Below are 134,339 nucleotides of genomic sequence, written 5' to 3'. Positions count from 1 at the left end.
CCATTGTCTTGTAGCTTTCAGTGTTATGATGGACAGTTGGCTATTGTAGGTGGCCTCTTTCTTCTCTATGGAAGGTTTTTGGATCAACTTCTCTCTCTCTCTCTCTCTCTCAGTCACCAGTGTTCTGAAATTTCTTTCTTATGTGCTTTGATGAGGATCTCTTTTTTCATTCATTTTACTGGGTGTCAAAATAGTCTGTTCGAACTGAAAACAGTATTTCAGTTCTGAGTCATTTTCTTTTACTATTTCTTTCAGAACTTCCTCCCATTTGATCTCTTTATTTCTCCTGTTGTAACTCCTTTATTTGTACGTTGAACCTCAGGACTGAAACTCTTTTCTAACATTTTCTAAATTCTCCTTTTGACCTATTTTCTAGGAGATTTAACCTTATTTTTCAACCTATTGAGTTTTTTTTACTTTTTTTTAATCAATGTTTTAAATTTCCCAATTAGTTTTTTCTTCTCTGAATGCTCTCTGCATTTTTATAGCATCCATGTCTTGTTCATGGATATAATATGGATGCAATGCTTCCTTTTGTGTTTCTGAAGATAATAATTATTTTTATTATTATTTCATTTTCTTCTGTTCCTCATATTTTCTCTGTTGTTTTTGTTTTCTCTCAGTTTTTGTTTTTTCCCCACTGTGTTATTTTGGTTTCTGTGTTTTAGGCTAGAGCTTTTCTTCAGGTGCTTGGTGATTCTTGGTTATGTTTATATGTTGGTGAGACAGTAAGATGATGATTGGGAAGTCTGAGTTCTTGGAATGGGCTTATGTTGATACATTGGTGGGACTCACTTACGGGTAAAGAGGTGGGAACCCAGCCATTTCCATGGAGGCCCCTAAATAACTGGGTCTCTTGGCCTTTTCTCTTGGGCTGACCAGCTTCCTTGGAAAGGAATCCTATAATCTCCAGCCATGGGAGAAATATTTATTCTGGAAATGAAGGGAGGGAAGGAGACTGGGGTGGGGGAAGGTCTCCCCACTAAATATGGGGACTTTAACTTTATCTCCCACTTTTTGTTATAATGACTTATCTGCACCCTCCACTGGGGGTTCCTGAGTCCAGATCTTCTCAACCAAGGTTACCCTTTCTAGAGGGCAAATCTTTAGTTCTTTGCTGGCTATCAGGGTGGTATCTTGGCTGCATGGAGAAGCTTTCCAGAAAGTGTTACCTACCTCTAAAGAGTTTCAACCTGTCCCCCCAGCTTCAGCTCAACCTTACACCATTGCCTTCTCGGGTCTCTCATGCAATTCACATTTCTGTTCCTTTCTGAGATTCTAGGAAATAAATAGGTCTCAGGCTTAGGATTGCTCTCTCCTCTGTACCAAGTCTTCTTCAACTGCTTTCCAGCTTCCAAATTCATTAACATCTCTCACCTCTGTTGTCTCTTTCCTTGTTCACTTTGTTCTTTTAAATAATATATTTTTCTTAAAAAAATTAAGTGAGGTTTGGAAGGCAGTGGATGAAAGGCTGTGTTCAATGCACTGTTTCTGTATTCACTGAGGCAACATGATCGCTAGAAGGGTCTTTTCTTTTTAATTTTGATTTAGATACAATTCACATGCATCTTTCTTCTGTTAATTAGAGTCAATCTCATTTTTTCTTGTGCCAGTGTTCTGTTTTCTCTAACTTCAAGTGAATTGAAACAAATGTCATCTCTCTTTCCCATAACTGCAGCCTCCAAATATTTGTCCACAGGACCACAGCTTCTCTTTTCCTTCTTTGTAATGTCTTCTCCAAGACAAACATTGCCAATTCTTTTGACCATTATGGTCTGACTTAATTTGGTTTCCCTTTATTTTTTTTTTTTGATAACCCTCCTCTCAAAGAGCTTTAGTTCTTTGAGATCTCTTGTAAAATGTAACACCCAAACTCTTGGCATGGCCTGGTAGATGCAGAATATGGCAATATTATCCCTAGATTCTCTACCTTTTACCCACTACTAGGTCTGCTCTGGGGGCGTAGAGACCTTGGCATTTAGGACTGGACCTGAGTGAATCTTCCCAACAGAAAGAATGCAGTGTACTGTAATATAGTATCCCTCAAATTGTGAAATTATCAGTAGTCTGAAGATTCTTGCTACACATTTGAAAGTTTTGTGTCTATACACACACATATGCTTGTATGTTATTTTGGTATATGTATATAATTTTTATGGATCATATAGATGACTGCCTATAACTGAGTACCATCCTGAGATTTCAAAACTCTGCTATCCAATGTGGTAGCCATATGTGACTGTTTAATACTAAAATAAAGTAATTAATATGAAAAATATTTAAATCCAGTTTCTCAGTCTCAGTCACATTTCAAGCAATAGCCACTTATGGCTATTGGATATCCTTTTGTACAGCACAGATATCGTACATTTCTAAGATTGCAGAAAGTTCTGTTGGGTAGTGTTGAAGCGCAGATCTTGTGGTACATTTTGTTCATGGCTGTGTCGGCACTAGCGGAATTACTTTGTCACGTGCTTTCAGAAGAGAGCTGAGGTACACTTAAGCATTTACGACAAATGAAGGTCAAATGCATCAAGACACATAACTGATTCCTCTTTGATAATTACAATAGAGAAAAGTAGTGGATGGGTTGAGTCATCACACTGTACGTACATTGAGTCATCACACTGTATGTACGTGGTCATCTAACCATGATAAACTCAAAAGAATTTATACTGTGGTCATCAGGACACATTTACACTGGGAGTGCTGGCTTAATTGCAGCCTCTCAGTGTCATCATCACATAAAATTAATATTGTTAATTTTAATGTTATTATTTTTGTAGTTTTATTGCATTAACTTAAAAAAAATTTTTATTTTATTTATTTATTTTTGGCTGCATTGGACCTTCGTTGCTGTGCGTGGGCTTTCTCTAGTTGTGGTGAGCGGGGGCTACTCTTCATTGTGGTGTGCAGGCTTCTCGTTGCGGTGGCTTCTCTTGTTGCGGAGCACAGGCTCTAGGTGCGCGGGCTTCAGTAGTTGTGGTGTGCAGGCTCAGTAGTTGTGGCGTGTGGACTCAGTAGTTGTGGTGCACAAGCTTAGTTGCTCCACGGCATGTGGGACCTTCCTGGACCAGGGCTCGAACCCGTGTCCCCTGCATTGGCAGGCAGATTATCAACCACTGTGCCACCAGGGAAGCCCTATTGCATTAACTTTTACAAACTATATCTATACTTTGGTTTTATAGCTGAATAAGATCAATGAGGTAGAGTTTATCTATTTTTTTCTGCTTGTTCATATTTAAGTTTGGTCCCCTCCTTTGGTGATAGAATTCAGATAGAATCAATTCAGACAGAAAGAATTATTTTTCCTATCAAAGAGGTCTCTAAATTATTTGTTGGGAATATTAGTATACTAACAATGCTGATAGGTTAGTGGGTGCCTGTCACACATTAGGTGGTCTTCTAAGTGCTTTGCATGTCATCCCTTATTTACTTCTCATAATGTCCCTATGAGCATTGGCCCTATTATTGTCCTCATTCTAGAACTGAGGGGACTGAGGCACAGTGTTTAAATGACTAGTCCAAGGTGGTGAAGCTGGGCTGTGAATTGGACAGTCTAACTCCAGAACCCACCTACTGAGCCATGATGCTGTTTGCGGCACAGGCATTGCAATCAAATGCTCTTTTTTTCTTAAAGACTCTGGGCAAGATATATAATCTTTCTAAGCCTCAGTGTCCTTGTTTATAAAAAGGAGGCAGTTATGCTGTCCTCATAGGGTTGCTCTAAGGAATAAGTGAAAAAATACACTAAAGGCCCTAGCACGGTGCCAGTACTTGGCAAGATTTTTCCCTAAGGAAACCTTTTACTCCCCACTTGCTACCCAGGGGCTGACCCAGCAACCCCTTCAGTTAGAATGCACTCTAACAATGGATTCTATTCACGAAGCTTCATCAACAACAGAAGTGATACAGAAGGCAGAGGACTTGGAGGCAGAGAATAGGTTCTTTCCTGTCTCCCTGGGGGATATCACCCCACCTCCCAGATGGGTCCCGGGAGCAACTCCCACCCTCTAAGGGTGCTTCTCTGACAGTGAGTCAAGGGCTATACACAAAACACCTCAGGTGGTGCCTACTCCAGCTCCAAGCGTCTTTGGGCTCTGGTTATTTGAGCCTGCTTTTAACTCCTGTATTTTATTTTATTATTATTTTTAAAATTTATTTATTTATTATTTTTGACTGCATTGGGTCTTTGTTGCTGCACACGGGCTTTCTCTAGTTGCGGCGAGTGGGGGCTGCTCTTCATTGCGGTGCGCGGGCTTCTCATTGCAGTGGCTTCTCTTGTGGAGCACGGGCTCTAGGTGCACGGGCTTCAGTAGCTGTGGTGCGTGGGCTTCAGTAGTTGTGGCGCACTGACTTAGTTGCTCCGCGGCATGTGGTATCTTCCCGGACCAGGGCTCAAACCCATGTCCCCTGCATTGGCAGGTGGAGTCTTAACCACTGCACCACCAGGGAAGCCTGAACACCTGTATTTTAAAAGACAGGATGTGGAGGGAAGCATCCCTGAGCAGGGTCTCCTGACACGGCCACAAAGGCCTCACACAGGAGGTTGGAGGTTCAACTGGGCCTTGGGGGGATTGATTGGTTGGTTCTGGGGTTGTTTACAAGATATGGGAGGGCCTTTCAGGCTGGTAGGAGAACATGAGTCAAAGTTCTGGGACAGGAATACACATCAGGTATGCAGGGAACAATGAGTCAACCAGTCTGATGACAATAGCTGTGTGGTATATTTTGTAATGATTTAGTTAATTTCTCTCTCTCTCTCTCTCTCTCTGTCTCTGTCTCTCTCTCTCTCTCTCTCTCACACACACACACACACACACACACACACACACACACACTCGAGACTCTTTGGGCTCAGGGCTTTGGGGGATCCATGGAGAAACAAGACAGCCAGGATTCTGCCTCATTGTCAACCTTCATGGAGATTGGACAGCATCATTGCAGGAAAGGCTGCATCCAGGAGACTTAAGTTCCTGGGCCCTACTTCTGATTGCGGGGCTCCTACCTCTGTCAGGATGGCTCCCTGAGTGAATTAGAGTGAGTTCTGTGAGTTAGAGGACCGACATAGGGCTGACTTCAGGGTTGCCTACAAAACTCCCAGCAGCCTGTGGACCCCTCAGAAACTCCAGGATGTTAGAGTGACTCTAGGTACCCCCAGGACTGCTTAGCTCTTGGTCACTACTCTAGCGGTTCCTGGTTATAGTGACAGACTACGTACCCCATCACTGATTCTTCAGCTCTTCTCTGCCTCCTGGCTTCCACTATTCATCCCTTTTGCTGCCTCAAGGCCTCTGGTTTGATGCTGTTTCTCTTGGTCAACTTGTTTTTGCCTCTTCCTAAAATGCCCCAAGACAGAGAATCTGATACCATATTTTCGTCAATCACTGTTGGACAAAATACTTCCCACGAGGCCTTCTTATCAATCAGCCCCACGCACTGATGGATGATCATAGTTGGGTTTCTTACCCACAGTCCAATGCGTGCATTCATTCAACAAATATTTATCAAGCACCTGCCAGGGTGGCAGGGTCCGTGATATAAGGCAGGTGACCGATGCATCCAAAGTCTCTCATGAATGCTGTGGCACCAAGTGCAACATAATCTTGGCTCCAATACATGTTTGTGTGTGAACAAGCAGAACTCTTAGGGTACAACAAAACCAAACAAAAATGGTTATTATTTTTTTACCTACTGTCCATTCAGACCTGCTCTGTGGGGCTAATTCTTCCAGCCTCTGAAATCTCATAGGTCCTGTGACTTTTCCGTTTATTTTTAGGTGATTGAAAATGTCCTCCTGTCACTTCTAGTCTTCCCCTCAAGTCTCATTTCAGCAACTTAAATGTGCGGTGCATTGGAATAATACAAAATCCATGCAGAGTAAGTCTTCTCCCCCCTTCTGGTTCAGATAGGCTGCATGCTGGCTGCTTGGGTGAGAAGGAGAGAAACAGTCAGGCTTCCTCTTCAGGTTTCCTCACTTCCACAGGCTCTAGTCTTCTTTTCTGGCTCGGTAACTGTGGTTTCTGCCCACTGCCCTCTCTGCCAAGTCAGGAGAGGAGAGGTAAAGAGAAAGGACAGGCAGGAGAAGTCTTCCTTGTCTTGGACTGTTTGAATGGATTCTGGCATTTTCTGGGCCTGGTAGGTGATGAGAGCTGATGCTTCTTCTTATGAGGGTCTTTGGTGAGTCAGCCGAAGACAGATGCTCTGCATGCTGAGATCTATGTCTGTACTTTTTGGACATGTGCAAAGGCACCTCTCCTCTCGCTGGCTGTGTCTGGCTGCTTCCTCCACACCTCAGCATCTGTGGGCAAAGCCCCAGCAGAGCAACTGTGCCAGGTGGTCTTGCTAACAAGCGAGTTCAGAAACTGGCACAACATCCCCAGCCCTGGACCAAGATTCTTAAAGCGCTTAACAAAAAATACCAAAGCTCCACAACTTCTAAAACCAAGGACCAAACCTTAAACAGTAACTTCTTTAAGAACTGTTTCTCTTGGTGTACCACAGGTGTAAAGCTTTCTAAACTGAATGTTAATAAAACTTTCCACACTTAAAAAAAAAAAACCCTTAATGGCCCACATCTTGTGCATAGGAAGTACTCATGCCTTCTCATTTGTCTGCACGTACGGTGAAGGGTCCACTAGAACAGCCGAACTCTGAGTTCACATCTTCCTAAACGAAACCCTGATCTATCTTTTCCCAGTACCTTCAACTGGGGCCTGAGGAAAGGCTCTCATTTCTTTTTTTTTTTGCGGTACGCGGGCCTCTCACTGTTGTGGCCTCTCCCGTTGTGGAGCACAGGCTCCGGACGCGCAGGCTCAGCGGCCATGGCTCACGGGCCCAGCCGCTCCGCGGCATGTGGGATCTTCCCGGACCGGGGCACGAACCCGCGTCCCCTGCATTGACAGGCGGACTCTCAACCACTGCGCCACCAGGGAAGTCCGGCTTTCATTTCTATTGGCAAGATTGAGTCCAGGCAGAAGTACAGTGTGGGAGAGAATTGGCGGTGGTGGTGAGAGGGCCAGACTTCCATGAGACGGTCTCCCTGTGCTGATTTCCCTAGAGATGGGGCAGGTAAGGCCAGGTGTGAACCTGAACGGGTGAGTCAGTGTAAAAGTCTTTCTAGCACTGTTGGGTAGAAGCACCAGGAATGCTGTAGATAGTCTGGAACGAAGCAGGATCTGATGCTGAGAGATCTGGGTTCAGGTCTCCACTTGGTGACTTTCTGTGTCCCTGAGTTTCAGCTTCCTTACCTATTAAATAGGTACATTCATAATCAAATTTCAGAAGGCCCTTGTAAGAATAGAGTTGGACGCGTAAGTACTTGGTACACTCTAAAATAGGAAGCTAATATTAATATTGTTAATCATCCAACAGATTCACATAGCCATCCTTTATTAAAAGCCGATTACGAATTAAACATGATTTGGGGCACTGCGGAGGGGAATGCGGATTTGGATGTCATTATTTCTAAGAGCCAGCTCTGCGGAGTATCTCCTGCCTGGGGTCCTGGTGGGGTCTCGGGGCAGCATGAGAACACTGGGTGCCTGGGTGGGGTGTGTGTAGGGGCCCAGGACAAGGAAGAGGGCTGCTGAGAGGGGAAAGAGGGGGCCTGCAGGTGCCCTCGGGTCTGCAAAGTATGGAATCGGTGAGTGCCTGTGTGTGTGGAAAGTATTGCTCACCAAACTTTGCAGCTGCTCAGGACTTTGATTCAGATTAGAACCGGAAAATGTTCAGGCTAAAAGGGCCCTGAGATACCATCTTTGCTGACCCCTCCTTATTTTGTGGCCCCCAGAAACTAAATGACTGGTTCAGAGTTTCACAGTGAACCAGAGGCAGAGCCATTTCAGAACAAATGACCCGAACGCTTCCAATCCTCTGTCTACAGCCCTTGCCTTCCCTCAGCTGTTCCCTGCAGGCCTCGTCCACCCTCCTCCTCCTTCAAGTGGGTGCGTTTGGTAAACGTCTGTGAGCTTTTCATCAGGAGTCAGAGAAGGAGCGGTGCTGCCTTTCCATAATCTAGAGATCTGTAGTCAATATTATTTTCAGAACAAAGGACCCCAATGTCTGAATCAGTGCATCTGAGGGTAGGCACCTATTTTTACCTTGTTAGAGGAGGTTCTCAGTGTTCCTTACAGCAGTGTCTATTTTTTTTTTTTCTTTGCGGTACACGGGCCTCTCACTGTTGTGGCCTCTCCCGTTGCGGAGCACAGGCTCTGGACGCGCAGGTTCAGCGGCCATGGCTCACGGGCCCAGCCGCTCCGTGGCATGTGGGATCTTCCCGGACCGGGGCACAAACCCGTGTCCCCTGCATCGGCAGGCGGACTCTCAACCACTGCGCCACCAGGGAAGCCCAGCAGTGTGTATTTTTAAAAAAATACCGCAATAGCCTCAATGTGGTCATGATAATTGCACAGCACACCTGTCAGACTGTCAACCTGCTTTTATTATTGCCTTAAGGTAACACGCATCCCTAGCCCCTTGGGCCACTACAATATTTTATCTTCCTCATCAGGCTTTTCATATCTGCAACAGTTCAGTTTCATGTGCATTTGTAGATTACTCTTTATGTAGGTCATTGTGGTACCAAAAATGAAAAAAATAAAAAAGCAAGCAAGCCAACAGAGAAGCTCCACTGTAAGTTAATTTGAAGCTTGAGGCACTGACTTTACCTGGTTTTTCTTTCATGCTAAACACTTTTTTAGGTTTTGACCCCCACTGCAAAATTAACATGGCTTTCTCTACTTATTTCTTTCCCCGCCCAAGCTCAGACAGATTTCACACAGTTTCCCACCTCACTCCACCTTTCTGGACGAGGAGCAGACAGGCGCATCCAAGTCAGGGATAAACAAATGTTTTCAATGTCCTCTTTACTATTCTGAAATGAAACCGTAAATAAATAATTGATCCCCTGGAGACTTTCTCATTTCTTCCAATTTGATGGTCTGCCACTGTCTTGGCAAGTTATTTCACTTTTGATTAAGTTTAGTTCCTTCTTTGTTTCATCATATTCAAGACTGGTCTGATTTAGAAATGTAAGGTGCTGGACTTAATTATTTTATTTTATTTTATTTTTTTAATGTTTTTTTGGGGGGATATAGTTGCTTTACAATGTTGTGTTAGTTTCTGCTGTACAGCGAAGTGAATCAGCTATACATATACATATACGTATATCCCCTCTTTTTTGGATTTCCTTCCCATTTAGGTCACCACAGAGCATTGAGTAGAGTTCCCTGTGCTATACAGCAGGTTCTCATTAGTCATCTGTTTTATACGTAGTAGTGTATATATGTCAATCCCAATCTCCCAATTCATCCCACCCTACCCCTCCCCCCTTGGTGTCCATACGTTTGTTCTCTACATCTGTGTCTCTATTTCTGCTTTGCAGATAGGTTCATCTGTACCATTTTTCTAGATTCCACATATACGCGTTAATATACGATATTTGTTTTTCTGACTTACTTCACTCTGTATGACAGTCTCTAGGTCTATCCTGGACCTTATTTTAAATAGAGTGTCAGAAGAATTTACAGTTGCATGATGAGTTAGGTAGCAACTAAGAATCATGGGAAACACATCTTGTATCACAAAATCCTACCGTGGGGCTTCCCTGGTGGCGCAGTGGTTGAGAGTCCGCCTGCCGATGCAGGGGACACGGGTTCGTGCCCCGGTCCGGGAAGATCCCACATGCCGTGGAGCGGCTAGGCCCGTGAGCCATGGCCGCTGAGCCTGCGCGTCCGGAGCCTTTGCTCCACGGCAGTGAGAGGCCTGCATACCGCAAAAAAAAAAAAAAAAAAAAATCCTACCATGTATCTAGATGTACTTCACATTCTAAGACAACATAATTGGCAGGAAATAGAGACTTGATTGGTGAAAGAAATAGTGGTATAATAATATCTAGACTCCAATAAAGATGTTAACAAAATGGAATAAAGATAATTTAAAAGTGAAAAAAAATAATATCTAGAGAAATTGGGTGGTGGACTTCTGGTGGGAAAAATCTGAGTGAAAACAGTGTATAGACTCTCCACCCCACACTTGTATTGGATAATTTGGTGGCATCGGTTTTTATTGTTGTGCTGCACACATTTTTATAACAAGACATGGGGCATAATCACATGAAATATTTTTATAACAGCCAAGATAATGACATTGACTTCCTCCTCTGCTGGTATATGTGTAAGCAGGTTCTTGGTTCCATGTGTCACCCTTTTGACGTGGCCTGTGTTTGGCAGGGCAGTGGTATACCCTCTGAGTGGCATAGCACAGTGGTTTTGGAGGAGAATGGTAGAGTAGATTCAAAACAGGATTAATAATTACAGGACTGCTGGTTCCATGCTCGTTTTTTAAAACAGCTATGTAATCTACTTTTACATGGTTTGTTAGATGCTGAATTTTAATGGTGGGAGAAAGGGAACGTACAGGTCTTTACTGCCAAGTAGGTATCATTTCTCCATCCCATTTACCCACATTTGGGATTGAGGTTCAAAATATCTAAACACCCTGATAGCGTGGGCACTAGCCAACCAGAACGGATGCCAGTTTGCAAACAGCCCTTGGGGACTTATGGGTAATTATCGACTGAGAACCAACCCCACACTAGGTAATGCTCTCCCCTCTGTAATAGATAAGCTTGGGTGCAAAAACCCCAAAAGACACATAAACAGGGGCACTGTCTTATTAGGCTTAGTTGCTGCCCGGAGCCGTCTGTGGGTATGTGATCGTGTAAAAGTGAACAACAGCAAAACTAGCTTTCAAAGAACGTTTAACGGTGTTATTGATCAGTTCTGCCCCTGGAGAGTTGGCTCTGACAGTGTATTGATGGTTGTATTGTTGAATTTTGTGTTTTAGTGGGAGTCGCTGTTACTTCTCTCCTGCCTGGAGCACATTTGGAGACCAGGACAAGCACCCCCATATTTCATAGGGTAGCAGATGGTTCCCCTGGAGCTGGGAGACACCTGGGCAGCATCTCTTCCCACTGCTCAGGGTTCAATTTGTGCATTTACAAGGAAGGCCAGGAGACTAAACCCATTTACAAAGCACAGATGGAGGTGTTAACACAGCCCAGGCATGTGTGCCACTCAACCCAGGCCATTTGGCTTTTCAAAAGAGAGTATTTTAAGTCATCCGTCTGCACTCTTTCCTACAAGACCCTCTGCCAACACAGTCCCCCGACAATTGTTTTAGATAGCTGGGACTTCTTTTTCTTTTTTAAAAAAATTTTATTATTTTTTAAATTGAAGTATAGTTGATTTACAATGTGTTAATTACCTCTGTACAGCAAAGTGACTCACTTATACATATATATACATTCTTTTTCACAGGGTATTGAATAGAGTTCCCTGTGCTATACAGGAGGACCTTGATGTTTATCCATCCTGTATATACCAGTTTGCACCTGCTCATCCCAAACTCCCAGTCCTTCCCTCTCCAGCCCCCTCTCCCTTGGCAACCACCAGTCTCTTCTCCATGTGGGAGAGACTTTTTTCTTTTTCTTTTTTTTCTGGCCGCACCATGCGGCATGATGCATCTTAGTTCCCCAATCAGGGGTTGAACCTGTGCCCCCTGCAGTGGAAGTGCAGAGTCTTAACCACTGGACTGCTAGGGAAGTCCCGGGACTTCTTTTTCTTAATTCCAGTTGTTGCAGGAGCCAAAGGACCGTGGCGGCTACCTTGTTGAACCTTTGGAGCAAGTGTCCATCACAAGTGTTTTTTTGTGTCCCCTTTGACTCTGAAAACTTTTAAAGGGATTAGCCAATATATAGCTCAAGGAGTTGAATTCTGATAAAGGTATAAAAGCTTTAAAATAAATAAGCTTCTGATCTCATGCTGGACCTGAGCTCAAAAGAAATACAGTGACTCTGAAACAGATGTCTTTTTCTTTTTAAGCCAGAAGGGAATAGCTAAGCCAGGCTCGCTCTGACTGCTTGCTGAACAGGGCACATGGGTCTAGGTTTTTTGCTGAATAAGTGCCAAGTGTCAAGAGATCTGGGTAAGTCCCCGAGGGCAGTAAGGATGGCTCTCCAGTGTGCTGTGAAGGTACGATGGGCTGAGAAGGTGGGACGTAGGTTCAGGAAAGGAATGTTGATGGTGTAGCATGGAGGCAGAGGGGAAATGCCTCCACATGGAAAGAATATGTATACTACTCAGCCAGAAAAAAGAGCAAAATAATGCCATTTGCAGCAACATGGATGCAACTAGAGATTATTGTATCAAGTGAAGTAAGCCAGAAAGAGAAAGACAAATACCATATGATATCACTTATATATGGAATCTAAAATATGACACAAATGAACTTATCTACGAAACAGAAACAGCCTCACAGACATAGAGAACAGAGTGGTGGTTGCCGAGGGGGAGTGGGGGAGGGATAGAGTGGGAGTTTGGGATTAGCAGGTGTAAACTATTGTATATAGGATGGATAAACAACAAGGTACTGCTGTATAGCACAGGGAACTATATTCAGTATCCTGTGATACACCATAATGGAGAAGAATATAAAAAAAGAATGTGTGTATAACTGAATTACTTTGCTGTACAGCAGTAATTAACACAACATTGTAAATCAACTAAACTTCAATTAAAGATATGAAAACAAAAAAGAAGGAATATGTACAGTTCAGCTTCAAAAGAGAGAGAACTGGGAAAAGCATATTGTCAGGGTAAAAGTTGGAGCTTTGGAATCAGAAAGACCTGGGTTCACGTTCTACCTTGGCTGATTGCTAGTGGTGTGACTTTGAGCTGTAAATTGGGGCAGTGAGGTGGAAGCATAACACCCAGCTGATGGGGTTGTTGAGTGTACCTACCTCCTTCTGGCACAAAAGGAGTTTGATAGGTGTTGGTTCTTTATTCAGCTTCCCATTTCTAGGGCAAAGCTCTGATATGGAACATTTGGAATCCTTAACTTGCTCTTAGTTGTCAAGGAAGCAATGAATTGAGTCATGAAGACCCATTAGGAGGAGCCCAGGAATGGGTTTTCCCCTCAGTCACTCTCCAGCTGTGACTTCAGAGGAGCCACTTCTCCTCAGAAGCTTCTATTTCCTCAAATGCAAACTGAGGGGTTTGGAAGTTAAGCATCTTCCAGGTTAGAAACTTACAGGAGCATTACCTTTATTATTTCAGGAGACCAGGGCCACTTGCCTTCATGTCTTTCTTTTGGGGAAGGTGATGGAAGACCCAGAGAAGAAGTGAAGCGCAGGGGTCAAAGCTGGAAATTAGAATCTATATAAAATTAGTAAAATACTTTCATCTCATTTAAAAATGAGACCGTCATACACTGCTATATACTATATACGTATATATGAATTTTTAAATTAATTTTTATTGGAGTATAGTTGATTTACGATGTGTTAGTTTCTGCTGTACAGCAAAGTGAATCAGTTATACATATACATATATTCATTCTTTTTTAGATTCTTTTCCCATATGACAATCTCTAGGTCCATCCATGTCACTGGAAATAGCATTATTTTTTTCTTTCTATGGCTGAGTAATATTCCATTGTATATATATATATATATATATATATATATATACATACACCACATCTTCTTTATCCATTCCTCCATCAATGGACATTTAGTTTGCTTCCATGTCTTGGCTATTGTAAATAAGGCTGCTGTGAACATAGGGGTGCACGTATCTTTTCGAATTATGATATTGTCTGGTGTAAGCCCAGGTGTCACTCCATCTTCTTGGTCTTAGCATCTTCCATCAGTAAAAGATGACTCGACCTTTCTAGCACTGGTGCCTCAGGGACCTGCTGGTGCAGAGTTTAGGAGATGCATGTGCTCCTTCATTCATTAAATAAAACTCGCTCACACAAAATAAGCAACCGTATGAAACATGTATAAGGTAGTTTAATATATAGAGGTTATTTACCTTATTGTAATTATATTTTGAGTTCTTTTTTTCAGATAATAAAATTTGCCCCAGCTTTATTGAGGTATAATTGACAAATATTGTATATCTCTTGCGTATACAACTTGATGTTTTGATACACATATACCTTGTGAAATTATCACAAGGGGGGAGAACAAGCTCTCAGGATTGTGTGGAAGTAGTTCTGGCACCAAGAGGAAAGCTTAACTAGCTGTAATCCCAAAGCCCTCGCGATGCTGCAACCAGGATCTTTGTTCTAAATACTGTCAAAGATTCTCTCCTTGACCAAACTCTACTCAGCCTTCCTGAACTCTTTTTCAACTAAGCGTGACTTCTGGGCTTCTGTGTTTGTCTCTGCATTGTCCAATTTTAGCAAGAATCTTGCTAAGTCAGTTTAACCAGAACCCTCACTCTGGACACCTGATTGGTTTCCTCATCCCCCAGTGAGGTCCGATCACCTGGCTTGCCTTCAGCAAGAATCCTGATAGGTCAGTTCAGCCAGAATCCACCTTCCCGCTGCTGTTTCCTCTTAGTAATCTTCCCTCCACCGCCCTGCCCCTCACTGCCACCCCGCACCCCGTCCCTTCTCTATAAACCCCCGCTTTCCCATGCAGTCTCCCCGCTACTGCAATACCCATCGCTGCAGTCCCCCTTGAATAGTCACCCTTCCTGCGCTTTCACAAGTGTCACTGGGTATTTTCTTTAACCATATTGACTCGTTTATAAACCGCGGTGTGGATGTTCCACCGGCAGGAAGAAACAGCTGCCAACTCACAAAGAGCCGGAGAGAGGCTTTCTTCCTGTGTGTGTGGAAAAACTGTGAGCTCTGCAGTCAAAGAGGATATTGAAGGCTGGTGAGGGAAAAAGCAGGCGAGGGAAATGAGGTGACAGGACAAAAATGGAGAGAAGGGTAAGAACCGCGATGGGGAATTCACGTGGACAAGAAGCTGGGCGATGGTGGGAGGTTTTGCCCCGGGAGGAGGGAGGTGAAGGCTTGGCAGGGATGGGATGGCCCGCCTGCACATGTGGCCGGATGGGCAGGATGGCACAAAGCTCACTGCCGCCTTCTCCTAGCGCACTGCTGGCTTCATAGAATAGTGTGTATCAACTTCCCAAGGCTGCTGTCATAAATTACCATAAGCTGGATGACTTGAAAACAACAGAAACATATTTTCTCTCAGTTTTGGAGGCCAGAGTTCAAAGTCAAGGTGTAGGCAGGACCACGCTCCCTCTGCAGGCTCTAGGGGAGGACCTGTCCTGGCCTCTCCCAGCTTCTTGTGGCCCCAGGTGTTCCTGGGCTTGGGGCTGCCTCACTCCAATCTCCGTCTCCATCTTCAACTGGCCTTCTCTTCTCCCTGTTGTCTCTTGTAAGGACACTCGATGTTGGATTTAGGGTCCAGCTGTAAAATCTAGGATGCTCTCACCTCTAGATCTTTAACTTAATGACGTCTGCCGAGACCCCTTTACCAAGTAAGGTCATATTCGCAGGTGCCAGGTGGACATACCTTTGGAGGGGCCACCATTCAGACACCACACACTGCATTCATTTACTTCCTCACCTGCCCAACAACTCATGTTGAGCCCGAATATACCAAGGAAATGTGGCAAGGACAGAGACAAACTAGACAGAGATTCTGCCCTCAGGGGTTTACAGTCTAGAAAGAGGGGCAAAGCAGATGCTTGTAGAGCTTGATGAAAAAATGGTGAGTGCCGTGGGAAATGGACAGAGAAATACAATAGGATGGGAACTTAACAAGGTGAGAGATACATCAGCTCAAGTCGGGAGTGTTTCATGGCAGTCTTGATATTTGAAGTGGATCTTGGGAGACAGGAAGACATGAACTTGTGGGAATGCGGCATTCGAGGCAGAAAAACTAGCTTCCCGAAGGTCTGGAGGCAGGAAACTTGGGGGTTCATGGGCAGTGCTAAGAAATCCAGATCAGTGGGAGCACAGGTGAGTGAAAGGCAGAGATGAAAGGTGATGGTAGAGAGGTTGTCTGGGGACAAGATGGGGTGCCCTGGATGGGGTTCAGCCAGGGAAGATTACACAGCGTTTTGAACATGAGGGTGTGGGATAATAACCTTGATTTCTGAAGATAATATTTTTACATTTCATAAATAGTAAAAATTATTTTAAGCTAGAAATATTTGAGATTCAGTAGATGCAGAGAGAGGCCTTCCTGGAGCTTTCTTTATCTAACTAAAAGCAGACACTTAAGAGAAATAAGGACCACCATGAATTCCTTCTTTGGGGTGGGTCTGATCCCAGGAGTGAGGCTAAGAGTAAACCTACTTCCATAAATCTCCATTTGGGGGCAGTTTTTGGCCCTGAAGAAAACAAGACAGGAAGACCACTCATACCTATGTGGACAAACATTATCACAAACTTTCTTGTTTCCTGAAACCCCTATTTGCTCTTTGCTTTGGAGCCTTTTCTTCTTCTTCTCTTTCCTCTGGTAAGTTAGCTATTTAAGGCCCAAATTCTAACCACTCCTTTGAGTGCCTCATCACGTGTATGCATGTTGCATGTGTAGATAAAAGCATGCTTCTCTTGCTCATCGGTATTTTGTTAATTTAATTCACAGGCCCTCAGGTACTGAACCTAAGAGGTAGAGGAAAAGTTATTCCCACTCTACAGTTTATATGTTGTATATGTGAATTAAAATGGAGAAGGAGACTTAAGATGGGGACACTGGTTCATCAGCTATTAAATAATCCAGGCACGATTAGCAGGAGAGAAAGTAGAGATAAGTATATAGTTTGGAGAAGTTGCAGAGGCAGAATCATAAGAATTTGGTAGGAGAGAGAAGGAGGTTAGAAAGGGGGAGGGGATAGTCAACAAGGACTCTGTGGTTCTGAGCCTGGATGACCAGGTCCATGATGGTGCTGTTAATAGAATGAGGGACTACAAGAGAGATTAAGATCCTAAGTGAACAGGATGAGTTAGCGGAACTGTGTGAAGCCTGGCAGAGAGGCTAGAACTGGGGATGAGGATTGAGATTGTCTGCACTGCACGTTCTTGAAGGCATGGCGTGGGAGGAGAAAACCAAGGAAAAGTGAAAGCAAGGAGGGAAGAGGGGACTTGGAGGTGATTTGGGGAAGGAGGGAACGGGGCCAGCCGGGGGTGGGTAATCAAAGGTGGAGGGGATGAAAGAGCAAAGGGCTGTGTCAGAACATCCGAGGGGCCGAGATCAAAGAGAGGGTCTTTCCTTCTATAAAAAGCTGCAGAGGGGTAGATGAGGATCTAGAACATTCCACATGAACTGGCAAGAGGGCGTCCTTGGGGGAAGCAGTGTCAGGAGAGAAGTTGGAGGGCAGAGCTGAGTTCGGGGGTTGGAGATCACTCTTTCAAGAATCTTGTGGGGGGAAGAGCATTCCAAGTACTGGGAGCAGGAAGTGCAAAGGCCCTGAGGCAGAACTGTGTCAGGGTGGTGGGGAAACCACTATGACTGAAGCCAGTTGAGCAAAGTTGAGAGTAGGAGGCTAAAGACCTCATCCTGCAGGTCCTTTGAAGGCTGTGTAGGGAATCTGGAATAAAGTATGTTGGAAAGTGAGTGGGAAAAAAAAATCTTGTGGGGAAGGAAAAGAGGAATATAATACTAATAACTTAAAGGTTATCTGAGTTTCTCTCCTGTTGGAGATTTTTAATGATTCTCAAAATTTAAAACATTAACTCAATTCTAGCTACATTTTGATGATAACCAAAACAGAACCAAGTTCGGGGCAGGGAGCAGGGGCAAGTAGGGAATTAAACTATGAAGAGGCATCTTTCTTTCTTTTTTTTATTCCAGTTTTACATATCCTCCTCTTTGTCATTAAGTCACAACATTTTATCAAAATATACACACAGCACAGATATTTTAAACATGGATAGCTAGAATTCTTATTAAATAAGATCACTGCAAATAGCATGCATGGGTCTTTATCTTGAAGGATGTCTCTCTCAAGAGACTTAGGAGTCATCAAATCATCGATAATGGTATAATAAAGGGATGGGTTATCTTTTCTCTAGAAGAATTACGCATTTCATTTTTTTTTTCCTGTTCTAATGTGAGGATGGTAATGAGAAACTGCCACTGATACTGAAATCAACTGAGAATGGATGGATGGAAAGGTTTTATTGTCAGGAGTAAAATGACTCTATCTTTATTGAACTCTAAATTTAATTTCTACGTTGACAAGATAACCAGAGTAGGAGTCTAGTAAACAGTGCACATGGATGACACGAACTCTCCCCACTTTCCTCTTGCCTGTGAATTTCATGGCTAAATCAGAATGAATGAATTTGTAAATCTCAAGTTACAAGCTATGTTTATTATGAAGAATTCCCATAAGAACCTATTCAGGGCTTCCCCTACCCCCTACCCTTTACACTCGCCCAGGTGTGAACAGAATAAAATGGGTTAGTGGTTACTTGTCTGCGGCCGAGTGGATGCCAGCGCTACGCCAGGCAATGTGCAGTTTCAGTCTTGAGAAGTCTGGACCCTGCTCCTTGAGTCAACACGTATGTCACTGATCAGCAGTTGGTGCCCAGGTGAAGAGCCATAACTTAGAGTGGAATTAAGTTTTCAAATCTTTCACAGTGCGGAGAACCATCTTCAAGTAAATAACTACAGGAAGGAAGGACCTAACTTCAAGAGTGGCTGTGAGAGACGACGGGAGAGTCCAAAGGGCATTGTCATTAGTGAAGCAGAGCTGGTTTCTGCTACACATGCAAAGTCGGTGAGGAGCTCAAAGGGCTCAGCCTTTACCGTTGAGTGTTTCTTTTCCTTTCCAAGTTGAAAAGGAACCCAAGAAGTGTCACTTGAACCAGTTCACAGAGAGAAGGCAAATCCCTTCGTGTGTCTGGAGAGGCGAGTTCAGGATATCAGCTTCTCCATCCCTGGATTCATGAAGGAAAAGTTCCGGAACATGTTCTGGTCCATGCTGTTGATCAGCGCTCTGTCTGCAAAGGACAGCCGGGGCTTTTCATTCAAGAATTCTTTGTCGAAATTGCTACAGTCGTACGGTGATTTCTTGACCAGAGTTTAAGGGGTGGGGAGAAAAAGAGAGGAAAATCAGCCACTGAATTCATGATTCATTCAAGATAGGGCTTTTGTCATCTAGGCTATAATCTGCGTATGAAAATGTTGGCATCTGCCAATAAACGAAAGTAATACTGATAGATGATTGTATAGGGCCTTTGTTGAATATCTCTAAGATTCTGACTCATCAGCGTATCAGTAGTGTAATTAAATTCATATACAGGAATTCCATGATGTGTACATTCAAATAACTTTCCATGAAGCAGGACTGGCAACCTTTGAAAAGGTGGTAAGCCCCAATTTGACCTCTGTCCTTTTAGTCTACAGGGGACAGTGAGGGGGGAGTGGTAGGTTGGGGTGGGGGCAGAGGGGGTGGAGGATTGGAGAAGTTCTGCAAATCATATATCCTGGTTATCAATATCCTTCACTCCCATTGGTTCCCCTACCTACATTAATTTTATTCTTTTATTTTTATTTTTAAAATTTTTACTGGAGTATAATTGATTTACAATGTTGTGTTAGTTTCAGGTGTACAGCAAAGTGAATCAGTCATACATATACATGTATTCCACTCTGTTTTTGATTCCTAATAAGGACCTACTGTATGGCACACAGAACTCTACTCATACTCTGTAATGGCCTATATGGGAAAAGAATCCCACATTAATTTTATTATTAAACATCTTGGACTGTCTTTCAGAGACAACACAGATTGGGGTGAGCTCCCTTCTGGTCACCTGGTCCACTGGTGCCCATGACAGAAAAAGAGACCTATTTATAAATACTGTTCAGTATGGTGTACACTTCAGCTTTCTAAGATTAAAAGCAACCATAATCAAATGTCACCCTTAAGTGAGCCTGATTAAGATCCAGGCCCATCCCACCCTCAAGGGGGCCCCTGAGCTGCTGAGGCCAATGGTTTGTGGTCTCTGCCTACAAATAGCCACTCAGACCATGGGTCAGGGAAATTCCTTCCTACGGGAGGAATTGGGAATTGTCCCATAGGGAAAGCATAGCTGAAACATCTGATTTTTATGTGGAAAATATTGAGTCCATTGTAATCTACCATGGAAGCTGAGACATGAATGACATTGTTCTGATGAGCTGGAAAAAGGCAAAAATTCATCATACCATAAATAAATTATTAACCCATGTAGTAGAAATGGTGCTGTTACAAATAATAAGAGTGCTAGAGGCCAGCTGGTAGGACCCTTGGAACATTTCCAGAGCTTAGGACAAATGTTGACCACAAGTAACTCTTCCTGCCCTGGGGGCACAGTGCTGCTTCTGATTACCCACTGGCACGACTAATAACAGAAGATACTTTCTGGAGTGAACGCTCTGCTTTGAAATCCACAAGCCTGTGCCACCTCCATGCGAAGATGGTTCATGTCTACCCAGGTCATTGCTACCTTATTCCCAGAATCACCAGGAATGGGTAAAGCTGGCAAATCTACCACTTTGCTGTACTCCTTAAAAAATTATTATTTACTCTTTAAGTTGTGGTAAAATGTACATAACATAAAAATGACCATCTAACCATTTTAAGTGTACAGTTTAGGGGCATGAAGCACATTCACGTATTGGGCCATCCATCTCCAGAACTTTTTTCATTTCATCTTTGCTTCATTTTATGGTGACCCAGGAAGTTCTGCCTTTTCTCGGGGAGGTTGGTGACTCTTGCTGGTGGGTATATACATGGGAATTTAGAGACCAGTCTTTTTCTAAGTATCAGTTTACTTCTTAAATGAAAAAACACCTACCAATTACCATTAGGGTCTGTAGTTATATGAACAGATGACAAATGTCAGAGAAACTTTCATAAATATCGCAGAAAACATGGATCCAAAACTCCTGTCAAAGGATGCAGGGTTTATGCTCAGGTTTGGGTCATGCGGGCTGTGACCCTGAAGCCTGGACACACCCTGTGCAAAGCTCCACATGGCATCTGAGGGTCATCCCCACATGTACATGTTCAGTCTAAGGCATGTACACGTGGTGATCCGTTCTTCACACAAATACATTTGATCACACAGGTTAAATTCTGCCAGTGAGTAACATCCCCTCCCCGCCAGCCCGACAGACTGATTAAAGAAGGCTTGCTTCCAAGAACTGCAGAGGGTGGGTGGGAAGTCGAGGCCCCGGCAGCCTGGGTGTGATGTGAGGACTGTGCTGGCAGGACCACAGGGCCCCGGAGGCTCCTTACCACTTTAGGCCTGAATGGAGGGTCCATCTCCTTCCTTTCCAGCTCTTCCCAATTGATCTCCCGAAACAAGGGGTGCTGGCGGATGTCTCCCCTTACCCCCAGGCGCTTTTCAGGTTCTCTTACGAAGAGCTGAAAGGGAGCAGAAGCGGAGCAGTTACTTCTCAAGGGATGAACCAGGCCCCTGGGAGGCAGGACCGCACGCACTTGACTCCACTAAGAGAAGGGCCCGGCTTTTGCCACCTGATTTCCGAACCTTCTTTTTCTACCAACCACCATAAACTATCGAGTCAAGTCAAACCAGCGGCAACAAGTCTATTGAATATTCCAGGGTCTGGGCTTTGCTCTAGAAGTGCAATGTTTTGAGTTATCTAGACCTGGACTGAAATCAGCTTTGCCCTGTGTTGTTATTCATGGGACCTGGCAAGTTACAGAGTCAGTTCCCTCATCAGTAAGGTGAGGGAAGTATCCTCCTCACAGGGCTGTTTTGTGGGTTAAAACAACAATATGCACATACATGTGCGCACACACACACAGAGGTGTGTGCTAATTCCTGGTCTGTAGAACCCAACAGCAGAAAGTAAGTGACCAATGTGTTTGTTGTTTAGTTTACTGTCCATCGATCAAGTTTGATTTCTTTCAAAGCTGGTTTCTTAGGATTACAGTCTTGCTCTAAAGAAAAGCTCACTTCAGGTGTGACATAAACTAGCCCCTGACAATCAGCTTTGTATTTTGTAAGGCATCTGAGTTTCCGGAATCACTCTTCATTCCTGCAAACCTGCTGGACACTAATACTTTATTCAAATCATCTTTAATCATCTCTGACCCATTACATATGTATTTCCTCTTTGTGCTCTCCCCTCTCCTATTACTTTCTCCCATGAGGTCAAAATGAACATTGGCCAGGACAGGAAAGAAACCTGGAAACTCTTCAAACTTAAATAAAACATGTCAAGGGCTTTAAGGAAGTAGAAAAGTCCTAGAATAGTCTCGGGTCCTGGGGGTCTGGAGTAGTTATCTCTTCTCTTACATCAGCTAGATGTTTATGTATCAAATAACTGCTTATTACAGGGTATCACACAGAGACTCTGAGTCTTGAAAACAGAATCCAAGTCAAGTGCAGTGATTTTCCATGAAGTTCTGGCAGGACTGGACCTCCGTTTACATCTACATTGCATGAACCTCGTGCTTATACCTCTTATAAGAAGAGTCAGTCTTATGTGTAGTCAAAATCTTCAAAAGCTCTAGTCTATAATCACTAACTAACTAACTACCATGCTGTAGCAAAGTGGAGATTTTTTTCTTTCTTTTTTTTTTAATTAGGAGACTCCTCTTAAAGCCCAAGTGAGACCTCATGCAACCACCTAGTATATCCAAGTGGTAAATTGTTGGAATGGCCCCAGCTTCCTCTCTCCTTTTTCATATGGAGGCCACTGAGGCCCCTCTATGGAAACTTAGGGTTCCAAAGCACCCCATTAGAAAATCACTGCATAGTGGATATAACATGAGACTGTCATTCAAGAGGCTTACGACCGACATGGCCTGGGGCAAGTTTTCTGAGTCTCAGTTCTGTCACCTGTAAAATGAAGGGTCAGACAAGGTGGTTCTTATGTCCTGTGAGTCCTAACATCCCCTGAACCCCTAGGCCCGCCTTCCAGGCTCCCTGCAATGCTGACACTCGTCCTCTGATTTCACTGTGACCTTCTCGTCCATCCGGACACGTCTGCTCATTGAATACGCATCTGCCTTTCCTACCTCTGCCCCTCACCAATGACATCTCCGTCTTGCCAGGGTTTCCCTCTCCCCACATCCACTCCCATTTCTTCCTCTTCCTCTTTAAATCCTGACTCACCTGTCAGGATTCAGCTTACACCCCCTCTTCTCTGTGAAGCTTTCTTTGATTGCCTCCACCCACGGTGAGCTCTCTCTCCTCGTCAAGTCATATTCACATGGTTGGTTACATCACCCATCCCACCCAGTGTCCCTTGAGAGTAAGGTCTTGTGCTAGAGGCCTCATCAAAACCATCTTGACTTTAAAGGCAGATTCTAAAAGCAGAAAGCTTTTAGAAACCAAGGCTCAGCGTAGCTAAGTAACTTGCTCAAGACCACGCATCTAGCCAGCAGTAGAGCCTAAATGATGAGCAACCCCTTCCTACTTCTGGTTTTGGATGGTCTCTCCTCTGTGGTCCATAGAACACCTCCCTTCTACTAAAGGAAATTAGCACGCTGTGTGTGTGTGTGTGTGTGTATTTAAAGACTGTCTTTCCTGCTGTAGTGTAACCTCTGGAAGGCAGATATCATTTATGTTTCTGTTTCTTACAGAATCCAGCCCAGTGCCATGTACAAAGCAGACACTCGATAAATGTTTGTTGAATACATGAGTAAGCTGTCTTTCCACTTTCTTTCCAGATTATGTGGCTTAAAGTCTCTGTCTTCTGTTAGTCTCTTGGTTTCAGCATATAGAACAGCCTAGAGAAAAGTTCACAGTAAAGCACACTTTCCTATAGACTCAGACACCAGCAAGAGTCAAGAGAGGGAAAAGCAGATTGATGCTTTCAGGACAAGAGGGAATAAGTGACTTGCCCCCCATCCCTTGCCTTGAAATGATCCTGACAAATGATCGACTTCCACTTCTTAAGGACATTTTGATGAAGCAAGGTTAGAGAGAAGGTGTGAGTGCCCCATGAACAAGCTGAAACCCAGCCTCGGGTTGTTATAATTAAATGCTTCAGGGAATCAGGTTAGAAGTGTGCACACGCTAGGTTTCCTGTTAGTTTTCCCCAGTAACATGTGGCATTTGTTCCAAGAGGATCATGACAAAGAGCCTCCTGAACCTGGTATATGTACCTGTGAAATTAAAAAAAAATTTTTTTAAGATAAAATGTATAATGAATAGATAGTATGATCTCCAGCCTCGAGACTCAAAATCCTTTCCCATTTTGCACAGACGAGTGAATTATCTTCTCTGCCCTGCAGCCAATCACCCCCCACCCTGGTCCTGAAGATGCCTGTTGACCTTATGGGAGGTCATCGTCTCTGCCACCGGGAGGCTGCACTGAAGGAATAAATGTTCATGAAAGAAAGACTTGATTTTTCTTCATAAAAGCTGTCAGAAGTGTGGTTTACACTTACAGGAAAAAGCACATCTCTGACATAAATGGCCAGGATGCAGCTGGAATTTGTTTAAATTTATTCGGCTATCTGGGCAAGAAAGCAGTGCTGGGCTGCTGGGGATGGACCCCCGCTTCCTCCGGGCTCAGCGCCTGCCACTGGAATTTCCCTCCCTCTTTAGTCCCTCTTCAGATGGCTCTTTCTACAAAAGGGAGAGGTATTTCTGTTTGCGATCATTCGTTTTCCATCATTTTCCAAACAAATGGACAGGATATCCTGGATGAATAAATGAGGAAGAAAGGGGCGTGTCTTTGATAATAGTCAACTGGACAGCAGTGTCCCAGCTGTAATTCTTAAAAAAAAAAATTTTTTTTAATTTTATACAATTTTTAAAGGTTACTTTCCATTTACAGTTATTACAAAATATTGGCCATATTCCCTGTGCTGTACAATACATCCTTGAGTCTATCTTACACCAACAGTTTGTGTCTCCCACTCCCTCACCCCATCCCCACTGGTAACCAGTAGTTTGTTCTTTATATCTGTGACTCTGCTTTTTTGTTATATTCAATAGTTTTTTGTAATTTTAAGATTCCACATATAAGTGATATCATACAGTATTTGTCTTTCTCTGTCTGACTTACTTCACTTAGCATAATGCCCTCCAAGTCCATCCATGTTGTTGCAAACGGCAAAATTTCATTCTTTTGCATGGCTAAGTAGTATTCCATTGTGCATGTGCATGTGTGTGTATATATATACAAAATATATATATATATATAATCTTGTTTATCATTCATCTATTGATGGACACTTAGGTTGCTTCCATGTCTTGGCTATTGTAAATAGTGCTGCTATGAACACTGGGGTGCATGTATCTTCTTGAATTCGTGTTCTTGTTTTTTTTCGGATATATACCCAGGAGTGGAACTGCTGGCTCATGTGGTAGTTCTATTTTTCGTTTTTTGAGAAACCTCCATACTGTTTTCCACAGTAGCTGCACCCATTTACATTCCCACCAACAGTATACTAGAGCTCCTTTTTCTCCACATGTTCGCCAACATTTGTTATTTGTGTTCTTTTTGATGATGGCCATTCTGACAGGTGTGAGGCAATAGCTCATTGTGGTTTTGATTTGCAGTTCCTTGATTAGTTTGATTTTGTAGTTCCTTGATTAGCACATTCTTTGAATGTGCTTGTTGGCCATCCTCATTTCCTCTTTGGAAAATGTCTTCTGCCCATTTTTTTAATCGGGTTGGTTCTTTTTTTTTGGTTTTGTTTAATTGTTTTTTTTTGTTGTTTGTTGTTTGTTGTTTGTTTTTTGTTTTTTTTTCGGTATGTGGGCCTCTCACTGTTGTGGCCTCTCCCGTTGCGGAGCACAGGCTCCGGACACGCAGGCCCAGCGGCCATGGCTCACGGGCCCAGCCGCTCCGCGGCATGCGGGATCCTCCCAGACCGGGGCACGAACCCGCCTCCCCCGCATCAGCAGGCGGACTCTCAACCACTGCGCCACCAGGGAAGCCCTGTTTAATTGTTTTTGATGTTAAGTTGTATGAGCTGTTTATACATGCTGGATATTAATCTCTCATTGGTCATACAATTTGCAAATATCTTCCCCCATTCGGTAGGCTGTCATTTCGTTTTGTCGACTGTTTCCTTTCCAGCTGTAATTCTGGACGGAGCGCACAGCCTCTCATGATGTGCATGTGTTCAGCGCACTACGTGCATCCGTGCCCTTTGAGGGCTAAAGAGGTTGAAGTCTGTTACTGACACCACTGCTGTTACAGAGGCCGCTGAATACTCTTTGCTTAGTGTTTCCAGAGGACCTGTTACTTCTGGCTTTCAGAACATTATGTAAAATTCCCTAGAGGAGTTTTCTCTAGATATGATAGATCACCTTTGATTTTTGCAGAAAAGGGAGCTCAGGGCTGTGGGGGCTGTTGGATTAAAATCAGAGCACAAGAGGCACAGGGGCAACTAGAAGCCAGTCTCACAACCAGCACATTGCCGGGTGGCCACAAATTTTTATCAGCCCAGCTCCTGGAAAACAGACAGCTGTCTTCTTCATGGACAAGAACAGAGAATTTTTATTAACTCACAGGAGAAAGAATAAGCCCAGACTCTTCTACGTGGGTTTAAAACCTCTTTCACCAGCAAGTCCTTTTTCTTCACTGTCTTTATCCTTAACTGTCTTGGTCTCTGCTTTAGTCACCAAATTCACTTTCTACTCTCACAGCAAATCTTCTTCCTGCCACTGAAACTGCAGCTGACTCTCTCTTTTTTTTTTTTTCATATTTGCTGGAATTTAGCCTTAGATTTAGTTTTGTTTTTCAACTTTTTATTTTGAAATAATTATAGTGTCTCAGTCTGCTTGGGCTGAGACTGGGAGGCTTAAAGAGCACACATTTATTTCTCATGGTTCTGGGGGTGAGAAGTCCAAGATCTAGGTGCTGACATGGTCAGTTTCTGGTGAGACGTCTCTCCCTGGCTTGTAGATGGCCGTCTGCTTGCTGAGTGCTCACATGGCCTTTTCCTTTTTACTTATTTATTTATTTATTTTTATTTACTTATTTGTTTTCTTATTAGTCATACTTTTTTTTTTTTTTTTTTTGCGGTACGCGGGCCTCTCACTGTTGTGGCCTCTCCCATTGCGAAGCACAGGCTCCGGATGCGCAGGCTCAGCAGCCGTGGCTCACGGGCCTAGCCGCTCCGTGGCAGGTGGGATCTTCCCAGACCGGGGCACGAACCCGTGTCCCCTGCATTGGCAGGCAGACTCTCAACCACTGCGCCACCAGGGAAGCCCTAGTCATACATTTATACACATCAGTGTATACATGTCAATCCCAATCTCCCAATTCATCACACCTCCCCCTCGCGGCTTTCCCCCCTTGGTGTCCATACGTTTGTTTTTGTTCTCTACATCTGTGTCTCTATTTCTGCTCTGCAAACCAGTTCATCTATACCATTTTCTAGGTTCCACACATATGTGTTAAAATACAATATTTGTTTTTCTCTTTCTGACTTACTGCACTCTGTATGACAGTCTCTAGATCCACCCACGTCTCTACAAATGACCCAATTTCATTCCTTTTTATGGCTGAGTAATATTCCATTGTATATATGTATCACATCTTCTTTATCCATTCGTCTGTCGATGGGCATTTAGGTTGCTTCCATGAACTGGCTATTGTAAATAGTGCTGCAATGAACATTGGGGTGCATGTGTCTTTTTTTTTTTTTTTTTTTTTTTTTGCTGTATGCGGGCCTCTCACTGTTGTGGCCTCTCCCGTTGCGGAGCACAGGCTCCGGACGCGCAGGCTCAGTGGCCATGGCTCACAGGCCCAGCTGCTCCGCGGCATGTGGGATCTTCCCAGACCGGGGCACAAACCCGTGTCTCCTGCATCGGCAGGCGGACTCTCAACCACTGCGCCACCAGGGAAGCCCTGCATGTGTCTTTTTGAATTATGGTTTTCTCAGGGTATATGCCCAGTAGTGGGATTGGTGGGTCGTATGGTAGTTCTATTTTTAGTTCTTTAAGGAACCTCCATACTGCTCTCCATAGTGGCTGTATCAATTTACATTCCCACCAACAGTGCAAGAGGGTTCCCTTTTCTCCACACCCTCTCCAGCATTTGTTGTATGTAGATTTTCTGATGATACCCATTCTAACTGGTGTGAGGTGATACCTCATTGTAGTTTTGATTTTCATTTCTCTAAAATTAGTGATGTTGAGCAGCTTCTCATGTGCCTCTTGGCCATCTGTATGTCTTCTTTGGAGAAATGTCTATTTAGGTCTTCTGCCCATTTTTGGATTGGGTTGTTTGTTTCTTTAATATTGAGCTGCATGAGCTGTTTATATATTTTGGAGATTAATCCTTTGTCCGATGATTCGTTTGCAAATATTTTCTCCCATTCTGAGGGTTGTCTTTTAGTCTTGTTTATGGTTTCCTTTGCTGTGCAAAAGCTTTGAAGTTTCATTAGGTCCCACATGTTTATTTTTGTTCTTATTTCCATTACTCTAGGAGGTAGATCAAAATATATCTTGCTGTGATTTATGTCAAAGAGTGTTCTTCCTATGTTTTCCTCTAAGAGTTTTATAGTGCCCGGTCTTACATTTAGGTCTCTAATCCATTTTGAGTTTATTTTTGTGTGTGGTGTTAGGAGTGTTCTAATTTCATTCTTTTACATGTAGCTGTCCAGTTTTCCCAGCACCACTTATTGAAGAGACTGTCTTTTCTCCACTGTATATCCTTGCCTCCTTTGTCATAGATTAGTTGACCATAGGTGTGTGGGTTTATCTCTGGGCTTTCTATCCTGTTCCATTGATCTATGTTTCTGTTTTTGTGCCAGTACTATATTGTCTTGATTACTGTTGCTTTGTAGTATAGTCTGAAGTCAGGGAGTCTAATTCCTCCAGCTCTGTTTGTTTTCGCTCAAGACTGCTTTGGCTCTTCGGGGTATTTTGTGTCTCCATACAAATTTTAAGATTTTGTGTTCGAGTTCTGTAAAAAAATGCCATTGGTAATTTGATAGGGATGGCATTCAATCTGTAGATTGCTTTGGGTAGTATAGTCATTTTCACAGTATTGATTCTTCCAATCCAAGAACATGGTATATCTCTCCATCTGTTGGTATCATCTTTAATTTCTTTCATCAGTGTCTTATAGTTTTCTGCATACAGGTCTTTTGTCTCCCTAGGTAGGTTTATTCCTAGGTATTTTATTCTTTTTGTTGCAGTGGTAAATGGGAGTGTTTCCTTAATTTCTCTTTCATATTTTTCATCATTAGTGTAGAGGAATGCAAGATATTTCTGTGCATTAATTTTGTATCCTGCAACTTTACCAAATTCATTGATTACTTCTAGTAGTTTTCTGGTAGCATCTTTAGGATTCTCTATGTATGGTATCATGTCATCTGCAAACAGTGACAGTTTTACTTCTTCTTTCCCAATTTGTATTCCTTTTATTTCTTTTTCTTCTCTGATTGCCGTGGCTAGGACTTCCAAAACTATGGTGAATAACAGTGGTAAGAGTGGACATCCTTGTCTTGTTCCTGATCTTAAAGGAAATGCTTTCAGTTTTTCACCACTGAGAATGATGTTTGCTGTGGGTTTGTCATATATGGCCTTTATTATGTTGAGGTAGGTTCCCTCTATGCCCACTTTCTGGAGAGTTTTTATCATACATGGGTGTTGAATTTTGTCGAAAGCTTTTTCTGCATCTATTGAGATGATCATATAGTTTTTATTCTTCAATTTGTTAATAGGGTGTATCACATTGATAGATTTGCATATATTGAAGAATCCTTGCATCTCTGGGATAAATCCCACTTGATCATGGTGTATGATCCATTTAATGTGTTGTTGGATTCTGTTTGCTAGTATTTTGTTGAGGATTTTTGCATCTATATTCATCAGTGATACTGGTCTGTAATTTTCTTTTTTTGTAGTATCTTTGTCTGGTTTTGGTGTCAGGGTGATGGAGGCCTCATAGAATGAGTTTGGGAGTATTCCTTCCTCTGCAACTTTTTGGAAGAATCTGAGAAGGATGGGTGTTAGCTCTTCTCTAAATCGCTGACAGAATTAACCTGTGAAGCCATCTGGTCCTGGACTTTTGTTTGTTGGAAGATTTTTAATCACAGTTTCAATTTCATTACTTGTGATTGGTCTGTTCATATTTTCTATTTCTTCCTGGTTCAGTCTTGGAAGGTTATACCTTTCTAAGAATTTGTCCATTTCTTTCAGGTTGTCCATTTTATTGGCATAGAGTTGCCTGACGTAGTCTCTTAGGATGCTTTGTATTTCTGCAGTGTCTGTTGTAACTTCTCCTTTTTCATTTCTAATTTTATTGATTTGAGTCCTCTCCCTCTTTTTCTTGATGAGTCTGGCTAATGGTTTATCAATTTTGTTTATTGTCTCAAAGAACCAGCTTTTAGTTTTATTGATCTCTGCTATTGTTTTCTTTGTTTCTATTTCATTTATTTCTGCTCTGATCTTTATGATTTCTTTCCTTCTGCTAACTTTGGGTTTTGTTTGTTCTTCTTTCTCTAGTTCCTTTGGGTGTAACGTTAGATTGTTCGTTTGAGATTTTTCTTGTTTCTTGAGGTAGGCTTGTATAGCTATAAACTTCCCTGTTAGAACTGCTTTTGCTGCATCCCATAGGTTTTGGATCGTCGTGTTTTCATTGTCATTTGTCTCTAGGTATTTTTTGATTTCCACTTTGATTTCTTCAGTGATCTCTTGGTTATTTAGTAACGTATTGTTTAGCCTCCATGTGTTTGTGTTTTTTACGTTTTTTCCCCCTGTAATTGATTTCTAATCTCATAGCATTGTGGTCAGAAAAGATGGTTGATATGATTTCAGTCTTCTTAAATTTACTGAGGCTTGATTTGTGACCCAAGATGTGATCTATCCTGGAGAATGTTCCATGCACACTTGAGAAGAAAGTGTAATCTTCTGTTTTTGGATGGAATGTCCTATAAATATCAACTAAATCTATCTGGTCTATGGTGTCATTTAAAGCTTGTGTTTCCTTATTAATTTTCTGTTTGGACGATCTGTCCATTGGTGTAAGTGAGGTGTTAAACTCCCCCACTAGTATTGTGTTACTGTCGATTTCCTCTTTTAGAGCTGTTAGCAGTTGCCTTATGTATTGAGGTGTTCCTATGTTGGGTGCATATATATTTATAATTGTTATATCTTACTCTTGGAATGATCCCTTGATAATTATGTAGTGTCCTTCCTCATCTCTTGTAACATTATTTATTTTAAAATCTAGTTTATCTGATATGAGTATTGCTACTCCAGCTTTCTTTTGACTTCCATTTGCATGGAATATCTTTTTCCATCCCCTCACTTTCAGTCTCTATGTGTCCCTAGGTCTGAAGTGCGTCTCTTGTAGACAGCATATATATGGGTCTTGTTTTTGTATCCATTCAGTGAGCCTGTGTCTTTTGGTTGGAGCATTTAATCCATGCACGTTTAAGGTAATTATCGATATGTATGTTTCTATTATCATTTTCTTAATTATTGTAGGTTTGTTTTTGTAGGTCCTTTTCTTCTCTTGTGTTTCCCACTTAGAGAAGTTCCTTTAGCACTTGTTGTAGAGCTGGTTTGGTGGTGCTGAATTCTCTTAGCTTTTGCTTGTCTGTAAAGCTTTTGATTCCTCCATCGAATCTAAATGAGATCCTTGCCGGGTAGAGTAATCTTGGTTGTAGGTTCTTCCCTTTTATCACTTTAAGTATATCATGCCACTCCCTTCTGGCTTGTAGAGCTTCTGCTGTGAAATCAACTGTTAACCTTATGGGAGTTCCCTTGTATGTTATTTGTCGTTTTTCCCTTGCTGCTTTCAATAATTTTTCTGTCTTTAATTTTTGCCAATTTGATTACTATGTGTCTCGGCGTGTTTCTCCTTGGGTTTATCCTGTATGGGATTCTCTGCACTTCCTGGACTTGGGTGGCTATTTCCTTTCCCATGTTAGGGAAATTTTCGACTATAATCTCTTCAAATATTTTCTTAGGTCCTTTCTCTCTCTTTTCTCCTTCTGGAACCCCTATAATGCAAATGCTGTTGCGTTTGATGTTGTCCCAGAGGTCTCTTAGGCTGTCTTAATTTCTTTTCATTCTTTTTTCTTTATTCTGTTCTGCAGCAGTGAATTCCACCATTCTGTCTTCCAGGTCACTTATCCGTTCTTCTGCCTCAGTTATTCTGCTATTGATTCCTTCTAGTGTGTGTTTCATTTCAGTTATTGTATTGTTCATCTCTGTTGTTTGTTCTTTAATTCTTCTAGATCTTTGTTAACCATTTCTTGCATCTTCTTGATCTTTGCCTCCATTCTTTTTCCAAGGTCCTGGACCATCTTCACTATCATTATTCTGAATTCTTTTTCTGTAAGATTGCCTATCTCCATTTCATTTAGTTGTTTTTCTGGGGTTTTATCTTGTTCCTTCATGTGGTACATAGCCCTCTTCCTTTTCATCTTGTCTTTCTGTGAATGTGGTTTTTGTTCCACAGGCTGAAGGACTGTAGTTCTTCTTGCTTCTGCTGTCTTCCCTCTGGTGGATGAGGCTATCTAAGAGGCTTGTGGAAGTTTCCTGATTGGAGGGACTGGTGGTGGGTAGAGCTGGCTTTTGCTCTGGTGGGCAGAGGTTAGTAGCAACCTTTTCTTGGTGCATGTGTTTGGAGGGAGAGATCTCTCTCTCTCCCCCTTTTTATAAAGGCATTAATCCCATGATGGGGGCCCCACCCTCTTGACCTCATCTACACCTAATTACTGCCAAAAGGCCTCACCTCCTAGAACCATCACATTGGGGGTTAGAAGACTTCAACATATGATTTTCTGGGGGGACACAAACATTCAGACTATATATATAGGTTCACAGGAAGTTGAAAAGATAGTACAGAGATGCCCTGTGTACCTTTTACCTAGTTTCCCCTAATGCTTCCATCATATATGGTGATAGCACAATATCAAAACCAGTACACTGTGTGTGTCTTGTTCTATGTCCTTTTATCACATGTGTAGGCCTAGGTAACCACCAGGACAAAAAGGATACAGAAAAGTCTTATCACCACAAAGATCTCCCTTGGGGTTCCCCTTTACAGTCATTCCTCTGCCTCCATGATCCCTAACCCCTGGCAACCACTGATCTGCTTTCCATCTCCACAGTGTTGTCCTTTCAAGAGTGTTAATACATACATGGACTCATACAGTATGTGACCTTTTGAGATTGGCCTGTTTTTTTTTTTTCACTATGCTTAATGCCCTTGTGATCCAGGTTGCTATATGAGTCAATAGTTCCATCCTTTTAATTGCTGCATAATATTCCACACACACGACTTTGCAACTTTTCTCCTCCAACTGGAAGTAATCCTTTCCTCCTCCCCAGTCTTCCTCTCCTTTGGAAACTACCACTCCCAGCGTCTTTCCGTGGACTTATTTCCATTACCTTCACCTGGTCCCAGTTAAGCCTTCACCACATCCTTGCCAGGTGTTCTCCCTTTGCTGAGCTGGGAGGAGCTGGGTTTGGGAGGCACAGCTGTTCAGCGTTATGGTAACGGTAGATTGCAATGGCGGCTCCAGGGCCTCCGGACTCTCCAAGCTTTTTCCTCGTTTCCTTTTACCAGTGAGTTTTGATGGCCCAGGCCTTCTGAGTGCAGCCTTCATGCCAGGGATTGAGCAGATGCCAGAGCTTTCACACCAGAAAGCAGCCGTATGCAAGCCAGGAGGACTCTCACCAAGATCCTGCTGGGCCTGGATCTTGGACTTCCAGCCTCCAGAACTGTGAGTAAACAAATTTCTGTTGTCCAAGTCACCCAGTCTATGATATTTTGTTATGGCAGCTAGAGCCAACTAACATACCTCAATTAAGTCCTTCCAAGAGCCAGTTAAAAGAAACATAGCAACTGTAACAATGCCTGAAGTTGCCCTTATGGAAAGCAAAACTGTTTTACGTTCCAATCCTGCTAACTTATTTTTACTCTTGTCCTCTCTTTTTTTTAAATTGGTTAATTATGAAATTAGCTTTCATTTTACAGATGTTTTGTCCAGTCATTAAAAGTGAATTTAATTGGCCGTTTGTGGAGTTTTCTAAGTTTATTGCTTGTTCGGATCAATTGGAAAGTGAAAGCTGAGGGGTACTGGTTCAGATTTTTAAATACCATCAGCCTTGGGCTGGGTCTCCTCCTGGGGCTTTGTCAGCACTTCAGATTCAAGACCTTGATTCTTTAGGGAGAAGTCCACAGTTGCTGCAACATTTCAGATAACCCTAGACAAGCTGAGAGCTGTATGAGAGAGGTAGAAGTCTATTATGCCCTTTAAATTTAATTTTGAGTTCTTCGTGAGAAAAAAGACGGGCTAGGTAATCTTATAAGTTTGGAGTTAAAATTCATTAATAGCGTCTGATGTTGAAAGATCTTATCCTAGCCCCCTTTTCATTGTAAGAAGAGCAGGGCTAAAAATTATTTCCCTAAATGACTTTTTTTTTAGCCAGCTGATATGAGTTGCCACAAATCAAAACCCTGTTTTGTTCAAAACACTTGTATTCTCGGTCCACTTTAGATTTTCTGGGCCTTGGTAACACTTGTAGGTCTTTTTGATCCACATAGTTGCTGGGACAGCTCAATAAATGTAGGTGCTTACTGTGATATGTAATTAGCATGAGTTGTTGTTTTTTACAACTTGTTACAATCACACTGTAGATGGAATTTTGCACCTTCAAAAAAGGTAAAGTGGGACTTAAAGTGTAAATCTTTAATGATGGCTTTCAGGTGCTTCCTCCGTCTCTGTATTGGTTTGCCCTGGGAGCTCCTGGTTTACAGCTAGTGATTCTTGGAGTCTGGTTTACATCTGTAGCTCTGGGTGCCAATTCTTAATTGATCCTGGGTTATCATGGGCGGTGTGTGACTCCGGCTTTGTTGGTAAATTCTGGAGATTGCTGCTAAGATGGTAACAGTCAAGGATTCAAGATGAAAAATACATCAGTGTTTCCCATGGACGCAGGTAGGGAACGTGGCAGGAGAGCTGGTCTGCGTCCACCTGAAGGACTGCCTGTGAGATTGCCCACTCGGCAGGCAATGAGTCTCGTTGGGGTGGAGTGTTGCTGGCTTAGAGTTTGGTACAGAAGCTGGGCTGCAGAATGGATTGAGCAGCCTGTATGTCAAAAGCTTCAGCTAAAAATGTTCCCAGTTATAGGTATTTCCAGAACACCTGCTAGAATCTCATACAAAGCCTTGGCTTTATTTTATTTTATTATTATTTTTTTGGCCATGCTGAGCAGCTTGCAGGATCTTAGTTCCCTGACCAGGGATTGAACCCGGGCCATGACAGTGAAAAGTGCTGAGTCCTAACCACTGGACCACCGGGGAAGTCCCAAAGCCTTGGCTTTAAAACCCACCAGGTTCAAAGAGCAGGAAGCCCCTCAGCCATATAAGAGCAGCCCTTTCTCCTTATAATCCCTCCAGCCTCTCCGTGTGTTTGGTCCGAAAAAGAAAGCCAAGAGCTGGAGGGGAAGAGAACATACATGCGGTAGACACACTATGACCATACTCCCTTCTCCAAAGGTGAGTGGCTGCCAGCCATGAACTTGGCCAGAGGAAAGGGAGCGGGTGTCTTTTGAGTTAAGATTGATGTGATGACTTATATCTTGGACTGAACAGCTTTAACTTCTCAGCTGAGACAGTGTTTCATGACTTAGGAGTGACAAGAAGTTTGTCTTTTACCCAAGAGTGAGCAGAAAGTTACACATCCTGTCCAAGTCTTCGTCCAGGGGCAGGGGAAGCTTTTTAGTGATACGTGTCAGCTGTGCAGCACTAAACTCACTACAGAGTCATCACCACCACAGTCTAGTTACCATCCATCACCATAGCGTTGACCCCTTTCACCCATTCTTTGCCCAATCTTCCCAAACCCCTAGTCGTCTGGGAACCACTAATCTGTTCTCTGCATCTATGAGCTTGTTTTTATTTTATTGTGTTTGTTTCCTGTTGTTTTTCTTTAGATTCCACATGCGTGAAATCACATGGTATTTGTCTCTGTCTGGCTTATTTCACTAACTTTAACACCCTCTAGGCCATCCATGGTGTTGTAAATGGCAAGATTTCATTTTTATGGCTGAGTAATATTCCATTGTGTATATATACCACATTTTCATCTATCCATCCATTGATAAACACTTAGGTGGTTTCCATATCTTGGCTATTGTAAAATAATGCTGCAATGAACATAGGGGTACATATATCTTTTCCAACTAGTGTTTTCATGTTCTCCGAATAAATACCCAGAGGTGGAATACCATATGAGTGTATGGTAGTTCTATTCTTAACTTTCTGAGGAATCTCCATACTGTTTTCCATAGTGGCTCTACTGATTTACATTCCCACCAACAGTGCAGGAGGGTTCCCTTTTCTCCACCTTCTCGTCAGCACTTATTATCTCTTGTCTTCTTGATAAGAGCCATTCTCACAGGTGTGAGGTGATAGCTCATTGTGGTTTTGATTTGCATTTCCCTGATGAGTGATGTTGAGCACATTTTCATGTGCCTATTAGCCATCTGTATGTCTGAGAATTGTTTATTCGGATCCTCTTTTGTCCATTTTAAAATTGGGTTGTTTTTATTGTTGAGTTGTATGAGTTCTTTATATATTTTGGAATATTAATCCCTTATCAGATATATGATTTGCAAGTATCTTGTCCCATACAAAGTTTTCATTTTGATGATTTCGTTTGCTGTGCAGAGGCTTTTTAGTTTGACGTAGTCCCCTATGTTTATTTTTGCTTTTGTTTCCCTTGCTTGTGGAGTCAGATCCCCGAAGACACTGCTAAGACTGATGCTGACGAAGTTACGGTCTATGTTTTCTTCTAGGAATTTTACAGTTCCAGGTGGACTGAATAGGTTGAATAGGGACTATGGGAAACAAATTTTTTTTTTTTACAACTTTATTGGAGTATAATTGCTTCACAATGGTGTATTAGTTTCTGCTTTATAACAAAGTGAATCAGTTATACATCTGTTCCCATATCCCTTCCCTCTTGCATCTCCCTCCCTCCCACCCTCCCTATCCCACCCCTCCAGTGGGTCACAAAGCACCGAGCTGAGCTCCCTGTGCTATGCAGCTGCTTCCCATTAGCTATCTACCTTTTTAAGCCCAAAGTTGTTTGTTCAACAGACCAATTACATCTCAAAGCAAGGCCATTCAAGAGTCATGGAACTGGTTTCTGGGCATTTCTTTTGTAAATTATGCACGTGAAGGTCTATCTTATACTTGTTTTGATTTCTAATGTTCATCCTATTGGCGCCTCAGTTAAAACAAATGGTGAGCATCCTCTTTAAGTCTTGTTTGACACAATTACTGTTTACAATGTATAAATCAGAATTTAGAAATGAATGGGAGCGCTGATCAGAAAACCTAATACTAATCATATGAAGGTCTCCTTGACTTCACTTCTTACCTTCACTAAAAGGTCCTTAGCCTCCTTCTCGAGCCATCGTGGGTAAAAGGGGTTGTCCATGCGGATGGAGTGGAAGAGTTCCTCTTCATCTTGCCCATGGAAAGGTGACTGACCTATTAGCATCTCATAGAGAAGGACGCCAAAGGACCACCAGTCCACAGAATGGTTGTACTTCTGACCCAGCAGGATCTGTGTGACCAAAAGGCAGAGACATAATGAATCAAAACGAGGTTGACTTGAAAACCCTGCAGGGACTTTTCAAGGCTACTCAGGACATAACTGATGAAGACAGTGCATGGTTTTAGCAAAGATTACACTGAAAACTGTAGCTTTTGTGAAGTTAATGATTGCATAGAAATAAGTGGGCAGTACCAAAGCTAAGCAACGTTTTTGAATTTCAACATCTTTCTTCCCCCCTCTGGCCTTAAGCAAAACAACTAAATTGTACCATCAGCTCTTCATTTTCCTATCTGTGATGGGAGCCCATGGGTGGTAGATTCAGACCTAAGAGAGCTGATGTGTATCTAAGCCCTTCAGTGCCTCTGAGGTGAATATCTAAACCAAACCCATGTGTTTTATGGACTTCTATGGTCTTGAGTCTTTGCATAAAGCTCTGTAGCTAATCAAGCAGCCAAAGAGGTCATCTGACCAAGTCCACCCCTTAAACCTAACTAGTCATGGTTACGAAGAGTCAAATTTTGTGATTATGCCAAGAGAGACTAGGATAACGATCTGATAGATATTTGTGAAAATAAAGATCAAGTTGCAAACAGAATTTTGCAGTCTGCCGCTGACTTCCAGTATAAAAATACTATCTACCGGCCTTAACTCAATATTTGAATACTGAGGTTAATTCTAAAGTAAAAAAAGTAAACTTAGCCTTAAGGAATAGTGTAAAAGTAGACCCAGGGAGAATGATAAAGAAAATAAAGATGCACACACAGCGCAATCTTAGTTCAGGTACATTTGCCTTAAGTGGGGCCCAGTTCACACGCAATTCCCAGGATGTGCCACAAGGGGGAGCCCAAGGCAACCAGAAGCTGCTTTGAGCATCGCATCTTGGTAAGCAATTTTGTTTGGTGGATTAATGGAAAGAAATTTGGAAGGACAGGAGACAGCTGAGGTGGAAATTAAGTCTTCCAAGGCTAGGGGATGTTAGTAAAGAATTTAAGTTAGGAAAAAGAAGCAAAATGCCGATTCACACCCAGTTATACACTGTATGAACAGAATGTCTGCAAATGCCTGCTGATGTGTACTGGGTGTTTCCCATACTTTGTGTTTATTTATAAGAACCTCTGGGGTAGGTCCTGTTATCCCTATTTAACAAAGGACGGTGACTGGACCTCGGGAGGTTATGTGTCTTCTTTAAGGTTGCCTGGTTAGTGAGTTGAAAGCTATGTTCTGGACCCTGGTCTTTTGGGATTTTACTACATAATGTTCTTTTTCTATTATAATGTTTCCAGGATTTAAACTTCTATCTAATTCATGCTCAAATTAGTCTATATTTTAAAAGAAATTGGTGTAGAAACAATGGCTGGAGTGGCTCTTTTTCTATCTCAGCCCCTGGTGCCTTCTTTTTTTTTTTTTTTTTTTTTTAATTAGTGATGGGATCATTGGAGGAAGGTGTGTATTCAGCAGGGGATGGTGACCCTAGAGGCCCTCTTAGAATTCCACCTACTGCACTCACCAATGCCAAAATGAAAGCTTTGCTTATCTGCTGGTGCCTGACTTACGTCCTCCCCTGTGTGACAGAGAATGTCACAAGCCTGCATCTGACATTAATTAACTTATTTATTTTTCCTGTGTTGGGTCTTCGTTTCTGTGTGAGGGCTTTCTCTAGTTGTGGCAAGCGGGGGCCACTCTTCATCGTGGTGCGTGGGCCTCTCACTATTGCGGCCTCTCTTGTTGCAGAGCACAGGCTCCAGACGCGCAGGCTCAGTAGTTGTGGCTCACGGGCCTAGTTGCTCCGCGGCATGTGGGATCCTCCCAGACCAGGGCTCGAACCCGTGTCCCCTGCATTAGCAGGCAGATTCTCAACCACTGCGCCACCAGGGAAGCCCCCCTGGTCCCCTCTTATGGCCATGGTGTCTTTTGTCCTGTTCTCTCCCCATCTTTACTCAAATAATTCAGATAATAATGATGTTACCACTTTACGTCAGAGCCCCTCTTTCTCTCTTAGAGCAAGAGAAAGCTACAATTCCATCTACCTCTTGGAGCTAGTGATTTGAGGTCTGTACATGGCCTGTGCACAGCGGGGAAAGCGTCCTTAGAAACCAAGTGACCACCAATGCCTCTATGGCTCTGGTTTCCAAGTGACTCCTGCTTTCTCCAGGGAGCTGCTTCTGTGTACTGAAATTCCACCTGGACTTACTAAGTGGCTAGTAGATGTTGGAAAGTAGGGTGTCTCCCTATTTAACTATTTTCTATTCTTTGTCAAAATGAGTGTGGGCCTCCAATTATATGTTAGACCCTTGGTCCTATAACCGTGACATAGGGAACCACAGAGCTTTGGGGAAGGTCTCAGGAGATGTGGGCTGGTGAGGCTATTCCTTGGTTTGAGGGAGCACAGTCTGCTTTTTCATGCATCGCTCCTGATGGTGCCCTGAATGCACTTATTTTTTGTGTTTCAGGCCCTCTGCCCATATCATTGAGGTCCCTGGGGAGAGGGCAATGGGTCAGTGAGATAAAGGAAAAACTTCACAACGGAGATGACATGTGAGTGGAGCTTTGGAAAATGGGTAGGATTTTGATGGAAAAGGGAGAGGCTAGAGACAAGAGGCCCCATCTCCAGCACATGTTCAGAGATGGGCATCTGGGGTGCATGTCTTGGTGTGATCATTCACGGAACAGGTGATGGGTGCTCTGAGCTGTGGAGGAGGAGACTAGACACTAAGGTGGATAAATCATGGTCCTTAGCTGTGAGAAATTCAGTTTACTGGCAAATGGGATTACACATGGGCTGTGGTAGCACAGAGGAGGAAACAACTGATTATTACAAGAAGCCAGAGGCACCTTCAGGGCGATGACTTTGGAGGTAGGAGTAAATCAGACCAAGGATTCCGAGGGCATGGCTAAGGGATATGAGAGAGAAGGAAACGGATGTCTCAGGACATACTAAGGACCTTCTCTTGGGGTTTTGGCTTGTACCCAGCTGACAATGGGGACTTCCTGAATATTTTTAAAGGCGTGGCATGACAGATCTTCCCGTTAAAGAGGTAGATCTCGTGACGTGGTGGAACAGCAGCCCTCAGAATAGGGCATGCACCCCAGGGAGCACCCAGACGGCGTAACGCTGAGACACGGGAAGAAAATATTAGAACTTGTATTTATGCGTGTTTAAAAAATTCCAGGGCTTCCCTGGTGGCGCAGTGGTTGGGAGTCCGCCTGCCGATGCAGGGGACACGGGTTCGTGCCCCGGTCTGGGAGGATCCCACATGCCGCGGAGCGGCTGGGCCCGTGAGCCATGGCCGCTGAGCCTGTGCTCCGGAGCCTGTGCTCCGCAGGGGGAGAGGCCACAGCAGTGAGAGGCCCGCCTATCGCAAAAAAAAAAAAAAAAAAAAAAAATTCCAGTAGTGGCACTGATGCCCTCATTTAGAAATTTGACCAGTGACTAGGTTTCCCGAGGGAGGAACGGGAAGCCCCATCTCGGGAGGAGTTGGTGGTGGCTTGGCTGGAGCATTCGTCTTCGGCACATCGTAAGGTGCGTCACTATTACGATTACTTATTATCCTAAGGTGCGTCATTTGCGTTGCATGCCCAGTTAAGGGGATCAGTGGGTTCTGTTTGAACTAAACTCATTTTCACAAAATGGAACGTCCTTAAAAAGTTATCTGCAAAAGAGACTTGGGCTGAAGACCATGCTAATGATGCAAAGTAGAAAACGGCAAGTGCAGAGATCTTACTCCTAGTACCAGCTCTTTGTCACATTATAACGAAGCTAAAAACAGTGACCATTTCATTAGTTGTGACAGGAAGCTGGCTAAATCAGAAAACACTGTTGTGCATTCTGGACTTATATCCACTCTCTTCAGCCACGAACCTTGCCTTACGTACATACTGTAGCATCTATCTTACAGTGTGCCTTTGTGAGGGCTCTTTTTCAGCTATGAGCCAATAAAACCAGAAATTGAAAGAAACCAAGCAGACTTTTGAGTGCCAGAATCATAAAGTGTTAAACTCAGATTTTACAAAGAGATTTAGCCTCATTATTTTAATAAAGCATAAAATGCATTATTAATAGAATACAACTTAGTTATTTAAAACTTTATTTCATTGTAAGTTCAGCCTGTTCCTTTTTCTGCATGTTTTATAACAGACTATATTAGTTGGTGATCATGTATAATAAATATACATAGGCTGGTGATGCTTTTTTAACTGATGAGGGAGCATGATCAAAAAATTGGAAAATATGGAAAGATGAGGCACTGGCAGTTGGGTGGTCATGGAGAGGAAAGTCTGGGTAAAAAGGCATCACCAGGATCCAGACCAGAGGTGCTGAGGGCCTGGACCAGGGCAGTAACTGTAAGATGGGGGCAGGATTGGAGAAGCTTGATTTAATCCCCAAAGGGATTCATTTTGAGGATCAAAAAAGAATCAAGGGAGATTCTTAGTACAGTCACAAAATTGGGGAGGCATGAAAACAGATGTATGAACCCCTGAGGTCTATGTTTAGAAGGTCTTGGTGTCTGGATTTGGGAGGGGTAAGAAGGAAGGAGAAGACTTGGAGGATTCCAGTTTTCTGGCTAGGTGACTGGATGGATGGATGTGTATGTCATTCATCCAGAAAGGGATAAAGGAGAAGGGTGTGTGCATGTGTGTGTGTGGGGGGCAATTTCAACAGACAGTGGGTTTGGGATCTGTTATGATTGAATGGCCTGTGACAGTTAGTTGGAGATCTCAGCAGGTAAACAGACATACAGGTCTGAAGCAAGAAGTTTGGGCTGGTCATACTGATTTTGGAGTTGAAATCATAGTCATAAATATAGCTGTTCATAGAGAATGCACAGGGAGAAAAAAAGGACCAGGAGTAGAATTTTGTGAAGACAAGCAGGCTTGAAGATGAGAGAATGAGATTGAAGTTGCAGAGAGAAGCCAGTCTCTGAAGGTAAATTCTGGAAGATGCCAAGGGAAACAGAATTGGGAAGGTAGGATTGCCCGGGAAAGGGTATGGCGTAAGGCGTGTATAGACAGGATAGGTAAAAGCCATAATTTCTTGCTGACCAGAGGCCAAGCTTGAATTTAAACAAGGTGAAATCTAAATTAAGTACATACGTACAGGGCAGAGTCTCCTGTTTCTTAGACTGAGGATGCTACAGTTACTTTGGCTATGACAGGGATTTGCTGCTAAATTTGTTTTGCCCAGGAAACCAGAGGTCCCTCACTGTCTGTCCATCAGACAGCCGTCACCACTCACACACTTATCACTAGTTGTTCGTTCACTCTTTGAAAAGCTATGTATTAGCACCTTAACGTGCCGAGACTTGAGCCCCGTCCTTGGATAGAAAAGTGGATAAGATCACCCTGATCTACTAAGTGGGGCAAAACTTTACACACCTTGTAACAACATCCATGTCCTCGTTCTGATATTGTACCACAGTTACGTAAGCTGGAACCAGTAGGGGAAGGGTAGATGTGGGTGACATTTCTGTACTATTTTTGGCAACTTCTTGTGAATTTATAATTATTTCAAAAGAAAGTTTTGAAAAAGCGGATAAGAAACAGCCCCTGACTTTAGAGCAATCACCCAGTAGTTCAGAGAGATCCAAAGATAGAAAAGCTGTGATAAGCTAATGCTGCAGGAAGGACCAAGGGGTAAGGCGGTGTCTCATCTCCCTGGGGTGGGCAGCTGGCATCGATGGATGCCTTCTGAGCAAACTCTGATCTTCCGGGGGCTCAGAATATGAGAGCAATGGCTCATTTTGTTTTCTCTGTTGTTGTTTTTAAACTTTCATAGGTTCTCCCATGGGACCCAGTAACGGGAGAGACAAGTGGGACCTCTCCAGGCTCACACAGTAGCAGCTTGGAAACCACAATTTAGGTTTTTCTGGTCCCCAAATGAAACCACTGGACTTAGGTGGATGCCCATGAGCCTGTTTAGTGTCCACCTGGCTCTTCACCAGTTGCTTCTTCTGGTTGGTCTGAGCAGAGTGAATATATTTTAAGGCTGGGGCGGGACAGCCAGGATGGGAAGGGCCTGCTGGGTCTCTCACGCCTTGGCGAGGTGCAGAAGTGAGCGTGGGTACCACGCCCAGTGCGACACCAGCGGCGCCTAGGTGCAGCTGCATTTGTCAAATACTCCGAAAAACAAATACACATCCTGAACAAAAATAGTTTAAAGTCTTCTGATTTTCAGGGGAGAAGGAAGCAGTGGTGCTGGGCCCCCCCCGGGGAGGCGGAGTTGTACGGGCGGGTGCAGAGCGGCGCGTCCTACCTCCGGGGCGATGTAGTCGGGGGTCCCGCAGAAGGTGTTGGTCCTGGCGTCCCCCAGCATGTTCTCCTTGCACATCCCGAAGTCCGCTATTTTGATGTGTCCATCTTTGTCTAACAGGATGTTATCAAGCTTCAGGTCCCTGAAAAAACAAAGCAGATTCTCACTTTAATAACACACGGTTTTGTTAACATGGACTTGCCCTGTGACGGGGGCTTGCACGTCCCATCACAGCCTGAAGGGCAGTGAGGAGGTACTTTGCTGGTCCTCCTCTCTCCTTTCAACCCCGACCCTCCATCTACAACGCTCCAGGGTCACTGCGTCTCTTGCCCAGAACTGGACGTACAGCCCCTCGTGGTCCAGGTCGGCTTTCTCTGGGCCTGGCTCTGACCGAGTTCTGTATCTTCTGTATCAATACCTGGCCCATCTCCAGAGCTCCCTCCATATTTCATGTATGAATGGCTGAGCAGGTGCCGAGATGGGGCCACATAAAGGTCACGCGTTATCTCTGCAAAGTAGCATCCCTCAGTGTTAAGAGGGGCCCTCAAGAAACAAAGCCTGGATGGAAAGGAATAAGCTGGTGTTGAAATGTCATGGGGGCTGGTGTTTGGTGATGTGTCTGGTGTAGGGTGGTATTTAGTACTACACAACACATATATACCCATCCACTTCCATCCACGGTAGGGGTGTAGATAAAAAGGAATGGCTGGTTGCTACTGATTCCCCTTTCTGACTTGCCCAGGAGTACAGCTAATATAACATGGACAAGACACAGACCTGAGGCTCTTTATCCCAGTACCTTTCCTGGGGGTAATGGAAAAGGAAGAAAGGCCTAGAAATATACTCATTTTATGCCATTTTCTAAGTATCTGTGTTTGTGGATAAATTATCCTGCACCTAATTCTAATACTAAGACCAATTAAGGAAAGCTGTTCCTAATCCAGATTAATTCTAGAATCAGAATCCATCTGATACCAGAACACCATGTCAATGACTTCCTCTCTCCTTAGAGAACCAGTATCCTTGTAAGGCAGCCCACTTCATTTTTTAGGGATATGTAAGTGGTGACGAGATTTTAAAAAAACGGGCCAAACTATGCCTCCCTGTGACTTTACCTGTTGGCCCGAGGATGCTTTCTTTACCACACATGATCGCCTGGATATTTGGAAAGTGACACCAAGCTTTCTCTTGTCTTTCCTTGACCAAGTTAAGGACCTTTATTCCTCCATACAGCATGGTATTCAGACTCTGCAACATTCTGGCCCCTACCCTGCAAGTATCTCGAATGTGTCAATTTTCTTCTTCAAAGATGGTTCTCAGAATGAAACCGGTGTCTTCCGGGTACATGATCTCACAGGTGAAGATGATGGTGGCACCTTTAGCTTCTGGTCTAGTCCTCTTGCCTCTGAGCACTGTGGCTGCACTAGTTATTTTAGAAGCTCCATCACAACAATGCTTAATATGGAACTCACTGTAAACTAAAACCTCCAGGTGTCCTTTTTTTCCCCCCACACAAACTACCATTATACCATTTTCCTGTCATCCTGTACCTGCGAAATGGATTTTTTAAAAAGATAATCCAGGAATGACACTTGACATCAGTTTCTTTAAACTTGTATCGACTTTAGTCAGTGGCATTTTATGAATTCTTGTCGGTTATATAACATCCAGCTTTCTCTTCCTTTATCTGCCGTGAATTTCTGAGCTTTGTGGAAACTCCTTTAAGTCTAGGATATGTGGTGGGTGGTGGCTGCCACTGCCTTCCTTAATGAGCTAAGACGACTTGGGAGAGAAGAGCTGTTGCTGTTGCCTTTTTCTGCACCTCCTCTAAGAGAAGATGCTCAGAATCTCCTTCTCAAAGATTCTGCTCCCAAAGGGCCTGGCAAGTAGCTCTGTCTCCTCCGCCCCTGTTGATTGAGCCACGGGTGGAGGCCTGACTCAGTGCATCAGCTTTTCTTCTTGGGGAAAACTTGCTGAGGTTGCAACATGATGGCACTAGTCCGTCTCGGCTGGGTGTCTGATGCGTAGGGCTGCTGTGGCGCGCCCTCCACCATGCCCTTGGAGGGACAGAAAACCAGCCTGTGAAAGAAGAGACTGAAGTGGCTCGGCCAAGAGTAGAGACAGAGGCCCCATGAGCCCGAAGAACAACCCAGCCAATGAGAGAGGAGCCACTTTGGTTCTGATGGGTCTGCATTCTTGGTTCTGCTTTCTCAGTGAGGCTTAGCTTCTGCTTGTAATCAATACCCGTATCCTAAAGTCCCATCACCATTTGTTTTATCTCCTTTGTTACACTCTAAGCTTCATGAGGGTGGAACATGTATTGCTTGGTACTTGCTGTGCTGTGATGCTCTGATGCAAGTGTAGCATGTGTTGCTATCATTCCATAACCACCTGAGTGAATTTATCACCAACCAGTGACCATCTCACCACCAGTGAGTATCAGCTACAATTAAGTCCCAAGTAATGGTTCCCTTTTGTTGCTTTCTCACCTTCTGTGAGTAAATTAGCCAGAGGACGTGAGCATGGGATGCAGTTCTGTTTTGGTGCAGAGATGCTGCTAGCAGGTGTTTCCCAGAGCTGACCTCTTGCGTCTGGGCCAGCTTGCTGACCTCTGTCACTAATGCATCAATGATGGTTTCTGTCCGACCAGGTGCATGGATACCTCCAGGATACGTGAATGTGTGTCTCACATTCAGATCGGTTTCGGTTCTGTTTCTCCCATCCTAACTCAAATGCTGTCGCACTTTCATTATCAGGACTGAAGACTTCCAGTATGTCTAAGTCTTCTCCATAGGCAGGGCTTCTGCCTTGTTCCTTCATTTTAATTAAATCCACTTTCATTGTGACTTATGGATTATATTCCAGTAAGTCCAATTATAGGTCATATTTAACTCCTTATGCTAACACGGCAGGTTCATTTCCTAATCCACACTCTATGCAACAGTGATATCATTTTGAGTTTCTGCTATATGAAACATATTTGCATCATTTACAGCCACATATGTATGTTCCTAGAAATTTGGCTGAAGGATGGTTTTAGGGTCATCACTAGGGAGCCAGATATGCAGCTGCAGTACTGTACATAGCTCAGAAGGATAATGAACATAATATCTAATATTGGAATTTCTTTCACATGCATTTTATCCTTTGATTCTCACAATAGCCCTTTGATCTGGAATCACTATTTTTATTCATAATTATCTAATGGAAAACAAAGGCTCTTAAAATTATACAATCTATCCCAGCAAATCCAGGCTTTACCCTCTTTTACATCCCCTTAAACCAAGCTCACCCGGTCTTTCGCATTGAACTGGTCTTGTGCTCAGATACCTAGAGTCTTCTGTGATTGCAAGGGTACATTTTAGTCAATTCTAAAAATGAATGTTCTCTAGGCCTCAAGCTAGGAAAGCTTCATGTTCAATTTCCAATCCACCCTCTAAAGTGGGTAGGGTGTCTGCAGGGCTGGGAGAGAGGAGGTCATTGAAGCTTTGAGAGATCTAAGTCAGAAGGGGAAAGGTCCAGAAGGCCTGCCATGCAGAGCCAGACACCCTGAGGGGCAGGAAGGGATGAAGGCAGAGGAAGACAAACTGGAGAAGCCACAGGACCCAAAGGCCAGAGTGTTCACAGGTCCCTCACAGGACACCAGGACCCAGAAAGGGCCTTCAGGGTCCAGGTCACCTGGCATGGCTCTTGGAAGCACCCATCTGCCCAAAGGGCTGCACATCAGGGCATCAGGTACAACCGAGAATTCACTGGAAGCCTTTCTTTCCATTGTGTTGTCAACATAAGCAAAGCTTCTCCATTTGGAAGAGGCAAAGTGGGAGCCAGAAGAAACAGCTTCCAAATCCAAGTTTTATTACTAAGTAGCTCAGCCAAGCCATGTCTCCTCTCTGATCCTTTAATGACTCATCCATAAAATGGGTACAGTGATGCCTGCCTTGCTTATCCCACAGAACTTGTGAACATCCAATGAGATCATCCACATGAAAGCATTTGTAAGTAGTTTCAAATATATGGGTTGGGTCCAGTGTCATCGATCAAAGATCATCTTAAGGTCCATTTCAGTTCTAATATTTCTAAGACTTGAGATTCTAGACTCTGCTTCTTCTATGTTTGCATATTTTCCAGCTCCTTGGTTTTACATGTAACCTAAGCCAGGGCTGAGGCATCTTTTAAGATGCCACCACTTTTACGATTCCACCAGTAATGGTAGATGATTGATGTTGCCACCTGCTTCTCTACATCTCTTGGCCTCAATTCTTGTGACTGCCAACAACAGCTTTTCCAGAAAAGCTGGACGCAATTTGTTTAATATTCCTCCATTCGACCTCCTTACTCCTATTTCTGTGCCTTTTCTGGAGTCACTTCTTCCATTTATAAAGCCTCTCTCCCTTTAAAAAAAAATCCTCTTTCTGATAGGAACTTTTTGTTGGCATACCCTCACCCATTTCTGATGATACCTTCATTATTCTTCCCTTTGGCACTTACTTTTTTTTTTAAAAATAAACATTTATTTTATTTATTTATGTTTGGCTGCGTTGGGTCTTCATTGCTGCATGTGAGTTTTCTCTAGCTGTGGTGAGCGGGGGCTGCTCTTCGTTGTGGTGTGCAGGCTTCTCATTGTGGTGGCTTCTCTTGTTGCAGAGCATGGGCTCTAGGTGTGCGGGCTTCAGTAGTTGTGGCTCATGGGGTTCAGTAGTTGTGGCTCACGGGCTCTAGAGCGCAGACTCAGTAGTTGGGGCGCACAGGCTTAGTTGCTCCGTGGCATGTGGCATCTTCCCGGACCAGGGCTCGAACCCGTGTCCCCTGCATTGGAGGCGGATTCTTAACCACGGTGCCACCAGGGAAGTCCCGGCACTTACTTTTAATTAGAATCTTATTCACTTAGACATTTTTTAGAGTATGCTGTTTGTGTCTTTTCATGTACTTACATTTTACCTCCAAAAAAACCCAAAATAAAAATCCAGAAAGTGGCTTAATTATGGATCCAGAGGTTGGGACTTCGATAGCTTTTGCATCCACCACAATGCTTAACCAAGGCTGTGTGTTCAGTGGCTGGTCCGTCTTCGTTAGCAGTTGTAGTGGGTTTAGTGGTGCCCCCTGCCAAAGATATTTATGTCCTAGTCCCTGGAATCTTGTGAGTGAGACCTTATTTGGAAAAAGGGTATTTGTAGATGTAATGAAGTTAAGGATCTTGAAATTAGATCATCTTGGATTATCTGGGTGGTCCCTAAATCCAATGTCAAGTATCCTTGTAAGAGACATACAGGGAAGACACAGGGAGAAGAGAAGGCCCTGTGAAGACTGAGGCAGAGATTGGAGTAATCTCCAGCCCAGGAACACCTGGGGCCACCAAAAACTGGAGGGGGCAAGGAAGGATCCTCCCCTAGAGCCTGCAGAGGGAGCGTGGCCCTGCTGACACCTTGATTTTGGACCTCTGGACTCCAGAGCTGTGAGGGAATAAATTCTATTGGCTTAAGCCATCAGGTTTGTGCTAATTTCTTACGGCAACCCTTCAAAACTAATATGATAATCATTAGTGGTCAGAAAAAGGAAACTAATAGAATCCCCTTGTTAATTCAGTGGCCCAACGAAAAGTTTAGGCCAGTAAAGTTACAATGGGCAGTTGAATAATTTCTTAAGGCCAATCTTAGTGTCAGTGTACCTGCTGGATGACCTCCCCCAGTTTTAATTATTCCATGTCTTTCAAGGATCTCCTACAGCCTCAGTGAGTACACTGCTAAATAAACCCAGGATTCTTTCTTTGTGGTGCATAAGAAGCCTTAGAAAATATTTCTCATGGATGTAGTAAGAGCTCTAAAATGGGTACAATTTATGATATTAAAGACACTTATGGACTCTCATTGGTCTTTGTCCTGAGTGTCAATAATTTACAAGATGAAATAAAAGAAACATCGTGATGTGGAGAAAGAGACTATACTGGGGCATGTGGGGTTTGGTTGCATGAGGTCCCTTTTAGCCCTGAGATCTCTCTTCTCTCCAATCTTCCTAACTTTTCCTCCCTCTTTCCTATCCATCCATCCCACACAATCTACTGAGTGTCTCAGTATAGGTATATCTTAGGGATATTGCAGGCATTACAGATATAAATAGGAAAATAACCACGGAATCTGATCAGGGTTTTGTGTTCTGGTGAGTATTTCTCACTTTCCTGAAGATTAAAGAATGGTATAAAACAGATTTTTAATCTATTGTTTTATAGATAGCCCCCGCTCCCCCAAATACAAAAGTATATCCAAAGGATGCCAGAGACGGCTTAAGAAAAATGAGTTCCAAACCCCCCCCTAAGTCTTTAGTTCTGGGCTCTAAATGGGGCAGTCCTCACTTGGCTGTACCCTCGGGAAACGGACAGGTTTCCCTAAGTGAATTTTCAGCCTATTCTGTAAGTACCAAAGCCCAGTACTGGCCATCCCAGACGGAATGCTTCTGGACTGTATTATACACAGTTTGCCATCTTCAACAATCTGTGTGGAGCATCACTTAGCCTGTACTGATGACTCCGGTCAGTCCTGTGAGCATCTGCTGCAGAAAAGCACGTGATCCCACTGTCTCGGGGCCTTGAGGTTGTCCTGCATCTTCCCTTTATGTCGGTTCTCAGCTTTCCTTGTCACCAGTGGTCACTGTGTAGGCCTCCAGCTGCTCAGCCAGCATCCTGTCCAGCTCCTTCCTTCCTTTTTTTTTTTGTTTTCTTCAATATACCCCCCCACCCCGCCCAATCTGCAGTGAGTCGGAAACGGGACAACTAAGCCTTTGAAGATCTGTATAAGTAAGTGTCAACTGTGCTTTGAGAGAAGTAAGGAGACTGAAGTACATTAGCTTTCATCCAAGAAGGATGTGAAATGATGGTGTCCAATAGATTCTGGACAGACCTCCACTCAAGAAAGAGGGCACACATGGAATCCTGGGCATGCGGACAAGGTGTAGGCTTGTAGGTTTGTGCAGGTGTGTTTGTTCAAGGAAGGCCTCCCTTCCTCCCTCACCAGAAAGGAGGACATTCAATATGCAAATACAGGCAAGAAGGAGAGATACAAAAGACAGAAGAAAGAAAGCAACAATAAGAGGCCAAAGAGAAAGTAATGGAAGGAAATGAGACAAAAGGTAGAAGAGAGGGAGAACAACAGGACTGCAATAAAGAACAAAATGAGATCAGAGCCTTATTGCTTTTGAGAGCAGAATTTCTTACTTGGTTGGTAAATCACTATCCGTGCTGTCACTCTGGGCAGGAAGCCCGGGTGTGGAACTTTCTGCCACAGAAGCACACTGACCATTTCATGTCACTCAAGCACAGTGATGAAATCACCTGGACCAGGAAATCCAGTTATCCCAGTACTTGTTTCCAAAGAGTAAAATTTACCTGTAGACTATTCCTTTGGAATGAAGGAACTGCAGACCGAGAATGATTTCAGCAGCATAGAACCTGAGGGAAGGAAAATCAAGGCTCAACATGAATGTTTACTAGGAAAAAAAATTCCCCTTTTTATATAGTGAGTGTGCAGCGCTCTGCTAAATGTGCACATGGAATTTTGTTTAATCAGAACAAAAGGAAGATATCATCCGTTCTACACATCCAGCTTCAGCCCTGAGAGAATGAAATGGAGCTGGTATATTTAGCCCTACCCGCATCTAGGGCTTATTCTTATATTGTAAACTATAATGGTCAAACTGTCATTTTTTTTCTTTGCTAATAGAACATTCAAAAACACTAAATGTAATAACAGGGAAATAGTTTTCCCTTTTATTTTAAAATCTACTTGGACCCCTCAGACCTGTCTGCAGGTCATTCCACATAGACCTGACTTCTTCCTGTGTAAGAAGTGCAGCCTGAGAGGAGGAGGAATGCACACAGGCAGACCTCAAGGATCTCACGAGTTCGGTTCCAGACCACCACAATACAGCGAGTCACACGAGTTTTTTTGGTTTCCCAGTGCGTATAAAATTATGTTGACACTACAGTGTCGCCTATGAAGCACGCAATAGTATTATGTCTAAAAAAAATGTACATATCTTAATTAAATACTTGTGAACTATACTTCAGTTAAAAAAATATGGCTAGGGCTTCCCTGGTGGCGCAGTGGTTGAGAGTCTGCCTGCCGATGCAGGGGACACGGGTTCGTGCCCCGGTCCGGGAAGATCCCACATGCCGCGGAGCGGCTGGGCCCGTGAGCCATGGCCACTGAGCCTGCGTGTCTGGAGCCTGTGCTCTGCAACGGGAGAGGCCACAGCAGTGAGAGGCCCGCGTACCGCAAAAAAAAAAAAAAAAAAAATATGGCTAAATGGCGCTAACCATCGTCTGGCAACGCAGAGCTGCCACAAACCTTCCTTTATAAAAAAACAAAGTATCTGCAAAGCACGATAAAGTGAAGTGCAATCAAACGAGATACGCCTGTATTAGAAGCTGGGAGGTGATACCTTGCTCTTCACCTTCAAAGATGACAGACTCAAAGGAGGTGAGTTTACAGGAGGATTAAAGTTAGAGATAAGGGAGAACTTCCTGCAAGTGAGGTCTGCTGGATCTTGGAGAAGAGCGCAGAAACCCCTTCCTGGGACGCAGTGAGGACAGATAGATAGCACGTGTCTGCGATGGCTTTCACGCCTTACACACCTGGAAGGGACCCCGAGCATCCTTTCTAGCAGAAAAATACCCGATGATTTCTGTGCTGCAGGAATCTCATAAAATTATCTCCGGGCACTTGGCCGATGGTTCCTGGAAGCAACGAGATCGGTGGCGTACTACCCACTGGATTCGACAAAACAACCGCCTCAGCCGGGGTTTCTGTAGGAGCTCGTGGAAAAGTGTGTCTCTCAACACAGCTCGATCTGAACCCCTCCGAGTGTTCATTAGGGGTGAGTGAGGTTACTGAGCATACAGCAAGCAAGGCTAGTGTGCACCCACCCTTTTAAGCGGAGCCAGGGGCACAGTTTTCTCGTGTTTGGCCGTCTCAGTGGTTTGATGACTCAGGAAAGAGGGCCTGATGGAGGAAGGGGGCGGGGCTTCTGTGGGATGCAGCTGCAGTCCTACCTAGTAAACCCACCCTGCTCGATTTCCCCAGTGCGTGGAGTGGCTTGATGCCAAAGGAGAACGTATTCTCGAGAGAGAGCAAATGTCTCTTCCTAATTCTCCTGCCCCCAGAGCTGACTATTTGATGCCTTCACACTGAGCTTCCCTTGAAAGGCCTCCACGAAGCCCCATCCAGTGACCGCCTTGCCCATCTGTGCCCCATTTGACTTCTATTCGAGGGGCAGATATTGCTTCTGGGTTCACATGATTTAGAAGCCTGATGAAGTGGGGTGGCTCCTTAAGAAACTAAGTAGTTGATCCTGCGGCAGAGAAATGAAATAAAAGCGACTTGAATTTAAGCTTCACAAGCTGGGAAAACAGTTGCCTCATTGGATGTGTTCCTGGAGTCACCTCACCCTGGGGTTTAGGCCCACACTGAGTGAGAAACAGGAAAAGTGCCACGTGGGGAAAAGCATGGTGTGGGCACAGTGGACCCCAGTCCCTGACAAGACCAGTGGGAACCCCCCCAACCCTACAAGGGCTCTTACGTGGCTCTGCAAAGATCGAACTTGTGGCAGCTCTGGATGTGGTACATTAAGTCTCCTCCGTTGAGATACTCCATCACAAAAAAGAGGTTTTCCTGCGGAAAGACACAACCATCCCAACTGTGAGCTTCTTTAAAATAAGAAAACGAGGATTACTTTTTAAATGGATTTCATTATTTCAGAGGAACCAATTCTGTCTTGAAATCCCTTATAAAAAGGCTGGCAAGACAATTTACCGGATCTGTATAGCATTTCTGAACCCCAAGAAACCTGGGGGATCCAGGAGGAGTATGTGTGATGTTTGCTAGGATGCCTGGATGCTAGCATGCAGCAGATGGGGCACAGCACGAGGGAGGGTCCACCCGGACTTGACCACCCAACAGTGGGATGGTCTTGGGCACTTAATGGGTGTTGGCTGTATACCTACTGAAATTGACAGTGTGTAGATGGTAAAGAGTACAAACCGGGGGCTCTGACTACAGGGGCAGGGCTTGAAAGCGTTCACTCGTTCAACACTCAGTAAGTAGTTCTGAATGTATTCTTCAGGCATGGCCAGAGCAAGAGTGGGCAGGCTCATGCGTGCCTCGTCCATCCAAGATGGAGACAGCCCTGCCTTCAGGGAGCTCACAGTCAAGTCTGGGCTTACTTCCCTCCAGTCCTGACCTCACCTGTTGCAAGTCACAGCTTATAAGCTGTGCTGCTCCTAACAGGACGCCATGCATGTTGTTAGAGCCGCTGCCCCTGAACGGCAGCTGTCAAAGGCAAGGCTGAGTGGTCTTCGGACCGTGGTCGAAGTATCAGAGGTGGCTGATTCCAGGGAGCCTGAGCTCCTCCATGGTGTGAGACAAGAGTTCCTCAATAGGTATATTTATGACCCTTGGAGCACCCTGATTTTGAGAGTCCTCGTGAACCACAGAATTAGTAATCTGCTCAGTTGGCGTGGAGACAGTTGGGACAGACGGGACTCAAGCCAACTGTTAGGATAATGGGCTTTGCCCTTACTCAGACCCGAGTTCAGATTTCCTCTATTTGTGACCTTGAAGTTACTTAAGCTCTCCTGAGCCTCATATTTTTCATCTGCAAAATGGAAGAAGTAATATTCCTACTTCATAGGGTTGTCGTGAGTGGTAAATGAGATGACCTATGTGGAAAGCTAGCTCAGTGTTGGCACTCAGCCTGCACTTCAGAACTGGTGGCTGTTGTCATATTAAACAATTTAAAAGCCAGTCAAAAAAAAACATATCACAAGAACTAAACAAATGGAGAGAGATTCCACGTTCATAAATAGGAGGACAGTATTGCCAAGATGTCACTGCTTCCGAATTTGACCTACAGATTCTCTACAATCCCAGTCAAAATCCCAGTGAGTTACCTGGTGGGTATCGACAAAACTGACTCTAAAGGTTACATGGAGGAGAGGCAAAAGATCCAGGATAGCCAACAACATGTTGAAGAAGAACAAAACTGGAGGAGTGACCTTACCCCACTTCAAGACTTACTATAAAATGACCGTAATCAAGACGGTGGTATTGGTGAAAGACCAGACCAATAGATCAATGGAACAGAACAGAGAGCCCAGAAATAGATTTTCACCTTAATTTCTCTTCCTTTTTCTTGGAGGAAAATATGAAATTCACAAACTTTGGTTATTGAGCACATGACAAAACCTATGTAGTGCTTCCCAGATGATAAAACACATGTTGGTAAGAAGGTGTTATGCTGCAAAATTCTTAAGAGAAATCTTTGTCCAGAAGCAGTGTGTATTGGAAGTAAACTGAAAGGTATAGAGATGAGCCTTCTCTCTGAAACTTCTTCCACAGAGGTCAGCATTATGGCTGGGTTCGTTATGACCTACCATGATGCCCCAAAGAAGTTCACAAAATAGAGGTCAGAGGGCTTCCTCCCGCTTAATTAGTCTCCTGGTTATGCTAATAGAGTTTGGCTAGTTGGGGGCAAATACCTCTGTGTGTCATGGTCCTGACTGCTTTAACGTCTAAATTAATCCCGCCATGCACCGAGGGCTGAAAAGCAGAATGGGTTAGGATTAGCGCTGTTTTGTAGACCAGAGTGTCAAGTGAATCACTTTTTGATTGGTCTTGGTGTTCTGTTTCTGAATCGTGTGTTTCTTTCTCTAAGAAAGATCTCGAGCACCCCTGCTCAGAGAGGAGTATGTATTATTTCTGATTTCGGAAAAGAGTCCAAACAAAGGATTAGAACTCAGTAACCTCTAGGATTTACCCTCCCAGTCCAAGCACTTGGTGAGTTTTTCACTTTGCCTACTTAGGCGGCAAAACATAGCATTTTGTCAAGTAGCTCCATGAAAAGTGTATTTTAAAAGAGGAAGGTTGCCTTACTCAGGGTGTTCCCTCCTGCAGGGAAATGGCTAAGGTTCTTATTAATGAAACAGTAAAACACTGAGCTTATTTCCATCCTGTCCGTGAAGTCAGTTTTACTTGGGGTTTGACAGTACAATGATTACAGCCACTGGAAGAAGTGATTCATTGAGTAACGCTGAAGAACCTCTCGCTAACAAGCAAGCATTTGATACATCATTCAACAATACTTATGTATCTCTCAGCTCTCCAGTTTGCAAATACACCTATGGCATGCATGCCGTTCTGTATGCCACATACATAAAAACAAGAGAGTCAGAGTTAGTTATTGCTTTGCTGTGATTTTCTGGCAACTGAAGGAAATAATCAATGCTGATATTCTGGAGATAGATGGGTATTCAAAGCTCTGTGGCTCTTTTTTTTTTTTCCTTTAAAAAAGGTATTTATTCTTGCAAAGTCATTTAAATATATATACTGAGTACTTTCAAAAATTGAAAGTAGCGAAGGATTCTGTGTGTTTGTGTACAAAGTACTGTATTTTCCAAAGTGTCTACAAATATCTTTCATCACTTGGCTGATAGAATGGTATATTTTCTTCTCCTATGTACTTACAAAAATATGACAGGCCACTTTAGGGGGCCTCTAACATCTAAATTGCTTTGTATTCATTTTCTTTGTAAAATCTCTATATGAAATTTAGCCATGAAAGCGATTTATACTGGTAAAAAGGAGGAAGCAGGTAAAAGCTATATACAGAAATACAAATACTTAGTTTGCCAATCTAAGCGCTGGAAAAAAAATCATCTTTCAGATGACAGATATGTACTAATCCCAGTGGTTTTCAAGGCCAAATCCTTTAAATCATTATGGTCTAAATTCAACCAAGATATTGCCTTTGAACCTCTACCTTTGTGGATCCCACCCTTGTTACTAACACTACCGATGTCCTGAGTCTGGACTAGTGTCATACTGGAGGTGAGTCTCCTTCAGATTGACCACTACCTCCAAGGAGGTTTACATCTTTACTTCTACTTATTGTCCCCCGCCAAGCAAAGGTTTAGTTTGGAATTGCAAATTGTGAGAGCTGCATTCTTGACATCCACAGCTCTGTGGTGGGGATGCATTACAGGCGCTTCCTGTGTAGAGGAAGAGCACAGAGCTGGGGTCCAGGCTGCCCAAGCCAGGAGCTTACAGAACCAGCCAGGGCTCCATGTGGGGACGGAGCTTGCACCTGGATGGCACACCTGCAGGGCACCTGGACACGGGCTCACCCAAACCCCCTGCTGCTACATGCACACAGCCTGCGTCAGTGTGGTCACTGACACTCCATGTGTTAGGTATGCATGTAATTTAGAAGACTGGAGCCACTCCAAATCTGGAGTACTTGATCTATTCCTTCCTTGTTTAGTGAGCTATAAGCTAAAACACCCTAGAAAACAGGTTTATTTCCTTTTTCATAAACAATAAGCCATCAGACTTGAGGACACGGGGAGGGGGAAGGGTAAGCTGGGACGAAGTGAGAGAGTGGCATGGACATATATTTACTACCAAATATAAAATAGATCGCTAGTGGGAAGCAGCCGCATAGCGCAGGGAGATCAGCTCGGTGCTTTGTGACCACCTAGAGGGGTGGGATAGGGAGGGTGGGAGGGAGACGCAAGAGGGAGGGGCTATGGGGATATATGTGTGCATATAGCTGATTCACTTTGTTATACAGCAGAAACTAAAAGCCATCAAAAAAAAAAACCGAACAGATAATCACATGTATACTTTTGATATCTAAGCGTTGCATGTGTATGTGTGTGAAGGAGGGAGGGAGGAAAGGCTCTCTGCAGACCAGCAAACTCATTCATTACGGCCTGTTTATATTTCTACTGTAAGTCTAATTAGTAAAACTCTGCCTTTGATAGATTCATTAGTACCTGTCAGAAATAATGTGCCTGAGCTTCTAGAGGTTGGCACCTGCACCGGGAACTTGGGCTCAGTTGGTATTTTCTGGTTTAACTGTCCCACGGGGTCATCTTGCATTAACTAGCAAATTATTTTCTTCCATAACGGAAGTACAAACAGTGATCCATTTCACGAATTTTAAAATTGTTTTCCCTGATACGACTGGGTCTCTACTAAGAGGCAATAGAGCAGTTAGGCTGGTGGACTTTGCTACCAAACTGCCCAAGGGTGAATCCTGGTTCCCTTGCCTGACAGTTGTTTGACCTGTGGTGCCTTTGACCCCTGTAGGGGCCACCTCGATTTCCTTGTCTGTAAAATGGGGATAATAATAGTCTCTACTTCAGAAGGTTGATATGAAGATTAAATGAGTTAAAATACGCAACGTGCCTAGAACATGGACTGGCACATAGTAAATGCTTTATAAACATCAGCTGTTATTATATTTATGACCACAGTTATTGTATACAATATACACACAATGCATGTTGAGAAATATATATTCCCAAACACAGAGGGGTCCCTGGAACAGACTAGGTTTTAACATAAAAGGCAAGTTTTAAGGAATACGGTTTCGATGTGAAAATGACCCTACTCTGCTGAAGATTTTAAAGTTACTAAATTGTCACTACGACAAAGAGAAAAAGATACACAAGAAAGACGAAATACTCAAAAAATCCTACCTCTGGGTGCCTTGAATGATATAACTAGAAACGACTCTTTTCTTCTTATAATGCTTTTGTGTATTTTCCAATTTTTAAAGTATGTTTTGGTGTAATTACTTTTATAATTAGGGAAAACGTGAAAGAATTTTTCCTTAAGAATTTATAAGTGAGTGAGTTTTCTATCACTGGATGTTTGTATGGTGTAGATTCTCAATATGTGCCATGGGGGTTTGCTATCTGGCATGGAAATATCGATTCAGTGTCTGATGTAAAGTAAGATGCTATCTTTTTTAGTTCACCGAAGTTGAAACTGGCAGGCTTAAGTATTATGAAGCAAGCATGACCAGGTACAGGGGAGTAGGATCATGTGATAAAATACTTTCAAAATCACTTTTAATCACAATAATACAAACAGAGTAATTCTTTTTAAAAAGAATAACAAAAATCTAAAAACGGAAGCATCATTAAAGTAAAATTTTACATTTACAATATGAAAGATGATTAATACAAGGTTAAAGTGATAGATTTAACAAAATCAGTGGTGTGATTCTCACAGGGCTGTGTTTGCATATATGAATGTCTTAGAGAAATTAAAAGCCCTAGGGCTGTCAAAATATCAGTGTTTAAAACATGAGATCATTCTTTAGAAGGACATTTTGTGAATGGATATTCTAGTAAAGGGGAAATGTAAAGAGGACTCAGTTATTCTAATAAGATGTAGCTTCTACCCTGATTTCTCCTTAATATGATTACGTTTGCTTTTAATAAGAGAATGAAAATAAAGAACATGGAAAATTATTTAGTAACGATGACTATTCAGTATAGCTAGTCAAGTACTGAACCAATAAGGGAACTGTTGCCAAATGTGCATACATTATTGGATAAGTGAGAACTCTGTAGCATTAAAGATTTTATAATTTTATCAAACCTATAACAATGAATTTTGAAAATACATGGAGAACTTAGTAAATATCATGCACATGAGATCAGGAATATAGATTCCCTCTCCAGAAAAAATAAGAAACGGAGGAAAAGAATAATTATAGTCATTTTTTTCAGGTTTTTCCCCCAAGGCTAGTAAATTAATAAATTTTATACGAGAAGATTTGCATGTCTGAGGAAATAAAATTAGAATACCAATATTTATTAAAAATATCCAAGTATACCAGTATCCTTTTCAGAGTATCATGTGTTAAGCATATGTAATAAATGCTGTAACATCCAAGATGGCAGTATTGATATAACAATATGGAAACCGGAGAGTACACGTCAACTCAACTTCGGGGTGTGTCCTATTTTAGCCAGTGGAAAGTGAGGGAAGGTGTGCCCTGAAGGATGAAGGCGAGTTGGTCCATATCTAAAATTAAAGGAAATAATCCACATCAAGTATTTAGCCCTGTGCCTGACATAGAGTAAGAACTCCATACATAATAACCTTTATTATGTGTATTATTATTTTGTTAGAACAAGTTAAATATGTTCTATATTCCAATATGTTCTCTCTCTATATATATCTTGAGAAATATACCTTCATAATGACCAAGAAGGTATGTGATGAATTTAGAATTCTTCCCAATCTTGTACTAGTGAAGTTGCTGAATGGGGAAAACATCCTACCCCCTCCAGCCCCTAGCCTCCAGAACAGGGAAATGCACACGTTTTGAGCTATTGGGGCATGGAATTCTGGGGTCCTAGAGATGGGATGGGGATGAGGGATGAGGGGCCATGGTGCCTTGCTCCATGGGGGAGATGCTTGGTTCTAAGGTTGAGGACATGCAGTAGATAACTGTCCAATTAAATGAGTTGGATTTGGTGTCTAGGTACCTTGAAATCTCAACTTTACTAAGTTTTGGATTGACAGTATGATCTAGAAAAGAGACTAGACTGTGATCAGCTAGGCTGATCACGATTGGATCTCAGTTTCCTTAGCTGCAGAATGAGAGTATCTGATGTGATAACCTCTACAACCCCTTCCTGCTCTTAAAATTTTCATATAGTCTGTTATTACAATAGAAAAAAAAAGTATAACAAATCAAATTAGTAGCTATAAGCAACCAAGATGTCTCTCAATAGGTGAGGGATAAATTATAGTACATCCAGACAATGGAATAGTATTCAGTAATAAAAAAATGAACTATTAAGCCATGAAAAGACATGGAGGAATCCCAAATGCATGTCGCTTAGTGAAAGAAGCCAATGAGAAGGCTATATACACTGTGTGATTTTTAACTATATGACATGGAAAAGGCCAAACTATGGAGACAGAAGGAAATCAGTGGTTGCCACGGGCTGGGGGGTAGGGGGTGGGAGGGATGAACAGGTAGAGCACAGAGGATTTTTAGGACAGTGAAACTGTTCTGTATGATGCTGTAATGGTGAATGCATGTCAGACATTTGTCAAAACACATAGAATGTTCAATATAAAACCCCTGATATAAACTATGGACTTTAGGTAATAATAGTATATAAATATGATGCATCAGTTATAACAAACACACTAGACTAAAGCAAGATGTTAATGGGGATTCCCTGGTGGTCCAGCGGTTAGGACTCCATGCTCTCACTGCCGAGGGCCAGGGTTCAATCCCTGGTCCGGGAACTAGGCTCCCACAAGCTGCACTGCGTGGCCAAAAATAAATAAATAAAGTGTTAAAAATAGGGGAATGTGCGAGGTGTGGAGAGAGGAAGGGGATGCATGAGAAGTCTCTGTACTTCCCACTCAGTTTTTCTGTGAACCTAAATCTGCTCTAAAAAGTAGTCTATTAAAAAAAAAACCCCAAAAAACAAAAAAACGCTAGTAGCTATAGACCAGCTAATGCATTAAAATACAAATGTACAAGAAGAAAAACCTTCTTTAGAGTTTTCCTCATGTGGAGTTCATAAAAAATTAATAAAATAATGGCTGAAGAAGATGGAGACTATTAAGTTCTACTAAATTCTAATGTTTATTCACCCTATCAAGGTAGAAATTACACAAAGAAGGTAGCACTGCAGTTTCTATTTAAAATCTGAAAAATATGACTTCTAAAAACATCTTTATTTTGGTTGATAGTGTCCACTTAAAATATGTGTAACTGCTCTTCTAGAAATATTTTTTTTCATAGTTTCTTGGAGAATTACTGTTATTTTTTTTATCCTATTAAACACGTAGGATTTAAGAGCTCATTCACATTCTGGATAAATACAAATCATTATAAAATGGTGGTAGAAGTTACACAGTAAGTTTTATGTCAACTTACTTGTGTTGAAGATTGTTTTCACTTTGCCAGTTTTCCGTCCCTGGGAAATTTTCATCACGTACTTTGTCTCCAAACTCTGGCTCTTAGATGGTCACTCGCAATTTGTGCTTCTGTGTGTTACTCAGCCTTTACTGGAGCCCCTACTGCGGATGTGTCAAGCCCTTTCTTCTGTCTCCATGGTCCCGTTCCTGTCCCTCTCATTTCCAGCCTGGAGACACTTCCTACTTTATTTATTGCGGTGATCACCACCACGGTGAGGCCTCCCGGATTTCCTCCTCTTCTTAGTCTCTCTCCCCCGCCTCTTCCTCACACGTCCTCTCTCAGAAGTGACCCCTCTCCTTGTGTTTGCTGTATCCTAACCCCTTCCTCTTCCAGAATCTTCCACCACGAATTCCTCCCTTTTTGGAGCATTCTCCATTACTCATAACCCTTGAACCCTGTGATCATAACAAGCCTCCACCTTCAGAAACACACTTTCTGAAAGACTGCCGTGTAACCGCCAAGTTCACCCACCCGCCAGCTACCCGTCACCTGACATATGTCCTCAGCCTCCCAGTAGGATGCTTCCTTCTGTTCCCCCTAAATGACAGTCAACAGGTGGGCTCCTCACCAGCCTGACCCCATGGGCCCCTCCTTCCTGACATCCTTCTCTCTCCTGGCTTCCAGTGACCCTACTCGCCTGGTCCTCCCCTCACCTCCCTGAGGGATCTGCGCTGTCACTTTCCCTCTTCTTTCCCCTCCTCCTTACAAGGGGGCTTCGCTTTGGTTTGGTCCTTGAACCACTTCCGTGGGTTTATCCCAACTCTCATGTATTCCCCCAGTGTCAACTACTGCCTGTTTGCAGAGTCCTGCATTTATCCTTTCCTTGAGGTGTGTGCCGTGTCCCCTCCAACGCACGTGGTCTTTGGCGGAATAGGGGGATGCACCTCCGGGTGCCCTGTTGTAAGAACGCTGGGAATGACACGTATTAGGCTGCCGTTTGCTATTGATCGTGTATTTTCTCTAAGACTGTCAGCTGAGAAAAGGACACATGAGTGACCTAAGTTTTAATGTGGAGAGATGAGAGGTAGATAAGAATGATTTTGAGGTCAAGGTAGAGAGTCCACAGGCTGCTAGGGGCATAAGATCAAGGGGACTTGGGTCGAGGGGGAGATAATGAACTTGAAGGGCACAGAGGGGTGGAAGAGTGGACACCAAGGGTGGACGTCCTCTCCTCTCGGCCAGCCTTTCTGGAACCTGAGGATGCTGGCAGACGTGCCACAGTCAGCCAATGTAATTTACCAGAAGACCATTTCTTTTTATTTTTCTTCCCCTACAGCTCCCTACCCCAAGAACATTGTCTAGAATGCTGTGGGATAATTTTTTAAAAAGAGAGAAAACATGCTTCTTGATATCAAGGGAAAATACTATTTAAATGGAGAAACCAAATAAATGCATCTGAAAGCAGTCACAGAAAGGGGCAAACCACAGGAACAAAACCACCCTTCTAGGTCTTGTCAGCTGAGACGCCTGAGGAGGTGAAAGATAATGGTCACTAAGTAGGATTTGGTGAATCTGAAAGATATTTAGGGGGGAGATCCTCTTTGACCCTTCAAAGGAGGGCGAGTAGCTTCGCAGACAAGAGAGGTTACTTTCCAGGATACCCTTGAAGGAGATGCAAAATGTCCGTGTTTCGAGGGAAGCTGGTGTTCTGTGGCTTTGGGAGAACAGCTGATGGAGGAACAGACGAACAGTGTGGGCATACGAGCCTTGAAGAAACAAACCACATAAAGGTGAGAAAATATCTGTGAGCTTAAAAGCAGGTGTGCGGAAAGGGCACGGCATTTCAGACGCAGCAGGCAACACGTGTAGTCACAGAATTCCTGCATGCTTGTTCATTGATTGCCTATTACCACCAGTGTCTTGTGAGGGTGTGTGTATGAGGCAAGCTTTTTGAGTACAACAGGAATTTACCATGTGTCTACTGTAAATTGACTCTTTTTGGTACGTTTACTGTGAATCTAACATCTGCTGAATCATACTTTAGTTGCACAGAAAGGACATCTGAAGCACATCAAAGTGATGTGCCATTTCTGAAATAACAGTTTTCAAGCAATCTTCGTATCAGAAAACTGCCAGAGTCCTGTAAAGAGAAGACTTCTCCGTTACTTACAAATGGGGACAACACAAAAAGTTAATTCTTGTCTTAGTTCATGGATAAGTGTTTTTGAGGATGTGGGTTTTCTTTTCCTTGTTAAAATTGTGATAGTTGCTAGCGCTCCTAACGCAGCTGGAGGGTTTGTGGATTAAAGTGTTGTTTGAAAGCTTCAGACGAGGTAGTTTCTGAATAGAATGCTTGACCTGAAAAACCTTCTGGCAATCTCAGATGGATTTTACCTTCAAACTATGGGAATTCCAGAATGACACACTTTTAAAAAAACTGCCATACTGAAGTCATTTTTCTTCTATTTCAAATAATAATAACTTGCAGTTCATATGGCACTTTCTCCATGAAGGATTCAAACTTCTCTGCAAATGCTATTTTCTTTTTTGAACGTTATCCCTTTGGAGGCTAAAAGGGGACAACCGAGGTTACAAAGAAAGGTTCGGTGACTTGTTGAAAGTCACGTGAAGCGTCAGGCGTCAACTCCTGCTCTGAAATCATGAGCAGAGGAGTGACCATGGTGAGGCCACCCTGGAAGTTAAGCCTCATGTGTTCTATAAAGGGAAAGTGAAACTCAGTTTTCTTTTTCATAAAAGAGATGTTGCACACTAATGCTGACAAAGGAGCATCACCTGGTTCAGACACGGCGTGTGGAAGTCGAGGGCAGTGGTGTAAATACATGAATTAACACTAACACCCTCACTCCTGACGTTCGGAAGCCTCCAAAACCTTTGGGCCTTCGCTCACATTCAGCCTCGGGGGAGAGACCGGGAGATGTCTCCATATGATCTAAAACGTCTTGTAGGTGTGAAATTTTAAGGCTACTGAAACTATCTGAGCACAGATGGGCCTTTCAGGATTCAAAGGAGACAGATGAATGCAGACCACAGTCCACTTTTCACTTCTAAGGAAAAATTAGTTCCTTAAAAAAAAAACCCAAAGAAGTGTTAGATGTATCTTTTCCTTTTTTTTTTTTTTTTAAAGAGATAATAGTCCCCCAATGGAGTCACTTGTGTTAAGCCCACATGGCCAAACTGAGACTTAATACCTAACCTACTTGCAGTTCCAACCTTCCCCAGCAATGTAATCTTAACCGGTCAGTCTGGAGCTTTCTGGTCAGTGCAAGACACGTAATGCCCCTGATAGAAGCCCTTCTTCCCTAAGGGAAGGTGATCTTGCCTGAAAGAGTCTGCTCTTTCCTTGTCCCTCCCCCATTTCTGCCGATAAAGTCTTCATTTCATGCAGCTCCTCAGAGCTCCCTGTTAGTTGCTAGATGGGATGCTGCCCGATTCGTTAGCCACTGAATAAAGCCAATTAGAATTCTAAATTTACTCAGTTCAGTTTTGTGTCTTAACAGATTTAGTGATGGTGACGGGATCCGAAGGAAACATCTGATGGCTCTGAGGACAACAGGAGACACAGGGAGGAATACTTGGAGTGCATCATCTTTCCTGCCGCTTCAAGGGCCGTGGGTAAGTTCCCCTCGGTTTTGAGCTCTGCTCTTTGCGTTGGGCTCCTGATCTAATTTAATTGGCTATCCAGTCCCCCATTTGATTGGAACCACTAGTTCCATGCTGGGAGCTGCTGGTGGTTTAGTCTGCAGTTCCCCATCTGTTTGGAATCCTCCTCCAGATTCCATGCTAGGAGCTGCTGGTGGCAGCTGTGGTTCCCCATTCTTTGGGGTTTGCTGGTTCAGTCCTTCGCCCAGTCCCTGGTTCCATGTTGGGAATTGTTGGTGTGCAAGGTCTTTGCCTTGGCCGGGCTGCAGTGATATCTCTTGGTTACTGCTGGTGTGTTAAGGTGCGTGTTTGTTTGTCTTGTGTAGATAAAGGCTATTGTTGATGGGAACTTCAGAAGCAAGAAAAGCCACAAAATTGGTGGCCATGGATCGAGCATTTAAACTGTCAGAATGCTCACCACCTAACACAGAGACTCCTGTGTTAGGACAAGTTGGTCATGGAATGGGTTAGAGTGACACTAGGTCAGCTGCCAACCTCAAAATTTCCATGCAATGAGGCACACTATAAAAAAACCACACAACCTCCAACCCCGTGGCATATCCCTTAGTTATTCACCTGGCTCCGAGAGACCCAAAGGCTTAGCCCAAAAAAATGAGACCTTTAAATTCTAAAGAGTTAAGTGTGCCACATACTTGTTTTATATCTAAGAACTATAATTCTAGAAGCTGCAGATATCTATAAAAATGGCAAAAATCTTACTAAAAATAACTTAGGATTGTTGTTTGGGGTTCTGAGAACTTAGCCTGGTAACTGTCACGATGGGGACTCCAAAATCCGGCTGGACAGAAACGTGGTTGAACTACCTTTGTGGCTAAGGGTCCTACCAAACGCTGCCGGCCCTTGGAGAGATTGCAACGGCCATTATGAGGAAAGTTCCAATTAGTTGAGATCATCTGAGAAGTGCCCTTGAAAGGAAGGGCTCCCAAATCAAACAAACAGAATGGGGATACGTATTTTAACTGGCATGCAGAAGCCTTCAAAAGCCTTCAAGATGCCAAAATAGCTTCATTGAAAAATTTGTGCAAAAGGCTAATGAAAAATTAAAGGCACAAGAGGTACCTAAAATAGATGGTAAAATGAATGTTATATAACCTTTACTGCTCGTCTCTGTCCTCCTTTATTTGAATACTCATTCTAGTAATCCGGTCTAAATTGTCTTTCTACTCTAAAGAGGCAACAGGACCATAAAATCCACCAAGTTAGTGGCTTTACAGACAGCCCCATATCTACCCTTAAAGGAGGGCCCCCAAAGGGCGCTTCCCAGGATGGTTGAGACCCTGGGGGATTTTTCTGGTAAACTGCTACATTATTCCCTTAAGCAGCTAAGGCAAACTAAAATTAAAATGAATGAAAAACAATTACCAAGTTATGGTAGATACCAGAGCTATACTGTCTACATTAACCCCCACGCAGAGCCTGCAGATGTGATCCCACGAAAACTGGCAGAAGCCAGCTAAGGTGAGGGTCAGCTCCCCTGGATCTCTTGTAGAACATGATAAAGAGAGGAAAATATAATAACTTTTGTATCCCCTTTGGGGACATCAAGTACAAGGGGCTGTTCAATACTGCAAGAAATATCTGCTGTTTGTCCCGATTGAAAACTGGCAAGATATTTATAAGGATTTCTTTAAAAAGTAGCTCAGTGGTAAGAAGTTGGTCAGAAATTGGAAGCTCATAGGAATTTTTTTTTTTTAGGCCTCTTCCCCTAAGCCAAAATAAAACTATGTACACCCCAGAGGGAAAGAAAAACCTTCTAAAGCCTTTGTGAAAGGATTTACTAAAACATTCCAAAGGCAAACAGCTCTAAATCCAGAACATAGAGATCTTTTGATTTCCATCTTAGTTAGAAATCTTCTCCCTGATATAAAAGAAAAAAAAAGCGAATTAAGGATAATTTAGTTGGATGGGGTGGATCAATTTATGATGTCATTTAGGCTGCAACCCAATTCTTTGAGGAATTGAGAGCTACTGTCATGATCTTAAAAATTTTGCAAAACTAGAAATTCAGCTCTAGAGTCAGTTCAAAAATCCAACTATTCCTATCACCAATCCCACAATCTCCCCTATTTATCTCAAAAGGCGTGTATGTATTGTAAAAATTCTGGCCTTAGGAAACCAAAGTCCTTCTTGGAGGAACTTACATTCTATCCCTGTGCCTCTGAGATGTAAACGTTATATAAACTTTAGGGAGGTACTTCGTATCAGAAGGAAAACGAAAGGGGGAAGGTCATTTGAAACTTAGGTGAACAAAAAATCTTATAAGTGTCTTCCCCACAAACATTAGTGAAAAAGCTTTAGCTGTCTGAGCGGGTAACCTTAACGTATTCCCTCCACCAGGTAAACAACTTAGATTCAGCTGCTTTTATAAGTAGTGAATTTTGTATTATTATAGCTGATTCATGGTAGTAATTTTAAAATGAAAGCTGTAAGGTCTCTGTTTGCACCTCTCTGTATGTTTATGTGTCTGTGTATATGTGTTGTATGTGTATGGTATTACGAAAATTGTAAAAAAAAAAAAAAAAAAAGCTCAATTTAATTGGTTTGAAGAAAATTAAGCACTTATATGAATTAAGTATTCCTAAAACTCCCAGAAATATACCTGCATCCCTCGGTGATATTGCAGGTTGAGTTCCAGGCCCTCACAATAAGGCTAATATCATAATATAGCAAGTCACACAAATTTTTTGATTTCCTAGTGCATATAAAGGTTATGTTTATACTGTAGGCTATTAAGTGTGCAATAGCATTATGCCTTAAAAAATACATATATATACCTTAATTAAAAATACTTTATTGCTAAAAATTGCTAATCATCATCTGAGCATTCATCAAGTCATAATCTTTTTGCTGGTGGAGGGTCTTACCTCAGTGTTGGTGACTGCTGACTAATCAGAGTGGTGGTTGCTGAAGGTGGGTGTAACTATGGTAATTTCTTAAGACAACAATGAGGTTTGCTCTATTGATAGACTCCTCCTTTCATGAATGATTTCTCCACAGCAGGCAATGCTGTTTGATAGCATTTTACCCATAGAACTTTCAGAACTGGAGTCAGTTCTTTCAAACCCTGCCACTGCTCTATCAGCTAAGTTTATATAACAATCTTCACAGCATCTTTACCAGAGGTAGATTCTTAGCCAAGAAACCACTTTCTTTGCTCATCCATAGAAGTAACTCCTCATCCATTAAAATTTGATCATGGGATTGCATCAATTCAGTCACATCTTCGGCCTCCACTTCTAATTCTAGTTCTCCTGCTGTTTCCACCACATCTGCAGTTACTGCCTCCACTGAAGGCTGGGATGCCTAAAAGCCATCCATGAGGGTTGGAATCAGATTCTTTTAAACTCCTGTTAATGTTGATATTTTGATTTCTTCCCGTGAATCACGGATGTTCTTAACGGCATCTAGAATGGTGAATTCTTTCCACAAGGTTTTCGATTTACTTTGCCCATATCCATCAGAGGAATCACCATTTATGGCAGATTTAATCTTATAAAATGTATTTCTTAAATAATAAGACTTGGAAGTTGAATTCACACCTTGATCTATGGGCTGCAGAATGGATGCTGTGCTAGCAAGCATGGAAACAATAGTAATCTCATTTTATATCTCGATCAGGGCTCTTGGGTGACCAGGCGCATTGCAAAGAGCAGTAATATTTTGAAAGGAACCCCCCTTTTTTTTTTTCTGAGCAGTAGATCTCAACAGTGAACTTAAAATATTCAGTAAACCATGTTGTAAACAGATGTACTGTCATCCAGCCTCCGTTGTTCCATTTATAGAGCCAGGCAGGGTAGATTTAGCATAATTCTTAAGGGCCCTAGGATTTTTGGAATGGTAAATGAGCACTGGCTTCAACTTAAAGTCACAGCTGCATTTGCCCCTAACAAGAGAGTCAGTCGGCCCTTTGAAGCCAGGCACCGACTTCTCTCTAGCTATGGAAAACCTAGATGGCATCTTCTTCCATTATAAGGCTCTTATCATCTACATTGAAAATTTGTTGTTAGTGGAGACACGTTGGTTAATTATCTTCGCTAAATCCTGTAGATAAGCAGCCCCTGCTGCTTCAGCTTGCACTTTTATGTTATGTATATGGCTTCTTTCCTTAAACCTCATGAACCAACCTCTGCTAGCTTCAGACTTCTCTTCTGCAGTTTCCTCACCTCTCTCAGCCTTCAGAGTTGGAGAGAGTAGGGCCTTGCTCTGGGTTAGGCTTTGGCTTAAGGGAATATGTGGCTGATTTGAGTTATCCAGACTATCCGCAATAAGACTGTATCATTTTCTTATCATTCCTGTGTTCACTGGATTAGCACTTTTAATTTCCTTCAAGAATTTTTCCTTTGCATTTACACCTTGGCTAATGGTTGGTGCAAGAGGCCTACCTTTCGACTTATCTTAGGTTTCAACATGCCTTCCTCACTAAGCCTAATAATTTCTAGCTTTTGATTTAAAGTGAGAGATATGTGACTCTTCCTTTCACTAAACACTTAGAGGCCACTGTAGGGTTATTAACTGGCCTTACTTTCAATATTGTGTCTCAGGGACTAGGGGGGAACCCAAAGAGAGGGAGAGAAACGGCTGGTCAGTGGAGCAGTCAGAACACACGTAGCATCTGCCAGTTAAGTTTGCTGTCTTACATGGACATAGTTCATGGTGCAACAAAGCATTTACAGTAGTAACATCAAAGATCACTAAGCACAGACCACCATAACAAATGTAACATTAAAAAGTTTGAAATATTGCAAGAATTAACAAAATGTGACACAGACATGAAGTGAGAAAACACCGTTGGAAAAATGGCACCGGCACACTTGCTCAATGCAGGGTTGCCATAAAGCTTTGATTTATAAAAAATGCAGTATTTGTGAAGTATAATAAAGCAAGGTATGCCGGTAATAGAAACTAACCCAAATGCTTCTCAAATTCACATGGTCTGAGATAATCCTTGGTAAACAAAAGTTAGTTGAAGTTCGTTGGATTTTAATTAAAATGTGTCTTAAGAATTATTAGCATTGAAAATAATGCAGATGTACAACTTTAATTGTTTTACTGCTCAAATTAGTTCATGTTATTTCTGTTACAAAGTTTTCAGCAAGAAAAGTAGCTCGGGGGTGATGGTTGACTTTGTCTAATGACTCACAAAGCTTCTGTGGGTAGTCTAAACATAATTATTGAGAACAAGTGAATTAAATAGATGTAAATGGGATAAAAGGTTTTAGGTAACTTTTAAAATAGTTTCCTCAAAACTTTGTGGTAACCTGAAACAAAGTTTTGCTAAGTTAAATTAAATGACAGATAGGCATTAAATATCTAGATAATTTCCAAATAAGATAAAATATTGAAACACCAGTTACTGAACACGGGTTTATCTACTTTTGGCTTCCTACAGAGCAACTAAAGATATTTGGGTCTATTAGCAAATTTTTTTTTGTGCCACACTGAAATATTTACTATCAGAGAGCATGTTTCAAGAAATTTTAAAAACTATATTAAGCCACAGAATGCTAACGTAAAAGACAGTTTACAGTTGTTTACTTCTTTATTTTCACTAAAATTAAGTATTTTTAGGGTTAAACATTCTAATATATATAATTAAAGCTATTGGAAATAATAAGGTGGATATCTCTGTATGCAAGGAAAGTAGGATGTGTGATTTTGACGAAGGTATGAGGAATAGAGATGTATTTTTGTTGAGAAAAAAAGTAATTTTGTTCTAAATGGAAACTTGTTAATATTTGTTTATTTCAGAATGGGAAAAAGGGAAAACAGGAAAAAACTGTAGAGAGTTGTGGGAAAAAGAATCTTGGGAACTAAATTTTATGCATGGTTAAGGTATCTAAGATTGGAATGAATTTATTTAAGTTAAAAAAAGTTTTAGTCAAAATTAGAATTGGTTTTCTCTTTCTTAAAAGGAAAAGTTCTTTTGCACTATTGGTCTACTTCTGATAAGCTATCGTGAAAGGTTCTGCAAAATAACTTCCTGTGATTCCCATTATCTTTACTAGATCTTTGATTACTTAAAACTGAGTCTTCTCTATTAAAAGAGATAAGATATTTTAAACAATTACTTAACTTTCTATATTTACCTGCGAAGTCTTCAAGTTATCACTGGTTAAATGAATAACTACTATTTCACAGTGTTCTATGTCCTATTTGACCATGTATTTTTAAACCTTTTGATGTTTTTGACAAACTTCCCACAAATCAAATTCTAAATGAAATCTTTTTGACCTCAAACCAACTTTGAGATTGTTCAGAGAGCCCCAGGAACATTTCAAAAGATTAGTTTAACATCTCTCTTTTTATAAGGAGAGAAAACAAACTAAGTTTACTTGTTATGCTGAATTGCATGGGAAGCACTGTCAGAAAGTAACACTAAGCCTCCTTTATGTTGTATTTGTACAGATATATAAGTATTCCCAAAATTGTTATGTCCTGGTATAATGTAATCAGCCATACTTCCAGTTATTATTTTAAAATGTATATCACAAAAATAACTACATTTCCTTATCAAATGAACTCTCATTAGATCTTTAACCATATTCTTTTTTAAGTCTTTGTCATTACAGAGAGTTACTGTTTAACTCAGATGCTTTTGCAAAAGTATTTCTTCAAAACTGCCTCATCTTTGGAGGAGCTTCAAGATGGTGGAAGAGTAAGACGCGGAGATCACCTTCCTCCCCACAAATACATCAGAAGTACATCTACATGTGGAACAACTCCTACAGAACACCTACTGAACACTGGCAGAAGACCTCAGACCTCCCAAAAGGCAAGAAACTCCCCACGTACCTGGGTAGGGCAAAAGAAAAAAAAAAACAGAGACAAAAGAATAGGGACGGAACCTGCACCAGTGGGAGGGAGCTTTGAAGGAGGAAAGGTGTCCACACACTAGGAAGCGCCTTCGCGGGCAGAGGGGGAAAGCTTCGGAGCCATGGAGGAGAGCACAGCAATGGGAGCGGAGAGATTCCCACACAGAGGCTCGGTGCCGACCGGCACTCACCAGCCCGAGAGGCTTGTCTGCTCACCCGCTGGGGCACGCGGGGCTGGGAGCTGAGGCTCGGGCTTCGGAGGTCAGATCCCAGGGAGAGGACTGGGGTTGGCTGCGTGAACACAGCCTGCAGGGGCTTAGTGCGCCACAGCTAGCTGGGAGGGAGTCCGGGAAGGAGTCTGGACCTGCCGAAGAGGCAAGAGACTTTTTCTTGCCTCTTTGTTTCACGGTGCGCAAGGAAAGGGGATTAAGAGCGCTGCTTAAAGGAGCTCCAGAGACGGGCGCGAGCCGCGGCTATCAGTGCAGACCCCAGAGACGGGCATGAGACGCTAAGGATGCTGCTGCCGCCACCAAGAAGCCTGTGTGCAAGCACAGGTCACACTCCAAATCTCCCCTCCCAGGAGCCTGTGCAGCCCGCCACTGCTAGGGTCCTGTGATCCAGGGACAACGTCCCCGGGAGAACATACGGCGCTCCTCAGGCTGGTTCAACGTCACACCAGCCTCTGCCGCCACAGGCTTGCCCTGCACTCCATACCCCTCCCTCCCCCCGGCCTGAGTGAGCCAGAGCCCCCGAATCAGCGGCTCCTTTAACCCCATCCTGTCTGAGAGAGGAACAGACACCCTCAGGCGACCTACATGCAGAGGCGGGGCCAAATCCAAAGCTGAGCCCCGGGAGCTGTGCGAACAAAGAAGAGAAAGGGAAATCTCTCCCAGCAGCCTCAGGAGCAGCGAATTAAATCTCCACTATCAACTTCATGTACCCTGCATCAGTGGAATACCTGAATAGACAACGAATCATCCCAAACTGAGGAGGTGGACTTCGGGAGCAATGATATATATATATATATTTTTTCCCTTTTTCTCTTTTTGTGAGTGTGTATGTGTATGCTTCTGGGTGTGATTTTGTCTATATAGCTTTGCTTTAACCATTTGTCCTAGGGTTCTGTTTTTTTTATTACTTAAAAAAATTTTTTTCTTAAAAATTATTTTTTATTTTAATAACTTTACTTTATTTTATCTTCTTCTTTCTTTATTTTCTCCCTTTTATTCTGAGCCATGTGGAGGACAGGCTGTTGGTGCTCCAGCCAGGCGTCAGGGCTGTGCACTGAGGTGGGAGAGCCAAGTTCAGGACACTGGTCGACAAAAGAACTCCCATCTCCATGTAATATCAAATGGCGAAAATCTCCCAGAGATCTCCATCTGAACACCAACACCCAGCTTCACTCAACGACCAGCAAGCTACAGTGCCGGACACCCTATGCCAAACAACTAGCAAGATGGGAACACAGCCCCATCCATTAGCAGAGAGGCTGCCTAAAATCATAATGAGGCCACAGACACCCCAAAACACACCACCAGACGTGGACCTGCCCACCAGAAAGACAAGATCCAGCCTCATCCACCATAACACAGGCACTAGTCCCCTCCACCAGGAAGCCTACACAACCCACTGAACCAACCTTAGCCACTGGGGACGACACCAGAAACAACGGGAACTACAAACTGGCAGCCTGCAAAAAGGAGACCCCAAACACAGTAAGTTAAGCAAAAGGAGAAGACAGAGAAACACACAGCAGATGAAGGAGCAAGGTAAAAACCCACCAGACCTAACAAATGAAGAGGAAATAGGCAGTCTACCTGAAAAAGAATTCAGAATAATGATAGTAAAGATGATCCAAAATCTTGGAAATAGAATGGAGAAAATACAAGAAACGTTTAACAAGGACCTAGAAGAACTAAAAAACAAACGAACAGTGATGAACAACACAATAAATGAAATTAAAAATTCTCTAGAAGGGATCAATAGCAGAATAACTGAGGCAGAAGAATGGATAAGTGACCTGGAAGATAAAATAGTGGAAATAACTACTGCAGAGCAGAATAAAGAAAAAAGAATGAAAAGAACTGAGGACAGTCTCAGAGACCTCTGGGACAACATTAAATGCACCAACATTCAAATTATAGGGGTTCCAGAAGGAGAAGAGAAAAACAAAGGGACTGAGAAAATATTTGAAGAGATTATAGTTGAAAACTTCCCTAATATAGGAAAGGAAATAGTTAATCAAGTCCAGGAAGCACAGAGAGCCCCATACAGGATAAATCCAAGGAGAAACAGGCCAAGACACATATTAATCAAACCATCAAAAATTAAATACAAAGAACAAATATTAAAAGCAGCAAGGGAAAAACAACAAATAACATACAAGGGAATCCCCATGAGGTTAACAGCTGACCTTTCAGCAGAAACTCTGCAAGCCAGAAGGGAGTGGCAGGACATATTTAAAGTGATGAAGGGGAAAAACCTACAACCAAGATTACACAGCAAGGATCTCATTCAGATTTGACGGAGAAATTAAAACCTTTAGAGACAAGCAAAAGCTAAGAGAATTCAGCAGCACCATATCAGCTTTACAACAAATGCTAAAGGAACTTCTCTAGGCAGGAAACACAACAGAAGAAAAAGACTTACAATAACAAACCCAAAACAATTAAGAAAATGGTAATAGGAACATACATATTGATAATTACCTTTAATGTAAATGGATCAAATGCTCCAACCAAAAGACATACACTGGCTGAATGGCTACAAAAACAAGACCCATATATATGCTGTCAACCAGAGACCCACTTCAGACCTAGGGACACATACAGACTGAAAGTGAGGGGATGGAAAAAGATATTCCGTGCAAAAGGAAATCAAAAGAAAGCTGGAGTAGCAATTCTCGTATCAGAAAAAAATAGACTTTAAAACAAAGACTATTAGAAGAGACAAAGAAGGACACTACATAATGATCAAGGGATCAATCAAAGAAGAAGATGTAACAATTGTAAATATTTATGCACCCAACATAGGAGCACCTCAATACATAAGGCAAATACTAACAGCCATAAAAGGGGAAATCAACAGTAACACAATCATAGTAGGGGACTTTAACACCCCACTTTCACCAATGGACAGATCATCCAAAATGAAAATAAATAAGGAAACACAAGCTTTAAATGATACATTAAACAAGATGGACTTAACTGATATTTATAGGACATTCCATCCAAAACAACAGAATACACATTCTTCTCAAGTGCTCATGGAACATTCTCCAGGATAGATCATATCTTGGGTCACAAATCAAGCCTTGGTAAATTTAAGAAAATTCAAATCATATCAAGTATCTTTTCCAACCATAACACTATGAGACTAGACATCAATTACAGGAAGAAATCTGTAAGACATACAAACACATAGATCACTGAAGAAATCAAAGAGGAAATCAAAAAATACCTAGAAACAAATGACGATGAAAACACAATGACCCAAAACCTATGGGATGCAGCAAAAGCAGTTCTAAGAGGGAAGTTTATAGCAATACAGTCCTACCTTAAGAAACAGGAAACATCTCAAATAAACAATCTAACCTTACACCTAAAGCAATTAGAGAAAGAAGAACAAAAAAACCCCAAAGTTAGCAGAAGGAAAGAAATCACAAAGATAAGATCAGAAATAAATGAAAAAGAAATGAAGGAAATGATAGCCAAGATCAATAAAACTGAAAGCTGGTTCTTTGAGAAGATAAAGAAAATTGATAAACCATTAGCCAGACTCATCGACAAAAAAAGGGAGAAGACTCAGTAGAGTTAGAAATGAAAAAGAAGTAACAATTGACACTGCAGAAATACAAAGGATCATGGGAGATTACTATAAGCAACTATATGCCAATAAAATGGACAACCTGGAGGAAATGGACAAATTCTTAGAAATGCACAACGTTCCGAGACTGAACCAGGAAGAAATAGAAAATATGAACAGAACAATCACAAGCACTGAAATTGAAACTGTGATTAAAAATCTTCCAACAAACAAAAGCCCAGGACCAGATGGCTTCACAGGCGAATTCTATCAAACATTTAGAGAAGAGCTAACACCTATTCTTCTCAAACTCTTCCAAAATACAGCAGAGGGAGGAACACTCCCAAACTCATTCTACGAGGCCACCATCACTCTGGTACCAAAACCATACAAAGATGTCACAAAGAAAGAAAACTACAGGCCAATATCACTAATGAACATAGATGCAAAAATCCTCAACAAAATACTAGCAAACAGAATCCAATAGCACATTAAAAGGATCATACACCATGATCAAGTGGGGTTTTTCCCAGGAATGGAAGGATTCTTCAATATATGCAAATCAACGTGATACACCATATTAACAAACTGGAGGAGAAAAACCATATGATCATCTCAAGAGATGCAGAGAAGGCTTTTGACAAAATTCAACACCCATTTATGATAAAAACCCTCCAGAAAGTAGACATAGGGGGAATTTTCCTCAATATAATAAAGGCCATATATGACAAACCCACAGCAAACGTCATCCTCAATGGTGCAAAACTGAAACCATGTCCACTAAGATCAGGAACAAGACAAGGTTGCCCACTCTCACCACTATTATTCAACATAGTTTTGGAAGTTTTAGCCACAGCAATCATAGAAGAAAAAGAAATAAAAGGAATCCAAATTGGAAAAGAAGTAAAGCTGTCACTGTTTGCAGATGACATGATACTATACATAGAGAATCCTAAAGAGGCTACCAGAAAACTACTAGAGCTAATCAGTGAATTTGGTAAAGTAGCAGGATACAAAATTAATGCACAGAAATCTCTTGCATTCCTCTACACTAATGATGAAAAATCTGAAAGTGAAATGAGGAAAACACTCCCATTTACCACTGCTACAAAAAGAATAAAATATCTAGGAATCAACCTACCTAAGGAGACAAAAGACCTGTATGCAGAAAATTATGACACTGATGAAAGAAATTAAAGATGATACAAATAGATGGAGAGATATACCATGTTCTTGGATTGGAAGAGTCAACATTGTGAAAATGACTCTACTACCCAAAGCAATCTACAGATTCAATGCAATCCCTATCAAACTACCACTGGCATTTTTCACAGAACTAGAACAAAAAATTTCACAAGATGTATGGAAACACAAAAGACCCCCGAATAGCCAAAGCAATCTTGAGAACGAAAAACGGAGCTGGAGGAATCAGGCTCCCGGACTTCAGACTATATTACAAAGCTACAGTAATCAAGACAGTATGGGACTGGCACAAAAACAGAAATATAGATCAGTGGAACAGGATAGAAAGCCCAGAGATAAACCCATGCACATATGGTCACCTTATCTTTGATAAAGGAGGCAAAAGTATACAGTGGAGAAAAGACAGCCTCTTCAATAAGTGGTGCTGGGAAAACTGGACAGCTACATGTAAAAGAATGAAATTAGAACACTCCCTAATACCATACACAAAAATAAACTCAAAGTGGATTAAAGACCTAAATGTAAGGCTAGACACCATCAAACTCTTAGAGGAAAACATAGGCAGAACACTCTGACATACATCACAGCAAGATCCTTTTTGACCCACCTCCTAGAGAAACGGAAATAAAAAGGAAAAAAAACAAACAAATGGGACCTAATGAAACTTAAAAGCTTTTGCACAGCAAAGGAAACCATAAACAAGGTGAAAAGACAACTCTCAGAATGGGAGAAAATATTTGCAAATGAAGCAACTGACAAAGGATTAATCTCCAAAACATACAAGCAACTCATGCAGCGCAATACCCAAAAAACAAACAACCCAATCCAAAAATGGGCAGAAGACCTAAATAGGCATTTCTCCAAAGAAGATATACAGACTGCCAACAAACACATGAAAGAATGCTCAACATCATTAATCATTAGAGAAATGCAAATCAAAGCTACGAGATATCATATCACACCAGTAAGAATGGCCATCATCAAAAAATCTACAAACAATAAATGATGGAAAGGGTGTGGAAAAAAGGGAATGCTCTTGCACTGCTGGTGGGAATGTGAATTGGTACAGCCACTATGGAGAACAGTATGGAGGTTCCTTAAAAAACTAAAAATAGAACTACCAAATGACACAGCAATCCCACTACTCGGCATATACCCTGTGAAAACCATAATTTAAAAAGAGTCATGAACCAAAATGTTCATTGCAGCTCTATTTACAATAGCCAGGACATGGAAGCAACCTAAGTGTCCATCAAGATGAATGGATAAAGAAGATGTGGCACATATATACAATGGAATATTACTCAGCCATAAAAAGGAATGAAACTGAGTTATTTGTAGTGAGGTGGGTGGACCTAGATACTGTCATACAGAGTGAAGTAAGTCAGAAAGAGAAAAACAAATACTGTATGCTAACACATATATATGGAATAAAAAAAAATTGGTCAGAAGAACCTAGGGGCAGGATGGGAATAATGATGCAGACCTACTAGGGAATGGACGTGAGGATATGGGGAGGGGGAAGGGTAAGCTGGGACAAAGTGAGAGAGTGGCATGGACATATATACACTACCAAACGTAAAATAGATCACTAGTGGGAAGCAGCCGCATAGCACAGGGAGATCAGCTCGGTGCTCTGTGACCACCTAGAGGGGTGGGATAGGGAGGGTGGGAGGGAGGGAGATGAAAGAGGGAAGAGATATGGGGACATATGTATAAGTGATTCACTTTGTTATAAAGCAGAAACTAACACACCATTGTAAAGCAATTATACTCCAATAAAGATGTTAAAAAAAAAGTGCCTCATCTTTGAAGAGATTTATGGAGCGAACTATGGCAAACAGGTTAATGATAACTTTACATCACAAAACTGAACTAGGTAAAAATTCCCAGAACTAATGGAAAAAACTGGATTCAAGCAGAACAAGAATAAATAACACAGGACTGAATGAACTGAGGAGGATGGTTAGAATTTTTATGACTTATTTGAAATATTGTTGGTACTTTAATGTTTTGTTTTTCTAGATTTGAGACTTATCATGACTTACAATTAGGTAAAGTATACTTTTGTAAACAAAGATGAAACATTTACTTTTTCTCTCTGATTCCTCCAGAATCCAGAAACCCTCAAGTATTCTTTTTATGGAAAAATAGATTTAAGTTAAGCTCAGTGAGAGTCTGTTTTTGTAACAGGACACAATTGGATACACTGGTTATATTACCAAGACCTTGACTGGAACGTTATATGTGAGAGAGATGTGTATAGACTCAGATATGACCAGACAGATTTAAATAACTAAAGTTGACTTTAGGAAGTCAGTAAAGTCCCTTGGGAAAATTGGACTGGTACTCTGGTACCAAGGTTCCTAGGAGCTAACCAGGTGAGTAAGAAAGGTAATTTCCTGGTAGGTTCCAGGAAACTCAGGATATTTTTTGGACCTCAGGAAGAGAGAAATTCACCCAAAGCTATAGGTATTGCAGGTAAAATCTTACTGTGAGACTTTGGCTTAGCTTAAAGCCTCAGAGGCTTTAAGAGTTCACTCTGAGATTCCTTTCCAGGAAAGTTTTTAAAAGAGCTTAAATGGTCAGTCACTATTCTTGCTGCACTATGTAATTAATCAGGCCAAGTTTAATGCAAACGAATTAGGTTTACTGTAATTATCTTTGGTTGAAAAAAATGGTGATGATACAGAGGAAAACTGTATCTTTGTAGATTTTAGATTCTAATCCTGGTAATTGTTTTTGAGGTTTTGTTATATACCTGTAAACTGGATTGGATCTTGAATACTCCTAGTTCCCTCAATTAACTGGCTGTGACTCTCCAAACTAATGTTTCCAATTTTCTCCCACCCTTCTTATTTGGAGTCACTAAGAACAAAGACTGCCTTTGCATCTCCTTGGAAGGGACTCTACCAGATCTTCCTCACTAACCTGATGGCAGCCAACCTGCAGGGGCTTGAACCTTGGGTACATATGTCACAACTGAAGAAGTCCCCACCTAATGTTGGGTCCTGTACACCCACTGAAGACCTCAAAATCAAATTGAGAAGTAGCCGATGTTGAGGTAGACTGCTGGACAACTAAACTTGACACCCTCTCTTCTTCAGCGTTTACTCTGGCACTGGCCTGTAAAGATAACATCATCATCCATATCTCCTAGGCCATTGCTTGGGTGTGTGTGGGGGTATCCTTTTAGATTGCTGGATTTATCATCAAAAACTGATCTATCCATGACGTTAGAGACCCTCTGGTCTGTTTCCCTCTCTCTGGTTAATAACCCCAAACTTGGGGAACTTTGTATCCAGGCTTTGTATACAAAGAAAGGGACACAAGGCTAAGGGGAAGCAAACCTTTTCTTTGTCAGGGCCCTACTTCACTAAGCCAAGGCAACCTGTTGCACCTGGATTAACACTTCTGAGGAAGTTGAGGCTCAGTTACCTAAAAATACTGAACAAGCCACTTGCCTTAAACAGGTGACTCTTTCAATGGGGTCTTTCTTTGACTTACTTGATTTTGATTAGTTTGGGTCTTGGGGCTGAAGAGCATTCCAGATATTGGAAATTATCCTACTTTTCATAATCATAGTGAACTCCCTGGAATGCTATATTCTTTCAAAGGCTTTAAATTCATGTTTGCAGCCACTGACCACCAACTAAATGATCTCCCTAAGAGTGGAACTTCAAGAAAGCAATGAAGAGAATGACTGACTTAGAAATTGTGACCCTGAACCCTGTGGCCTGTGAACACCACCGATTAAGTGAAAAACATCCTGACCTGTGAACACCACACAAAGGACCATCAAAAACCATGAGAACTTCAGAACGGTAGCTGGGAGTGGTGCTAATACCTTAAATTTTGATCACATCTCCCAGTTAAGTTGAGGGTCTGATCAAAAGAGGCAAAAGAGGGGGTGTGATTGTTAGAAAAGAAACAACAGTCCCCAAATGGAATCACTTGTGCTAAGCCCACATCTCCAAACCGGCACTTAATATGTAAGCTAACTGCAATTCCAAACATCCCCAGGAATGTAATCTTAACCAGTCAGTCTGGAACTTCCTGATCAGCACCAGTGAGGACATCCATCTAAGGAAGGTGACCTTGACTGAAACAATCTGCTCTTTCCTTGTCGCTCCCTACTTTCTTCCTATAAAAGTCTTCCATTTCATACAGGTCCTCAGAGCTCCTTTCTGTTTGCTAGATGGATGCTGCTCAATTCATGAATTGTTGAAAAAAAGATAATTAGATCTCTAAATTTACTCGGCTGAATTTTGCGTTTTCTTTCCAAACCCTGTTATTTTCACCTAGGGTTATCAGAGATAGATCAGAGAAACTTTGTGTACTTGAGTTACTGAACTTCTTTTTTTTTTTTTTTTTGCGGTACGCGGGCCTCTCACTGCTGCGGCCCCTCCCGTTGCGGAGCACAGGTTCCGGACGCGCAGGCTCAGCGGCCATGGCTCACAGACCCAGCCGCTCCGCGGCATGTGGGATCCTCCCAGACTGGGGCACGAACCCGCGTCCCCTGCATCAGCAGGCAGACTCCCAACCACTGCGCCACCAGGGAAGCCCGAGTTATTGAACTTTTAATCTAGCATAATTAAAAAGAGGAAAACTATTTTTCTGTGGTTTTTTCCCCTGTAGGTGAACATTTAGATACTACAGAGATGACATGTCACTAAGACACATGGTATGAATATATAGGAGGCCCATATCTGGACAAAGACATATGGTAAGATTGAATGCTGTTTCCTGTTTCCAGCTGAGTGGCCTTAAGGCAAGGTTCATCTTTTTTAGCTTCAGTTTTCTCATAGGTAAAATAGAATAATAATATCTACTTCATTGGGTTTATAGAATTAAATGAGATAATATATTTAAAGTTCCTAGGAAACTATCTGGCACAAAATAGGCTTCAGTAAACCTAGTTTTAATCATATTTTCTTATTTTAATATATATGTTGGAGCAGAAATGGCTGGTTGCCTCCCTTTCTTAGTAAAAAAAAAAAAAAAAAAAAAAATTATTCTGGATGACAATGTGCTTAAGATTCAACTTTCCAGCTTTCCTTACAGCTACAGAAGAGTCAGAGAGAAGCAGCAGTTTTTTGTGGGCCTTTTGGAAAAGTGACTTAAGAAAGAAGACTAAGCTGGCATGAGGTTGTTCTTTCTTCCCTAGAATGTGGCTGTGAGGGCTGGGCTCTAGCAGCCATATTGGACTGAGGAGTACCCTTGAGGATGGGAACTCAGTACAGTAAATGATGGAACAGGGAGCAGATGGTTCCTGGATCTCTGACACCATGGAACTGTCATACTTGCTTTGAACCATGTATGTAACTCCTTTTATATGAAGAGAAAAACACTTCTATCTCATGTAAGTCATTGTTACTTTCTATCCCTGTTACTAGCAGCCAATGCAATTTCTAATTGACATACATGTTAATTCACATTTAGACAATTCTGAAATTGGGAGATGGCTTCTAGTTTTTAAAATAATTTTGTGTATCAAGAAAATAGGGCATCTAATTATTGATGGTATCTTAAAATCAAGAAAGCAGAATACTATTCTTCCAAGCTAAAACTTGTTTTTTTCTATTTACTACTTAGAATTAGGTAGCAAAAGGAAATAGTTTTCTAATTTAATCCCCATATAGTTTGAGTCTTGCCTCTGTTGGGGAAACAGAACTTAGCAGGTCAACAAGAAACATTTGTTGAATTAATTTAACAGTGACTTTCTAAAGTAATTTATGACATGTATTTTCAAGGTTTTATGATTAATTTGTTTCTAATAGATTTTAATTTGTTAGTGAGTACAGTTAAAAGATTCCTCCCATGGACACACTGATGTACACCTACACAGAAAGCAATTCCTCCTGAAGAACAAAGAGCTGATTGAACAGCTTCTGCACAAGAAATGATAGAGGAACCAAGACCCAGCATCAATAGGAAACACCCCTGACACAGTGATCTGCAGTAGAGAGGGATACCACTGAGAGGCCTGTGCACAGACTTGCCCACCTTGGTGCACAGTGAGGAAAAAAAACCCCCACAATTTAAAGGACACTTTAGACCATATTTGAAGGAAATCCATTACTAACCTTAGAGCATCTGCCAAACACATGGGGAACTGCTGGAACTCTCTCCAGGGTTGGAGGTGCTGTGCATGGATGGGAAAACAGTCCAGACACTGTAGCCAGCCTGCCAAGGCCACCGCGGCCTGCCCCAGGCCTGCACTAGCTACAGCCATGCTACCAGGGTGGCTTTGGTGTGGTATATATCCTAGGCCACTCTGGCTCATGTTGCTCCAGCCATCCTGCCAGGGTGGCCACAGGACACCCTGTCCAGAGACACACCCCCACCCCCCAGCCCATACCTGCTCCAGTTCCAGCCCACCTCACCCCTAGGCTGAGCCTGACCCAACCAGCCTGCCAAAGGTGCCCAGCCCACACAGGGGATGCTCCTTACACAAGGCCACCTTTAAAACCAGGAGACGTAGCTGTCTTACCTAATTCATAGAAACAAACCAGAAAGTCAAACAAAATGAGGAGACAGAGGAATATGTTCCAAATGAAAGAACAAGATAAAACCCTGGGAAAAACACCCTAATGAAATAGATAAGTAAATTACCTGGATTTAAGAGTTCAAAGTAATGGTCATAAAGATACTCACTGAACTCGAAAGAAGAATAAAGGAACACAATGAGAACTTCAATGATGAGTCAGAAAATATAAGAAAGAACCAATCAGAACTGAAGACTACAATAACAAATGAAAAATACACTACAGGGAATCCATAGCAGATTAGGTGATACAGAAGAATGGATCAGCAATCTGGAAGACAGAAGAGTGGAAATCACCCAATCAGAACAGCAAAAAGAAAAAAATTTTAAAAATGATAGTTTGAGGTACCTCTGGCACAACATCAAGCCTACTAACGTTCACATTATAGGGGTCCCAGGAGGAGAAAAGAAAAGGGCTGAAAGCTTCCCTAACTTCGTGAAGGAAACAGATATCCAGGCCCAGGAAGCAGAGAGTCCCAAACAAGATGAACCCAAACAGATACACCCCAATACACATTGCAATGAAAATGGCAAAAATTAAAGATAAGAATATTAAAAGCAGCAAGAGGAAAGCAACTAGTCACCTACAAGTGAACCCTTATAAGACTGTCAGCTGAATTTTCATCAAAAACTTTGTAGGCTAGAGGCAGTGGCATGATAAAGTGCTGAAAGGAAAAAAAAAGGAAAAAAACTTATAACCAAGAGTACTCTACCTGGAAAAGTTATCATTCAGAATTGAAGACAAGATCAAGAGTTTCCCAGACAAGTGAAAACTAACGTAGTTCATCACCGCTAAACTGGCCTTAAAGAAGACCCTTTAACATTTTTTGTAAGTGAAACGAAAAGGCCATAAACAGAAATATGAAAATATATGAAAGAAAAAATCTCACTGGTAAAGGCAAATATATAGGAAAGGCTGTGGAACAGCCACTTAAACTAGCATGAAGGCTAAAAGACAAAAGTAGTAAAATCAACTATAACTACAATAGAAGTGAAGGGATACACAAAAAGATGTAAAATATGACATAAAAACCAAAATGTTGGCAAGGGGAGTACAAATGTAGTGCTTTTAGAATGCATTCTAACTTAAGTGACTTTGGGCTTAAAATAAACTCATATACATACATGAGAGAGAGAGATGAACTTCATGGTAGCTGCAAATCAAAAACCTATTATGTACAAAAAATAAAGAGAAAGGAACACAAACATCACATTAGAGAACATGATTAAACCACAAGGAAAGAGGCAAAGAGAATAAGAGGAATAGAGAAGGGCTACAAAAACAACCAGAAAACAATTAACAAAATGGCATTAAGTACATATCTATCAATAATCACTTTAAATGTAAATGGACTAAATGCTCCAATCAAAAGACACACAGTGGCTGAATGGATTAAAAACAAAAAACAAGACCCAACTATATGCTGCCTCCAAGAGACTCACTTCAGACCTAAAGACACACACAGAGTGAAAGTAAAGGGATAGAAAAAGATACTCCATGCAAAAGGAAATGAAAAGAAAGCTGGGGTAGCAATATTCATAGCCAACAAAATAGGCTTTAAAACAATACTGTAACAAATGACCAAGAAGGACATTACATAATAATAAAGGGGTCAATCCAAGAACAGGATTTAACATTTGTAAATATTTATGCACCCAACATAGAAGCACTTAACTATTAACAGACATAACAGGAGAAATTGAAAGTAATACAATAATAATAGGGGACTTTAATGCCACTTTCAACAATGGATAGATCATCCAACCAGAAAAAATCAATAAAGAAACACTGGCCTTAAATGACATACAGAACATTCCATCCAAAAACAGAATACAGATTCTTTTCAAGTGCACATGGAACATTCTCCAGGTAGGTTATGTTAGGCCACAAAACAAGTCTCAATAAATTTAACAAGACTGACATCATACCAAGCATCTTTTCTGACCACAGTGGTATGAAACTAGAAATCAAAAGAAGAAAATTGCAAAAAACACAAAGAAATGGAGGTTAAACAACATACTACTAAATAACCAATGGGTCACTGAAGAAATCAAAGAGGAAATAAAAAATACCTTGAGACAAATGGAAATGCAACTTTCCAAAGTCTATGGGACACAGCAAAAGCAGTTCTAAGAGGAAAGTTCATAGAAATACAGGCCTACCTCAAGAAATAAAAATCTCAAACAACCGAATTTGACACCTAAATGAACTATAAAAAGAAGAAATAAAGCCTGAAGTTAATAGGAGGGAAATAATTAAGATCAGAGTGGAAATAAATGGAGACAAAAATAACGGTAGAAATGATTACTTAAGAGCTGGCTCTTTGAAAAGATAATGAAAACTGATAAACCTTTAGCCACACTCATCAAGAAAAAAAGATGGCCCAGATAAAATCAGAAATGAAAGAGAAGTTATAACTGACACCACAGAAATACAAAGAATCATAAGAGGCAACTATAAACAATTATATGCCAGCAAACTGCACAACCTAAAAGAAATGGATAAATTCCTAGTAACATTCAATCTTTCAAGACTGAATCAGGAAGAAACAGAAAATCTAACAGACTGATAATCAGTAATGAAATTGAGTAAGTAGAAAAAAACAAACAAACAAAAACTCCCAACAAACAAAAGTCCAGAACAAGATTGCTTCACAGGGGAATTCTACCAAATATATAAAAAGAGTTAATACCTATCCTTCTCAAAATATTCCAAAAAAATTGAAGAGGAAGGAATACTTTTGAACTCATTCTATGAGATCAGCATTACCATGATGCTAAAACTAGACAAAGACACCACATAAAAATTACAGGCCAATATCCCAGATGAATACAGATGTAAAAATCCTCAACAAAATATAAACAAACCAAACTGAACAATATATTAGAAGAGTCATACACCATGATCAAGTGGGATTTATCCCAGAGATGCAAGGATGGTTCAGTATCTACAAATCAGTCAACGTGATACACCATATTAACAAAACGAAGGACAAAAACCATATCATCTCAATAGATACAGAAAAAGCATTTAAAAAAATTTAACATCCATTCATGATAAAAACTCTTATCAAAGTAGGTATAGAAGGAATACACTTCAACATATTTAGTGAAGGCCATATATGACAAACCCACAGCTAACAACTTATTCCATAGTGAAGAGCTGAAAGCTTTTCTTCTAATATCAGGAAAAAGACAAGGATGCCAACTCTCACCACTTATATTCAAGATAGTATTGGAAGTCCTAGCCATAGCAATCAGACAAGAAAACGAAAGATATCCAAATTGGAAAGGAGAAAGTAAAACTGTCACTATTTGCAGATGACATGATACTATACATAGAAAACCATAAAGATACCGTGAAAAAACTAATATTAGAGCTTATAAATAAAGTTGCAGGATACAAAATTTATATGCAGAAATGTGTTGCATTTCTGTATCCTGTGTAAAGAGAAGGTAAGAAAACAATCCCATTTACAGTTGCATCATAAAAGGATAAAATACCTAGGAATTAATTTAACTAAAGACGTGAAAGACCTGTAGTCTGAAAACTAAAAGATACTGATGTAGAAGATTCAAGATGATACAAAGAAATGTGGAAAGATATCCTGTGTTCATGGATTAGAATACTTAATATTGTTAAAATGTCCATACTACAGAAAACAATCTACAGATTTAATGCAATACCTATCACAATACCCATGGCATTTTTCACAGAACTAGAACAAATAATCCTAAAATTTGTACGGAACCACAAAAGACCCCAAAGAGCCAAAGCAATCTTTGCTTTGTTAAGCAAGTCACATATGCTTGGAATCCTCGTTGTTATATAAGTTAAACCAAATTCTAAAAAATAAGCAAGCAGACAAAATAATCCAGAAGTAAGGCCCTTTCCCAACTGATTACATTAAAAAATTACCCAGAGGAAATCATGATTCATATCGATTGCTGCTGTTTACACTCACTTGTGGCATTTGGTTATTTTGTTTGACATACAAGGTTTGAAGAAGAAATCAGTACTATTAAGTATAAAATAAGTTACAAGGATATATTGTACAACACGGGGAATCTAGCCAATGTTTTATAGTAACTATAAATGGAGTATAACCTTTAAAAATTATGAATCACTATATTGTACACCTATAATACTGTACAGCAACTATACTTCAATAAAAAATGAATAAAATTAAAAAATCAAGACATCTCAAATCAGGGTCCTTCAGAAAGTATAATGTAAGCTTCGCCTCTCCCCCCACCCCACCCCACATCTCTTATTTCTAAAAGGACTCAATTCCTTGAAATCTAAGTAGTGAGACAGTCATTTTTATATTTGATATGTACATTCTCTGACACTTTTTCTCTGCATTTACTTTTCTGGTTTTGGTAAAGCATTACATAGGCTTGAAATCTTAAGAGCATTTCCTTTAACAGGGAAAGAAGCAAACTCTGCCTGAGGCTCTAACTGACAATCAGAGAAGGAAACATACCTATTTTCTGCAAAGTGGGATTCATAACAGCCTTCCCTACACGGTACGAAAACAATGATACAAACAAATATATAAAAACAGCAGGGAGAGGTGCCGAGTGAAACTTGATTACATAATGCCCCCTAGAAGCCTGGTCTGAGGTGTATTTAGTATTTTGATAAAAGTCCCACAATATTTCAAGAGGAAAAATGAGATTGTAAGTAACCCCTAGGGTGCACAGCAAATTTAGAACACAGACCAGGAGAGTGGGACAGAGTTCCTTACTTTGTCCTCCAGTAAAATATCTGCACCATCCCAGACCAACAGATATTTATGATCTCCAGGAGGAAATTTCTAGCAGGAAATCTTTCTAACCCTCATTATCAGAAATTCCAAACTCCTTCCTGCTGTAAAACATAAGCCTACTTTTAAACAGCTTATCATAATCCCTTTATTCCTTCATGCCTTCTTATAGCCACTACACCTCTGCTGTCCAAGACCCTTTCTGCCTATTCTAATTTCTATTCAAATTCTAATTTCTAGTTTTCTCAGCTCTGGTGCTTAGAGTCTGCATTCTGCAATTAATATTACTCACCACTGTTAGAAGTGTCATTCTTGCCTCTTTAATTTTTTATAGTATGAAATTCTCCAGGTCAGGAACTGTATTAGTTCTATATCCTTCACAATGCTTTGAATACAGTATATGATCATTGAGTGCTTTTTCATGGTCTGATTTCTCTTTATTTTAGCCAAGTATATTTATTCATTTATTCCCTAATTAAACACTTGTTGAGAATCTACTGGGAGCTGGAGGAGTGGTGATGAAACCCCTAGTGACCGTCCACATTTTCTGGCTGACTCCCAGTTTCCTCACTAACACCTTCTGTGGCTGGAGGCATCTTGAGGTCCTCGGTTACTAGTCCTAAGGTAGGACATTATCATCAAGGCTTGAAACAGAACAAGAGAAAAACTCCTCGTGTTCTTTGGACCTTAACCACATGGCTCCCCATGGGTCTGCTTATTATTCTAGGCTACATACATAGGGATAGGGTCAAGTAGCGTAGAAAAATAAAAAAAGAAAATCATTATGTTTGTGCAGAAAGACTGACCTACAAGGAGTTCACTTCAGTGTTACTGAAATCAGAACAAAATTTAGAAGTAGCCTAATTAGATAAATTGTAGAAGAATATCCACAGATGTGAGGAAATGTAGAGAGTGTTGAAAATTCAAGTTACAGAACAGGAGGTATTTACAGTAGGTCATTATTTTTACCTTTAAAAATCTAATGGGGGAAAAATCTAGAAGGATAAACTTAGAAGTATTAATGGTGAGTACACCCAAGTGATGGGATTACATATGATTTTCTTCTCTGAGCATATAAGCACTTTCCAAATTTTCTAAAATGATCTCTGAGCATATAAGCACTTTCCAAATTTTCTAAAATGATTTCTTCTCTGAGCATATAAGCACTTTCCAAATTTTCTAAAATCAATTTTCTAAAACGATTTCTTCTCTGAGCATATAAGCACTTTCCAAATTTTCTAAAATGAGTCAATTTTTTTTTTAATTTTAAGGAAAAAGGAGATCAGGGGGAGAATTCTCTCAGAACAGAAGAGACACTTCTGACAAAATTCACCCTTTTACCACAATGCTCAGGGCCTCACTGATGAAGCCTGCTCTAAAGGATGATCTTCTACTGGCCTTATAAAGGAAAATAACAGTGCACACACGTTCTGATCTATTTTTCCAAATTTCGTCTCTTCAAATACATGTATGGTAGATGAATAAACAGATGTCACTTTTTCCCTCTCACAAAGCACTGCTTTGTTAAGCAAGTCACACATACTGCTTATATAAGTTAAACCAAATTCTAAAAAACAAACAAATCCAGAAGTAAGGCCCTTTCCCAATCAACTACATTAAAAAATTCTAAGTAATATTTCAGTGGTGTTTAGAGCAAAAGAAATTTTTTTGGATGGATGGAAGGTGGACTCAAAGAAGAAATATATGGAGAGAGTACCCCATGTCTCCAAATGAGGGCTGCCAGGAGCACCCAGATTTACTGGGGTGAGAGGCAGAGATGAAGGATAGCCTTACCTTGGTCTGGAACGTACAGAACATGTGCGTTAAGAATGGATGCTCCCAGGCCAAGGAGAGAACTCTCTTCTCCACCATTGTACACTCCACATCGTCGTCCATCAAAACCACATCTTTCTTTAAGGCTTTTATTGCGAAAAATTGATTGGTTTTCTTGAACTCTGCTAGGAAGACCTAGAGGGAAGGGGAAGACACTTTATTTGGATTCATACTCATTAAAGAAGAGTCACGAAGTCCTGAGAGAGATGTACTGGGTGAGAAAAGATGACTTCTCCAATCCTCCTCCACCCCCTTTATGGAGACAAATAGAGCTTCACAGGTGTGGGATGATACGGAACGGTTTCATCCTCTCTCTACCTTTCAAAGGGTTTCACAAAACTACGGTGCAATTGGATGGGTTATTCTCAGCCCCTGAAAAATTCTATTTAAAAAAGTGTGCCCTGTCTACCCAGGGACCTGAGTAAGTTTATAAAAACATTCAGAGGCAAATATGTATTGAAGGAAGCAGCAGCAAGTAGTGGAAGGAAGACTTGATTGTTCTTGAAGTATCACTGAAAATGAGCATAAAACCTTACTCTAAGTTTTACCCACTTTTTCAAGGCAAAAAAAGAATATGTGAGGAATTGAGCTTTCCTGATGTGCTTAAAGAATGGACAGCATTTCCTCTGATGGCACAGACACTAATATTATCTTCAAGACCTACTATGTGTCAGACATTCTGCTATGTGCTTTACATGTGCTATCTAATTTTAGTATCTATTTAATTCTTAGCTCAGAACACTGCAACACAGAGAGATAGTAATAATTTTAAAAAAACTAGGCTCAAAGGGTAACTTTCTCAAATTCATGGAGCTACTCAGTGGGAAATCTGACTCCAAAGTTTACTTTTTCCACTTGATTTCATGAATCTTGTAAGAAAGGACACCAGATGGCATGTAATGGAGAGTTTCACCAACTTTCACTTTTGCAAATGATGCAGCCACAGACGATTGACAGGAGTGAGGACATGGCATTTGGAGACAGAAAACCCCAGCTCAGGCCTCATTTCACAGATACTTACTAGCTGTGGGAATGTGGGCAAACAAATTAACCTCCCTGGGCTGCTTCAGTTCCCGAATGTGTAAAAGTGGTAACTATCAACACACTGCTGACTTACAGGACTGTTGTGAAAATCAAACACCAGGTGGGAAAGTGATTTATGAACTGTAAAATGCTTTCTAAATGACAGTTACTGGAATCTAAAGAACAAAACAAATGGATGGATATAACAAAACAGAAAGTGACTCACAGATATAGAGAACAAACTAGTGGTTACCAGTGGGAAGAGGGGAAGGGGGAGGGGCAATATAGGGGTGTAGGATTAAGAGATACAAACTACTATGCATAAAATAAGTAAGCAACAGGGATATATTGTACAGCACAGGGAAATACAGCCATTATTTTGTAATAACTTTAAATGGAGTATAAACTATAAAACTATTGAATCACTATGTTATACATCTGACACTAATATTGTAAATCAACTATACTTAAAAAAAAACACTTGCTATTTGCTTCTTTTAGTGACTTTTAGGGAATGTTGACATTAATGATGTTATACCAATAGTGAAAATGCATGTGTCTATGTTTAAAATAATACAGTGCAGACACATAACTTTGGGGTAGCTGGCTTGATACAGGGGGTAGAGCTTAGATGAGAATTCAGGCAAATGAATGATGTGCATACATATCCCCAGAAAACATGCAATTTGTTCTCCTGGGCCTAAAATCAATGGAGAACCAGAATATAGAGGCTACCATTTTGGTGAGGAACCGTACTTCCTATATAGAGTGAAAAGAAGAAAAACAAGTTTGAGTATTCTTAGTGTTGGAAGAAAAGGAGATATGGCTGCCCCGTTCTGCTCTGGTGCTTCATGCCCCTCTCCTTGGGCCCCACGGTGCAGCCCCCTCAGAGTGCAGGGATCCGGGGTCCTGATGGTGAGGGGCTTACTGCTTTGGACACAGAGCAGAGGATACCTGAAGCTCTCAGCTGTCCCTTGGGTTATTTACTAAGGCATATAGGTTTAACTTAATGTCTTCTTAACCTTGTTGAAAAGTAAAATCAACACGGGAACAAAGAAAAGCTTTTCTTTAATAATTAAAAGTCCTCTTTTGGTAATTGCTTCTTTCATAAAACATCCCCAAACCAGCCATAAACTAAGAAGCTGGAAAAAAAAAAAAAAAGCCATTTCCATCTCTATAATGTGCTTTCAATTTTTGGAAACAGGTTATAAACTGCACATTAATCGACGCTAAATTTTAATGAAGACTGGTTGTAAAATTGCCTATTACACTCAGATTAACACCAGACGAGCCTGCTATGGTTCACGTTATTGTGGAAACAAAATAAACGAATTAATGGATATCAGCTACAGTTTGTAGGGCAGAGTGGATTCTGCCGAAGGCAATGCCTTGGTATTATATAGAAACCTCAACTGCAGCACAATGTCATTCAGCTATGGCAATACCCAGTTACATTATTATTAAATAAACTGGGTAAGTTTTGCAGCCAAAGTCTAGTGAGCAGGTGCTGAGCATAATGCTGGTCTTGGTTGCACAAATTCATGGAACAGTAGTCTTTGGCTAAAATTTTCCTAGACGTTGCATCCAATATAAATATAAAACAACTGAGAGTTCCGTTAATACATGTGATATCCTTAATATTCAAAATAACCTAAAAGCCTATATTCCATGACATCCCTCTTTACAATCACTGGCTTGAAAATCTCCTCCTGTCACCGAGAGTTGATTATAATTTCTTCCATTATGTCTCCTTCCTCCTCTCCTTGCCCTCTGTGACTGACTAATGGCCCATAACCTGAGTGAGTGGCAGGAAGAATTTAGAAGAGGGACTTCCTCCGTGGAACTTTTCCTAAGACGCTCAAGCTAGGGCCGTGTTCTGGGCTGAATTGTGTCCCTTCCAAATAACTGATATGTTGGAGTCCTAAACCCCAGCAGCTCAGAGTGTGGCCATATTTGGAGACAGGGTGCTTACAGAGGTAATTATGTTAAAATGAGGTCATTAGGGTGGGTCCTAATCCAATATGACTGGTGTCCTTATAAGCAGAGGGGGTTAGGACACAGACATGCACACAGGAATGGCCATGTGAGGACAAAGGGAGAAGACAGCATGGACACCCAGGAGAGAGGCCTCAGGAGAAACAGCCCTATCCACACCTTGATCTTGGACTTCCAGCCTCTAGAACTAGAAGAAATAAATTTCTGTTGTTGAAGTCTCCCCATCTGTGGTATTTTGTTACAGTAGCCCTAGCAAACTAAAACAAGGCTGAGGACATTTGGTAGAGAAGAAATCATACAGAAGGTAAAAACCACACTCCAGGTTTGAGAAAGGAACAAAACAACAACAAAAAACCCACCAACGAAACAAAAATATCTGTGAAACAGGAACCGGCTGAGGCACCTTCTCATTTCTTTGGTGTCCAAAGATACTGAACACACAAGCTTGTGGGATGAACACCTTCCAAGTGAAATGGCTTGAATCGTTCCCAGGAAGCAGAGGCTGCTATTCCCCAGAGCTCCCCGGGTCCCTATTTATTCAGATGTCTCTCTGCCCTCTAACATATATCACATCACATGACAGTTCCTGACCAGGAATGTGCTCTCTGCACACCCATGCGTGGTTCAGTTCCACTGGCCAGATTTGCTCTTCAATTTCTGGAAGTTGGGCCACAGAATTCTACATACAATATCATACCTTGCCAAAACTTCCTTTCCCCAACATTTTGTGCAAGGTAAAATCCTCGATTTTTAATTTCATATGTAGAGATGGTCTTTCTACGTTAAGTTCAGGTTCTGGACGATGGCCTACTTTCTCCATCTCATCCAAGGGAGACTCCCAGGAGATCCCCTGAGGCTCTGAAAATGGCAAATCAGTGGTTAAAAGGAAATAAGGAACAGCGGAAGGTCGTTCTAGCTACTTTGAGAACACGCTTTCTTTTCCACATCCCATTCTGAAGCTCCATTCAGAGCGATGCAGAAAGGGGTTCCTGCAGGGCAAAAGCAGCACCTCCTGCCTGGGAGCCTGGTATCTGGGGGGTGGACCGTGTCTCTTTATGCAACAGACTGGGGAAAATATCAAGTTAAGAAACATTCCAATCAACAAAAGACCATCTATGCAACAGGAATGAGCACTTTTGATAATGCCGAATCACGGACAAATAGGGATTTTAACCAAATTGGAGGAAAAATGATTCTCCGTTGCTTGCGTGGCTCACAGGCACAGTGGCATCAATTTCTGTGACCATGTGGGGACGACGAAATGGCTAGCAGATCATTATAAAGATCTGAAATGCATCATTCGCCACAGTCTTTGAGTCAAGATGCTACCTACCTTGATCATGTCTGAGACACACAGTCTACTCCTCTGCCCGGAGACCCTTCCCAAATCTAATCCAAACCCTTCTTTAAAAAATTTTCAGGACAATTTATTCCTCACCCCCGCCAGAGAAGGTGTAGAAAAACTTTTCTGGAGCCTTCCTCCGACCCCCTTATAACATTTCTTTTTTTAAAATGGAAATACATTGACATGTCACATTGTGCTAATTTAAGGTGCATAACACGTTGATTGACACATTTATCTACTGTGATATCACTAGATAGTTAGCACCTGTATCACATCACATAATTATCATGTCTTTTTTTGTGGCTGGAATAATGACATTTATTTTCCGATCTCTAGGTTTATCTTTCATATTCTAAGTCCAAGGAAAATAAGTATTTTATAATGTATGCTGAAACTATTCAGAATCACATGGTCATATCCTCTCATGAAGGACCTTCAAACAGGAGGCTGGATAAACTTCCATAACATCAAAAATGTTAAGGACGTTAGGCTATTCTTCCCCTTTCTAATCTTTTTTTTTTTGAGTTTATTTATTTTATATAGCAGGTTCTTATTAGTTATCTATTTCATACATATTAGTGTATAGATGTCAATCCCAATCTCCCAATGCATCCCACCATGCCCCCCACTTTCCCCCCTTGGTGTCCATAATCCCCTTTCTAATCTTAAACTTTCCAGAAAAGTCTCAAAGGTACAGAATAAGATGGTCTGTGGTATTCCTACCATACAGCTCTATGGAGGATTTATTTCTGTAAAACTGTTTAACCACGGCAGGGAGTAATGTTCTAAAATTCTAAGGAAAAGTTTGCAATTGTTTCCTCCAGAGATGGCTGCATTTTCTTCTCCCACCTCAACCTCTCACCACCACCACCTGCTTAGGAAGGTTTTCTAGTGGGGTATATTTTGGTTTTACAGTACTTCTAAGAAGTAGGAGGCTCTTTGTTGGTGGCTAGGTCTGTAATCTCTAACTAGAAAAGAATCATTTATCAGGCCAGGTACGTGGAGAATTTAAATCCAGAGGACTCAGGTTCATCAAGATGAATTACTGATGATTCTACGGTGGATCAGGATAGCTACCTTTTTTCCCCGGTGCTGGTCCATACGGCAGCTTTGCTTCACCTTTTATGGAGCGTGGGAGACCAATTTCAACTGGACCTTCTCTGAAGATGTGTTCAGAGTCTCTTAAGCAGCGAGCCTGGGTTACAAACAAAAGAGTCAGACTACCCACCCACCATTCACGGGACAGTGCAGCCTGCTGTCCATGGGCATGAAAGCCATTTCAGATCCCTAAATGTGTAGGATAACCGAATCTCTCCCTCCCCCCGGCACTCTCTTGGGGATCCCATATCCTGTGGATGTCTATCATATTTTACGTACCAGCAGAACGTATTCGCTTCCTGCATACTTTTCTGGGGGCTAACTGGTTTATCCCATGCTATCCACATTATTCGGTCACAAATAAGAATCAAAGGCCAATGGATGGAAAAATAACTTACGTGGGCAATGCCAAGTCTTAAAGAGGGTTTGTCCTTGGATGTGAGGATTCGGCATGCTAGTAAGAAGCAAGGCAAAAGTTGCCTTGGACTCAGTGTTTTGAAGGCATTCTAGGGATGATTCTAGCAAATAAATGTTTTTTTCCCCAGGCTATTATATAGTTGTCATATATAGGTATAAAGCTGGCAATGAATCCTCAATACTTTTTTTTTTGTTTTTTTTTTGTTTTTGCAGTACGCGGGCCTCTCACTGCTGTGGCCTCTCCCGCTGCGGAGTATAGGCTCCGGACGCGCAGGCTCAGCGGCCATGGCTCACGGGCCCAGCTGCCCCGCGGCATGTGGGATCTTCCCAGCCCGGGTCACGAACCCGCGTCCCTTGCATCGGCAAGCGGACTCTCAACGACTATGCCACCAGGGAAGCCCTGAATCCTCAATAATTTTAATGAATTTATTTGTTTCTGCCCCTGCTCACTCCATGAAGAATTTAAGATCTTATAAAGATCCACATAATCCAAATGCATTAAAGAAGTAAGTATCTCAAGCGGGGGATGTGGACATGAAGATGAAAGTCAGTGTCAAGGCAAGTACTCGGAAATAGAGTCCTCGTTGCCTGTAGAGTTGCTACAGATCACAGAGAGAAGGGACTGGAATAGTCCTAGTTGAGCTGAAATTGTGGGAACTTGTCCCCGAAAAGCCGTTCCTACCTGTTGAGTGCTCTCAATCATTGCCAGTGCTTCAGCCATTAGCTTCTGGTTTATGCCACAAAGGTTGGCGACCTTTGTCTGGCATCTGTGATGTACGTTCATGCCACAGGCTGAAAGGAAGAAAGCGACACCTTGAGCAAGGGCAACAGAACCAACTTCCACGGACTTTGCACATGATCTGTTTTAGGTGCATGTTATGTCCAAGGAATCATTGGCAAATCCCCGGCGCCATCTTCCCAGCAGAGGGAGACACTGAAGGCAAACAGACTAGGGCAGTGCTTTTACGACACCACCGCACATTAACCTCTGATTCCCTGAGACCTTCACGCACACGCCAGATGCTCCTCAGTGTGCTGCTGGGAAATGACTCCTGCTCAAGGCAGAACCAGAGCCTGTGGATGGGGAGGAAGGCTGCTCCCAGAATGCATGTCCACTGTGCCATTGCTGAGAGTGAAAAACGGAGGTTGGCTCTGATTCCAGGGATGATCCCAGCAAATAAGTTGGCGGAAATGTGGAATGCTGGGTGGAAGGTCATTCACTGCCACTTAGACTGGAGTCCAAGCATCCTCTTTCCCACATGGGCTGCGAGAGGCTTCTCCACCCTCTAGGCTGAAGCCTAGGGTACAGCCTCAGTCGAAGTGGAAATTGAGACAGTGGGGCGGTCTGTGCATATGTGAGAGGCAGGGGTGAAAGGAAGGAAAGTGTCCGCAGACCGTGTTCTCACCACATGGGAGAGTTGGGCTACTTGAACTAAATGACCTGTATAGGCTTCTAGCTCTGAGACCTACGATGCTGGAGGAGTATCCTGATCCGTTAGTCCTAAAAACAGCACGACCGTGCTGTGACTGTGGGAGCCTTCTTGTACTGGGGGTCGGGCACCTGTGTGTCTGTGTAAAGACAATATCGTTTCATGTCATTAGTCTTAGAAAATGCAAATTCTGCTTATGAAACATCACCGTTATGCCAAAAAAAAAAAAAAGCTAACAAAGATTTCCCAACACCAGCAGATAGAACTCTGATCTCACATCCTGCTAGGTTCTATAAAGGTATATCAACAGGGATTGTTACCGTGGAATTAGGTAGGAGAAGCTATAAAATCATGCCGTTTTAATCTTATTACTTGCCCATTTGTGTGCAAAAACTTAGCACAGTGATTGGCCTCCAACAGGTATTCAGGAAAGACAACTTTTCTTTCATCTTTATTATTTACTACAATAAAATACTCTTGAAATATTTAGGTGAAATTTTAGCCATCTTCACCTTTAGTTTTCACTGAACAGTTCATAACAAGACAAAATAAAACGGCACTTTCTAGTAGGTAAGCATAAACTATTACTCATCCCAGTATAGTCATAAAAATCCACCTGAAGTGGAACCTTTAATAGAATAAAGATGCTCCTCATAATGGCTTCTGCCCTCTGAATTCTGCCTTGTTACCTTGACTCCTCCTGGGCTCCCGGATGCAGGTTTTACGCTGGGCGGCCCCATTTCCTACTTATTTACTGCAAGGCAGAGGGAGGCACGTAGCGAGCATCAAGCACCTTGCTCTTTAAAACTGTAGCGGATCTAAGCTCCTATCTGATGTGCAGTGAAGAGAGGCCCCGTGCCCACTAGGATCACAACGTCCTAAGTCTGTTACTAACCTAGTAGGTGATAACTGGACCTCGGGGAGTGCAAAGAGTCCCTCCGGATGACTAATTTCATGGCAATTTCAGTGGCGAGAGAAAGGAGACAGGGTCAGGAGGAGTGGGGGCCCTACTTAGGAAGGAGGCTTACAGGAAGAGTAAGAAGAAGAGAGAGTGAGGAAGAGGGGGGGAGAGACCCAGGGGAGAGAGTGAGAGGTGGAGATGCAGATGGGGGGGCAGACAGCACCCAGCCTCTTGGGGTTCCAGCAGGAACAGGGAGGGACTTGGGGAAGGAGAAGGGGGAGGAGAGGGGGAAGGAAGGGGATGAGAGAAGAGAGGAAGTAGGGTTCAGGAAGCACAGGAGGACAGGGAATGAGGAAAGAGAATGGAAGGAAGAAGGAATGTTCCAAAAGGACCGAACCCAGCAGGGCGTGGGAGCCCCGCCAAGGAATCCTCCGGGAAGTTCTGAGCTCAGAGGCACCATCGCGCTGTGGGGACCGGCTCTGGCCTCTGCAGGTGGGGCGCCTGGGCTCCAGGGCAAGAAAACCCGATGAGTGAGAGCATCACAGGAACAGGGACGCCATCAGACGGGGATTTGATTATTCCTGTCCGTTTGTCCCAGCAGAACACTTCCAATATTACCTGTTACCTACGACTCTTAAAGACACTCTATACAACGCCCAGCCCACCCACCCACGGACTCTTACACAGGTGTAGAGAGGAAAATGCGTGGTGGTACTTTGGGTGATGGAGGGATTGTTCAGGTGAATTTTGACTACCTGTGGGTTTGCCTTCGGTAATGATTTGGAGACCTAACCCCTCCCACCTCCATTAAGATGTCACTCCAGGCTCCACCAGACACGTGGATGCAACTGGGATGAGGACAGGGAGGCAGCTAAGGGTGATCTTCCTCCTTAGGTCAGCGCCCTTTATCACTTAAAAGATACAACACGCATTAGCCAGTGGCATAAGTTAAAATGGGGCTGCCCAGAAAAAATAAAGTGGCTTCTGTGTTTCATCAATACCCTATGATAAACCAGAATGCAAAAGTATAGTAAAAAAAAAAAAAGTATATATATGTTAATTAACACAGCATTGTAAATCAACTATACTTCATTAAAAAAATTTTTTTTAATAAAATAAAATACAAAGGTCCTTGCTGAGCGAGGCACCTCTGTTTTGAATGTGATCTGGGCACTGTCCTCCCCTCAGCTGCACTCCAACGGCAGAAGGTACTTTGTTAGTTCTTGCTGGAACTTTTCCTCCCTACCCCCTAATCCTGGCGTAACAGCATCTCGGTTTCTAAAGGTTATTGCCTTCGCAGCCTGGACTTCCAGAGAGAGAAAGCTCTTGTGCTTTTTCTCAGGGTCTGGCTGAATAACTCCATGGTGGAGAGCAGCAGGCTCGGGCCCTGCTCTCAGGCCATCAGAATCAGAGCTGGGCCTCTTCCTGTGCACGTGGAGTTCACAGCATGCTTTGGGGACAGGCTCTCCAGCTGAAGTCAGGCAGTTTTCTGCACAGGACTATCCAGCAGCAAAACAGACGTGCCAGGCTCGCTCCCTGATGGAGCCACAGACAGAATCGCACTCGCTGGTGCTAAGGAGAGCGGCAGGGGCAGGGCTGGAGCTGTGGAGGTCAGGAAGGGGCAGGTCCAGGGGAGGGAGCCAGTCAGAGGAGAAGCAGGCAGGTACCACAGAAGGCCTCGGGCCAGGGGCTGTGACATTTGATCTGGATGACTGGGCACTTCTCTGGGAAACAAGGCATGCGGTGGGGACAGGTGGAAGGAAAAGAACAGCAGTGCCTTGTTATCGGGGAACTTCTCATTTGGGATCACGGGGCTCTTCCGGGCTGGACGGAGAAGCCAGTCACCTCCATCCTCCCCCGGCTCCCTGGTTCTCTCCATCAAAGCTGCAAATCCAGCCGCAGGGGGTTCCAGGGGGGTCACGCTCATTAGACTCACCGTCACACTTGAGGCCTTGCCTCGCCAGGCCCCAGAGCAGGGTCCCACAGTGCTCACAGAAGGTGGGGCTCTTGTAATTGTAGACCTTAAATCTGTGCGGCATGTCGATTTTGAACCTCTCCTTGTGGAACTGAAAGGGAAAAAGAATGCGTGATGGTCGGTGTGTCCCCACTTCCCCACTTTTCACGTCTTAGCAGATACTTTAGCACAGTGAACAGAATAATAAAAACACTGTGGTGATGTTTATTAGAACCCATAATTTTTACTTGTCAAGCCTTATAGTCGTGTCCAAAGAAGACAAGGAGCCGTTAGCTCTTCTAGGTCAAGGGGGGCAAGATACACATATCAAGTAAGCTGGAGATGGCTGAAGTCTGCGGCCTTCCCACAGACGGGCTAAGGTTCCAGGAAGAGGAGACCAGCGTTATTTATTTAAATGGGAGCTAAGTAAACACACTTCCCTTTCTATATATATATATATATTTTTTTTCCTTTTCGGTACGCGGGCCTCTCACTGTTGTGGCCTCTCCCGTTGCGGAGCACAGGCGCCGGATGCGCAGGCTCAGCAGCCATGGCTCACAGGCCCAGCCATTCCGCGGTATGTGGGATATTCCCGAACCGGGGCACGAACCTATGTCCCCTGCATCGGCAGGCAGACTCTCAACCACTGCACCACCAGGGAAGCCCTTCCCTTCCTATTTTAATATAAATATTTCCTTTTCTCTTTCAACCTAGCACTAGTGCTTTAACCTTTGGAAGATGTTATATAATGCCTCCTCTAGAGACATCGGTTTATTAGTGCGGGAGCCCAAGGTGGGAAGCCTTTTCACACTGCTTATACATGAACTGAAGAGACAAGAGGTAGATAACTGTTCTGCCAGGTGCTGTGATAGACACGTCACATGTGTTATCTTTTACATGTGTGATATCTTATACAACCCTCAAAATACCTCTTTTGAAGCAGCCTCTGTTGGTATCCTGCTTTGAGAGGTGGGGAGATTCAGCACAGATAGGGCCAGACACTTGTCTAGGACACACAGGCATCAACTGAGCTGGGATATCTATGACCCTGACAGTCCGAATCTGCGCCCATCCCCTCTCTCACCACTACTCTTCGCTCTCTCAAAATAAATGTGATGGTTTAAGGGATGGAGAGAAGGGAGATGACAGAGGGATGCTGATAGTAGATATAGTGAAGATTTTCTTTTTTAAAGTGTTCTAGAGTTTAAATTCTCCCCTTTAATCAAACTTATTAACAACAACAAAAAAATCAGGCACTTTGATTCCTGGCAAGAATACCAATATTCTTGTGCAGTATAAAAAGTTTTATTTACTTGAGACTTAAAATCTCTACAAAAGTTTTTAATTAAACAATTTCTTTAAGAACATGTACAGTAAAGTGGTCTTATTTGTTAAAGGAATACATGTTCTCATGGTGGCTTTTGGTCAGCATTTAGTCTTTAGAATGGCTATTTAGAATGGCTTAAAAGCTGCCCAGAACTTACTGGAGATATTTTCAACCAAGAAAAAATGCCTTTCAGAACTCCTATTTCATAGAAACTTTTCCACATAAATATGAACAAGTGATGTTAAGGTCCAGGCTAGGAGACTTCTACTTCAAATCCTGAACCCAAGTCTAAATGGTTCAAGATGTGTCTGGGAAAGACTACAGATCTGTACTTTCCAACATGTCACTCACCCACATGGGCCAAGGGAACACTTACAAGGTGTTGAAAAGATGTGCTGTAAGTGTAAAATACGTACTGGATTACGACAACTTTGTATGAAAAAAAAACAGGGCTTCCCTGGTGGCGCAGTGGTAGAGAGTCCACTTGCCGATGCAGGGGACGTGGGTTCATGCCCCGGTCCAGGAGGATCCCACATGCCGCGGAGCGGCTGGGCCCGTGAGCCATGGCCGCTGAGCCTGCGCGTCTGGAGCCTGTGCTCCGCAACGGGAGAGGCCACAACAGTGAGAGGCCCGCGGACCGCAAAAAAAAAAACCCAAAAAACCAACAATGTAGAATATCTCAATTTTGTATATTGATTCTATCCTGAAATGATAATATTGGAGCAGACTGGGTTACATAAAGTATATCGTTAAGATGAATTCCACCTGTTGCTTTTTCCGGTCTTTAATGTGGCTACTTGAAAGTTTAAAATTTTACCTGTGGCTCTCATTCTAGTCTTACTGGACGTTAGCCATTGAAGTTCACAGTCATGCTTACAATTTGTGATTTTTCCAGGAAAGCTGAAGGCATCAGGTAAAGGGAGCAGGCAGGCGGGATGAAAAGAGGCACTGTGATTTCAACGACCAAAAGCCTTAGTCTGGGAGACCGAGATCCGAATTCTAGTCCCAGCTCTGCCAGGTGGAAGTGGTTGATCTTGGACAAACTACTTCAACCTCTTTGAGCCTTAGCAGAGTCACTCATAACAGGAGATTATCCCCTTCTGGCTCTAAATTTTAAAAGAAATTCTACTCTGGAAAAACCCAACCAATCTGCTGTCTCTTTGCCTACCCCTTTGCTGGAGAAAATCACACACTCGGGAGATGGCTGCCCTCAAACTCAAATGGACTTGCAACTGTGCTTGGCAATCCTGCTGCTTTTCTTGAATCCCCTTGCCTTGCCATCTCTGAGATAATTATTTTACAGCTCCTTCTTCCTCCTCAAAGATACTTGCTGCCTTCTTTCTTCCCCTAGTCCTCAGACTTCATCGAGGACCTAAGCCATCTAAGGGAAGCTCCCTCATCTGTCCTTCCCCAAATCTACAAACCTACCTTCATCTACAACCATCTCTCCAACTCCTTCCTGTCCATCAGAGTTTCATGTCCATGTGGCTTTGGACCTCTTCCCTTCTTACCAAGACTGACTGCTTTGGTTGCCTCTCTCTCTCTGCAGCTCCATCTGTCTCCCTCTCCCACAGAGTAAAGTCTAACTTGCCCCCAGATGATATATCTCAAAGTTCATTCTGAAAGAAATACTTGCCTCTCAATATAAGAATTACATATCTGTTACCCTCCCTGATAAATGCTCACATCTGCATTTTATAACCATTGCCTCTACTCTTTAACTGTCACTTCTAGCTGTAGATGCCACAGGAGTCGTTCTCACATAATTGATCAGAACTATGCTTTCTGGCCACCTTTCTGTGATGTTTTTCTGGAAAAGGTAGAATCATTAAAATTCATCTTGTGCTCTCTTATTCATCCCCTAGTTTTGGATCTCAGTAACCATCACCACTGTAGAGGAAAGGGTGTGCAAGGAAAAATTTAAGCATTCAAATTCAGGCATTAGGAACAAGAATTAGCGGGCTGTAAAATTTAATGTCAGGATAAAATCATCGTATTTCAGACAGAGAGGAATCTAGATCCGTACCATGGTTTCTCGGCTGTTGATAGCTGATCCTGTGCACTTCGCTATAACTTTATCGATACACTTCTTGTGAATTGCTGCATTACATTCTGAAAAGAAATGACTACAGCTTGAGATTTTCAGAAGTTAAGAGACAACTAAACAAAAAGAATGATGATAATACAACAGAAATCCTTCTGACTTACGTCGACACTGGTAGCCCTGTTTGTTCAGACCCCTGCAATAAAGCACATGTTTGAATATTTATATGGACCTTTGAGTCAACAGTAGTAGCAAAAACATTTAAAAGATGAACAAGATCTCATAGCTTTCTGCTATCACAGGGCATTTTCTGACCTGCAGCACTAGTCTGTTATTAACCAAGAGTGTTAACATGTGCTTTTATTTTAACCTGCTTTGTGAAAAGTCTGATAATTAAATAAATGAGGAGTTGTTGATTTCCCTCCCATTTGCATATTTTCCAAACAAACATGTAGAGATAAAAATGCCTGACCAAAAATGGATAAAGGGGGGACTTCCCTGGTGGTCCAGTGGTAAAGAATCCGCCTTCGCACACGGGACGTGAGTCGATCCCTTGTTGGGGAACTAAGATCCCACATGCCGCAGGGCAACTAAGCCCACGCGCCACAACTAGAGAAGAGAAAACCCGCATGCCACAGCTACAGAGAAGCCCGCACACTGCTGCAATTAGAGAAGCCCATGTGCCGCAACAAAAGACCCTGCTTGCCACAACTAAGACCCGATGCAGCCAAAAAAGGACAAAAAATTTTAAATTAATAAATATTTTTTAAAAATGGATCATGGGATCATGGTAGCAAATTTCCACGTCTACGCTTAAAAATTCAGTGTCTCACTAAGCTCAGTACAGATAAGCAAAGATATCTACATTTATAACATTTTACTTTATAACATTTTATTTCCCCTTTCTGAGTATCTGAGAATATTTGCAACTAATGAATTCTCAAGCTTAAGACTGATGCCTGAGTACCATTCACTATTAGAAAGGAAGGAGGTTCAAGTCATTAGATGAAGACAGTTGATGGAAATCCACCAAAAGTCTACTTGACCTCTGGATACCCTGGTTAAACGGGGGTTAAGGAGAGAACACCCCAGAAGAGGCGAGGAGGCTGAGGCCAGAGATAGGAGTCATTTCAAGTCTCCACTCCACCATAGCCTTCGCTGTGTGTTTACTGAGGGTTGAACCAATCTCTCTGTTCGAGGGCTCTTAAGACACCCAAGAGCCTTGTAAACATTGAAACCCATTAGCTCCAACGGGCAAGTGTTGCCTTTTGCAGACATTAGTAGCAGCACAGTTGGGCTGTTGAGCTGGTGGCAGTTTTGACTGTAAAACTGTGCTTACAATAAGATCTCTCATTCTTCCCTCCCTTCCCCCTCACCCCCATAAGCCTCCCATTTAATTGGAAACTGAAGTCCTTGGAACCTTTCCTAAGGAGGCTGGTTTCCTTGCTCTACAGTAGTTATATTATGAAACTGTTCTATAGAGTCACACCCTTTGAACCTTCTCAATCCACGTGAGGTCACTGGAGACTCTCAGGTGGTACTATTCCGGCACACTTCCCCAAGGTGGGGCATGCCAGACCTGGTGGATCAAGAAGATGCGACAGAATGCATAACCTGAAGCTTGGAGTGAAATGCTGAGTTACCATACCAGACAAACTCATGGCAGACGGAGCAAAACGTGGGTTGTGGGAAAAAGGTGGCCGTGAACTCATGGCACTTGACGTGGTGGACTTTGGCCTGTTTGATGGCTCCTCGGCGCTGATGCAGAGCAAAGAAGCCTTCGTTCTCGAATTCACTCATGTCCTTTGTGTCTGCAGGAAGAGGAAAGGGGACAGAGTGACATTTTGCCATATGGCTGTGAGAGCTTGGGGCAGCGGGGCTGGGGGAGATGGGGAAGGGACAGAGACTGATGAGGAATGAGACAAGCATCGAGACCAGCAAACCCCAAGTACTTCTTTTTTTTTGAATTTTATTTATTTTTTATACAGCACATTCTTATTAGTTATCTATTTTATACATATTAGTGTATATATGTCAATCCCAATCTCCCAGTTCATCCCACCCCACCCCTCACTTTCCCCACTTGGTGTCCATACGTTTGTTCTCTACAACCGTGTCTCTATTTCTGCTTTGCAGATAGGTTCATCTGTACCATTTTTCTAGATTCCACATACATACGTTAATATACAGTATTTGTTTTTCTCTTTCTGACTTACTTCACTCTGTATGACAGTCTCTAGGTCCATCCATGTCTCTACAAATGACCCAATTTCATTCCTTTTTATGGCTGAGTAATATTCCACTGTATATATGTGCCACATCTTCTTTATCCATTCATCGGTTGATAGGCATTTAGCTTGCTTCCATGACCTGGCTATTGTAAATAGTGCTGCAGTGAACACTGGGGTGCATGTGTTTTTTTGAATTATGGTTTCCTCAGGGTATATGCCCAGTAGTGGGATTGCTGGGTCATATGATAATTCTATTTTTAGTTTTTAAGGAACCTCCATAGTGTTCTCCATAGTGGCTGTATCAATTTACATTCCCACCATAACGCAAGAGGGTTCCCTTTTCTCCACACCCTCTCCAGTGTTTGTTGTGTATAGATTTTCTTTTTTTAAAAATTTTTTTGCTGATGTTTTCTTTTTTTTTTAACATCTTCATTGGAGTATAATTGCTTTACAATCGAGTGTTAGTTTCTGCTTTATAACAAAGTGAATCAGCTATACATATACGTATATCCCCATATCTCTTCCCTCCGTTTTTTTTTCCCCCTCAGGACTGCTTTGGCTATTTGGGGTCTTTTGTGTCTCCATACAAATTTTAAGACTTTTTTTTCTAGTTCTGTAAAAAAAAAAAAAAAAAAAAAAAAAATGCCACTGGTAATTTGACAGGGATTGCATTGAATCAGTAGATTGTTCTGGGTAGTATAGTCATTTTCACAATATTGATTCTTCTAATCCAAGAACATGGTATATATCTCCAACTGTTTGTGTCATCTTTGATTTCTTTCATCAGTGTCTTATAGTTTTCTGAGTACAGGTCTTTTACCTCCTTAGGTAGGTTTATTCCTAGGTATTTTATTCTTTTTGTTGCAATGGTGAATGGGATTGTTTCCTTAATTTCTCTTTCTGCTCTTTTGTTTTAAGTGTATAGGAATGCAAGAGATTTCTGTGCATTAATTTTGTATCCTGCAACTTTACCAAATTCAATGATTAGCTCTAGTAGTTTTCTGGTGGCATCTTTAGGATTCTCTATGTATAGTATCATGTCATCTGCAAACAGTGACAGTTTTACTTCTTCTTTTCCAATTTGTAATCCTATTATTTCTTTTTCTTCTGATTTCTGTGCCTAGAACTTTCAACACTATGTTGAATAACAGTGGTAAGAGTGGACATCTTTGTCTTGTTCCTGATATTAGAGGAAATAAACTTTCAGTTCTTTGCCATAGAGAATGATGTTGGCTGTGGGTTTGTCATATACGGCCTTATTATGTTGAGGTAGGTTCCCTCTATGCCCACTTTCTGGAGAGTTTTTATCATAAATGGGTGTTGAATTTTGTCATAAGCTTTTTCTGCATCTATTGAGATGATCATATGGTTTTTATCCTTCAGTTTGTTAATATGGTGTTTATGATGAATTTGCGTATATTAAAGAATCCTTACCTCCCTTGGATAAATTCCACTTGATCATGGTGTATGATCTTTCTAATGTGTTGTTGGATTCTGTTTGCTAGTATTTTGTTGAGGATTTTTGCATCTAAATTCATCAGTGATATGGGTCTGTAATTTTCTGTTCTTGTAGTATCTCTGTCTGGTTTTGGTATCAGAGTGATGGTGGCCTTGTAGAATGAGTTTGGGAGTGTTCCTTCCTCTGCAATTTTTTGGAAGAATCTGAGAAGGATGGGTGTTAGCTCTTCTCTAAATCACTGACAGAATTCACCTGTGAAGCCATCTGGTCCTGGACTTTTGTTTGTTGGAAGATTTTTAATCACAGTTTCAATTTCATTACCTGTGATTGGTCTGTTCATATTTTCTATTTCTTCCTGGTTCAGTCTTGGAAGGTTATACCTTTAGTAAGAATTTGTCCATTTTTTCCAGGTCGTCCATTATATTGGCATAGAGTTGCTTGTAGTAGTCTTTTATGATGTTTTGTATTTCTGCAGTGTCTGTTGTAACTTCTCCTTTTTCATTTCTCATTTTATTGATTTGAGTCCTCTCCCTCTTTTTCTTGATGACTCTGGCTAAAGGTTTATCAATTTTGTTCATCTTCTCAGAGAGTCAGCTTTCAGTTTTATTGATCTTTTCTATTGTTTTGTTTCTATTTCATTTATTTCTGCTCTGATCTTTATGATTTCTTTCCTTCTACTACCTTTGGGTTTTATTCTTCTTTCTCTAGTTCCTTTAGGTGTAAGGTTAGATTGTTTGAGATTTTTCTTGTTTCTTGAGGTAGGCTTGTATAGCTATAAACTTCCCTCTTAGAACTGCTTTTGCTGCATCCCATAGGTTTTGGATCGTCATGTTTTCATTGTCATTTGTCTCTAGGTATTTTTTGATTTCCTCTTTGATGTCTTCAGTGATCTCTTGGGTATTTAGTAACGTATTGTTTAGCCTCCATGTGTTTGTGTTTTTTATGTTTTTTCCCTGTAATTAATTTCTAATCTCATAGCATTGTGGTCAGAAAAGATGGTTGATATGATTTCAATTTTCTTAAATTTACTGAGGCTTGATTTGTGACCCAAGATGTGATCTAACCTGGAGAACATTCCATGCACACTTGAGAAGAAAGTGTAACCTGCTGTTTTTGGATGGAATGTCCTATAAATATCAATTAAATCTATCTGGTCTATTGTGTCATTTAAAGCTTGTGTTTCCTTATTCATTTTCTGTTTGGATGACCTGTCCATTGGTGTGAGTGAGGTGTTAAAGTCCCCCACTATCATTGTGTTACTGTCGATTTCCTCTTTTACAGCAGTTCGCAGTTGCCTTATGTATTGAGGAGCTCTTATGTTGGGTGCATATATATTTATAATTGTTGTATCTTCTTCTTGGACTGATCCCTTGATCATTATGTAGTGTCCTTCCTTGTCTCTTGTAACATTCTTTATTTTAAAGTCTATTTTATCTGATATGAGTATTGCTACTCCAGCTTTCTTTTGATTTCCATTTGCATGGAATATCTTTTTCCATCCCCTCACTTTCAGTTTGTACGTGTCCCTAAGTCTGAAGTGGGTCTCTTCTAGACAGTCTCTTGTAGATATATATGGTCTTGTTTTTGTATGCATTCAGTGAGCCTGTGTCTTTTGGTTGGAGCATTTAATCCATCACATTTAATGTAATTATTGATATGTATGTTCCTATTACCATTTTCTTAATTTTTATTTCTTAATTTTTTTTTCTTAATTGTTATGGGTTTGTTTTTGTAGGTCCTTTTCTTCTCTTGTGTTTCCCACTTAGAAAAGTTCCTTTAGCATTTGTTGTAGAGCTGGTTTGGTGGTGCTTTTGCTTGTCTGTAAAGCTTTTGAGTTCTGCATTCAATCTGAATGAGATCCTTGCTGGGCAATCTTGGTTGTAGGTTCTTCCCTTTCATCACTTTAAATATATCGTACCACTCCCTTTTGGCTTGTAGAGTTTCCACTGAGAAATCAGCTGTTAACCTTATGGGAGTTCCCTTGTATGTTGTCATTTTTCCCTTGTTGCTTTCAATAATTTTTGTCTTTAATTTTTGTTAATTTGATTACTATGTGTCTTGGTGTGTTTCTCCTTGGGTTTATCCAGCCTGGGACTCTCTGTGCTTCCTGCACTTGGGTGGCTATTTCCTTTCCCATGTTAGGGAAGTTTTTGACTATAATCTCTTCAAATATTTTCTCAGGTCCTTTCTGTCTTCTCCTTCTGGGACCCCTATAATGCAAATGCTGTTGCGTTTAATGCTGTCCCAGAGGTCTGTTAGGTTGTATTCATGTCTTTCCATTTTTTCTTTATTCTGTTCCGTGGCAGTGAATTCTCCCATTCTGTCTTCCAGGTCACTTATCTCTTCTTATGCCTCAGTTATTCCGCTATTGATTCCTGCTAGTTTAGTTTTCATTTCAGTTATTGTATTGTTCATCTGTTTGTTTGTACTTTAATTCTTCTAGGTGTTTGTTCCTTAATTTTTCTAGGTCTTTGTTAAACATCTCTTGCATCCTCTCGATCTTTGCCTCCATTCTTTTTCCAAGGTCCTGGATTATCTTCACTATGATTATTCTGAATTCCTTTTCTGGAAGGTTGGCTACCTCCCCTTCATTTAGTTGTTTTTCTGGGGTTTTATCTTGTTCCTTCATCTGGTACATAGTCCTCTGCCTTTTCATTCTGTCTATCTTTCTGTGAATGTGGTTTTCGTTCCACAGGCTGCAGAACTGTAGTTCTTCTTGCTTCTCCTGTCTGCCCTCTCCTAAGTACTTCTTAAGGTTGGTAAAATATGAAGCATCTTACCTTAATTCCATAACAGGGTTATCAGAGGGTGTATTGTTATAAGATTGGAACAATGAGGCTGGATTACTGGCTTGACCCTTCACTCCTCTTTCACGACACTGAGCTATATCCTCTTTCAATTTTTAAAACCAAAAGTCAGAACATTCAAGGTATTTAGCAGCCTCTCCTATTCACTGTCAATGATGATTCAGCCAGAAAAGGCAGGAAGCGGCAAATACTCTACCGGGAATTCTAGAGAATAATGTGGTTACTGACAGTAAGTTGGAAACGACTTTTTTTTTAAGGTCCCAGGATGCTTTATATCTGGTTGTTTACGGACAAGAAAAAGTAGGAGGGAGCTGGCCAGACTTCTGAAGACAAAAGAACTTTGGGAAGTTGTTTATGCTCTGGTTCCCGAGGCCCACAGTAATCAGAGGCACCAGCCATAGATTACACGGGTCAATGTGGAAAGGGCCAGAGATGAACAGATCACTGCAATTAAAAAAAAAAATGTAATCCTGGATGTTACCTAGTCACCTACATCAAATCATCACATTCAAATTTCTTCAGTTCGCCCTGGGCTCTGGATATTGGTGAAGGTACTTTGGGAAGTAACTGTCCACAGTGCCCAATACCCAAATGGCATCTTCCCAAAAGGCTGGTAGAATTCTGAGAGTACCAGTGAGACTATCAGCCCTGGCTGAAGCCCAGGCACAAAGAAAACACACAACAGCAAGGCAGTCGTGGTTTAATAGCACGATGGAAACTCTAGCATGTGAGAGTGTGTGACATGGTAAACAAGAAAGAAATAACAAAAATAATCATCATCACTAAAACAAGGGTAATGAATTTAATGATTATAGTTATATATAGTTATATTATATAACGATTTTAAGTAGCTTGAAGATTCTTGGATGACTTATTCTATTTATTTTTTCCAAATACAAAAAATGGAGGTTTAGCGAGAATAAGGGGCTCATGTTTCACAAATAAAAAGAGTTCACAATATTTAAACTAAATTATTTCCATCCTGGCTAAGCCATGGCAGAGACTGGACAACACACTTGAGGCAAATGTTCCTGCCAAAGTACTTTAATTTCCCCACCCCTTAGAGTGGCCAGGCTAGAAACACACTGGGTGGACAAAGGTGGGGCATGGAGGTGGAGACTTCTCCCCCAGGATCCAGCCTAGTCTCAGGACTCATTTTAGGACAAAAGTCTTCTCCACAGGGCTCCACAGATGTTTTACGGAAACTCCAAACTTCCAGATAAAAAGCCTTCCTAATAAAGAGCTCCTTAGATAGGGCTGAATATTTTGCCTAATACTTCATTAGGCAATTTAAGTCTTTTTATTAGGAACTGGGTCAGAAATAAACTAGGCTTGGTGAATAAGAGATTAAATTTAGGGTCACTAAGGCAACTGCCTTCTTCCTCAAGTTCTGATTTAAGTGTAGAGATCAATTTACAACTTGGGACTGGCACAGTAGGCCATTTGTCAGTAAGATTTGACTCATTTTTATTTTGGTCCAGATGTAATGAAATAAAGCATAAAATTACTTTTAAATTCAGGGGTGGAAGTGAATTATTCTGGGAACCCTATCTGTATTACTGTAAAAAATTATAGATATATAATTATGTAAAAATTATATATAGTCTAATACATAAACTATTATATAATAGTACAGACTACATATAACTATATATTTATAAATATAAAATAGTGTGTGTATTAGAATATAACATTGTGCATTTAAAAAATGCTAGAGAGTATTAAAAAGGAATTCATTCCCTTGCTCCTTCTTGTGATTTCCTTTATCCTCTGACCATTTCAATCATTACAAGAAAGTAAATGTATAAAAGCTCAGAATTTTAAAAATTCTCCTTGTATTTACTGTTTATTTCTGAAGTAATTTGGTCTTTTGTTTGTTTATTGGCTTGAATAAGTGCATTGGTTTTTGTATGTTTGGTAATTTCTTTTATAGTAATGGCACCCAATCTATTTATTTAGTTTAATCTGTCACTTGTTTGTAGTCAGTTAAATCACAAATATTTCCTGGCCAGCTATGAGCATATTGTTATGCTGAATGGTCTAAAGAACTATGAGACATCACCCCTAATTCTGAATGGCTAATAGCCCAGTCAGGAAGACATGGCACTCACACAAAGAATAGACTTAGAGATAAGTACACACCCATATTCTTTAGGAGGTAGGAAAAGGAATTACAAAAGAGGCCATGAAGAGGCAGCTGAAAAATTAAGAGGAAAACTTGAATAATATTACATAAAGCAATCCAAGAAAGAATGGGTTTCTCAGCCTTGACTGAAACAGAGGTGTCAAGGGAATTGAAGGTTAAGACACTGCATTTGTTTTGAGGATTTGTTCTCTTGGAGAAAGCCATTTAGCAGATTGGTTGAAATATAAGCCAGACTCTTAGGGTTTAAGAATTGACAGAGTAGTGAAGAAAGAGGGACTGATACATTAAAGTACTTTCTCAAGAAATGTGTCAGGGAAGGAAAGGAAAGAAAAACTCATGGAGGTTAAAACGTTTAAAAAAATTTTCTTTTCAGGTTGGAGAAGATGGCTTAATTATGTATGTCTTGGCAATGAGGTAGAAACCAAAGACAGACAGAAAAGTTGAAGGTGCCAGAGTGGAAGCGTGACTGATATTACAGAACTGCCAGGGGTGAGAGCCAGGAGACCAAGAAAGGGAGGGACTTTCTCGGAGGCAGAAGAGCAGGAAGAGATGCAGGACGAAGCAGCTGAATCCTAAAGTGCAGAGACAGACAGAAGACGTAGTCTCTCCCAATTACCCTGGAGGTAAAGCCGACCTCCAAAGGTAAGAGAAGATCAAGACACCTTCAGCAACCAAGGAGTATGGGCATGTTTGGAATAGCCATTGTGTGGGAACCAAAAGAAAATAAAAGGAATTTCTAAATGCCAGAGTGAGTCCAACTGAACAGTTCAACAAACATTCATCGAGTACCTCCTATGTACTCAATGAAATAGGAATATGAATGAAATCATGCCATTTGCAGCAACATGGCCAGACCTAGAGATGATCATACTAAGAGAAGCCAGACAGAGAAAAGGCAAATATCATATGACATCACTTACATGTGGAATCTAAAGAAAAAGAAAGACACAAATGAATTTATTTACAAAACAGAAACAGACCCACAGACATAGAAAACAAACTTATGGGTTACCAAAGGGGAAGGGGGTGGAGGGATCAAAATAGGAATCTGGGCTTAACATATTCACACTATTATATATAAAATAGAGAATCCACAAGGACCTACTGTATAACACAGGGAACTATACCCAATATTTTGTAATAACCTATAAGGGAAAAAGATCTAAAAAAGAAAGTATATATTGGGTTGGCCAAAAAGTTCATTTGGGTTTTTGTGCAACACCTTACGGAAAAACCTGAACGAACTTTTTGCCCAACCATATATATGTGTGTGTGTGTGTGTGTATGTATATAAAATAGATATACATATCTGAATAACTGTAATGTACACCTGAAACTAACACAACATCACAAATCAACTATACTTTAATAAGAAAAGATTTTAGGAGTAGTAGCATTTGATTCACTGACACAGCACTTTGACAACAGGATATAAATGCAACAGGAAGAAGTGACGGGCTGTCACAGGCACCAAGCACACTGCCTGTAAATGTAACTTCTGTGAATGGCATCTGTGTGTGAGATGGAAGTGAAACTCTTTAGTGATGCATTGTTTCCCTTCTTGTTCCTAAAAGGATCTGAGGTGACTAACTTGAAGCATTAGTATTTTCCTACTATAGTGTTATAGAAAATATTTATCAGTTTCTTATTTATTTTGTATCCTACTGATGGTGTGACAACTTGTTATATCACATCATTTATACACAGTGTGTACACACAGAGCAACACATTAGCAGAGCCTCTGGTGTTTACATTAAATTCCCAAATGAAAATACAGACAGACTAGAAAAGCACTGGGCATGTGAATTCACACCATTTAAAAACGAATGCTATAAAATGTTTTCTATTTCTATGTGGATCTGGCCCCATAGAGTGTATATTCAACTCATGCTTGAGCACCACTGGGAATTTTAAGAAAATTCCTCATGCTTCCATCTTCTTTGCTCTCAGAAAAGCAAAGTGAAATAAGTTGCAAAGGAGAGGAGACATGCCCGCCACACCCCCAAACAGGAATAAGAAATGCCACTTGCCACTCATTTCCAGAAAGTATCTTGCGTTCATTAGCATTCGGCCTTGAGGTTTCAGCTCTAACTGGTGTAAGGAAGGAAAGAAACAAGGGTCAGAATGTGAGACAAGCGCTGAGTTGAATGATATCACAACTGGCAGGTTTGGTGATGGCAGGAGATCCCCAGCACAGGGCCCACCCCTATTCCCTTTCACTTAACTTACCCATATTATCATCAGACTAGCACAGCATCCGTGAACATGGGCTTTCTTGTGTTAAAACACCTCAGCAACTACCTAATTTGACTTGGAGACCAAAACTTCCTTAAGGAAGAAACCAAATTCTAAAACAGATTCTACGTGACTTCCTTGCCCTGTGCTACTGCTTATCTTAAGAGCTGTAATAGGGTAGGTTCATATCTTGATGGTGACAAAAGAATCATGGAGGCTGGGGACTAGCTCACTTGGAGAACAAGTAGGTTCCCTTTGGAAGGAAAGAGAAATCCTGCTTTGAGGATGCCTGAATACACTTGCCTCTAGGTTAATTAGGTATTAAATGGGAGTGGCCTTTTTCTTTCATGCAGAGAGCCTGTTTCCTTTGGAAAGTGCTGGATAGTCTGCTAAGGGAAATTTTAATTAGATTGGTCGAGGAAGGGGTTTAGAAAAACATATTTCAGGACTTCCCTGGTGGCGCTGCAGTTAAGAATCCACCTGCCAATGAAGCAGACACGAGTTTGAGCCCTGGTCCGGGAAGATCTCACATGCCGTGGAGCAATTAAGCCCGTGTGCCACAACTACTGAGCCTGCGTTCTGTAGCCCGTGACACACAACTACTGAGCCCGCGTGCTGCAACTACTGAAGCCCGCGTGCCTAGAGCCCATGCTCCACAACAAGAGAAGCCACCTCAATGAGAAGCCCACGCACCGCAACAAAGAGTAGCCCCTGCTCACTGCAACTAGAGAAAGCCCGCGCACAGCAACGAAGATCCAACACAGCCAAAAATAAAATATAAACAAATAAATAAATTTAAAAATATATATACATATATATATATTTCAGTATCATTATGTAGAAGGGATGATGCAGGAAATCATGTGATGTGACATAAGGGGGAAAATGGCAAATCTGACACGACCTGACCACTACTGATTATATACTAAACTGTAACACTGTACTATAAATATGCTAAAAAGAATACGAAGGTGAACTGCAGGGCACTGCTGATCATTACATCCATGGGTAACTAGAATAACTGAAAAATAGTAAGAAGGGTCTGGTCAAACTCAGGATTGAATAGGAATCATGGCTAAATAATTCAAGGTCATGGTGACCTTGTGCCTGTCACCAGACCTTTAAAGATCTCGAAGAACTGACATAATAGTGATGCCGATGTGACAGCATCACTACTATTAGAATTTTATGATGTGACAAGCCTGTACTGCTTGGCTATCTACACATTCTCATGCAAGCTTAAATAGATGAATGAAAAGAGAAGTGCTTTTTGACAAGTATATACACCATTATTTTCTGGTTTATGGAATAATAAATAAGGAGGCAAAAATAAAGCTAGAAGAGCAAGGGAACAGGGGGTCAGTCCCAAAGGAAGTGGGAAAAATTGGTACCAGGTGACTGCAACCAACATTACCAATATTCAGTACCGATATTCAGGAATTAGTGGTGATGGAGGAAATTAAACCAGTTAGCTGCTGGAAGAACAACATTCACAGAAAGTCCATTATGTTTTTGAGAGTGAACAGGAGATAACCGCACGAACAGGGAAAATCTTGGGAAAGCAGAAGGAAAATCTTAATGTTTGGAAACTGGATGGTGTTTATGGAAGTCAGAGGCAACTCTGAGAAAATCATTTTTGTTTTTTCTTAAATAGAGAAGCTAATTTTAAGAAAGCAGATTGCAATAGAAGCAAGAGAAGCTATAAGTCCAAAGCAACCTGTTGACCTTTAAACATTATAAATAAAAGTGAACTAACAAATAACCCTGAAAACAGCAAAGGTGGAAAATGTAAGAAGGTTGCTAGTAGTTAAATGAGGATCCAAGGGCGTAGGTCTCAAAAATCCCAATATGCAAAAAGTGTAAAAAGTCTGACAAGGATAAAATCAGAGAAAGTCGAGGCAAGAAATCAAATGCAACTTTAAGAGATACAAATAGAAAAGCAACTTGTTTGTCAGTGATGCTTAACAAAAGAATTTTTAAAACAGTTATCCTCTCATTAATTGAAAAGGAAATCAAATAGCCTGCTACTTAAAAAATTAGGGATTTGGTGACTCTTCCCTTTTTTTAAAAAAAAATGGGGCAGAAAGTGGAAAATAAATGGGAATGGGGGAAAAAACTGAGGAAAACTTTCTCCAGTTTCTCTCTTCTTTCTCTGAGCCTAGCCAAATGCTCCCATGATTCAGTTGTACCTACAGCCTCACCCCCTCACCTACCGGGTTTGTATAAACCTTTAACACTAAGTCACATACCTGTGACATTATCCACTTATTTAAACTCTTCCTACTTGTATAACCAGCTACCCAAGAGGAATTCTGTTTCCGAGATCCTCTCCCCAGGCTGAATGTGGAAGTGCTCAACAGACACACTGAACTAAGCTACCTAAACACATCTAAGCATGGGGAACTTTAAGAAAAAAATCTTGATATATCTTTATCTCTAAAGATTACTTTAGCGATACAAGCAAAAATACATGTACTTTCCTAAAAAGTGCCTTTTTTTTCAGGTCAAAAATACATAATTGACACAAAAATCTAGGTTTTAGGCTTGTATCATTCCCATTTTGAAACCTGTGACTTGAAGATCTTTTGGCTGGAGTTCTTAAGAATCTGTACAAAGCAGAAAGGTAAGAATCTCCTTTGCATAAATGATACAGACATGTGAAAACACTCTCTGGGTTTCAGATCATGTAAAAGCAGTTTTTACTAGTATATTTTCTTCAATTTTTGTACCCCAGAAATTTTCATTAGAATTTTTTATGCTTTCATATTTTACTTCTCCCTTTAACTTTCTAAACATTTGCTACCAAAATAGTTATAATCTAAGTTTTCAAAAACTTGGTGTGGTAACACGGATTGTGTATAATGTACTTTTTAGAGTAAAGTAAGCTAAGTGAACAAATTATGGCTAAAAAAAAAAAATTACAGGGATTGAGATATCAAACATTAAATGGATCTTTGCTCTCTCTTCTCACTTATCCACCCATCATCTTATCTAAAATATTTTATCAAGATATCACATAGGTACCTAGATATCTTGATATCTACATGATATCTTGATAAATAGGCCACAGGTAGGTTCCCAAGTTCTGGAAACTTTGTGATATTTCCAAGCTTACTTTAACAGTTATAAATAAATCAATAACAGTTCTTCATAGCCTAAGAGATCTTCTTCCCCTTACATAAGAATCAAAGAGATTTGAGTATACCAGTACCTTCTAAGACTGCAATGAATCATCATCATTATCAAGCCACCAATGAGTCAGTGGTAGAGAATCAGTTTACTTAAGGCCAGTGTATCATACCTTCAGGATGACACTGAAATCTTGAACAAGTCTTCAACTACTATGGTTCTTATCACTTAATGGAATATACACTTAAAATAAAGCTCACAGCTTGGCTATTTACCCATATTTCTGTCTTCCCATTGTTTTTCCTACATCTCTCGGCCAGGGAATAGAGCTCCACAGTGGTTTCGGATATTAGGTCCACATTTTTGCCCTTTACGATGATCTGCATTACTCTTCCCTTGTTGATATGGGCGTCAAAAGTGCTGTCCCAGGGAGGGTACATGGTTGGCTTTTTCTGGATGTACATCTGCCCATTCTCTAGGAACAGAAAGATATGTTCTCATTACTCCCCTAACCAGCCCTGGGAAATAATTCAACGCAACAGCGGCACCTATTCCCTCTGCTCTCCGGGATATATCAGTCTGTTGGGGGAACAAAAATAACACGTAAAGGAATTAGAGATTGATCTGAAAGATACAGTGGCATAATTTCAGGCTTACAATGAGTGCTCCTTTAAAAAGATATTTAAAACTTTTCCATTTGACATAAATACACTAAGAGGCAAAACCTTTAAAACATCATGAGCCATTATTTCCTTCCCTAATTTGCAAATGAGGATATATTTTACAGAAACCATGCACCCTAAGCAAAAATTAACAAGTATTCCAGAGAGGTGGTGGTCATCATGCCCAGAGCCAGTGAAGCCGGCTGTAGACCTGCAGGCAGGTAGGGGTCCTGGAAATGGTTAGTAACAGGAGCCGAGATCAGGATGATATAGTTTAAGGGAACTTCCCCAGAACCACCAGGCGACTGGACTTACTCATGGGATTAAGCAGTGTTGTCATATCTTTCATCCATATTGGATTTTCCATAGTATTTGTTCTTTAATCATTTCAGGAGCAGAAAACTGCAGCTGTATTTCAGTGTTTGTTTCTTGTGATCATAAGCACACAAAGTGGCAAATTTAGCAATTCAGAGATGTTGATAAAGCAAAAGGAAAAAATGACTTAAAACAGGGAAACAAAGCAGTTCTGAATCCTGATTCTCTCCGGCGCATGATGCTAAAAGCAGAACAGGCATTTAGCATTTGCTAAATTATTCTTCGGGAGGTATACAAGGATTTGAAGAAGCTGAGATTTCAAATTTTAGGTAAACCTGGCTCTAAGAGGTATAAACTCTGACAGTATTGAGCGTGGAATAGGAAGGGGAAGATTTTTATGTCTTGTTTAAAAGAAATTTAGGGCTTCCCTGGTGGCGCAGTGGTTGAGAGTCCGCCTGCCGATGCAGGGGAGGCGGGTTCGTGCCCCGGTCCGGGAGGATCCCACATGCCACGGAGCAGCTGGGCCCGTGAGCCATGGCCGCTGAGCCTGCGTGTGCGGAGCCTGTGCTCTGCAACGGGAAAGGCCACAGCAGTGAGAGGCCCGCGTACCAAAAAAAAGAAATTTAACTCAGGATCGGACTATAAGGAAAAGCAACAGCAATATTAGTGATCAGAGCAACGTTTTACTTCCACAGGCTTGAAGCCACCCCTCATAATTCCTTTAATTTCTCCCAACCATAACCATTCTCCACACCCCGAAAAAGGACAGAAATTCCCACGGCAAGGCATTTTTTACACCTTCATTCAGTAATGTTTGCAATCACTTAAAAAGAGAACCAGAACTCAAGCTCCTATCTATTTAAAGTGGGTTTTGCCATTTTCAAAGGCTCCCAGACCGACAGCACTGTGTCCCGTTTGCCCCTGTTCTACTGCTTTACGTAAAATGCAGCCTCACACCCCCAAGACTGAAATGTGCTTGAACTCTAGAGAAGTAATATTTGAATGATCATGTTCAGAGTGATTTCTTTTCAGAACAAAACTAAGACAAAATCGACACCCCAAACTTCTAAACTCCACAGGTTAACCTTTTGGAAAAACAAAGTCTTTTTCGACACGTTCTCTGGATCCACACGGCTGATTATACTAAGTTCAAAGGCAAGGCCAAAAGAAGAAGAAATTTTAAAAAGGCTCTCAAGAGGCAAATGTCAGTGAGAACTGTGGTTGTAAAGGGAACTAGATCCCGGGGACCCATTAAGTCGAAAGCAGCTTTGAAAAACTCAGACATTGCACACTTCAAAGATTTTGGTGACCTTTGAAAGGTCTTAGATTGGGACCAAGTGCCATTCTCACTTTTAACTAAACAGGAGAGAAATCTAGGCAGAAGGGAAATCGAGATCATCAGACAGTCTTCCCCGCTTTGATGTGCCCACAGGGTCTCGAAGGCTGAAGTCAGTCAACCACAGAGCAGAAGTCTTATAAGGGGGAGAAAAGCCAACACACCAGGATTTGAAACCCCAGGGTTCTGAGCTGGAAACATCTAGCTGGAGGTTCTCAACTGCAAAATCAGGTTCCTCTTGCACCTGTGAATGTCACCCCCTTAAAGGACTATTTTTTTTTCTTTTTCTTTTCTTTTTTTTTTTTTTTTTTGTGGTACGTGGGCCTCTCACTGCTGTGGTCTCTCCCGTTGCGGAGCACAGGCTCCAGACGCGCAGGCTCAGCGGCCATGGCTCATGGGCCCAGCCGCTCCGCGGCATGTGGGATCTTCCCATACCGGGGCACGAACTCGTGTCCCCTGCATCGGCAGGCGGACTCTCAACCACTGCACCACCAAGGAAGCCCTTAAAGGACTATTTTTTTCAGGACTTCTGTCTCTCTCCATCTGTCTCTCCAGCCCCAATCCTTCTCTCTCCCCACTACCCTGCTTTAATGTCTTCACTTCACATGACTTACCACGTGATATTTTTCTTTCTTGCCTATGCTCCTCTGCTAGGAAAGAAGCTCTAGAGGAAAGGCACGTATTCTGACCCAGTATATAGTAGGTGCTCCATAAATACTTTCTCTGTAAACGAACTATAATGGCTCCTACTGTTACTGGGACTCTGCATTGGTGGCAATCAGACTTCCCTACGAAGTCTCTGTGAAAACCAGAATGTGTGTAGGAAGGCAGTGAAGCTGGAAAAATCACGGGATGTAAACTTCCTCCTGCTTTTTTTTTTTTTTTAAGAAAGTCCACGAGAATCTTAAAATACAGAGGCAGGGATCAGGGAGGGTGGGAACAGTTGAAGTGATCATGGAGAGATTCCAGACAGAATAGATTATTTTAATGGAATGATTTAAACACACAAAGGAATCCGGGAAGACTGTCACACTCTCCCCCTCACCATGAACTTCTAATAAATATTTAAATTTGACAAAACGTGACTATTCTTTCACTCAACCAGGGTTTTAGTAAACATAAAAGTAAGTTTTCTGTAATTTGGACTCTAAGCGCTAATCATATATTCTTTGTACTATTCATCTGAGCTTGGCCAAAGAAGCAGTAAACCATCTATGGAGTTAATTCTAAGATTATGCAGACTTTATCTATAATCATTGACAACAACCAGACTTAACACCACCCTGTTCTACTTCAGCTCATTAAAGTGGATTTTTTCCCCCGTTAACTCTTCACAATAATGTCCTCAACTCATTTCTCCTTTCCTTTGTTTATGTGGAAAATGGGACCATGAAATATTGTAGAACATGAGGCAGGAGACCAGATCTAGTTCAGAGGCTGTTACTAAGCCCATATGCCTTTGAGAAAGCGCTTGGCTTCCCTGGGCATCAGTTTCCTGAGCTGGAAAATTAGGTTGCACCAGATGACCTTGAAGATCCCGGAAGACCTTACTTCCCAGTTCATAGCAGGGTCTTCCTCCTCCTCTCCCACCCCATCTACACCACCCACTCAAGCTTACCTGATTCAACATATTCTTTGACAAGCACAGCACAGTAAGGGTTAACAGCCTCTCCCTGGCACGGCTGGCAGGACCCACAGTCAAAGTTGGACAAACCAATTCGAAGAAATGGTGACATGGTCGCTCCCTGAAAAGCGACAAAAGACAAATGCTGTTTGGGGGCTGTAAAATATATTATTGTGGGTGTCCCATCCCCACTTAACCAGTGCTTTATCTCTGACAGCCAGAGCCTCAAATGGCTCAACTATCCATTCAAACAAATGTTTTACTTCCCCTTCTGCACAGTACATTATTGGGCTCACCCCAAACCACAGGCTGACTAGCCAAAGAAAGTGGCGTTCTGGACTTCAGCGTTATTGAACTTTGTCAGTTAGACCTACGTTCCACTCTTAATCGAATGGAGTTTTATTTAATAGTTGCAGAGAGAAGCAGAGGCTTTCCAACATTTTATTTCTTCTATCAATATTATTCAAGAAGGTACCCAGGAAACAACACACAGTAATAAGAAAATGAGTTTACAAACAATGAGTCTATTTTAGTCACACCAGTTGAACATGACACCGCGAAATTCTTACATGGGCTATTTACGTGTGTGATGGAATTGGCTCTGGATATTTATTCAGCAGCTGATCTCTGTTTACTTTAGACACACATACACACATATACATATAGATATATATAAATTAAGCATTTGAATATTACAAACCACTTAAAAACCCTAAATCACTGACCACCGTAAAACATCACTTCATTGTGGAAGGATAAACAAAGTACTTCGTAAAAGCCAAAGAACTAATAATTACACTTTCCTGGAGATATCGGTGAAAGTCATCGTAGTGTTGGCTACAAATTCCAGAATTCCAGTCTGATTCTTCATCTGTTGTTCCTTCCTTGTCTTTGTTTTGTCCATTTACTTCAACCCTTTTTTAAACCTACTTTTCCATGAGGTTCCATCAATCTGAAACTATTCTCTGGTATTTAGTGATAAAGTTATGTCTTTGCTTCCTCTTTCTCTTGAATCGATTTTGCCTCACGAATTTTCCCAAACATTCTTAAGCAAGCCAAAGATATCAAGAAGAAAGCATTAGCCATCTTTTCTACCTTTTTGTGAAGGAAGAAAACTACTCAGAGTAACAGGATCCCAGATGTGAGAATGAATGACACAACTGGAAATCTTGGGCCCGTAACCCTGAATCCAACAGAGCCATAAAGGATTGCCAGTCCTCTGGAATGCCGGCAGCCTGGGTGTTTTTTGAACAGAGAGACAAATTAGGGGCTCTTGATCACTGCTGTTAATTTCATGGAGGTTATGAGAGTCCCAATTTCCTGCAGTTCAGCAGGTTTAACTGAAGGAGATGGTTGTGGAATCGCCATGATTTGTCAGGAGTTCTTAGCCTTGGAAACACATTCTGTATATGTCACCCTGCTGAATTAGCAGCTAGATGACTTCCAGATTTGTCTTTAGGGGGCCCCCTTCACCCTCTGAGCTTAGAACCCTTGGGCAGAAGCCTGGCTAAGAACTGAGAATTCTCCAGAGAAAACTTCTTTGACACCCCCATTCCTGGACCACGTAGATCTTTCAGACAAATCTATATTCCTCCACTGATCAGGAACAATCACCAAGAACTAGCATCGTTTATGCTAGTATTTACCACGTGTGGACTTTTTGAAGATTTCCTTAACACAAGTGAAGGTAAGTCATTAATTCTGACTTCAGCCTCGAGGGATCACTGACTCATAAAGTCCGAGTTACAACCACTCTGACCTTTACTGATGGATGTGTCGTCACTCTGCTATTTCCAGGCTGGGTTCAGAATTAGGCAACAGCAGCTCAACATGCACCTGGGAAAATCTGTCTGGGGAACAGACGGAAAGGTCTAGTGTCCCCAGGGGTTCTATCACAGTAAGGAACAGAGTTACTGCAAAACCCCCTCCCCCAACAGGGCTGGCTTAGACATCAACTGACTTCCTATCCACAGCCATCCTGATTCCCTCGCCAGTTCACCAGACTCGCCTGCACTGTCCCCTCACCCAACAGCATTTTGATGATTTGCCCAATGCATCCATCTGTCTGGTAGCCAAGCCACTGTCTTTCTAAAGGTCTAGCCACGGTGATGGGATCTGACATTTTGACATTTAGAAAGCAGAACTAGCATCTGTGTGCTTAACCTCACACGTTGTTCAATAAAGCCTCAAGCTCAGGGGGCGCCTTTTAAAGGCAAAAGGTAGCATTTTATTGCTGAGCTGCCCAGAATCTTTTCCTCTTCTGTAACAGTAATAGGCAATCATCATGAAATGAAGAAAATACGCAAAATTGGTAAAACACTGCTCACAGTTCCACTGACAGAAGCAAATCGCGGTTACTATTTTGATGGATTTTCTCTAGTCTATTTTAATTAATAGGTTTTGTGGTTTTGTTTTATACGCTGTGCTCATACTGTGTATATGAGATTGTATCTGACTTTTAATTTAACATTTTACAAAAAAAATTGTCCAAGCTACTATGTCATCTCTGTAAGCATCCTTTTAATTCTTACAGGATAGCCCACTGAGGGACAGCTCCATTATCTGCTTTACTGAAGTCTTATAGTTCCACATTTAGATTGTGTCCAGTTTTTCCATAATAGAAATAATGCTGTGATAAGCTCCTTTTACATTTTTTTTTAATTTAGGAAGACTGCATCAAACTAGATCACCAGAGAATTCCAATATTACTAGATCAAACAATATCGCTATTTGTAAGGTCATACACACTTAAAGAAAATAACAAAATGCAAAGGCAAAGACTTAAGGAAAATATCTACGGTAAATGCAACAGAAAATAAGTTAGCATCATTCTTATATAATAAGCATACACAAACGTGTAGGAAAAAACCCCCAAAACCACTACCCATGACCCAACTAAATAAGTGGCAATGACACAAACTATACAAAATACAAAAAACATACTTGTAACTAGTTTGTAGGAAAATGTTCAGCCTCGTGAGCAATTTAAGATGTACAAAACAAAGCAGGATACTATATAATTGCATTTATATGACATTCTTGAAAAGACAAAACTATATGGAGGAAAGAATCTGTGGTTGGGCTTCCCTGGTGGCGCAGTCGTTGACAGTCCGCCTGCCGATGCAGGGGACACGGGTTCGTGCCCCAGTCCGGGAAGATCCCACATGCCGCGGAACGGCTGGGCCCGTGAGCCTTGGCCGCTGGGCCTGCCCGTCCGGAGCCTGTGCTCCGCAACAGGAGAGGCCATGACAGTGAGAGGCCCGTGTACCGCAAAAAAAAAAAAAAAAAAAAGAATCAGTGGTTACCAGTGGTTTGGGTAGGGGACAGGGTATGATTATAAAAGGGTGACATGAGCAGGTTTTAGGGGAAGATCTAACTGTTCTATAGCATGATTGTGGTGGTAGTCACAGAAATCTAGACTTAAATTCACAGAATGATACACCCAAAGCAAAGGTCAATTTTGCCATATGATAATTTAAAAATCAAAATAAAGAAATATGCCACTGGCATTTCAAGGCATAGATTATAAATTCAGAGGTTATATAAAGAATATACATTAGGAAACTGAGAATTCATAAAATAAAATATTAAACTAAAATCTGAAGTAATCTAGCATAGTTTCAGTTTACTAAAGGGAAATGGTTAGAGCCTTAAGAAAACATGTTTTACTCCGTAGTATTTAAGGTCTCCTGAAATTTTGCATTTTGGTGAAAATAGCTGAGAAAAAAATAACATTGGAACTTGATAATGCATTTTCTTTGAGGATCCATTAATATTGAATTCAATTTAAAGTATAATAAAATATTTAAAATAAAACACAATATTATTTTACCTGTGCAATTAGCAAATATTTTAGAAATGCTCTTACCTAACAAAGGCAAGGACAACAGGAATCATACACTTCCATACAATGCTGTTGTGAGCGTAAATTTGTTGAACACTCATATGTGTATGTATCAATATATGTATGTGTATATATGCAAATCTCAAGAGCCAAGAAGATGCGTAATAGGCACATGAGGATGAAATTAACATAACAGATTTTTGTGGGCTGGTTTTTTGTGCGCAGAGCTGATGGTAAAGGAGAAGGGTTGCTAAAATAGAAAGGAAAATTACTTGTGTACAGAAATACATGCACTGGAATCTCATCTGTCAGGACTGTCTTCCCCCAGTCTCTCTGTGGAGTGTGAATTTCATAATCTCCTTGTTGCCAATCATAGTAGCCTCGCCCTCTACAACAAACAATGTGTGCAGTAAGACTGACTGGCCAGCTCAGGCTGTTCTGGCAACACACAGGTCCCTCTACGGACCGCTCATCTGAGGAATAAAAGCACGCATCCAGTCTCTCCTGGACTGCTCCCAGGGACCCCCAACCTGCCAGGTGCGAAAGGAACTCACTGTCTTGCCTTTGGAATCTTCCTCTTCTTCTGTTTTACCAGCTCAGTGACTGGTACCATGACTCCCAGCCTAGCACCCTGCTTAGACATCACCCTTTCTCTCATCCACCGCAACCAACCTGTCCTTCTCCTTCCCCATCTCCTCTCCTCCTTCCCTGGGGTCTTGGCTGGATTCTGCATCAACCCTCGTTGGACCCATCATAGCAGCTTACCTGTCTCTCTCCCCAGTCCTGTAACCTCTCACTCCCAGTCCCAAAGGATCTTCCCTAGGACCATGCAGAGCCACTGCCATTTCTCCAACTTGTCATGCTGCTTCGGAGCTCTAGGCTCTTAGCAATGCTGCTTCCTCTCCCTGGACCACCTTCCTATCTCACTCCAGCCTCCATCTGTCCCACCCCAGCTTCCTCATCTTTCAAGCTCCTGCTCAGTCTGTACCTCCTCTGTGAAGCTCTTCTTCCCTCACCTCCATCAGCCTCCCTCGACACGTCTTGGTGGAATTTACTCAGCGCTCCCCCAGCCCCCCATGGCTCCCCGGGTACCCTGCGAGACAGCACCTGTCATATTTGTTCACCTCACCGTTGCCATTTCAAAAGTCTGAGTGGGGTAGATCCTGTACCTCCCATTCTCTGTCTTTGTCTTCAGCTCTTAGCCCCCAAATTTGGGGGACACAGTAGGGCCCCACCAGGATTTCTCCTACATAATCCTTGAAGAGGGTGGGATCTACTCATATCCCCAGAAGACGAGTGGGACTCAACCTATAGAAGTCCCTCTGGTTTCATCTGCAGTATATCTAGCAAAAACCCTCCAGAATGAGTGCATGCAGGTGCCTTACTTACTGGACTCTAGCTGTGATGAGGGGTCTCCTCTAATACCACGCTCCTCTGGGGAATGTGGGGCTGGGGAGGAGACCAAATGCTCACACAGCCGTATTTCCCTATAACGCTTTATTCGATGGATTAGTTCCTGTTGGTCTTCCCAAACAAGACTTCGGGCTCTGAGAGCAGAGGTCATATCTTAATCATCTATGTACCTCCAGAGTTAATCCCTGTCTGATATCAAGCTGATGCTCAATGCCTTTTTGTTAAGAAACTTAATTTTCAAAAGCAACATTTTACATCATCTTTTAATCTTCATCCATTTCTTTTACCTGAAAGGGTATTCTATGGTCCGATTAGGTGGCAGACAGTTACAGAGGAAATCAATACAAAGGAAACATCCCAGGCATTGTTATAGGCAGAGAATCGATGCCATTATGAGCTCAACTGCAGGAATAATTTAACCTCTCTGCTTTCTCATTTGGAAAATGGTGATAATACCATTACTTGTCTCAAAGGGCTCTGAGGATGAAATGGGATAACACATGGAGGTGCTTAGAACAGGGCTGGCACATAGTAAACTCTCAAAGCAATGTTAGTTATTATTATTATTATTGCAACTGATATACTTTCTAGTGTACTTTATGGTCATTATTAGCATATACCAAAAAAGGGTAGGAAGAGAATGGCAACAGTCTTTTAGGAGCATATCTGGGCTGAATTACGCGAACTTCCTCTGTGCTCTGCCACCGAGCTCCCATAAAACCCTCCACGTATCTCTCCTATAGCACTTATTTTCCCCTAATGGAGTCATCACGATGCTAGCACTCATCACGATGAACTATCAGTGTGTCCATCCAATCTTCTGCGCTTTTGCCATCCCAACTGCGAAACACCATCCTAATGTGTACTTTTAAATTTGTGGAGGACCTTTACTCTTACAGCTCAATGTTTTCACCTTTAAGTGTGAACTCATTTCTCTTCGGCAGGTAGTGACAATGCAGGGAGATGGTCAAGTACCGCTGCTCGGTGGCATGCTTGAGGTCATATGCCATTAAGTACTGAATGGAGAATTCTGGTCTCTTGCCTCCCTGATGCTGACTGACCTACTTATCTAGACTGACTCACCTGCCACAATTCAAAGCCACCAAATACTTTCACGGTGACCTGAAGGATTGCCACCACCTAACAAAAGTGGATGGTGGAAAATTCCATAGAAACAGAAAGCAAGAGAAGTTCTCTATACTCTCCTCAGCTAAAACATCTCACGACTTCTCTTCCTCTGCAGCAAGTGAACTAAGAATGAGTATACTTCTTTATTTTAAAAAAATTTGGATGTCATTTTTATCGTTATAATTTAGCTGGAGGTGTCTCAGGGACACAGGGAAGGTCTCAAAGAAATGTCAAATCTTTACCATATAGAAAACACAAAGGAATCAACAGTAAGCTTGGGGATGAGGGGAAAAAACATTCAATGGGTTCCAAACACATCAGCTCAGCCAAAGTTTGGTAAATTAAACATCAGGCAAATTTTGGCAAATTAAGCTTATAGCTTTCACATTTAACAGATAGAAAGGTTTCTTAGGTAAAAGTGGCAGCTGAATAAAATGACTTACTGCTGTAGAAAAAAAGCTATAATAAAAAAATGAATTTGCCTTGCAATGTGCATGGAAGAAAGACTGTAACTAGTTGGGAAGTGTTTTATCCCCTTGCTAAGATGTCTACAAAGTAGTACAATAAAAAGAGTCAAACTAAATATTAGCCTCTCACCCCTAAATATGGTCTCAGAAGTGAATTAAAATAATAAGTATGAAATGAAGATAATATTTTAAAATAACCCTGACCATATATGCTACATGACAAAAGGAAAGAGGCCTAACCTTCAACTAGTAAGGAAGGGCGATTTGTGACAGAGCTAGTAATGCCCTCCTACCTGTGAATGTTAACAAGACTCCCCCCAACCCCAGTTATGGACTGAACTGTGTCCCCAGCAATTCATATGTTCAGGCCGTAAGCCCCCATGGGACTGTATTTGGAGGTGGAGCCTTTAGGGAGATAATTACAGTTAAATGAGGTCATAAGGGTGGGGCCCTGATCCATTAGGACAGTGTCCTTATAAGAAGAGGAAGAGACACCAGAGCTCTCTTTCTTTCTTTGCCACATGAAGACACAGTGGGAAGATGCCATCAACACACCTGGAAGAGGGCTTTCATCAGAAACCAGCCTTGAAGGCACCTTGATCTCAGCCTTCCAGCCTCCAGAACAGGGAAAAAACAAACTTCTGTCATTGAAACCCCTCAGTCTGTGGTATTCTGTTCTGGCAGCCTGAGCAGACTAATAGAACATATTCCTTCTCCCACCAAAAAAAAAAAAAAAAAAGTGTAGAAATAAAACAAATATTGGAATATAGGAAAGAAGAACCTGGGATGGCATTATTAATATTCTGACACTAATTTTTTTTTTTTTTTTTTTTTTTGGTACATGGGCTTCTCACTGTTGTGGCCTCTCCTGTTGTGGAGCACAGGCTCTGGACGTGCAGGCTCAGCGGCCGTGGCTCACGGGCCCAGCCGCTCCACGGCATGTGGGATCTTCCCGGACTGGGGCACGAACCCATGTCCCCTGCATCGGCAGGCGGACTCTCAACCACTGCGCCACCAGGGAAGCCCTCTGACACTAATTTTAATGTGTGACGTGAATAGACAGTCCCACGAAAACACAGCTCTGATCACATTATACAAATACTCAACTGTCCACATCCTTGCTGAATTAAATCATGATTCAATCTGTTATTTAAAAGCCCCCATGTGTTGGCATCAACGTACCGACCGCACACAACTCAGCCTGTTTTCTGAATACACCCCGACAATCCATCTCGACAGCTCTGTTTACACCTTCCTTCTGCTTGGATGCTCTACCAGCTCCACGTGTACACAGGTGCCACCCCTCAATCTTTCTCATCTTTCAAGGACTTCACTTCTGTACTACTTCATCCAGAAATCCTTTCCTGCCCCCCGTGAGAAGAGGAGCGATTTATCTGACGGATGAGTTTTAGAAGAATAACCTATGTGTGCCCAGTCCAGCCCCCTCCTCTCTTTTGGGGGGGATCTACCGACTTTCAGAGACCATGTTTCTCCACTCCCCTCTGCCATGCCATAAGCGGGGCAGGGCTAATCTGCCAGTCCTGGGAGGCCAGCCTTTGTGCAGTACTGCCCAAGACACTGTGAACAACGACCAACGGATTTGCTTGGACACTTTGGCCATATCCACCAATGCAGCCTTTATCACTAGTCAAGTTGATTTTTTTCTTCTCCATCTCCCTGACTCCTGATCTATCTGTCCATTTGTTCCAAGCGCATGCATAGCCTAGACGGTTATTTATTAGGTCTCCCACAGCTCACAAAACTTTGCAAAAAGCTTTCCGTAGCTTGTGTTATTCAACCTTCTCACCAAGCCCGTGAGATAGGTATAATTAGCTCCATTCTACAGATAAGAAAGCTGAGGCCTAAGTGGGTAAGCAGCTTGCTGAAGGTCACACAGCTAGTAAGCAATAGAACCTGGATTCCAGCCTTGGTTGCTAAGTACCTCCACTCAAACTAGTCAATGATTCCTTGTTAGAAAATGGTTTTTAAGGTGAGGCCAGGGAGGAAGTGAAAGCATGGAGAGTTCCCCATAGATTGTTTCCATCTGTTCACCCAGTTCCTAATTAGCAAGGACCCACGACAGCTGTCAGACAGGCTTTCCCAGCAGCCTCTGTACTACCTACTTGCTCAGTTACCTTGGGTACCAATTTGACATTTCTTTTTGTCAGAACCTGTGGTTTAATGATCTTTCTACTCCATGGCTATAATTTGAAGAGTGGGTAATATAAATGGAGTTGAAGTTTCTTGGAGGAGCTTAAGCTCTCTTTCAGATGTGAGGTCAAAGCTGCTGACCTGGATAATTTTCCCAGGGGGTCATAAGTGTGTACTGTCTACCTCTGTGCCTTCTCCGTTCATGCCTTTACTGGTGGCTGGCTGGTATCAGTTAGGATTCCTGGGGCCAAAGTCTAGAGTAGACAGAGCTCACTCCTTTGTACGAAGTCGGTCTCCTCGGCACTACTTTCTACCCAGGGTAGGGTAACCACTTACCGAGTCCAAAGATGCTGCCTGGTACAGGAAGCAAATTTAATGATGGGTCTGTTCACTGCGTCAAATTTTACTCTTAAAAGACACTCTTCACCACACAAAAAAAGGTGACTATGTGAAATGATGGATATGTTAATTAGCTTGACTGTGGTGATTATTTCAGTGTATACATTTATCAAGTCATCCGATCGTACACCTTAAATATATATCCAACTTTTAATTGTCAATTATATCTCAATAAAGTTGGGGGGAAAGAGACAATTTTCTCAGTGACTCTACCATCATATTAACTCAGTAGCTCTAATGAGACACAGGACACTTTGGAATCTTCCTAATGCATCAGAGGAAGAGTTCTGCCTGTCAGGTGCTCAGGTAGGAAAAACACCCTACCTGAATGGATGTGGGGTGTCCAATCAGAGGCAGGGCCCAGTGTGCCCCGGTCAAAGGACATCTTGACTGAGACGGTCAAGTTGAAGTCCCTGGCCACATGGTCCCTTTCCCCTGGCATGGCAGCATACCATGAGGAAGGAGAGGACACAGGCAGGAGCTCACAGGTGTGTCAACGAGAGGGCCGCGGTACAAACGCCAGCTTTCCCCAACTGCACAGTCATAGACAAGTGACCTAATCTCTGTGCGACTATGTTTCTATTTCTGCAACATGGGGAAAACAGCAGGCCCACTTCATAGAGTTGTCGGGAGGATTAAATGAATTAACCATTAAATGAAATGCTTACAACAGTGTTTGGTGGAAAAGGTAGCTATAACATCATATAGGACTTTTCCAAAGTAACCGCAGAAATTCTCCCTGATGAAATTAACTACTGGTGATGATGATGATGATGATGATGATGATGATGACGACGACGACAACGACGACGACTGACTCAGTGGATTATCTGACATGGCCCAGAACTCACCTAAACTGTTGGCTAAGGAAATGAAGTGACACGTACATTTGTTTTTTGCCATTGCTCACTAAGTATTTGCTAAACCTGCCTCCTAGGTATAAAGCCTGGTGCTGGATGCAAAAATGTGACAGGGTCTCTGTTCTAAATCAGCCTTGGGACCTCAGAATGATGTAGACCCCTGCCTAGAGGGGGACAGAGAGGAGGTTCTGACAGCCTGGACTCCACTTTCTCGCTGTTCATCCTGCGAGTAGAATGACGTGGCCAGTCAGTGTGGACTCAACATTAAGAGACAGAGAAAACAAGAATTGCAAAGCGGGCTGTCACTTGTGGGTACGGCGGGAGCGAAACACCCCTGTCCCCCCAGTGGTGTTCAAACACCACACCCCACTTCCTCCCGAGGGTGTGTGACACTTTTCAAAGAAAAGACAGTATTTGGTAGTATCGCCATAGCAAGAGGAAATAGCAATGTTCAGTCCAAAGATGAACTAATAGTTTTGTGAAGAATAACAACACACACACAGCCCTGCGTGTGCCAGCACGACAGGCATTGCTGTCGAAGTTACTGCTGGAGATAAAGGGAAAGGGAGACCAGACCAGGGGCGGAGACCACAGGGGCGGAGACCACAGGGGCGGAGGCCACAGGGGCGGAACCACAGGGGCGGAGACCACAGAGGCAGAGACCACAGGAGCAGAGACCACAGGAGCAGAGACCACAGGGGCGGAGACCAGGAGGAGGAGACGGCCAAGCGGGGCTCAGACGCTCCAGGACGGATGTGTGCGTGCAGGTCTAGGTGAACCACCCACGTCTCTCGTTGCCCACGAATGTCCCCACCTTAGAAATGAGTGGTCTGTAAAAGCCTGTCTGTGATCAGAGCTTAGAATCCATGGAAATTGAAATCAGATACTATTTAGGTACCTGGACAAGCCCATGAACAACCCATTCGTCTGTTAATCCAGAATGAAATCAAGAGGATGAAACTAAGCACCTTTTCGTCACTGTTCCGGCTTAGGAGGTCCTCCCCTGGTTTTTCTTCCTGTGACCTTTCAGGTTTATTGTGGGTTTAGTAGCCCATCTGGGTTCTAATTTCTCAATTTAAAGACCACAGATTACTCTGAATCTCAGCAAACACTGGTTGAACGGGTGAGGCGAGAACATGTATATTGTCGGCCACAACTGCAGAGGACACCCGTCACCTGCGAGATGGGAAGCCCCGAGCCCAACGGTTCTCAAAGTGTCGTCCTGGGGGACCACCAGCATCGCACCAGCACCGCTTTAGACATGCAAACCTGCCGGCCCCACCCGGACCCGCTGAATTAGAAATTATGGAAGTGGGTGTCTGCAGTCTGGGTTCCAACAGGCCCTCCACTGACTCGCTGCACATCTAAGTTCTAGAAGCACTGCCCTGGAATAAAGGCCTCAAGACCAGGCTGTGTATTTCTCTTCTTTATTTGCCTGGCGTCCAGCACAGTGCCTGGCACTGAGGTGATTCTAACTCACTGGTTCTCAACCAGGGCAACCTTGCCTCTAGGGGACATCTGGCAATGCCTGGAGACATGGTTGGTTGTCACAAACGGGTGGAGAGGGTGGGACCAGCATTGGGTAGATTGCGGCCAGAGATACTGCAGACAACCTACAATGCACAGGACAGCTGCCCACAACAAACACATCATTGGTGCTGAGGCTGAGAAGCCTTGTTCTACATACATACATTAAACGTGGTGATGCCAAGAGAATTCCCCCCTATTCATTCCTCCCTGTCTCTCACCATTTCCCCATGCTTAGTGAATTCTAGCGCCACAACAAGAAGGGAATTCAGAGACTTGGGGGAACGCGTCTCTCTTTTCCATACTGCCTTCTCATTTGGCCGCCGCGATTAGCACAGTAACTGGCATGTAATATGTTCACTGCAAGTGTCTTTTGAATACGTACACGGATACATCGGTTATGAATCAATCTGTGAACAAATCAGTGAGTTGATCTGTTCATTTTTCTTTTTGAGAGCTGAAAGTGCCTTTAGTGATCTAACTGTCTGCTGTCTCTTGTAACAGCTGAGGAAATTGAGGGTCAGAGAAATTAAAGCAAGTGATCAAATCTACCTAATTGGTGGAAGAAATGTTACTAGGACTCAGGTCTCCTAGGTCCTTATTTACTCATCTTTCCACTGTGCTCTTATTTTATTGTAGATATCACTCAGTGAGGAATATGATTTGAACAGATGACTAGATTTTCTCCTACGCAAAATATGAGTACTGCCTACACCACCCGATGCCAGACCCTCGGCCCGATCGGACTTAATATTTGTGACATGTCCTAATTTTGCTAATTTTGGACACTGCAGCATCCTCACATGCAGTAGCAAGCATTCAGTTAGTGAGTGCAACTAGCTAACTGCTGATTATTCATATTCCAAGGGGGGCTTTTCTGTATTCATCATACACACATAAAATATGAAGACATTAAAAACTTTGTGTCTTTGAACAAAAAGAATGGTAAAAAGAAAAAGAAGTATTTGATTATGCGGCAGACCTCTTGAAAATGCCAAGCTTTGGGCTTCCCTGGTGTCGCAGTGGTTAAGAATCTGCCTGCCAACGCAGGGGACAAGGGTTCAAGCCCTGGTCCGGGAAGTTCCCACACGCCGCGCAGCAGT

At 42.0% G+C, this 134,339-nt stretch overlaps 1 protein-coding gene across 3 annotated transcripts; it reads right to left on the bottom strand.

Moving 5' to 3' along the window:
- Positions 1–18,736: 18,736 nt before the first annotated feature.
- Positions 18,737–121,559, bottom strand: PRKCQ (protein kinase C theta; the record flags this gene model as incomplete). 3 transcript variants are annotated; one of them, XM_079699308.1, is made up of 17 exons in its annotated part: positions 18,737–18,892; positions 21,108–21,236; positions 37,164–37,352; positions 43,594–43,732; positions 50,966–51,028; positions 53,158–53,249; positions 89,931–90,104; positions 93,685–93,845; positions 95,410–95,527; positions 96,530–96,639; positions 100,115–100,244; positions 103,486–103,571; positions 103,668–103,699; positions 105,152–105,409; positions 114,173–114,237; positions 117,786–117,985; positions 121,442–121,559. In XM_079699308.1, 17 exons carry the CDS (start codon positions 121,557–121,559, stop codon positions 18,737–18,739), a joined length of 2,220 nt encoding a protein of 739 aa, XP_079555434.1. The 3 variants fall into 3 exon arrangements, with proteins under 3 accessions (XP_079555434.1, XP_079555435.1, XP_079555436.1); XM_079699309.1 differs by having other exon boundaries at positions 105,152–105,314; positions 114,177–114,237; XM_079699310.1 differs by lacking the exon at positions 37,164–37,352 and having other exon boundaries at positions 105,152–105,314; positions 114,177–114,237.
- Between the last annotated feature and the right edge of the window lie 12,780 nt (positions 121,560–134,339).

Source organism: Hyperoodon ampullatus (assembly GCF_949752795.1).
Source record: "Hyperoodon ampullatus genome assembly, chromosome: 3".
Classification (NCBI taxonomy): Eukaryota; Metazoa; Chordata; class Mammalia; order Artiodactyla; family Ziphiidae; genus Hyperoodon; species Hyperoodon ampullatus.
The sequence above is the reverse complement of the archived record's forward strand: the minus strand, read 5'-3'. Positions and strand labels throughout refer to the sequence as shown.